The sequence below is a fragment of the Diadema setosum genome, chromosome 5 (assembly GCF_964275005.1).
Source record: "Diadema setosum chromosome 5, eeDiaSeto1, whole genome shotgun sequence".
Lineage (NCBI taxonomy): Eukaryota > Metazoa > Echinodermata > Echinoidea > Diadematoida > Diadematidae > Diadema > Diadema setosum.
Window position 1 is genome coordinate 16,987,563 of NC_092689.1, and position 110,342 is coordinate 17,097,904.

Consider the following 110,342-nt stretch of genomic DNA (forward strand, 5'->3'; position numbering starts at 1 on the left):
TGAACCCTTTGCTTTGTTCGCTATCATTATGTAAAAAGCGCAATTTTCACATGATTTATGAGGTATCGGGAATTGAGTCAGGATATGAAATGATGTATAACTTTAGTTTCATGTTCTATCATGCTTTCATTTTGTTTCGTTTGTTTGTCAAGGAAAGTAAGTTCTTTCAGAAAGATGACAAGCAGTTGCATTTGGTATTGATAGGCCTATGAATATAAATTGATACCCCGGATTGATACAGAGTGCCATGAGTGGGGTAAAGGATGCGTGGTATCTGCAGTGGTGGATGCGGTGGGGCCTGATGGGGATAAACCGGGCGCGCGCTCCCTCCCCCCCCCCTTTTTTTTTAATTGTCAAAACAAATAATGAAATACAAAGAACAAATGAGGGGGGTGGCGCCCCCTTTAATTTTGTAAAGCCCCCGCCCCTTTAAGGAATTCCTGATACACCCCTGTATCTGTGCTCTCTACAGTTGAGAAGGCAAGATTCACCTGCATGAATAAACCAGTTTGTTTTCTTTTTGCCCATGAGCGAAAAAAGGTCCTTGTTGGTTTTTAAATTCACTGGGATAATTTGTGATGTTGATTATTCATGTAATCCGTATAGCTGCCTGCCAGCACACTGCCACCTGACAGCAAAAGTGGTATTTGGCAATATCATTCAGTAGAAAGACATCAATGAAATGGATGCTTCCCCAAGTGTTGATTGACGGATCGTTTTGGTTATAGTATGGTCTACGCAAGTTCATTCTTTCATTGAACAGGATTGATGACTCACATAAACTATTAAAACTTATGCATCATGTGCCCCTAACCGACTGAGAAAAAGAAAGGTTAAATACCAATGTTCCCATGAGCTAACTCCGAACTGGCTAATTATTTCCTATCCAATACGTTTTGTGCTGCAGTCATCGACATAATTATAAAATATGAGTGATTTTATATTCTGGCACAACTTCCAACTACACACAGATATGGAATAAGGTAATTTGGAGCCCTGACCACCGGACAGATGATAATTGTGGAGTCGCTTTTCCTGAAAAAAAAAAACAAACAAAAAACAAACAAACAAACAAAAAACGGTTTACAGTCACGTTTAACATCACATTTTGAGATCACCGTTAAACGGCGAATAAAAAGCACCAAATTTGGAGAAATTATTCCTCAGGACCTACTCACGTGATATTAGAAAGGAAAACTGAATGTAAATGGGTAATTGTTCTCTAAATGTTTTCTTTTTCGTTCTCATTATAAGCTGCAATGGGCAATTTATTTATTTTCTTTTTGCGCGAAAGAAGACTTTTGGCGATAAAATCAAAGGAAAGGAAAAGTTGGGGGGGGGGGGGGCCCGAAACATGCTCTTGACAAACGTATATGTTCGTGTGTTTTGTTTTGTTTTGTTTTTTTTTGGGGGGGTGGGTGGGAAGGGACAACTTTACTTAATATGGGGAGGGCAATCGGCTATCCCAATCTCCGCAAAATCTAGACCGTAACGAGGGTTTTTTTTTTTTTATGGAAGTGGGCATGGTGGGGGTTCAGAATTAAAAACAAACAAACAACAAACAAAAAACGGTGCAATAAGCTGATTCTTAATGTGGATGGGATTTTCGCGCTTCTCTTGTAACATCTGTATGACTGCATGCGTTTGTTTCGATTGCAAAAGACAGCCTCTGTGTTAATGCCATTTGACAGATAACATCACAGAAGTTTTTCTATGGTAACTTAGGAGTACTTATACAAGTACATGTATTTTGTCAAAAGAGTATGATACTTTATTTGGGGTTTTTGCTCTCGTTCCATACCTAGAGGAGGATGTATAGTTCTTCCAATTACTCTTAATTCTTGGAGTTCAAAATCCCTCTGTTTATTGAATTAAATGATGTGGGACCAAAATTCGTCCTCTAGTGATTATTACTATTATTATCATTTTTTTTTTTTGAAGAGCTTCTAGTGATATGTATGTTTTCAACTTTTTCAGAACGTTTGACTTTTAGACACACCATGGTACAATACTTTTTAAATTAGGAGGCCTACATAATTACACTATCATTTTTGTGAAATGCTGTCGCAAAGCAATTGTGACATCACTAACTCCGAACTGGCTAATTATTTCCTATCCAATACGTTTTGTGCTGCAGTCATCGACATAATTATAAAATATGAGTGATTTTATATTCTGGCACAACTTCCAACTACACACAGATATGGAATAAGGTAATTTGGAGCCCTGACCACCGGACAGATGATAATTGTGGAGTCGCTTTTCCTGAAAAAAAAAAACAAACAAAAAACAAACAAACAAACAAAAAACGGTTTACAGTCACGTTTAACATCACATTTTGAGATCACCGTTAAACGGCGAATAAAAAGCACCAAATTTGGAGAAATTATTCCTCAGGACCTACTCACGTGATATTAGAAAGGAAAACTGAATGTAAATGGGTAATTGTTCTCTAAATGTTTTCTTTTTCGTTCTCATTATAAGCTGCAATGGGCAATTTATTTATTTTCTTTTTGCGCGAAAGAAGACTTTTGGCGATAAAATCAACATGATCAAAGGAAAGGAAAAGTTGGGGGGGGGGGGCCCGAAACATATGTTTTGTTTTGTTTTGTTTTTTTTTTGGGGGGGGGTGGGTGGGAAGGGACAACTTTACTTAATATGGGGAGGGCAATCGGCTATCCCAATCTCCGCAAAATCTAGACCGTAACGAGGGTTTTTTTTTTTTTATGGAAGTGGGCATGGTGGGGGTTCAGAATTAAAAACAAACAAACAACAAACAAAAAACGGTGCAATAAGCTGATTCTTAATGTGGATGGGATTTTCGCGCTTCTCTTGTAACATCTGTATGACTGCATGCGTTTGTTTCGATTGCAAAAGACAGCCTCTGTGTTAATGCCATTTGACAGATAACATCACAGAAGTTTTTCTATGGTAACTTAGGAGTACTTATACAAGTACATGTATTTTGTCAAAAGAGTATGATACTTTATTTGGGGTTTTTGCTCTCGTTCCATACCTAGAGGAGGATGTATAGTTCTTCCAATTACTCTTAATTCTTGGAGTTCAAAATCCCTCTGTTTATTGAATTAAATGATGTGGGACCAAAATTCGTCCTCTAGTGATTATTACTATTATTATCATTTTTTTTTTGAAGAGCTTCTAGTGATATGTATGTTTTCAACTTTTTCAGAACGTTTGACTTTTAGACACACCATGGTACAATACTTTTTAAATTAGGAGGCCTACATAATTACACTATCATTTTTGTGAAATGCTGTCGCAAAGCAATTGTGACATCACTAACTCCGAACTGGCTAATTATTTCCTATCCAATACGTTTTGTGCTGCAGTCATCGACATAATTATAAAATATGAGTGATTTTATATTCTGGCACAACTTCCAACTACACACAGATATGGAATAAGGTAATTTGGAGCCCTGACCACCGGACAGATGATAATTGTGGAGTCGCTTTTCCTGAAAAAAAAAAACAAACAAAAAACAAACAAACAAACAAAAAACGGTTTACAGTCACGTTTAACATCACATTTTGAGATCACCGTTAAACGGCGAATAAAAAGCACCAAATTTGGAGAAATTATTCCTCAGGACCTACTCACGTGATATTAGAAAGGAAAACTGAATGTAAATGGGTAATTGTTCTCTAAATGTTTTCTTTTTCGTTCTCATTATAAGCTGCAATGGGCAATTTATTTATTTTCTTTTTGCGCGAAAGAAGACTTTTGGCGATAAAATCAACATGATCAAAGGAAAGGAAAAGTTGGGGGGGGGGGGGGCCCGAAACATATGTTTTGTTTTGTTTTGTTTTTTTTTTTGGGGGGGGGGTGGGTGGGAAGGGACAACTTTACTTAATATGGGGAGGGCAATCGGCTATCCCAATCTCCGCAAAATCTAGACCGTAACGAGGGTTTTTTTTTTTTATGGAAGTGGGCATGGTGGGGGTTCAGAATTAAAAACAAACAAACAACAAACAAAAAACGGTGCAATAAGCTGATTCTTAATGTGGATGGGATTTTCGCGCTTCTCTTGTAACATCTGTATGACTGCATGCGTTTGTTTCGATTGCAAAAGACAGCCTCTGTGTTAATGCCATTTGACAGATAACATCACAGAAGTTTTTCTATGGTAACTTAGGAGTACTTATACAAGTACATGTATTTTGTCAAAAGAGTATGATACTTTATTTGGGGTTTTTGCTCTCGTTCCATACCTAGAGGAGGATGTATAGTTCTTCCAATTACTCTTAATTCTTGGAGTTCAAAATCCCTCTGTTTATTGAATTAAATGATGTGGGACCAAAATTCGTCCTCTAGTGATTATTACTATTATTATCATTTTTTTTTTGAAGAGCTTCTAGTGATATGTATGTTTTCAACTTTTTCAGAACGTTTGACTTTTAGACACACCATGGTACAATACTTTTTAAATTAGGAGGCCTACATAATTACACTATCATTTTTGTGAAATGCTGTCGCAAAGCAATTGTGACATCACTAACTCCGAACTGGCTAATTATTTCCTATCCAATACGTTTTGTGCTGCAGTCATCGACATAATTATAAAATATGAGTGATTTTATATTCTGGCACAACTTCCAACTACACACAGATATGGAATAAGGTAATTTGGAGCCCTGACCACCGGACAGATGATAATTGTGGAGTCGCTTTTCCTGAAAAAAAAAACAAAAAAAAAACAAACAAACAAACAAAAAACGGTTTACAGTCACGTTTAACATCACATTTTGAGATCACCGTTAAACGGCGAATAAAAAGCACCAAATTTGGAGAAATTATTCCTCAGGACCTACTCACGTGATATTAGAAAGGAAAACTGAATGTAAATGGGTAATTGTTCTCTAAATGTTTTCTTTTTCGTTCTCATTATAAGCTGCAATGGGCAATTTATTTATTTTCTTTTTGCGCGAAAGAAGACTTTTGGCGATAAAATCAACATGATCAAAGGAAAGGAAAAGTTGGGGGGGGGGGGCCCGAAACATGCTCTTGACAAACGTATATGTTCGTGTGTTTTGTTTTGTTTTGTTTTTTTTGGGGGGGGGGGTGGGTGGGAAGGGACAACTTTACTTAATATGGGGAGGGCAATCGGCTATCCCAATCTCCGCAAAATCTAGACCGTAACGAGGGTTTGTTTTTTTTTATGGAAGTGGGCATGGTGGGGGTTCAGAATTAAAAACAAACAAACAACAAACAAAAAACGGTGCAATAAGCTGATTCTTAATGTGGATGGGATTTTCGCGCTTCTCTTGTAACATCTGTATGACTGCATGCGTTTGTTTCGATTGCAAAAGACAGCCTCTGTGTTAATGCCATTTGACAGATAACATCACAGAAGTTTTTCTATGGTAACTTAGGAGTACTTATACAAGTACATGTATTTTGTCAAAAGAGTATGATACTTTATTTGGGGTTTTTGCTCTCGTTCCATACCTAGAGGAGGATGTATAGTTCTTCCAATTACTCTTAATTCTTGGAGTTCAAAATCCCTCTGTTTATTGAATTAAATGATGTGGGACCAAAATTCGTCCTCTAGTGATTATTACTATTATTATCATTTTTTTTTTTGAAGAGCTTCTAGTGATATGTATGTTTTCAACTTTTTCAGAACGTTTGACTTTTAGACACACCATGGTACAATACTTTTTAAATTAGGAGGCCTACATAATTACACTATCATTTTTGTGAAATGCTGTCGCAAAGCAATTGTGACATCACGGAAGAAAAAAAGAACTGACATCGCGCGCTACTCCGTAACGTAATGCGCGTGTACAAAGAAATTTGCGATATTATAATTGTGACATCACAAAGCAATTTCATATCGCGTGCAGCCGTATGCCTCTCATGGTTACTTTGTAAAATGTAACAATGCAATTGTGACATCACAAAGCAATTCTGATATCGCGCACTGCTTCCAAGCAATATACCCCGTAATTTCAAATAGAAATTCTCAAGGCAAAGTTTATTTGTATTTTAATACCCCCAGAGTATTGACATATTGCCTGCCTGGTTGCACTAATACAGCAATACTAGTATTAGTGAAATGATGTCACAAAGTAGGCCTAACTGTGACATCGCGGACCCGTCGACGGTTATAGTTCGCAATTCTGTAAACGATATAAAGTTCATTCCGAGGATTCGTTAATCCGAAAATGAATTTATGTTTGTTATTCCGAAAATCAAAGGGTATTTATCGGACATCAAAGGAATTTTACGATTTCTTCACTTAAAATTGATTCTTATCAAAGAGGACAGGTTACAAGACAGAGACACTGTACCGGGAATTACAATAGAGGGCGCATTGTGCCGATCGATGACGCCTGATGATGCAAGCTTGGACTTCACTTGAACTGGGGGGGGGGGGGGGGGCATTTGATCTTTTAAATACTATGGCACGGTACTTCAGCATAATGATATATTTTCTCTCAAGACATTTCGCGAATTGTACAAATCCATGCATGATTTCATACTGGGTAAACGGTACATTTTGTTTTGATTAACAGGTCTAGGCAATTAAAATATCAGTCATATTGCTCTCCGTACACGTAATGTGCGCAGTAGGGCCTACGCTTCTTCAGTCATTACGTGAAAGATTGAGCAATGCTATTCAAGCAATATTGATACCATGTAATAACAATCCCAGAAAATTTCATTTTTCATGAAAAGTACACATTCCATCGAGTTGTTTTTGATGTACACTAGGGTTATCTAATTACCTCCGCCAAGGAATGAGATTATGTTTTCATTACCGTTGGTTTGTTTGTTTGTTTGCCTGTGCGCAAAATAACTCAAAAAATTGTGCACGGATTTAGATGAAACTTACAGGAAAGGTTGAGAATGACACAAGGAACAGATATCTAAATTTTGGTAGTCATCCGGAAATGTTTATGAATTTTATGAAGAATTTTTTATATTCTGGCAGGTAGGATCAATGAACTTGTGGGAGCATCAAGCTGCGTATTTTTGAGTTTTTATATGCGCACTAAGTGCTTAATTGCTCTTGTTTCTGTTAGGGCAAGGCGCGCCGCGCAGCGGAAGGTTTATGTCGTAACAAAGGCTTCTTTATTGGGAAATTAGGCATTTTTCAGCATGCATACATATGGGCGGAAATCACTGATCTCCGTGGAAAAGCAAGATCATCGGTGGAAATGATAGCTGCTTGGCGGAGGTCTGCGCTCTCAGAGTGCTTTTCAAATTCCCACTGCTTTCTGAAAGAGATAAATCTTAGTGCTCTTTCTTTATGCTAGAAAAGTTGAAATATTTTCATGTCTATAGGCATATTGTTGTCCATGATAAAGTCACATTCAAGAGTGTAAGGTACCTCGTTTCCTTATTCAGCGATGACAGCATGGAAATCAAAAAGAAAAAAAAAAGTCATAACTTTTTATTTGATTGTCCAATTTTCCTCAAACTTTCACTATGTATTTCTTCTTTTATCAATCCATATTCATCTTGGTGTTTTGGTTTCATTAAAAAAAAAAGTAGGCTCTATCGAATTACTATATTTATGAGAATTTCAAAATAGGCCTATGCATGCTTGATGCCACATGCAGACGTGGTATGATATCTTTCCTGAAAATCACAATCAGTTCTAATTCAGTTGTTTGTCTCAATGGTGCCCAGTTGATGTCCATACACAGTGCGCAAACCAAGAGATATCACTCTCCTATATCTTATAGCGGACCATGTCCTCTTCGACAAATATTTTCAGCGGGAAAAAAAAAAAACCCAAAAGAAAACAAAAACGTAACCTTACCGCGCTCACACTTCAAGGTTTCTATCTACTAGTTATCGTATTTCTTTCTAGCGCCACTTACGCACTTCCGGGGTAAAAAAAAAAAAAAAGAAGTGGGGGCCCAAAGTGGTGACACCTCAATGTATCCCTTTGTATGGTGCAAAAAAAAAAAAAAAAAAAAAAAAAAAGTGGGGGGATGGCGAGCCCCCCCCCCCCCCCCCCCCCCGTCCCCCGTTCCGCCGGCCATGACCATGTACTGACTACTGTATTCACAACTAAGAACATCACCGACTATGAACTTTACTATTATAGACCCATACAACAGCCCTGCCCAACCCCCAACCTGCCCTTCCCCCCCCCCAAAAAAAAAAAAAAAAAAAAAAAATCACAAAAATCACAAAAAAAAAAATCACACAAAAAACACCCCTGTCAGTCAAAAAACCCGCCACAAGCACAAACACAAAACAACTTCGCGACAGAAGCTCCGCCCATCACTCAGCTGGTACATGTAACATGTCAACATGTCAATCACATGCTACACAATAAGACGGAACGTGCTGCTGTACGTAGTAGTGTACGAGTATTGTATTGTGAGCTAAGAAGTGTAGCCCTAGCCGCGAGATGGGCGCTCATCATCGCCAATCTATCGCTGCCGATCACGTATTACGACACTGTCCTCGTCTATTATCTTCCGTAATGAGATGTTCTTGTCTATCGATCGGAGCTGAAGGTAAGTTACTAGTATTGTAGTGTGTTGGAGAGACGTCAAACTGCAACTGGTGCAGCAGTAGATTTACTGTGGAGCTGTGCCCACTTCTCTGCTTTGAGTCTCAAGATCACGTTCAAGATCCTGCGTCCAGTCTGACCCGACTCCTGTGTACTGAGCGAGCTGCTCTGCGCTTCCTCTACGACTGGGGCTACGTTTACGACAGTTCACCGCAGTAGGGGTGGTAAATATACCGGTAGGCCTAACTAAATATCAGCTGTGCCATGCCTGTGATGTTTTTGTCTCCTATCGTGTGACGTTTTGTAACAATTAGGTCTAACAAGATGTTATGTGTAGGTCGAGTAAATTAGGGTCTAGCGTAAGTTTACGTTGCGTTGTTAATAGCATGCATCCCGACCTTTTGTAATCGTCTCATTCAATGTCAATGATCACGATTTTCTTGTCTATTAACGTTTAGAACTCTAGTAGATCTAGGGTAGACTCTAGGTCTAACATTTTTTTTTTTTTCAATATGTAAGATCATGTGCATGTGTTTGCCTCTGTTTGTCTGTCTACACGCACAGACGGACTGAGTTTCAGAGGCACAATGCACTGCACACACAGTGTAGAATTCTAGTCTGGCCGAATAATAGACGTCTTTTCTGTCAAGCAACTTCTTTCAACTCAAGTTTCCAGAGGTCTAGAATCTAATCTTTAGATACGGTATCTAATGAACTATTTCTAATCGTTAAATCATCTTGATTTTTATTGGATGTATGTGGTTATCATTGCACTTAGAGTTAGACCGAAAAATCCATATGTCCGGAGGAGTCTTTTTATCCTTTTTTTTTTTTTTAAACTTTTACATTCTCCTTGAGATTCTGTGAAGCCAGATGCAGTCTCTGCAGAACATATATCCCAGAAGACAAGATACAGACTGCAGGCGCGGTGGAGCACCCCAATTATCTCGCGGAAATCCATCGGCAGCCGAGCCTCATTTGCATAAAGTAAACAACATGTACTCGCGTAGTTGAGAAAAAGTAAACAACTTCTCAAGCTAATAACAATTTAAGGAAACCTATTTTCGGATTAAAATTGAGTTAGTTTGAATTTGAAAACATGTCCGAATATGCACATATAACATATTAAAGGATTTGACAATGATAAAATGTGAAATTTTAGCGAAAACCTGGTGAGCAAAATTACCAAAAATATGCCTCAAAAATCATCCTAAAATTCATGAAGTGTGATTGCGGAACCAAAGCGCCATTCGAACAAAATACACCAAAATTTATTTATCTGCTTGCATTTTAAATTTCATACCGTAATATTACCGGCCATGGTTGTGTCGGAAAAAAACAGAAGGTGATGTCAAAACTGACACGAACGCAAAGCGTACAGGTCGGTCCCATGTATATATAATCGCGTCACTGTAGCGTTGCATGTCACAGCACACACAACGCATTGCTGCATGCAGCGTGCGCGGCAGCAGCTCAGCAGTCACCGCCGTGCGACACTCGGCAAAATTGACTGCGTCACATGCAAACCAACAATGAGCACGAAATCCTGAATCTCAAGTACCACGCATGCCCAATATTACGGGAAAAGAAATGACTTCATTGTCAAATGTTTCGCTGACTGCAATTTTCTATTCCAAACCCTGTAGAAACAAGTTGATTTCTCAAAAAGTACAGGTGGAACCAAGCGAAAACTTTCACCATATATGGATGGAGGCCTGATGAACTTATGTTGCCAATTTTGGACACATTGGATCCCGGCCATAGTCCAGTCGGAAAAAAACAGAGAGCATGTTTTGCGAGAGGTGATTTTCAAAACGCTTTAATATCTCAAGTTCTAGTGCAGCAAATTTCATAATTTTTTCATCAAAAGAAAGGTTTTTAAAAACTTAGATAGTGTGGGAAGTTTGAGTTTACTAGCGGCACGCATAGCGGCACAAGGAGAAGGTAAAGGTTTGACTTTTTCATGCACACAGTTTCAGGCAGCCGTGGATGCCCGTTGGAAATTCAAATAGAACGGGGCGATAATGAGATGCAAATTGGGGTGCTCCACCGCGCCTGGACTGATCTTTCGGTCAAACTCTCACTTAAAGGGTTTGTGCAGTTCTGGTAGAGGTAAGGAATTAGCTTTTAACGTTTTGCGAGATATTCAGAAACCATTCTATGAGATATCAAAGAGCATGCAATTCTAAGGGGTATCTAAAGTTTACTTGATGAAAATTGGTTTTGAGATGGCTGAGATATTCAAAAACAAGGTGAAACAAAGAGATCTTAATAAAAGGCGTGACCTGTCACCTTTTATTATTATCACTTTTTTGAATATCTCAGCCATTTGAAAACTGATTTCCATCAAACAAACATTGAATCCTTCTTAAAATTACGTGTATGCTCTTTCATATTTCATAAGAGGCTAATTCTCATTATCTCACTTAGGAATGTTCAAAACATGAATCCCCACCTCAACCAGTACTGTACACTCCCTTTAACTTCAACTTGAAAGATTGGTTAAAGAATATAGAATCTAATCTATCTACTTCAGTTTGAAGTTTAATATGCGGACAGCGTACTCCTTGATCACAAGCGAAGAGTGATTTGGTTCAAATTAGGTCCAGTTTATATTAGAAATAGATTTAAGCTGTCAAATATTCCCTGTGATTTTGGTTTTGTATAATTCAAGATATTTACAATAGGTCAACATGGATGTGGAAAGACATTTGACTTATAGGGCCACAGGTGTTTGCACCTCGTAAGTTTCAAGTTTCAGGTTTCAGATTGATGATAACAAGGTGAATTAGAGATATATTTTTGCTGAACATAAAGTCGTAAAAATCAGAACATAAAAGAGCAGGAAAGGGTAGGATGCTACATAAAATTTTTTAACCACTTGCATGGTTGGGGAAGCAGATTATTGTTTCTAAACACTTGCCCAAGCATTAAGTTTACTTGCCTAAAAAAGTTGAAATCCAAAACTGTAAAGAAAATGATCGCTTGTAATCTTAAGTCAAGGCCTATTAATAAAACACAGTCATTTGAATTTACAGTACACATTGATTCACAGGCTTATAAAATGCATCAGAATAATATTACACCAGACTGGGTTTCTTGATCAGGTGCTGGTGTTGCATTAGGGTTTCTTCACATGACAGCACTATCACAATGGGAAAATGTGATCATAATTGACCTCTGCGTGTTGCGTGATGTGAAACTTAGAAAATCAGGAAAGGATTTTTTTTTTAAGTATAAATGAAAACGGCCAAAACATCTTGTACCATCTCAGCTGTTTTTGTTACTCCAGTAGTATTCTAGTAATGCGTTTCCTCTGACTTTGTAGAGTTTGTGTCATTTTTAGCTGACCTGAGCCAAAGGCTCAAGTGAGCTATTGCGATCGCCCTTCGTCCCGGCGTGCGTCATGCGTCGTCTGTCGTGCGTCGTGCGTAAACTTTTTACATTTTCATCTTCTTCTTGAAAACCCCAAGACCGATTTTCATCAAACTTGGCAGGTAGCATCCCTAGGGGGTTAGGTACTCAATTTGTTAAAATGGGCACCATGCCCCACCCAGGGGGCCTCCAGGGGGCCCAAACCCCACAAAATTAAGGAATCTGTAAAAATCTTCTTCTCTAGAACCAGAAGTGATAGAGCTACAAGTGTATTGTAAATTAATACTATGAGTTAGTACATTGATGACTGTAGTTTCAAGTTTGTTCATAGCAGAATCAGGGGTGCCCCCCTTGGGACCCAGGGGAGGGGGTGGGAAGGGGTCCTAATGGGGCCTAAATTGTACATTTTCATCTTCTTCTTGAGAACCCCATGACCCATTTTCACCAAACTTGGCAGGTAGCATCCCTAGGGGGTTAGGATCTCAATTTGTTAAAATAGGCCAAATAGGCCAAAAGGTCCAAATGGGGGCCTGAATTGTACATTTTCATCTTCTTCCTGAAAACCTCATGATGGATTTTCGTCAAACTTGGCAGGTACAAAGGTGTAGCATCCCTAGGGGGTCAGGATCTCAATTTATCAAAATGGGCACCATGCCCCACCCAGAGGGTCCCAGGGGGCCCCAATCCCCCCAAATTAAGGAATCTTAAAAAAATTTGGGCCCTTACTATACATTTTCATCTTCTACTTGAGAATGCCTGGTCAAATTTTAGTGGAGCTTTGAATAATTTAGATTAGTGACTGCGTGAAAGGTGAACTTGCGATAATCAGGTGAGCGCTAGACCCGCGGGTCTCTTGTTTCCCTTTGATGTCCAAAATTTTGAAGTTAGCATGTTCAGCCTGTCCTCATTGATTTTGCTCATGGATTTAAAATAAAAATTGTAATATGTAATCATAACTTTTTAAACAGCATTTCTCTAGAGATTTCAAACTTCACTGATTGTGTATAGGTGCCTATTTTTCTGTGGCCACTAAAAAGGCACTTGTATGGTTATAGCATACAGCAAGTTACCACATGACCAACAGCTGTCCTGAAAAAACTAGGCAATGAGATGATTGCCTTTGGGCACAGTCGCTGCTGCTAGTGGACTTGAACCAGGGACCTCTCAGTTGAAAGTCATTGGCCCTGTCCACTCAGCCACAACGTCTCCTTATATACTGTGCTGTTGTACAAGATTTGTCTGCAGAGAACAATTAATTCATAAATAACAGTTTAGGCGCTAATATCAAATCACCCTTTAAATTTTGTAGGGCACACATACATTGTACATACCACATTATGTCCTTGTCAGCAAGAGACTTTGGTTTATTGAAAAAAAAAACAGCAACAGCAAAAGACTGAGTTTAATATGCAGATTGAGATGTTTGCCTGATAAGTACATGTATACCACATTGCAAACTGCACCAGTCGGAATAATCCCTTGACGGCTTGAGTGCAAAGGTCTTTGTGCACAAACACAGGAAACGGCAAACCCCAAGATGTGAAACCTAGTGCAAAGGAACTTGGTTATAGGCTATCCATCCATTAATCTATGGCCACAGAGACAATATCATTTGGCATTGTGTTCCTTTCTTCAACAAATCATTGAGAAGATGACAATGTAGTGATGATGTTGATATAGCAAAAATCTTGACGAAGTCTTAAAAGTAGAAAATGCAAACAAACTGGAAGCTAAAGAGTACAATAAATGAAAAGATGAGAGCGCATGCTCAAAGATCAAGATTTTACATATGCAGTACTCTCAGCGTAATCAGGTATCGCTTAAACGGGTACTCCGTCTAATCGGGTAGTAATGTAAAAATCAGCTCCAATGTACATTAAAATTACCTGATAATCAGGTTTCCTCTCCGCATAAATGGGTAAATAATTTTCTTCTGATCTAATTTCTACCCACATTTCATTGCAGATTTAACACTTCAAGAAATCACGAATGTCAAATTTTCCACGGCTCATCATATTCTCTGCTTAATTTGCAAAGAAGACTGATCATTTGGGGAGTGATTACACATGAAAACACATGTACCAGTTCTGACTTGCCACATGTAAACGAACATTACACATGTACCTGGCACTCACAATTGCATAGACAGACGGGAGTTGAACACACCTGCGCTCCTCCCTTGCTCCGCAACAACATTCACAATACGAGAAGTTTGTAACGAAAATCAGGCCATGCACCATCTCCATAATTTTGCTTTTCCCCAGTCACTTCTCGAAAAGTAACCCGACATTCTACGTGACTAGTGCACGCAAAGAGTTTATTTAGGAAAACGCCTACGTGTTAGCGAGGAGTCTATAGTCAAACAACAAAGTAAGGGAAGAAACGCTCTGCTCGAGCTTACCCGATTATGCGGAGAGTACTGTTATGCAAAATAGTGGTATTCACATTGTTAGGTATGTGTGGGGTTAAAGGTGAGACTTGAATTGATCAAAGGAGAGGGGCATTGTTTTTAGGGAATTATTTCAAATATTGGGAGAGAGGTTAACAGACCAATATGATTAGCAACTTGTAGAAGAAATGCCAGCAGGGATGAATGAATATTCAGAAGTTAGTGGAGCAGTCTTCTTGGATGTTATTGTAAATAAGAAGCTGCTTCAAATACAGTCAAACCTGTCTTAGTGGTCACCTGCTTATAATTATGGCCACTGCACGAAATTGCTGTATTATAGACCCTTTACTACTAATAGCGGTCACTGCCCGATGCTGCCAGCGGCCACTCATTTTGTATCCCGTGGTGAATATCTACCTGTGTATGACGACCACAAAAATTTAGCTGAACCATTAAATCAGCCATGAATATGTTGGCTCTTATGTTCATTGCATGAATTCTGCCGAGTCCTAGCTCAGTCACAATCATACAGACATGATTTACAAAATTAATGCAGCTCTTCGCTGTGAAAAGCTGTCTTACCACTGACTTGACTACATGCTCCAGGCTTTAGTAATGCCACCCTGAATAGATGCTACAAAGGGAAAGACAGCTCCTAATAACATCTTCGAATTTTACCAAAATGCTGACTAATTCGTGAACAAAATCCCTTTGAGTAGGGACAATAGGGTACTTGTCTGGGTATTGTTTGGTGTTACCGTTAGCTTGGCACATTATCAATCCCCTCGCACCCACTTGTGAACCCCACTCATGCAAACCGGTACAAACCAGTGCAATTCTTCAGGCCCGAAATGTTGTATTAAAAATCAACAGAACAGAAGTAGACTACCCCCCCCCCCCAAAAAAAAAAAAATAATAATAATAAAAAAATAAATAAAAAATAAAAATAATAATAATAATAATAAAATAAATAAATAAATGAATAAAAAAAAAATTAAAAAAGCAAATTGTACACAGAAATCCCCATATTATCTCTCCACATGCAAAATTATTTGCTGGTTGTTGTTGTTACTATCGTTAAAAGAATAACATATGATATTTTATGCTATTCTACAAAGCAATAAAATGGCCACTGACCTGTCTATAGTGGCCACTTCTGTTGTTTCGCTTGGATGGCCGCTATATACAGGTTTGACTGTACTTGGGAACCTAATTGGTGTTGACATTTTGTGTGTGATAGCCCAAAGTTATGCAAGCCTGTATCTTGACAGGTAAGCGATGTACAAAATGTACATTGCAACTGATTGACAAATTGCCCTACATCGACATAAATCAGTTGCAATGAAAATATCTCGACGGAAGAATTTCATGAATTTGAATAAAGTATACATTGTAGATAACATGATGTTTGAGAAATGCAAGGATAATCATGTTCCAACTAGGGTCAAACAGCATAGCATGCATTAGAAATTATGAAATACTTCATGATGATATGACTATTTGATATACTCCATCCATGTTGGTAAGTAGTTAGCATAGCAATGTGTGATATGCGGTATACATCCTGTTGCCCATTCCATAGTTGCATGACCAGAATAGAAGAAAAAAAAAATCCATGCCAGGGACACACATTGTAGTACAAGGTTGCTTTTTTCACTAATTGCTTCTAGTTTCACTTTGGATGTTTACTGAAAGTATTTTTTTTTTTCAGTTAGAAAGGTCTGCATTGGTACAATTCGTAAGTGGTGGGCTGTAGTTAGTTAATATCCCTGAGTTGGAGATGACAGAGTATATATATCGTGGGCTGTCACAGATGGCTCAAGTGTGATATTTACTTTGTGTTCTCTCAGGGCTAAAAATACCTGTGTGCTATGCTATTTTCCTTCACCTTGTAGATACACGTACATTGTACCAGCAGCTCTACCCATTTGGGCATGCACTATACTAGTCTTCCATCTAGACTTTTTATGCTGTTTACATCATCCAGACCCAGACCCACTCTGTTGAGATCTGTAACCATGGAGACCTGCAACAAGAAAAGGACAATTGAGATGCGGAAGGAGTATATTGGGTAAGCATGCAAGAGTACTGTGTTTCCTTATGACCTGATCAATCATATCAAAACTGAAATTCTAATAGCAATTGTGAATACAGACATTCCTTTCATACTCTACTTGTGAATTACAAAGAGCAAGCACAGAGGAATTGTATCGAAAATATGGTTGAAATGGAGAATCAGTTCAGAGGAGTGTTGGGTCAAACATTTACAAGGTACATCAGAGTGTTTTCATGTTTATTCATGTGAAAAACCCCATCACTGCTCCTGTGTGGTGAGAGTAAAATGTATTGAAAGTCTTTCTGAAAACTGTATATGGAATATGAATAGGCCTAATGGATCATCATTTGCCTGTAGTAACTAGTATGTATTATTTATTGCAACAGATCAGGAGGTATGGACCCACAGATTGTATTTGCCTGCAATCATCATGCAATTTATGATGTGGAATATCATTTCTGCTGTGACTACCAGATTTTGACTACCGGTAGTAGCAAAAGTTCTGTCCCAGAGTCAAACTTACCATTCTTCGTCATTTTGTGTTTTTTCCATTGCTGCAGATCACCGTGCAAGCTGTGGTTCAAGGAGAACCCACTGAAAATTGTGAGGGCAAAGGGGCAATACATGTATGACGAAACGGGGCAGAGGTATCTTGATTGCATCAACAATGTTGCACATGGTAAGATTCATTGACGTTTGTAATCTTTACTTTTGTATTGACCACATTCTGAGATGCCAGACACTTCTATCTATGGGGTATACGGGATAAAAAATACTTGTGGCTCAGAAGATCACACGTTCGAAGGTGTAATCACAAATGGCATGGCCATTGTGATTTTTTTTTTTTTTTTTAAACAAACAAGATCCATTAAGTAAAAAGTAAATTAAACCCTCAAACATAACAAAAACAAAAACTCACCAGCAAAGAGTTGTTCAAGATTAGATGTGTATTAAAGGGGATGGCTAGTAACTGATCAGTGGGAATCAGTGGGAATGCTTGGGGATGATTGTTCCGATCCTTATGGGATTCATTTTAAGAGTACATTATATATCTGACGGGGCCATCGTTAACTGGCCGTTAACGATCGCCCCGTCACTGTACAGGCATGCTAACCTGGAAACATTAAACTGCACATTACTTGAATATGAGACCATTCTGAAGCAAATAATTTTCACACAATAGATATATTATGTACTCTTAAATGAATCCCACAAGGATTGGAACAATCGTCCCCCAGCATCCCCACTGCTTCCCACTGATCAGTTACTAGCCATCCCCTTAAAAAAATAGTCCTTTAAGATGATGTTTTATCTCATCAGAATTGGATGTTCCCAACCAAGTGAGAGAAGAAGAATGGAGAGATCAAGCGCTGGTGTACTAATGTTGCTTTGGTGAACTAGTGTGGCTATGCAGGTATTAGTCTGTTGAAGTACCTTCATATCGTAGCAAGTGCTATGAAGGGGTCTTATTATCCTACATACATTCTTTTCACGAGCCTTTCAAAATATTGGTGCTACTGTAAAAGTGGAAATTTTCGCTCATTTTGCATAACCAGAAACTGGTGAATAAAAAACCATACAAACAAAAAACATGCAAATAGTTTTGCTCGTCATATGTTCCATTAATAAATTTCTTGATTCCACAGAATTAAAAACTTGTGATACTCATCTCACTTGTGTAAGAATAACTGCTTTTATAGTATTACAGACTGCTTAGTGATTTCTCTAAAATGCTTGTTGAGTTGAAATAGGAACAAAAACAATGTCAGATGGATAAAAAAACATAGCCCTTCAAAAAAAAAAAAACAGAAAGGAGAGGGAACATCTGTTAAGGTTTTAACTATAGTGTGATTTAGATTAGTCTTGTTACTCAAATTAATGAAATTAAATGTATAATTTTAATGTCCTCCTGAACAAAAAAAGTGTTTGTACTATGACGGCCCTATAAACTAATATTCAGGTCTTCTTGTATATAGTGTTGTTGTTGTTGTTTTTTTTAATATAGTTCTTATTTCACAAGTTGTTTACAAGTTTGTTTATTTCTTTGTTGTTGTTGTTGTTGTTTTTTTGTAAATTCTTTTGGTTTTGTGCCCTGTTCCATCAGCCTGGACTGTGTAGGAGTCTGCCATATTGTTCCAAACAAATTTTTTCCTTTGCTGTCAATTCCAAATATTATAGCATCACAACCAGCAGAGCTCAAATATTAGTGTTGTGTGCACAAGTAAAAAAAGGCATTTCAGTGTAAAGCTGGTATCTCACTGAGCGGTGAATGTTTGCGAACGTAGCGAATTTGAGATTCACCAACTTTTGTGACAAATGTTTGCGAAAAATCAAGGTTCGCTTCTGCCATTAGCAACAGTTAGCGACTTTTAGCTATGTTTAACGACAATTAGCAACACTTGAGCGAATGTTTGCGAAAGTGTTTGCGAAACACAGGTGGCGACTATTAGCGACTGTTAGCAAATGTTAGCAACAGTGTTGCAAATATTAGCAACTGTTTGCAAATCCCTTGCGACAATTTGCAAATGTTTGAGACCTGGAAAAGTACCAGGCGATTATGTATAGTCAGACTCATAAAACGAACGTACAACCTTCCACTGCATTCAGATCTCTTGTGACCACCGTTCAAGATGGATTTCTAGAATGTGGAAATGAATTTCTGCCAAAAAGAGGCTCAACGTGCTGCTATCCTTAAAAAGCTGCTTTACCTGGCTGCTGCTACAGCTATCGTGCAACTTAAGAGAAAGAAGATGAAGAAAAACAAGAAAGAAAGAAGAAAAGAAAGACTGTTTGGGTCAGAGAGTGGTTGTTGCAGAGGAAGACTTTGGCAAATATGAAAGCTTTTGCACCAATTACATGATGGAGATGTCAAGAGCTTCAAGAACTTTGAGTGGAACATTGCTTTTTTCAGGAGCTTTTATATAGAAACCATATGGTTACTTGTTCGCTAGCAGTTGCGAATCAAATAAAAATGTTAGCGACATCATATTACGACCGTTTGCGAATTCTTACAAGTGTTTTGCGAATGTTTGCAACTGTTAGCGAAAATACAAATTCGCAAAGAAATTTTGAACATGTTCAAAATTTCTTAGCGACAAGAAAAACTGCTTGCGACAATAAAAACCGTTTGCGAACTTTCTTGCAACTGTTAATTAACCTTTTGCGACCCTTTACGAACCCTGGCGAAATCCCAAATTCGCTACTTTCGCAAACGTTCGCCGCTCAGTGAGATTACCCCCTTAAAGGTTGGTCAGTCTGTTGTCACTTTTTAGCCATTGCTTTATACAGTTTGGTGATGAGCTATGTGGGTTTCTTTTCCTGCAATTAGTCTATTTTTAATATTGTTTTTTGCATTGTGTTTTGGATGTTTTGGGGTTCTGCATATTCTTTTACTGGCAGAAGTGGCCTTGGTACACTGCCCGGTGTTCCTGTGGTGATGTTAGCCATTATTTGGTCAGCAGTGAAGCCTGATAGCCTAAACTGTAAAAAAACAAGGGCACACAACTGTATTACTGGTGGTGTCAGGTAGCACCAGTCTCTCATATAATCCATACCAATCAACTACCAGAAGTTATCTGTGATGCCCAAAATGGCTGATAATAGAGTAAATATGATCATCTGCTATTGGAGGTTTGGGAAAGTTCACACAAATTTGGGTTGGTTTTCAACGGTCACTGTGTCTCTGTTTATGTAACCGATTAGCGGGTGATCTACCCTTTCCTGATGTTAAGCACCATTCTTACAACCAATTGAAAACAAGAATCAATTACATCTGAAGAATTTCTCTTCCTTAATCACAATCACCTCATGAATTATTATCGAGTTATCACTAGTACAGGCTGCGTACATTGGGAATGTTTAATTTTTGTATTACACGCACCAAACGCCTTAGAATGTCTTAAGATCTAGGTCAGATATTAAAGTTGGATTCTCAACTGTTTGTTTCCATTAGGCCATGTTATGAACTCTGCAGTGCAATGTACAAATGATTGTATGTCAGCAGCCTAGCTAGCATATGAGCAATGGATGTTTTCACTGGTTGCAATGCTGGTGTGGGCCTTGCAATCACATATAAAGCAAATCTAGTGAGGAGCATCCACAATCTTTGTACTACATTACTGTACCTCTTATCTTATAACAGCTTGTTATCAGGCTGGCTAATGTGTGAAAAGCAACCCAGTATGGGGAAAAGCTGGATGTAGTTCTTTGTTTTTACCAGAGACAAGTTAATGACATTTTTTTTTTTCACATCAAACTTTATTGTTGATTCTTTTAATAGCAGAGTATATAAATGCAAGATTTTAGTTGTACTGTAATTTGAATACAAAACAAAACAAAACAAAAAGCAAAAGTACACACCAATAACACCGAATAGATTTAAGAAGTACCCTGTCAGTTTGCTCAGTGAGTTTGATTTTCATTGGTATGACTCATGTCCTCAGTCTCGGCGTGATGTGATGGTTACGGCATACAATATGAATTTCAGATTACTCTTCTTCTTTTTTTAAGAAGATTTTTTTTTTTTAAAGCATTTATGTATATATGAACCAATTTCCTTGCCCAACCTTCTGTGGATAAGTTTCTTCCAACTACCATCTAGACTTTACTGTGTTCTGTATGATTCTCATTGAATTTGTTGGATTGTTTTTTTAATATGTTAATAGCAGAGAATAAGTTACATCAAGTATAATCTTGATGACATCCTAAATGCATTGACAATAAAGAAGTAAAGAATGCATGACAAAATCAAATTTTCTGTACTCGCAAACCTCTAGAGCCCCTTATCTGAATGGGCCTGTAATATTGACAGTATGATCACACAAGGAGAGATAAGCATGGTGATAGACTTACAATGTAGCTAATTTGCATTGAATAGCTAGTTGTTGGAAAGGAAGACGGTACTTTATAGCAGGATTCAGATTAGTGTAGAGATGAATTACATAATGGCAGAAACCCCAAGAACATCTTTTGATTGGTATGGAGACCAAATCAGTATGAAGACCAAAGGTGGTCTGCCACAACAAGATGCAGACCATTGTAAAACTCCAAACAGGAATTAAAAAGATGATACAAGTGCCTTGGTGCTTATGGATGCTGTGCGTGCACTCAGGATGCATAGGATGAGACGAGACGATACGAGACAAGATGAGACAACAGTCTTGATATGATCAAAGGAAAAAAGTAATCTCTGGTTGAACACAAAAACCTACATTTCTTTACATTGTACTTCATGTCACATGAGAATATTTGCCGAGCAAAACTTGTGTGACACTCGAGCAGAGAAACAAAGCGGCAGAATCATGAAAGTTTGCACATGATTTTATACTCCAATAAAGAAAGTCGCAGCCATATGAATGTAGTGTGAATTATAGTCATTGGCTTTTTACCTGGATATAGCCTTTTTAGTCACTTTTGAAAAGAAGTTTTCTTCACCTTTAAACTTAAAGGTGCACCAGTGGGTCGTGGATTTGACACTATTGCCCGTCTGAAAAAATACCATTGTATCCAAGCAATATCGGTGCAGTAATTATGATTTTTTTTTTAAAGAAAAAACAGAGAAATTGTACTGTGCCGTTGCCATAAATAAAAAAAAAAAAAAAAAAAGGATGAGGATGTTTTTGCAAACAGTGCCACAGTTCTACAAATTCTATTTTTAGATCCATAGGGAGTGTCCAGTCTAACTACGTGCTGACATTCATGGCTTACTAGACATGTTCAATGTCTCTTGTCATTACTGAGCCCTTCATAAAACTTGATAGATTTTCCTTAATTAGCAGAGACTCCAACTCTCCCGTTTTCGACGGGAGATCTCCCGCCGAAAACCCATTTTTGCAAAATCTCCCGTTCTCCCGCTTGAGATTTAATTTCTCCTGCCCTGGCTCTATGTCTCCTGTTGGAAAGGATTTCTTACTTATTGCTATTGTGTGTTGAAAAAATAAGCCTTAGATAGCACCAGACAGCATCTAGAACCCTAGGAACTTCGCACGCATCAACTTAGAGTCTCCCGTTTGCTAGGGGTTTCGGGCGGGAGAATCTCCAGATCAGAAGGTGCTTGGGGTTGGAGTCTCTGAATTAGGCTCTTCTTGTAGAGCTCTCCTTGATTTAAAAAATTCTCGCTTTTTAGCTCTGTCTATTACTCTTTGGTGTTTGTAAGATTCAAAATTAATATCAGAAGTATTACTCTCTATTAAAGCTGAGAAATTTCATAACCATTCATCTAGGCAGCTGCACACACAGTGAGATACTGAGAGTACAAAAGACTGTACTATACCATGTAAATCAGTGATTCGGAGGACGACTTGTATTTTTGTGCATTGATATAAGGAGTACAAGTAGCTCATTAGATCTGTGAATGGGGCCATTTTTAGCATGAGGGGAGGGGGGGGGGGGCTATAGATGATAATTGAATTGCTCAAATGCACAAACAGTTACTCTAAGAAACAATGTAGTCAGCCTGATGAAATCTTTCTCGAGGTTTGGGGTTGTGCCATCGAGCTTTCAACCATGTCATTTCTTTTTCTTTTTTTAAAAAACCAATATTGTGAAACTGCTGTCTCCTACCATCAAGATTCCCATACTGTGTACAACAGACCTATGGGATAATAATGCAATACGGCAAGCCCATACCAGTTACCATAGCGACATTTCTAGCTTTCTTCTCAGTGCTTTCTAGAGACCATAAGTAAAATGTGATTTAATAAGAAATACTGATGCTATGGCATTATTCCCTTTGTTCGTGTAAATCATACACATTGTAACATATACTGGTAAACTCTGTCTAATGTCCTGAAGCTGTTGGGAATGAAGAAACATGAGATTAGTTTTGATCTGTTTGTACCGATGAAACACATCAGGAATGCTCCACGAGACCAGTACTGTAAAAGTGGAAATCTTTGTGGTGGTGAAATTTTCAGGCATTTCATGCAACCAGAAACTAGCATGACAATAAAAGCACACTAATATTTTGCTTTGTCATATAGTTCCAGTTGTCATTTTCTTGATTCCACGGAATTGAAAACACGTAACTCATCCTACAAGTCGAGTGCGAAAAATTAGTCGTGTGAAAATATTTACTTTTACAGTAAGTTCCTTGATAATCCATTCACGGGCGCTCCTTGACTCTTGTCTCCTTTTCCCGTATCCAGTCGGTCATAGCCATCCTCGTGTTGTCCAAGCCGCAGCTGAACAGATGGCTGTCCTCAACACCAACTCAAGGTTCCTCCACGACAACATGGTGATGTATGCCAAGCGGATCACCGAAACACTTCCAGAGAAGCTCAGCGCCTGCTTTTTTGTCAATTCAGGGTAGGGTTCGCTTCCGTTGGTGCTGCACGAAATGCCACATTTCATTTTTTGTGAGTCAATATTGCATGCACCTTTTCACCCTTTAGTTGAATCTGTTTCTCAGCTTTAAACACTTTCCGGTTCTCTTAAATGCATGTTGCTCTCTATCTTGTCAATCAGCTCATGCCATTCATTTCAACCGAACAAATCTGCGGATGTGACCCATCAGCTAGTCTTTTCCACCATAGGCTCTCTCACTAAACAAATTTATAAGAGAAGTGAGAGCAAAGAGTTGTCATGTGAGATAGAGTCAAGCCACCACCAAGAGGCAAGCCCTAGCAAGAAGGCCCGTAGGAGTCCTGCCAAATCCCTGAACGTATTGTACACATTTCTGTGAATAAGCAAGGAGCTCCTTGGAATAACCAGTTTTTGCTTCAAGCTCTGTGAGCAGAAATCATAACTAGTCACCAGAACAGATTTCATATAAGCTTGTGCATATACAGACTGAGTGTAATCATTCGCACTTGATCTCACATGGCCACATGACATGATTTCACTGAAATGTGAAAAAGTGTCAAAAGTAACAGCATATATTTACCTTTTACCCAACTTCGAAAACACAGGGTGCAAGTATTTCAGGTTTTGAAATGTTTATGGGTAGTTTTGATTTGAATTTATCATATTTGATGGTATGAAACGATGCAAGCACTCTGCAGTGACTTGCAGTTGCACATGTATGAAGTGGTTTCAGATCAGAAAAATAATATTTTTAGTATATCTACAGGACATCCTGTGTCACCTCTCTCCAAAAATCCGGACGAGAAATAACACTTTCTTCTCTCACTTAGCCTTACATGGACAGGCCAGGCTAAATTGAACTCAGAAAAGAATAATGTCAACTTTGTAGAAGAAACTTATGAGGTCCTTTCAAGACTTTAAAGGTCCTGTTTACCTTTTGGAACAGTGATTTAATAAATTTTCAAGATATGACATTTATTGCATATGTGTACGTCTGTTGTACCACAAAACATCCTATCGTGAAATTTTTGTGATAAAGCCTAAAATATAACAAGATATATGTATTTTTCTCAATAAACCCTAACTGTAGATGGTTTACAAGGTTTAGATGATTTAAAAGTTATTTGATGATGTGGACTGTGTGTGTGTGTATGTGTGCTTTTGGATCCCTGTGGAAACTTCAAGGAATTCCTTCCACACCAATACAATAGTTGTCTAGATGGAGAGTGCACATACAGTGTACAATAAGAGGATTGCCAGAAACATACCATTGTTGAGACCTATTTCTTTTGATATCCCTATATGTTCACTGGACTTGTACCGTCACTGCCTGGTAATTTGTATATCTCCTATGGTGACAAGGGATGACATATCATAGCGCTTTGCACCCAGTGGAAAAGGCGCTCTAAAAATGTCTACTATTATTATATTATTGATTATTGAGTAGGTACTCTCAAAAAAAAAGTTGGACAGTCTTCTCAAGATGGATGATGAAAAGCATGATCATTTTGGTCCTCTGAAATGCATCTTTTCGTTCTATATTATTTCGGCATCAGATGATACAGCTACAAATAATGTGAAAGGGATATGATTGAAACCCTTCATAGGTTGCTGTATTTTCACTTTGCATAGAAAGCTATATTACTCTGTCATTGATACACAATTGTCTTCCCCACCTCTGTGAATGTTAGATATATATATGCACACACACCAGAAACCAAAGTTCACTCAAGTATGACACTGTGACTATCCTTGCACAGTCCATTGTTCTACTGAAGGGTGTAGGAGGGTTACGTATTTATCCCTCTTCATGGATTGTTAGGTTGAAGACAATGGAAGGAGGCACAGGAATGATACATTCACAGGGTATTTCACCTCTAGTCGTACCATTTAAACTGCATGAGTTGGAGCTGGCCCAAATTTATTTTGTTGTCATGTTCTGGTTTCAATAATTGCAAATTATGTACTGGCTTCTGTCTTGCACAGACATTGTACAAGCTCCGTATGTGTATCTTTAATACTACATGTATGTACGTACACATTTTAGTACCTCTGTCAAGGGAGGAGGTTATGTTTTCATTACTGTTTGTTTGTTAGTTTGTCCGTGTGCAAAATGACTCAAAAAGTGGTTAACGGATTTAGATGAAACTTGCAGGCAGCTTGCAGGAAAGGTTTAGAAAGATACAAGTAACAGATGAACAAATTTTGGTAGTGATCCGAGAATTTTGGGGGAATTTATGAAGGATTTTTTATATTTTGACAGGTAGGGTCAATGAACTTGGGAGTTCAGGCTGTGCGTATTTGAGGTTTGCATGCGCGCACTAATGTAAACAAAACAGAAGGAAAGAAAAGCGCTCTCTGTTGTCTGTGTGGATGTCTAATCCACCAATCAATTCTTGTTTTTTTTTTGTCGAGCCCACTGGAGGTGAGGGGAGACTAAGGGATCGCCTGCGGTGTCTGTCCGTCCGTCATCCGTCCATCCGTCATCCATCTGTAACACTACAAAAACTTGAATAACTCTCTACTGAGGGCTTCAATTTCAATCAAACTTGGAGGGAAGAGTGGTTATACAAAGTTACACTTTTTACCAAGCATGAAGGTCATCTCAAGGTCAAAGGTCACAGACAGGGGTCAACAAACTTAGGGCCCAATGTTAAGTTTTTATGGTGCGTTTCGATTATGGCCCATAACTTTTGATCCATATGTCTGTTTGTGACCAGACTTGGCTGGTAAATGTCCCTTGGGGAGTTGAAGTTCACCACAAGGTCAAAGGTCATAGACAGGGTCAGTGAAATTCCAGGAGTTAGAAAAACATTAATTTCTTCTACGCGAATGGGCGAGACGCATTTTGGCACTTCCCTTGTGTTTTGTTTGCAGCAATGTTTTCTATGTTTGTCTTGTGTGTGTCATCAATCTCCAACTGCATTCTATAAAATGTTAATCTCAATGTCATTCTATTTTGTTTTCCATTTTTTCAGTAGACTAGTGTGTGTGTGTGTGCTGGTCAGATACAATGCAGTTAACCTAATCACCTCATGTAACTGTCCTTTCTGTACTTTTTAGCATTCCAATTTACTCTATCTTTTGCTGACACTACCTTTCTGCAAGACCTTTTCTTATATCCAAATCGCCTTTGGAAACAATCCAACTTGTCACACTTTAAGAGTTCTTGAGTGTGCTTGAAAGATAGCAGCATATTTCGGCATTGAGTGCTGAGTAGGCATATTTATAGAGAGAAGTAATGAGTTCTATCTACATATATCAACCCAAAGGTTTACAAAGAAAGAGCTCAAAGAGTGGAATGTTATGCAGTAGCATCATTGGATATAATGAGATATGGAGAAAAGGGTGTGTCATTGTGTCAGCAAACACTTGAGACAAAAAGTTCACTCAGGTCTTCTGAAAATGAGATATATGATACTGCTGTTATTGTCCAAACAGTGGAGCATTCAAAGTGCAGTGCAACACACTTTTTATCTTCAAGAAGTTGTGTTTAAAATGATAGAGGTCTGTATGACAAAGGTTAGGCCCTATGAAGTGAACTCCCATCTATTGTTTTGACCTAAAAAGTCCTAATGCAAGTAATTAACCCCAAGCTGATTCTCCCCCCCCCCCCCAAATATTGTCACGATTATGGGCTCCTTGACTCAGCATCATACTTGAAAATGTGTGCATACCTGTGGCTTGTTTGATTTTGTTTTTTTTTTTATGCCTGCATCACAAAGTATTGCCAGATGCATTGTTTTCAACTGCATCACAGATACTTCTTCTGTAATATGCTGCTGATCAAACATTTGCAATGCAGGCATTTGTGCCCGTGTTCTCCGTAAAGCGCTTTGATAGCTTTACAAAACTGACACAATAAGCCAGTTTGGAGTTAGCGCATGGGCACATTGGTACAAATGATCTCTTTTTTTCTCTCTCAGTCAGTTAGGGGCACTTAACTCATTTTCTGCGTGATATAATGTAGTTATAAATAAGCTTTATGTAACAATCTATGAGATTCATCAATCCTGTTCAAACAAAGAATGAACTTGTGTAGACCAGATGACCAGAATGATTTATTGATTAACACTTTGGAAAGAATCCATGCCATTACTTTGCATTGAATGTATTAGCAATCTCTTTGTATTGACATTGCCAAATACCATTTTTACTGTCAGGTGTATGTGCTTGCAAGCAGCATTTTTAAGAATTACATGAATAATCATTACATCACAGATGCTTATCCTAGTGAATTTAAAAACCAACATGCCTGTTGGTACGAATGACATTTTTTCTGCTCATGCTCAAGGTGGAACTCCGAACTGGCTTATTGGCAAGGTTGGACCGATTATATGAGCCTCTCCGAGATTATGTTTCAGACTTGAAGATACTGATTAAACTGTTTGTAACCATTCCGGCATTTCAATCTCTTGAGAACATTTTAGATTGAACTAATATTACAAGATTTGTATGCATGTATATCTTTGTGTATTAGGTCAGAGGCGAATGATCTAGCATTGCGGTTGGTGAGACGTCACACAGGGAGACACGACATTGCTATTCTCGATCAGTAAGTCCACTGCCGGCAAAGATTCTAATCTCTGACGATGTCATTTCAGCTGGAGACTTTGTGCAGTCTAAGAGAGTTTGGGGAGCAGAGGCTTTGCTCTAGAAGGGAATCACTGTTCCAGCTTCTATGCCATGGGTTGTGTAGATCGATCTGAAATTGCCCCAGGAAGCTGCAGATTGTCAATCTTATGAATCATGGGTGGTAGGGATGTGTTTGTGGCACGGGATTTACTCATCCACACTCTATAGAAGCCCTCCTCAATGCATTTGTGGGGCTTCTTATATCATGAGACTCTCAGCAAGCACAAGTGCCATGCTAGTGAAGCAACAAGTTGTCATGGTAACTGAACTAAATCTGTAGCATTTGGAAGCATCTTTTTGTTTTTTCATTTTGAACTTCTTCTTCATAACAAGACACACTTATCGGGGTATGATATGTTTTGCAACACAGCTGGTGAGGTTATATGAAAAAAAATATTATGTTTGATCTTTGTGTGGGACAAAAACCAGTAGACAGTCAACAGGCAAGAGTTAAACCAGTTCAACCTAATGCTGAAAGGAAAGATTCTCAGCTTTGGAATAATATTTGATATGAAAAGTTGGGTAAAATGAACTCACTGAAATAAAAGGTATAAATCCAACCATTATGGTAATTAATATGAAACAACCAGAATTGGATGGGTCTACAATTGCACACTGAGACACTTTTTGTCCCATGCAAGCAGAAAATAGATTTCAAACTTCAGCAGTTACTCTATTAAATAGGAGTTTAGCAAATCATCCACAGACTTGGTGTATGCATTTAGCATATCTCATCACTGTTTTGCTGACTTTTTGTAGGATTTCCATACACATGAATGTCTGGCATATAGGTAGAAAATAGCAAAATACAAGTTTAAACATCCTAATCAAACAAACAACAACTAACGTGTATTTTTACAATACTGCAACCAAAAGTGTGGCATTGTACTACAAATTAAATTCCACTAGGATGACCTCAAAATAAGCTTCATTTTAATGAATAAAGACTTCTTGATATTCAGGATTGTACAGAGAGATAGTGCACAAAAAAGCTCTGTAAAAATTTAAATCAGAAAAATTTGAATTTTTTGTACATTCCTATAGGGAAATCCACTGAAAATGCTTGGTGTCCTATGTAACAACCGTTGATCACAAAATATGTATAAACTTGATTTGTTAACAATGTAACTAATGTATTGTGATAACAGTACAGAATTTTACTGTTTGTACTTATTTTAGGCATTTTCCAAATATGCATAACATGCGTCGCAATGCGCGTCACAGTTGGACACCAAAGAGAAAGAGGCAAATAGATTCTTCCCAAATATTTCATATAATTTATATTCTTTTCTTTTGGATACTTATCCTGGAAAGGAACTCAGAAAAATCAGAAAGGCCAGTAAATTGTATTGGAAATGTACAAAATAAAAGTTCAAATCTTCATGTGTAATGGTGGTTACATTGGACACCAACAAAATTGCGGATTTGCCATTGTTAATTTTGACATAAAGATGTAAATATTTTGGAACAAAACTTACATATTTTTCATCCCCCATTGAACTCATTAAAACAGCAAAAATGCATTGATTTTCAGAATTCCCATCAACCTTTTCTAGGATCTCGCGTAATGGTTGTCGCGCGGACACCAAGCGTAACAGGCGTTACGTACTGTTTATGATGGTATTTTAGGAATGAAAAAGGTTTATTAACAGGATTTTTTTTTTACATGTCATTCCAAATAGGCATGTTCTGAAATAAGAAAAAAACACTCATAGAAATATATAATTTAGTTCAGTATGATGCATTTGATCTTAGGAGTACTAATCATGTCACAAATTTGGTGTCCTAAAATGGTCAATTTTTAAGGCATATTGTTTAAAATATACATGAAAAATGTAAGGTTTCATATGATTTTATCTCCACTGTCTCTCATATATGTGGGCTACATATCCTGAAAGTTTTAAGTCTTAATTATGTTTAATTTTTGAAATAGGGCTAATCAAACTTAATCACCTTGAATCTCTCCAGTATTGTAAAAATATACATATTGAAGATGGACTATGATGACCCCAAACACATTATCATCAGGCCCATGGAAAAATAAATCAGTGTGTCCTTTTGTGCGTTTTTATGATGAATTTGATGTGCTCATATGCGTATGCTCTAGTTGTGAGGCATACTTTACAATGTAAGGAACAGATGCCATCAAACCATTTTCAATGACCCTTCAACTTTCATGTGAATGACATTGATGTTGTAAACCATTAGCATGTACAATGTATGCACATCTGGTCTAGGTATAATGAATCTCCTTATCTCATGTCAAATGGTTGACTCTTTCTTGACCACCCTGCAGTGCTTACCATGGTCATCTGACCAGCCTGATAGACATCAGTCCATACAAGTACAACAAGCCGACCATGGAGGGGAAGAAAGACTGGGTCCATGTGGTAAATACCTGGAACTTTTTAGTTGAGGAGATTATGGAAGTATAGATTTTAACAATCCACTAGAACTTCTGTCATTAATGTTAATCTGTCAGCCTCTCTGCCAAAGCTAGACTTGCATCAGTTCAGTATCCAAGTAACAGGATATATACACCCCGGTGCCCTGTGTTTATGAGCACGGCATATCTAAACGGGATAGAGTGAGATGAAATTTCAGGCTACGAGAACAATTAGAACTGGTCAGTGACTTACTTACTGAGGACTTCATGTAATTGATCACCTTCTACACTGGCAAATACAGGGGTAAAATGTACCAAAGGCTTTTGAGCTGATTGGTAGTTACTGTGGTGATTTCCATGGAAGGCAGATAATTCCTTTTACTTGCAAGTTTTCATTTTTGCATGGGATCACTAACTATGAAATTTAGATGACTTTAATAATCTTTATATAAGATGTGTGTGCCTGGTTTCTATGATCTATGGCAGAAATTTGTCCTTCATTCTCGAAGAGGGGTTATGCATTAGATTTATTACAGATTAATTCAATCAAGTATTTGTGAAATGTTATGAAACGGGCAGGCACCAGTGATGTAACAGTATTTTCGTGGTTTACACGGAATAAATTTACTCTGTGGATATGAAGCTGGAAATCAATCTACTCCTGTGTAGTGACCCAAGAAATTGAAAACAAATTACTGGTACCTTGCAAGGAACTGATCTCTCCATTGAAGAGGCCCATGACACACTACTATGGTATCCCCCTTGCCATTACACAGACCTTTGTTTTTGCAGTTGTATGGTAATCTCTTTGGGGGCGTTTGATACTAGTAGACCACATTGTCAGTATTGGAAATGAATTGTAGCAGTTGTACATACAATGTAAGTGTTGTTCCTTTGTCGTGTGCATTTATAATAGGCACCTGTACCCGATACATACAGAGGGAAGTATCGTGATGTGAGGAACGCAGGAAAGCAGTATGCAAATGAGGTCAAGAAGGTCATCCAGAGGGCAGAGGCCAAAGGTCGGCAGGTCAGTGGAACTATAAGTTTTGCCTTGTGTTGTCCAACATAGGGTATTTGTACGAAAGAGAAATGTTTCAAAGTAAATGGTAATAAGTTCATTATAGGTGTGTGTGCTATTAGTTATGACGTGTATTGATGCAGAATTCATTCTTCATTGGAGTCGATGTTCAAGTTTTAAAATGCCTGTCTGTCCCCTGTGCCTTCGTGACTGATGTCTAGGCAGCAAAATCCAATGACAAATCCAGACAAATATTGAGCCAAACAGGTCATGAAGAAGAATTACCTCCTCTAAACTCAGTCTGCACCTTGCTTTCTGTTAAACAATTTTGTGAGAAAAACAAAACAACAATATTACATTCCAGTTATGTTATCGATGGTGCTGCGCATTTGTGATGACTGGCAGTGCGTGAAAGGAGGTGTAATAAGCAAAGCAAACCAACAGCAGTCTGAGCAAGGGGGAAAAAGAAAGGAAAAAAAGAAACGGAAGAAAAGTGGTGAAATCAATAAAGTAGCCACATGTTGCAGCAGAGATGGGGCCTTGTATAGGCTGAAGGTTCACGCTTGGCTGTGCACAAAACCATGAGCAGAGCCAGATATGTGTGGGATCTGTTGGATTACCTCGGTGAGGCCATGACATACATTACATCCGTCAGCCCATGCCGCCAGTTTAGCAGCATTGGGCTATACAGCTGTCGCATTTCTGTAATCAATCTTGTGTTTGTTTGTTTGTTTTTTTTAAATTAAAAGTCCCTTGATGAATGTGCACTGGCCTTCTCTGTAAAGGCACTGCAGTTGAAATACAGGATTACATAATGATGCATGTACAATGTACATGTCAGAATGTACTGTATGGGGAGAAAAAAACAAACAAACATGCCAACAGGTGTTTGCTTGTGATGGAAATCCAGTTTTCTTTATGAAAGAGATCACTGATAATCAGTAAATAAATGAATGAATGAATGAATGATCATGAACACAATGTCCTATATGTGGTCGCGCATCACTTCTTCAAACTTTCAAGTCCAAGAAGGGACTGAAAGCTTCTACAGCAGCACTGCATGTAACTGGAATATCCTACAGAAATTTCCTGCGTTCACACTTTTGACTTGGAGGAATTTTTATGCAACGAACAGTGGCCTTCTCATTATCATTAGCACTCTTTCATGTGACTGCACTGATTAACCCAAAGGCTTCATATTCATTCACATCTCCGTACTTTACTAGTGCACTCTCTCCCTCTCTCCCACACGCCCAGTTTCCTAATCTGTTACAATGAATTGGCAAAATTATTTCCCCTTTTTTACATCCAGGGTTTTATTTTTATTCCATTCTTTTGTTTTCATTTTAGTTTTTTTTTCTTTAATCATACTAACTAAGTCAGCCCCTTTTGTATTTCAAAGCAGATTTCCTGCCGTATAAAACCCTCCCAGCCTCCACCTCAAACTGGTTGTAGACCGGTTCCAGGAGCATGCAACCTTGCATCTCCCACTCAAGGAGACAACTACTTAACAACTTCCTTTGACTTTTGTTTGAGAGTGTAACAATGACTTTATGCTATTATTAGATGGCCATTGTCAACTGATCAGTGGTGGATCCGGGGGAGGGGGGGAGGTTGGGCACACCTGGCGCAGGCCCCTCTTTATTTTTTATTTTTTGTGCGTGTGGTTAAAACAAAATAAATAAAGAAAAAAATGGGGGGCGCATGCACCCCCTTTAATTTTGCAAAGGTGCCTCCTCTTTACGGATCCGCCCCTGCCTGATGGTTAATAGCACAGTCAAGGCTGGAGTGGCAAGAACCAGTTGATTGTTTTTTTCCCCCCAAAGATTTTGTCCTAAATTTTGAGGAGCGCTAAAAAAAAGACAAATAAACAAAAGCAACAAAACTAGATGTTCTTACCAAGAAACATTGTCAAGTGTTGTGTGTAGGGAATGTCTAAAACTTGTGCAGACATGCCATGTTACTGTTTATGCTTTTTTTTTGGGGGGGGGGGTAGATAGAGTCATGTGCACACAGTCAGTTGGACAGGATTTCCTCGGTAGAGAGTTTGAGTGTTAAAAATGCCAACAGGAAAACTTAGTAGGAGAGCATCCCGTCAAGTGTAACTCCACACCATGCCTGAGTTGGCTGTAGCAAAGAAAGTGAAATCACTTAAACAGAAAACGGTAAAAGTTACAATGTATGTCAGATTCGGCTGTAAAGTCAGAAACTGTAACTTTACCAGATTTTAAGTTTCATATGTTTTGACATTTAAGCAGTGATATTAGCAGGAGACACATATATTAAATGAGAGATGAGGTGTTTTCTTTTTTCAAGACCTCACAAGACTCTCACATGAATGTTTTCCAAATTTGCCCATGTCTAAGTGATGATATGGGAAGGCAGAGGCATGCCAATCAGCTGTATGCCTCTGTCAAGTTGCTCTACAGAGTATTGTACACATCATTTATGCAGTCAGTCTAATTTTTCGTGTATCGGGACTTCCGACAATTTCGCAATTGGTTAAAATTGCGATTGTGGAGTACAGTACCGAATGGAGAAATGTATGCGTGCACGTCACATTCATGTAGGGATCGAGTTAATATTTTCACATGTTTTTAAATTTGCGAGTAGCACCCAGCTCGCAAAATTCACAAACATATAACTTTGCAAAATATTTGGCATATACAGTATTGCAGAGTTGTTTTCTTTGAAATCTGCCCTGTCAAAGTCATTTGTTTTAGTGTTACCAAATAATTTGCCTGTCTCTATCCCTCCAACAGTGACTTGATGTGACCATCATTGTGATCTGCCACGTCATGCCCCGACAAACTTTTGATATCTATTAGACCTTACAAAAGGGTTCTATCTCTGTCCAAACTTGTGATATCTAGGCAGGGAAGACCTCACGGAATGGCCTTATCTCACAAACAATCATGCATATCATTTTGGTTTTCATTGTTGTTTTGTCCAGATTGGCAAATGAAAGGGAAGGTTATCAAGGCCTGAGTCATTCCCTTAACTCGTCAAGTGCTGGCATGATTTTATCGCAGAAACCATTTTCTTGTCAAATTGGCACCTCAGGGGGGCATTTCATGGAGCATTTTGTCCCACAACTTGTTGGACAAATTTGCTATCAGCCAATCAGATGCAAGGATTTCAGTAGCTTTTAACGTTTTGTCAGACGAAATATCTGACAAAACGCTTCATGAAATGCCCCCCTGAATATCACTCCGTAGCATATTGGAGAAAGATTACCTGACCTAGCTATATATCATTCAATCTGCACAGACTTGTGTAAATCAGAAACAAATTTACACAAAATTGAGAATTTAAGAGAGAAACTCAAGCTTAGTCTTCTAAAATGTGTTGTCAATTTGAGACTGAGTTGTGCAATTGGCAATTATTTAAAGAGGCTCTTGACAATTTTGCAATTGAAACATTCATAACATATGAACAAGAAAGATATCATACTAAAGCATTTTTTTTTTTTTGATCTGTAGTGTGAAACAGTATCAGTAAAGTGAAATTAATTTCTACAGACGTAGCGCCAAACCACAAAAAACTGAAGGTCTTTGGGACCTGATGGATTAAAGAGCCAGATCAGCAGTGCGGCAGGTTAAATGCTGATGCGTATATTATAGTTCTCTATATGTTTTCTTTATTTCGTTCGTTAGGTGGCAGCCTTTATTTTGGAGTCCATGCAGAGCTGTGGGGGTCAGATCATCTACCCTCCTGGCTACATGAGGGAGGCCTTCAGGTAAACCTCCTACATTCATTCTTTCTTTGTGTTTGTTTGTTATGTTTGCTGGGTGTGTGTGTGTTTGTGTGTGTAACTCATCTTAGGTTGACGGGTGTATGCGTGTGTGGAGGATAAATTTTGACTTGTCAGGCAGTGGTTTGATATCGTGTAATACTGTATATGCTGTTATTTTTGCGTGCAGATATTTTCACGAATGAGGAGGTCATAGACATTTTTGTGAGATGTTGTTTTCACAAATTGACGCCGACGCTAACATAAAAAAAAATCACCCAAGTGCATCAAGATAATTATTTTCGAGTGTTGTTAAATTCGCGATCCAACTGTGATTTGCCAAATTTGCGAAAATTAAACCCTTGTGAAAATAACAGCATTATACATGTACAGTATGTCATAAATGCTCTTCAGACTCTTGGGTCTGAGAATTTACTTCCACTTTGAAAGGGGTTGAACTTACGTGATTAAAACTTAAGCAAAATTTGTTGGTTGAAAATGATAAGGGAGTTAAGATGCATTGAACACTATGGTTTTAGCAGCAACTTCATGCCCTTATCATTCACAAGCGATGAATTTGTGTTGTTCATATGATTGAAGTATTCTTAAATCTCAAAAAATAACTTTACCCCCCCCCCCTCCCCCCCCCAAAAAAAAAAAAAATTATCGTATTTTAGCATGTTTGCTATGGTGTTTGTTTGTTTGTTTGTTTTTGACTGTCAGGCTGTTCAATTTTGTTCAAAATGTATAAATAGATGTTATATAACTCAGTGGATTTAGAGCCCAGACTGAGAATTCTTAGAAAAGTCAAAATGCTATACCTGATTTTTTTTTAATTCTAGTATACGTTTGTTGCAGACAAGCATCTTGTATGTACATGTATTATAGAAACCTTCCATACAATATCTCCAGAACAACCAAAAGTTGTTTTATCCAAGGTGTTGTTTTGTGATTATGAAAGGAATTCATTTCTGTTTGTCAGAGTTTTAAGGCATTCCACATCACTCAGAGATGTTGTCATGGCAACTTGGTGACGTGTGATGCTCAGAATGTCTAATTAGTCTTTGAATGATGTTGCCGGCATAGTGAAGAGGGAATGTAGCCAGAAGCCATTTACTAGAGGCTTAGATACTCTCCTATCAAAAACACAAACATACAAAAACCAACAACCAAAAACATGGCTTTCCAATTATGGGTCGCTTACCCAGAAATTTTGTAACCGATGTTATATCATTACCGCATGATATGTAACTGACTTCATGTCCTTGATTTCAGTAGCTGGTTGCAGAACTTCTCTGTAATTGTTTTATTCTGAGCAACAATTACAAATGAAGAGTCATCCTATGTTCGCATCGTCTTTGATAAATACAGCAAATTCAAATACACAAAGAAAGAAGATTTTTCTATGAACTGGACATGAAGCCAAAGAAGTCGCTGATTACTGTAAACCAAGATATGATGCATCACGCGTTACCCCGGGGTACCGAAGTACCCCGGGTAACTGCGTTGTGTTGCGCCACCTCGCGTCCACTCGAGGACAGCCAGAGAAAAATGCATGCACTGTGTGTGCGTGCACATAGCATTCCCATGCCACTGCATGTATACCCATGCGTGCATGAAAGCTGCAATACCACTAGCGTGTGCTTTAGTGCAGTGCAGTGCAGTGGCTACCGGGCGCTATCTCCAGCACCAAAATAATTTCCTCTTTTTGGCACCCAGGGTACAACCTTTTTAAAGAAATAATAATAATTCAACAAAATGACTGATTTTTATTTGGTACCCCGGGATACCATTTATGTCATCATATTTCCGCTGCAGGACATTTTTTGCAAATTTGCAGCTGGCATTCAATGCATATACATGTAGTGTAGAAGAACTTTTGTGTACATTTTGATTTTGCAAATCTTCACAAAATCAAAATGCACAAGAACATTTCTGGTTTTACAGTAGTAAATTTTTGTCAGAATATGTGTTTTTGACATCGGTAGTGTCAGTCACATACACACACACACATGTATGCCGATCACATTGGAGTGAAGATTTCAATGTCTCCCAAGGCTTTTTGGCTAGTACTCAAATTTCTGTGTCTATATGAGGAAATACATTGTACTCTGTTCTGTTATATGCATAATTTGACTAATTTTGTGAGTATGCCAGTACATTTAAAGGGGTGGTATAATTTGGTTAAGATGGGACATCAGGTTTCCATAGTTTTTGTGAAATTATCAGAAACTTTTAGTGAAATATCAAAGAGCATACAATTCTAAGAGGAATTGAAAGTTTATTTGATAAAAATTGTGTTTGAAATGGCCGAGATATCAAAAAACAAAGAGGTCATAATGAAAGGTGGGTCCCATCTTTTGTTAGTGCACTTTGTTTTACTTTGTTTTTAGATATCTCAGCTGATTCAAAACCATTTTTTTGTCAAAGAGACTCAGAATTCTTCTTTGAATTGTGTGCTCTTTAACATTCATATAAGTGGTGTCTAATTATCTTGCAAAAAGTTTAAACCTGAATCCCCACGTCAACCGGAACTTGACCATCCCTAAAACTGTTTGGAGCTCATTCTGAGCAGACACATCAAACGTTGTTGAATTGAATGAACTCCATATAAAGTATGTCATTATTTAATGTATTTAGATTCTACACAACAGCCAGGTCACAAACACCATTGCCTGTTAATCAAATAATTACACAACTGTTGGTTTACTCACTTGAGCAAGTGTGTTCACATGTAGCATGCCGGGCTTCACATTCGAAATTACTGACAGGTATTTGCAGGTGAAATTGATCTCACAGCCCATTTCTCAAGAGGCAGCCATTATGAACCTGCTTTAATTGGGTCTGCACACACAAGCCTTCGTCATTATTGCACAAGCAAGAAAACAAAACAAAAAAACATAACACCTGTGAAACCTGGGTGTGTGGAGTGAACATTGTGACCCACTTTTTGTGCAACCCATTGAACTATTAAACCCTGGAGCCATTGTCTGTGCCAGCGATTAGAGTGAATCTAAAGGTCACAGCATTAATGCTTCCTTACTTTGACTTTATGGGTGCCATGCAGTGTAAACCCCCTTTTGTGCCACATTATTCTGAGACCGCAACGCACGAGCGCTTTTGGAAAACATCCTGTTTTTCAAAGCCATGTAACTTTATAAATTTTGATAGCGAACGTGCATTGAGCAAAATTGAAGATAACGTTCCAATCTTTGCAGTGTTGTAGATCTTATGACGAAGCTATGATTGATTTTCGTGCAAATGGCAATAAGTTAGCTATGTCATTATCCAGGTGTGGGAGTTCCAAGACTATTGCCACACAACCCGACCGAAAATAAGAATATACAGTGCTGTACACAAAAACAAAACAAAACCTATGGAATACTGCTGTTTAATCCCAAGGCAATGCTAGCTACATGTGTGAGGAATGGATTTGCGAGTGGAAAGTTTGTCATTGTGCTGTGGCATTTGCCGATATATCGATCAGTTTGGGTGAGTTTGTGCAGTTGAGCAAAATATGCAAACTTGGCACGCCGCCGACTGAGTCGCGTGTGCAAACGTGGCACGTAAAGAGTTAAATGGGCAGGTTAGGGGGTTTATGAGAGAAAACATTTGCAGTAAAAATAAAGCTGGAGCCCCCATTCTATAAAACAAATGATGCACATATCTTTTTGTGCGTCAGTAGGAAAAGTGTGCACGCAGTAACTGCGGAATTCAGCCTTAACCCACTAGACTTCACCGTGTGGTGTAAGCATTCCATAGTTACTTTGACACAATTCCTACTGAAGCACTCAGACCTGTGTGTCATGTGTATACTGTATTGACAGACTCAAAATCAGTAAAGCTGAAATGCAAGGAAAATACTTCTACTGTCTTACACTTGAACTATGATACAGAATTTTATTCACTTTTGAGGATCAGTCTTCCATTGTCAAGCATTCCATACAGAGGAGAGATGGATCAGATATCTGGGCCCTGTTTTATGAAGAGTTATAATTGATTATATAGTTGATTTCTATCATAAGTCCATGGCAGCCTGTGTGGTAAGGAAACTTATAATCGATTTTATATTTTTTTGATAGAATGAGGCCCTGATGTTTGGATTCAGTGTATAATACAGTCGGGACTAATGACCCATGTCTATTCACGTCTCTTTGGAATTAACTTGCAGGCACGTGAGAGAAGCAGGTGGCTTGGTGATCTGTGATGAGGTACAGGTTGGCTTTGGGCGAGTCGGGTCACACTTCTGGGCATTCCAGACCCAAGGAGAAGGTGAGACTCTAAATTTAACAAACGCAAAACAGATGGAAACTGACCAGAAATGAATGTAATTTATTAGTGGAAATATGAGCAAAGAAAATAAGGATTCCATCGGGATTCGAACCTGACACCTCCGGACTGATTATCCTTCGGGTTTATGCCAGGTTTAAGTGTGTGCGTGTGTGTCACACACTAACACACTGCTATAGCTTCTGACCAGTTGAGCACTGAGAATTAAGGGTTTCTAGGACGAACACTGAACTAGGGCTTTCTATAGCTCAGTCGGTAGAGCACTGGGCTAGCAATCTGGAGGGCTCGGATTTGAATCGTGATAAAATCCCATTATAAATGCTCATTTTTCCACTTAGATTTAGTCACAGATTTGGGGTGCTTCCTTGCCCCACCCCCTATCTACACCCTCATGTCTTTGCAGTTGGATCCGTTTGTGTGTGTTTTTTTTCTCAAAAGAAATTGATTGGGGACTTAGACTGAATGGTTGAATGATTGCACAGGATGTTGTTGCATCACCAAAATCTATTAAAGAGACCTTGTAACAGTGACTAAAACAAGTAGGCAGAGATATTTATGAGTCATGTACAGCTGTAGATAGCTTTTATTTGGAATCCACCGTAGAGACATGAGGCATTCATGTCTCTGCTCATCCGTATCACGTACCGTCTCATAAAATTCTGCGAACTTTTCATTCTGCATTTCCAGAGATACCAACCAGTACGATTTTGAGGTATTTGATATGATGAACAGAATGAATTACAATGATAAGATATTGCCTCTTGAAAGTATGACTTTTTGTCTTTCAAATTAAAAAAAAAAAAGCCATTATCAAATACAGAAAACTGCAGAAAAATGTGTCATCATATAGAAAGATGTAGTACTAAATTCCTACAACCCCTACAAAAATGTTGAACAACAAGCCTGAATGGGCAGGAAATATGTGGATGCTTTGCAATGTTCTCATCTACGTGTTGTATGCTGATGAAGTGGTAACATTTTACTTGCCCGTTCTTACCAGGGAAACATTGTTGTTGTTTTTTCTGACATTTCACTGGCCCAGGGACAAAGGGCTTGTGGTGGTGTCAAGATTTCAAGATTTGTTTTTATGTCAAGAAGTTGGCATTTCTGCATGTCTTTCTTACCGTATGGGTTGCAATGCATGTGGTAGGGGTTAGGCACACACAGTCTGTCCGGACGTTAGGTATGAAGAAAGTGGTAGCAGGAAAGTGACCCCGAAGATTAACTCTCACTACCAGGAAGCTGGTCTGTGAGTAAGAGTTATAAACATTGAGATAAAGTAACAGGTGTCTACTGGAGTGGATTGTCATTGAGATGAATAGATATTGTCATGTCACAATGAGGTGCAACATTCCCAAGTGATGACTGTAAAACAAGGAATGTTCGCATGCATCTTAATTTCGCAGATTTCGTGAGAGCCAAGATTTACGTACTGTATACACCATATATTTCGCAAGTCTAAATTTTTGGGAATCAAGACTTCCTGACGATTTCGCGAGTGGTTATATTCACGATCATGGAGTCCTGTACTGAACGTAGAAATGTGTATACACATACATCACATTCATATCAGGATCAGAGTCAATATTTTCGTGTGTTTTTAATTTCAGCGTAAACAGTAATTAAATTTCATGTAAAAGTTCTTGTTTACATTATATCTATGCATGGAATGCCAGTTGCAATTTGCGAAAATTTAATGCGGCAAAGGGTCGTCAGCTGTGATTCATGTGTGACAAACAGGAGAACCTATCTCTGTGATCTATATATGCTTTACTAGCACAGATCCTCTTGTTGATTTCAGATATTGTCCCAGACATTGTCACCATGGGAAAGCCGATGGGTAACGGTCATCCCATCGCAGCAGTGGTCACTACCCGGGAGATAGCAGACAGCCTTGGGAGAGGAAATCACCAATATTTCAACACAGTGAGTTTTGCCTGTTCGTGAAGGAACATGCAAAATGTCTTCAGTAGCTTCCCAAACTGTGTGTATTCGATTATGTTTGCCTCCAGCACAAAGTGTCATCAGAGGCATTTTTTTTTTTTTGGGGGGGGGGGGTATGTATTAAAAGAGAAAATGCATTATGACCACATCTGCTGGCAGATGCTTTACCCATACTGTGCTTTCTTCACCAATTTGGGCACATATCTCAAGTATCTCAAATATCACAAAACCAATAAATAGTCGCCAGTCAAGAATTTTTGGTTAAGACCAGTTTTTAAAAGAGCAGACTTTAAGCCCTAAGCATATATAACTCAGTTGAAATGGACTTTTCTAACCTATCTAAATAAAGCATTCACTCTGGAAAAGTGTGTACCGAGAACAGAGGCTCTAAAGTACCAGGTCTATTCAAGCGCTTAATCTTACCAAGCTGTGCTCTGTGCAATGAAAGGGACAAAACACAGGATGCCAAACTCCATAGCAACAATAGTGAAGGGATTATCAGATTAAGCTGAAACTGAGTGCACTCTATTAAACACATTCTGTCCATGACAAATACCAACTTTCAAAGTAGTAGTCACATCCTTACTTTCAAAAGTTTTTAGAGTTGAAAGTGAAGAGTGTGTTGAAAATGGGCCTCTGAGACAAACCCATTTCACCATTGTACCAAAAGGTGTTTCTGTTTTACAGAGGTCTTCAGAATTGAATAAAACAAATTTCATACCACTGGCAAAGTTCAGGGTCTATCAATCTCAAGACACTTACACACAAACAAAAATGTATGTCTGCCAACTATCTCGAGTTGTAATGGTAGAAAGTCATATATATCGTTTAAACTTTTTCTGTTGTAGTTTGTTAATATACTGTAAAAGCTGTTATTTACGCGAGGGTTTAGTTTTTAACAACATGCGAAAATATCACCTCCTGATGTTGATCACATTAGATTTACAAAGTGAACGGACATGCCTTAGTGCACTTACTATAGCCTCAGTGTCAAATCGCGAGAAACAGCATCTCACAAAAATGCCTGTGACCTCCTCACTGGAGTCAAAAGGGGCCTGAGCTTTCGATCCTAGCAGATTCTTCATCAGAGGCAAAATGAAAAACAAGCCGGGGAAAGCAATCACATATAAGGACTTCACACAACAAGAACAGTCAGGGACGGGCTAGGGACACAGAACAAAGAAAACAAAAGGGGAGGGTAGGAGGTCATGGGCAAGAAGCCCAACAGGTACAGGGAGGAGGATTAGAGCAGGAGGGTGGATAGACAAAAGGCAGAGGAGGGTCAGTGATGATCATGAGGACCATGGGGGGGGGGGGGGGGGGCAACCTTTCAAGGATAAGGTGAATAGGGAGGCAACATCAAACAAGATAAGGAACAACAGAGGGATAAAGAAAGGAAAAGAGTGAAATAGCAATGGCATGGGGGGGGGGGGGGCCCATTAAAGGTGTACCATTAGGAGGCAACAAAATGAAAGTGAGAGTCAACCACAAAGTATATATACAAAAATGATAATAATAACAATAATGATATAAAAAAATGATCATGATAATAATAATAATTAAAAAAAAAACCTGACCTGACCTCCTCATTCATAAAAATGTCCTGTTCGCAAAAATAACGTCTTTTACTGTATTGTGAAGTGTCATAGTCAGTCCAGCATACTTGAGTACTGGAGTCAAAGTTTTCTGTTGTGATAATGTCTTCACAGTATGGAGGCAACCCGGTGTCATGTGCCATTGGTCTGGCCATCCTGGATGTGATCCGTGACGAGAAACTCCAGGAACACGCCACAAGGATCGGCGACCTCCTCGTCAAGAGGTTGCGTGAGCTTGGGGAGAAGTTTGACCTCATCGGCGATGTCAGGTTAGTGTGCATTTCGTGTGTTTGTTTCCATTGTTAGCTGCCTTTCTGTATGCAGCCCGGCTGTTGACTGCTGGGGCTTGGTTCAAGATTGCTTATGAATTCAACCTTCAGCAGAGTTGAGTGTACTACTCATGCCTAATCCCCCCCTCCCCCCCCCCCCCCCCCCCCCCAACAGAACCACTCTTTTTTGATACTGGCTTAATTCAATCATGTAATGGTGTTTTCTTTGCGGTATCTATCTGTCATTCACCTAGTATATAGTAGTTCCTTTAACTAGTAAAGCATATGACATTTCATAGTGAAAATGTTGGTAAGACTACACCATGATGAAGGTCAGTCAATAGTCAAAATTTCAGGAGGCAAGCAGCGTTCAAGAGTGATTTTGTGAGTGATCTTGAAATCAGTCAAACTTGTTCCAGCGACAAAAAGAGGTCAGTCAAGTATTATTTTGGTGTGAATTTTTAACCAGTTGTGGCAAAGATTGTGATTACATCATTAAATTTTGCAAAGTTCCTTTGATATCAGCAGCAAGTGATATGTAGGAGAACTTTCTTTATCAGCAAATCAAATTAAGACTTCACTCTTTTGTCGTGCAATAATCTTATTCGTGGAGAGAAACGGGGAAAAAAAGAAGGAAAAGCTTTATCACTTCACTTTCTTTGCAAAACAATTCTCATCATACTTATCAAGCAAATTTAATCTGTCGAATCTACAATTATCTATGGCTATTTGTACCTTGGTGTACACATTCTGTGATGAAGTCTTGTCTTTCTCTCTCTCTCCCTCTCTCTCCCTCCCTCTCTCTCTCTCTCTCTCTCTCTCTCTCTTTTCCTCATATCAAAAGGGGATGGGGTCTGTTCATTGGAATTGAGCTGGTCCAGAACCGTAACACCAAGATGCCAGCCACAGCAGAGGCAACGTACACAATCACGAGGTATGGTTCTTCAGACTGGGAACTCTTTCCAGAGTTTTATGTTTTCATGTCAGCCAATCAGAATCTAGTGTGATGTGGAAGGTGTCTGCGTATAGACCAGGGCTGTATAAACACTAGAGGCTAAAAAGTAAAATAGAAGAAGGAAAAAAAAAGAGATGATTTGTTATAATGATCTTCAAGCATTTGTTTGTTTGTTTGTTTGTTTGTTTGTTTGTTTGTTCATTTCCATCTTAGAAGATAGCTGGATAGCCCACGTTCAGCTATGCTAAGCTGGTCTTCCATGGGGTCCAGTTGGATGTGAGGCGGGACCACTTTACCGGGTTAAACACCCTGCTCTTTGTGATGAATGAATGAAGCGGGATCTTTTACGTGCATGAGTTGTGACTCTCTCACACACGGGACCTCCATTTTATGTCCTATCCGAGGGACAGCTGGTGTTTTGCCTCTTGCTAGAGGGGACGGTATGCTTACACACAACATTGCTCAGTCGAGAGCCCCATTTCACACATTTGCATGACTGAAGAATGCCATTGGCATGTTTAGACCTTGCAGGCCTCCAGTTCAAGATCTGTTGTGATCTTTGAGGACTCTGGATGTTTGTAACAGTATTCCCCTCTCTCTTGCATACGTGTATGTGTTTGCTTTTGTGTGTTCAATCGTGTGAAGCTGAACCAGTCTCATGAAGTTTGGATAAATCGTTATAGCACAGTCTCCAATATCAGGTCAGATGGTCAAATCTTTACACACTGTAAAAGTGCAGAGTTTTGATTTAGCAATGCAGGGGAAACTTATTGTAAACTTTGCGCAGAGTTAATGCTGTTTGGTTCTTAGTTCACAGCACATGAATTTGACCTGTAAGTCTTGCGAGCTCTTTCTGTTTTTTTTTTTTTTAATAGTTTTTCAGGCAAAATGAAATGCTGTTTATCGGAGTAAAGAGACTTCTTTCTTGATAAATATTTGAGTGAAAATACAGTTACATAAAAGATATAAGTGGCCTTTTCATTGACCAGAGAGCCATCACCTTCTTTTCTATCACAGATTACGGGACATGAATATCCTCTTCAGCTCAGAAGGTCCATTCGAGAACATCCTCAAGTTCAAACCCCCGATGGTCTTCAACGAGGATGACGTCGCGGAGCTCATCAACAGCCTGGCCATCATCTTCGCCGAGCTCAAGAAGCGCGGACCGTTGGCCCTCCCGAACGACCACCACCTCAACACCCCCTTGTGGCAGGCCAGGATGTTGGGGCTGGATGATGCTGCTGGGGAGGATGCCGAGGCTGTCACCAAAGAGGTCTCCCCCACAAGCTCGAGCTCCAAGAGAAAGGCCACGAGCCTGCCGTCCTCGCCGCACGCGTCGTCGGGTTGGGGGTCCAGCGGGGACGTCAGTGAAGGGAGTGCTGGGTCGCCGGAGACTGGCAGGACGCCCGTCATTCTGAGCGAAGAGGAGCCGGAAGATGACGCGTTAGTTCACAAGGCCAAGAAGATGAAAATGACGATACAGGAAGAACAAGAAGAAGAGATGATTGACCCAGCGGATATGATGGATTAACAGCATCAGCCTCTGCCTTTCGCAGGTCGATGTCATTAGGGGAAGAAAAATAAAACATCAGCCGGAAAGACACACAGTTCCTGAACAATGTTTATCTGCTAAGACTCTTGCTAAAGCTTAGCAGAGTGAGTGCCCAGTAGTCACGGGCTTTTGATGAATGATGTTTGTCACGAGGAATAGGAGAATCCCTGTTTTCTGGCGTGAGCCCTGGCGTGAGCCGGGTCTCATCCCAGGAATGACCTTGGCAAGTGCAACACTCTTGCATTGACATACGCCACTTCCAATATCACTACCCTCCGTTATATGCGCTTGGTCTAAATGGATGAGTGCAGAAGAGTTTGGTGTTGAAGGAAGCTTACCAAGATAAACGTGTTAGGGATCTCTCAAGCGGGAGGAAATAAGATGTGGAGCATGATGTGTGTAGAAGGTACATGAAGAGAGGAATTGAGTCCCCTTTCAGTGAAGGTACATTAGTTTGGTCCGTGATGAGGCAGCATTCTGTGATTTAGATAAACTTCATGACTATGTCATCATGTTATACTTCATGTGTGAGAGTTTTATGAACATATAATCCATCCACTTACAGTTTGCTGTCAAAATATGTTTTACTGTAAATCTCCATTCATAACATATCATTAGCACCATAGGAAGAGCAGTAGGCTGTAGTGAAGGTCTTAATCTTTATACTCCATGATGACCATTAAATGCTTCCTAATTGGTACCTTTTCCATGTCTGGTAGTCTCGTACTTTGTTGCTCAAGGGCAAAATTAGCCAGTGTCGATTGCAAGAAAGTATGGACATACGCTTAAATATAAACCTATTTGTACCTCATAAAAGAAGATGGACATTGTTGAGTTTGTACAGTTGTCAGGCAGAGCATATCCAGAATATCAGCATGTGGGTGATACCATCATTTGATTGTGAGAAACATACAGATGCAGTGTTTAATTACACATGCGTTTAGGCATAGACGCTATGTCGTACAGCTTTATATGAATCATACATGTATTTTTATAATCATTTTAAAATGTGTATTGACGTGCATGGAGGTTGGATAGACATTGTATTTTTGAGAAACAATGGGATATTTTGATTTGTTGTTGGAGCTAGTTGTCAGGACAACCAGTGTGGTGTGTGATGATCATACTCATTATTTTTTGTACATTTATGTATGACGATCATACTTTTTTGTGCATACGTGTATGACTTTTAATGCACTCAATATCAGCAATTGATATTATCTGTTCTGTGAACACTTTGTTGGTATGTTGGTCTTTGCACCTGTTTAAATACATAATCAATCTTGTCATTATGCTCTTTTTTTTTCTTTTTTTTTATATGTTAGATGTGTGAATACAATTGAATGCCTGAATGTAAGAAAAACTCAAGTCCATTTGAGAAAATTTTCAGAAAATAAAGTAACAAACAAATTTGCATCCTAATGATTTTACTTTTTCAGTTATGAGAATGTTATGTATACAAAGTGAAATGTAAACCAGTTATTTGAGTAGTTATCTATTAATGATAGTATTACTTTGCAAGGAGTTGCCAAAGATGATGATTAAATTTGGACCTGGGTCGTTCTCATATTTAAGTATTTCATTACTGACAATTGTTTACTGCATTAGAAGTTTTGCAGTTACAGATGAAACATATCTGCAATGATTGTTTTTTTTTTAATTCTCTATGTAAGAGCACCTGCACCTTACTAGACATGTCTCACTCCATCATATGCAATATGTTAAAACAGGATATTTATTTGCATTACGTTCAATTTTCTCTCACATACTACCAAAGGCAGACATGTGTACTCTTAAATGCTCTATATATGAGAGTCGATACACCCAACACAATCCACAGGCCTTACTTACATGTATGATATCAACTGCCATCTCTTCCTATCGAGTGTGAATATTTTCATAGTTTATACAGCAAGAGTGAAGAAAATTAGTTATGTTACATTTCATCACTCCGTTTGTCAGCATGTAGTGTACTACGTATAAAACCAAAGCAAAGTGTAATACGGTGTGTGTGAATTGGAAATAAGGCAGCTGCTACTCAGAACTGAGGAGTACTGTGTTGCCAAGAAAAATCTGAGGTCAGTGTGCCAGTAGGATATGGACAGGTGTCATTGTCGTATGCAGTATATCAAAAGAAACAGTGTAGCATATTAGCACTGGTATACCAAACCGTGTACATTTGTTTGTAGTATTTGTAGTTTCATATTTCTTGTGAGATGAAAGGATGACCTGAAAATATTTTCAAAGTTGATGCAGAGTATGCTGATGCTAGATACTCATTGACATTTCACCCATCAGATCTTTGGGTGGAGCTTACTGTAGAAATGATCCTCGTGTAATCATTAAATTGGCAACTCTTGCATTTTACTGCATATCTTGCATTGGAGACGGATTAGATAGAACTGGCTAAATTCATTGATTCTGCACACACACACACACACACACACACACACACATAAATCAGATTGAGAAAAAAAAAAATATGCCAATTTGAAATAACATCTTTTTTTAAATGTTCAAAAACGTGTTGCCAGTTTAAGGATTTATTATGACTCTAGCAATGAAGAGTTCTGTGATAATTCATCAACCCGAAGTAAACATGTATGCAAAAATCAGGCTCAATAATAGGGAAGTAAATATTATGCCTCATGCAATATTAGCTGTGGAAAAAACAACAACAAACAAACAAACATTGGCAAAGTGGGATGAAACATCAAACACAGAAATGTCTTTCTGGGACTTGATCATAGCCTATTAAAATCAACACTCGATGTGTTCAGTTTTCTTTAATCTAATTGTCAGTTTTGTTTACATTACCTGGTACACAATTCCTAGTACATTGTATGCTTTCATTATCCACACACATGTAGATATATTATGACAGATATATTTACTGTGTATGTTTTGTTGAATATGGCAAAGTTTTGTGTGTTATTTTTGTAGTTTTCTGTAGTTTTTATTGTAACCCCTTTACAAATAAAATTGTTAAGAGAAGGCAATAGGGTTAGTCATGCAAAAAAAAAAAAATAGTACATGTATACTGTTATCCTTATAAAGGCAGATGGAGAGATAGTTAATGGTAAATACAATCTATGTTTTCAGCAAAGTCAGCTTTTCAGTGCGTCAATGGAAGAACATGCTGTGAGAGGATAAGTGTCAATGTAAGAGAGAAAAACAGCTAGCAAAAAGGTTAACCCTTTCTGTGTCGGGGACTTTGGACAGCGTGTACATTGCTATGGGGTTTTCTGTGCCAATCTGCACTCAAAAGCACACAAAAGGTTAATGAGGTCATGATCACGCAGTACCAGCCGCAATGCAATTTAACACTCTGATTCCAGTAGACAAAAGAACAAATGAGCTGTTTATCAGGGCAAACTGAGCAGATACATTTCATTGTGTCTGTTCCGTCAGTGCAGGCAAGGACATACAAAAGTCTGTGAGAATGGTAATTTTGAAAAAATGTGAGAATCATTGAGGCGATAAAATCGATGTTATATCACGAAATGTCGGTAGGTGGAGTCTTATTTGGCATAGCTGTCCATGTCCTGTCAGTGCCAGCAAGAACGTACAAAAGTCTGATAAAATGGTAATTTGGAAAAATGTGAAAATTGTTGGGGCGATGAAATCGATGTTATATCACGAAATGTCAGTGAGTGGAGAGTCTTATCTGGCATACAGCTGTAGGCGTCACTTTGATTGTGTGACGGATGGGTGACTTTCTGTGACGCACTGTGGTCATGCTCCATTTGCCACAAAGATGCCCCTTTTCAGAATCACAAGTGGACTGTGACTTGGAATCACGCGTGCGTGCGTGCAGTGGATATAGCAAAGTGTGGCCTCCAATTCCATGCTGATGAAAATGTATCTAATTGTCCTTCGGTACCCCTGTGCTTTGCATGATGGGCATTATCAGTCTTGGTACAAATTTACCTTCAGTGTATTGTATACTTGTATGATAATGTTTCATTCCAATGGTGTTGAAGACTAGACAGGGACAGATTCCATAATGACTCCTGTGGAGTTACAGTGTTATTGCCATGGGAATGGTATTGTTGCTTGTTTCACGGACTAGCATACCAACTTTAATGGATTATGTAAAGATATGTGATATAAAGGTTTGTTAAAAAAAGAACAAGCAAACAAACATGGCAGTGTTGTCAAGTTTGCTGTGCGTCTCTATTGTTTTGATGGAGACATCAGGGCTGCCAACATTGGAAACTAGTTGAGAGTGAGACTCCCATAGGCCGATGCTGTAATTTAGGAGTCAAAATGAGTGAGATCAATAGAAGTGTATGCAAATGAAATAAAGTTTTAGAGTGAGAAAGGAACAAAATGAGTAAGCCTCGCTCTCATTGAGCGAGAGTTAGCAGCCCTGAGACATGCTAGATACACTCTGTGGTGAAAGAGAGTCAAACCGGTCTAATTTACTCCATCATTATCGTCTTCTACGAAGAAGGAGATTTGAATTTGAATCCTTTCATTATTCTTTTCTTTTTGTCATTCTGATGTTATGCTGAAGGAAATGAATGAACAAAAGAACAAAAAGAAGAAATAGCAAATTTGTTTTGCTAGTCAGAATGACTCTGAATTTATCATTTGAGAGATGAGGAGAATACTAGCAATGCTGATGTCTACCAAGTAGACAGCTCCGTAATCAAAGAGAGTTCTGGTTTCAAAGAATTGCAATGTGAAGTGTGTATGTAAGGTTTTATTGCTCTTGGTTCAACAGGAAAATTGTATGATGTCTTTTTGCAGTCAAGAAGAATATTGTTTTCTGTGGCTAGTGTGTCCTAATCGACCACGAGATTGCTTTAAAACAAAACTGTATTTATGAAAAGTTTTTTTTTTTTTTTTTTTTTTTTTAAAGATGGTGTACAATGTTTTTTTATGAATTTTGACAGGCAATCACTATGCAACATTTGGGGGAAAAAACTTGAGGAATTGATTTCCGTGAATACAGGGTTGTATCAACTCTAAAAAAAAAAAAAGCGAGAGAGCTGTATCAGAAGTAAAATTGTTTGTGTGCTTAGCTAGCCAGTTATTTTAATCATGGTTTATATGCAGCTGTTATTTTAGGGTAGACACACATACACACACACAAAATGCTATCATGCCCCATACTTCTCCGCAAACTCTTAAATACAAGCTAAGCTAGCTAGCATGGCCTCGTAGGTATAAGACTCACATTCTTACTTTAAAAAAAAAAAAAAAAAAAAAAAAAAAAAAAAAAAAAACTATTTGATAATTATTTTCTGCTTTTATCATTCATTACTAGATGTATGGTAAACTGTAGTCCATTTGGTTTCATTGAGTGAGAAGAAGCTATAAATATTTTTCATGTGTTAAAATTTTATGAACTTGATAATGGGTCTTCAAAGCATTTTTATTTGAAATTGAAGAAAAAAGACAAAATATTGATATTTTAAAATGCTGTCCCTATACCCCCCTCAAAAAACCCAAACCTAACAATATACACACATGCAAACACACGCACACACACACACACACACACACACACACACACACACACACATATAAATAAGATTTGTCTCCCATACTATAAGAACAAGATACACTTACAGGATACACTTACAGACTGCAGTAGTGGCGTCTGTTGCACCCATACAGAATACAGAGAAGTGTATTAAATGGCCGGAAAAGGTGTTGCCGATGTTTTCATCGTTGTGCAATGATCAGTTAACTGCAGTTGTTGTAGGGACGATTTGCATCTCGGGTTCATTTAAGATAATGGATTGAAAGTGTGCTTGGCCCGAGCTCTGATTTCAAGCTAAAGAAAGTGCAATGTCTGGTGACACGGATTCTAAGATAATTGTAACTTATCTAATTGATTTGTTAAACTATGTGTAGAGTAAGAAATTACAAGTTTTATGCTTTTTTTTTTTTGGTTGTGTTGCACGTCCTGTAAAGCTGTGTTTGTTAATATATATTAATGCCCACATGCACCTTTTATGGTTGTGGCTTTGCCGTTGTAGTATCACGTAAGCAGACGAGTGTCCTTGCAGCTTGTGAAGATTCACTTAAACTGATGTCAGTCCAGTTTTCACCACACCATGCGATATAGACCTTCCAATAAAGCACAGTACAAAGTGGGTAGAAACATTACCACCAGCAGCAGTTTTGTGTGTCTTTTTCAGCTTCTTTGAAACTCGGAAAGTTGTGTGAGAGAGTGATGTCGTTTTTGATGCTGTTTGTGATGCTGTTTACAAATGTAATGTATTATTATTATTATTATTATTAATGATTTCTATCCCACATCCTCCCTGACTTGCACAAATGAAATGTATGTTGGTTATTGTGTGACAAAATAAAGGGTTTGCTGCGCTCTTTTTCAATGAAACGCCATCCTGGAGTTTCAGAGGATGCATAGTTGTGATACGTGATTTTAGAGATGCAAGCTTAGAAAAAAAAAGCAAGTACAGATATTGATTGATTATGAAATGATATACTATCTGACAAAACATAAACATTTTCCAAAGAAACATCTACCCAAGTGGATAAACTCAGACCACAACACTTAATGAAAACATTGTCACTCCATATAGTTTAGTGCACTGTTTGATTTATTTTTTTGTGGGTGTCTGTGATGTATTGTCATCACATCTTCACAAACATTTTGATTATAATACTCAAAGTGCTAAATTCTAAGGAAGATGTGAGCTTAAATGTCTCGCATCTCCTGCTAAAAATCGAACAAAGTCGAAGGTAGTAAAAGACGAATAATGGACTGACAAAGGTCTGTTCTCACCCAAAGTCACAGAAAGAGTGCACGTGTGTATGCTCCATTGAAATTCTTACACCTTTCCAAGCAGGAGAGGCATCTTGCTTTGGACATTTTTGATATCTATCTAAAAGTTGGATACGCAGGCACACTCTGTCAGTTATTAGCTATGTGTCCTTGCCAGCCAGTATTCTGGTGCAACACTATATAACCAGCAAAGGTTTAGTTTTTAATACTGGGCAATAAGTCTGTGTTATTACAATGTATGTGCTTTCTAAAATGAGGTATGTTATGAAAATCTAATAGAGTCAAAAGGGGCCTGAACTTTCGATCCTAGCAGAATCTTCGCCAGAGGCAAAAACTAAAAATTTTAATAGGGTGTGCCCTGCACTGCGCAAACTCGTGAGTTGTGCCGCCCTGTGCCATGCTCTTAGTTCATGGCATGTAATATCAAACGAACAGTTCACCTGCTGCTCACAGCTTCACACAAGCATTTTCATACATTTGTTTCACAGAAACAGTTCGGCAGCATTTTTATTTCTCCACAATGGATCGCAACAGCAAGAAAGGCACTATTGCCAGGGAGCTCACTTATATTCTACTGCTACGGCATGAAATCTGACTTATATCTCTACTAAACTGAAGAATACATATGATACACAAAGAGCACTAGATATTTTTCTACTATAGCCTACACGTCTTGCCGATTATATTTCTATCAAAGCATATGATAAATAAATAGAATAGTACCAACAAATTGATGGTTTTGCCTTTCAAAAAGAAGTGTATTGATGGTTTTGCCTTTCAAAAAGGGGTTACATAAAGGCCTGGTAGTGTGGGGATACCATGAAGGCCGACTCAGGTTTATTTGAGAATCCCAGTATTAAAGGAATTGTGTACAGCTTGCACTGATCTCCGTGTAAGTACACACACAGCTGAAGAATCTCGACTAGAATCGAATGTTACTTTATGAACGTATGCACATATTTGCCGACAGGGAATTCTATTCAAGCGGTAGCAGGACTGCACAGCACTAGTCAAGGTTTTTGACTGTAACCCGGTGGGTAGCGAATAAAGTGCAATTCAGTCAGACCACCCTTCTCTCTCCACACTACCGGATCTTTCATATAAAGGAGGCCTGGATGAAGAGACTACTACAGTTAATGATGTCATGCGTAAACAACAATATCAAGAAAATATGAAGGGAATTCCATCAAAAAAAAAAAAAAAAAAAAAAAAAAAAATTGTAATGAAAATTACACATCCCATCAACTTGATACTGACATATGTTAAGGGTAGTAATTAGTCCTCTTGCTTTTTGAAAGCGGTTAGTCAAGTGCTCTTTTATATTATGCTAGAAAAGTGAAATCTTTATAACGTTGTCCACACATGATGCCATAAACTCAAGTAGTCTCCCCATCCAGCAGTTCCAACACCAAAACTTCACAAATTCATAGCTTTTGCATCGATGGTCTGATTTTTCTCAAACTTTCACTGCTGTGTCTACTAATGTTACTGCTTTCACTCAATCCACATTTCACTTTGGGTTTAGGTTTCCTTTAACTATAGATCAACTCTTAGAGCAAATCAAACTGCAAAACTGCCCATTCGGACTCGGGGTCAACATCTTCAACGGCAATCTTCATGAAAGTCACACACTCACATCAGTACCGGATACATAGTTGTCCTCTCAAAAACACTGAATTTTCTTACACTTTGCATGCCTACGAACACAATTACAGTGCACACTGAATCTATACAAGTCAGGCTTTACATTGTTCACAGGTAAGTACAGTCTGTATGTGTCTTCAAAGTATGTCCTCAACATCTTGTACAGAGTATATATTATTACTGCTGGAGGTGTGGAATTTGGTTGGCTCTGTTCCTGTAGCATGGCAAACACAATATGCTATCTTAACGCCCACAATCACACATCGTACAAAAATTGTATCGATAATTCTTTGGTACTCTTCTTTTATCCACACTCAAGAAGTGTAAATTTGGTCTGCCATAATCATCATTCCAACTCATGGAATCTGTGCATGTGTTGTCATGAACTACAACAACAAATCGCATCTCCCAAGACTCCCATTTCGAGAAGGGGTTTGCAGTCAGTACAGGTTATAACCGTAACGATAGCAGTTACCAGAGTTAACAAGTGAAATATTCATGCCTAATCGTTCAAAATTCTTTTATAAGGTCATATCTATTGCCACTGATTGGTCATTACCCAGCTGCCACTGAAATAGCCATTTCTCCCACTGAATGGTACAATCCTCATAAATGAGAAGAGTCGTCGATATGAATTGTCTAAATATGAATCTGTATCATTTACAGACGTGTCCCCCTTGGGAGTCTGTCTTACACCAGATTGAAAGTTCTGCCGGATTCTGACAAAACTCACAGTAGTGACAAATGACTCTTTCCACTTTATGCACCATCCGTATTCCTCATTCACTGAAATCCTGCTACACATGCACTGATCATACAACTGGTTGTTTGTCTGAAAAAGAAATATGGCTGATTATCAAAAAAATAAAACAAAACAAAACAAAACAAAACACACATTTGGACAATTGCATTCTGAATTGAGAGATAATGTCATTTAAATGATAGCTAATACATCATTCTGCTTTGTCTATCTTGATCAATGAATCAAATGACTAAAAAAGCTCAAAGAGCCATACATAGTTTTTCTAGTTGAAATCACTGTAAATATTGTATTTTACAAATCACTAAAATCACTCTTCTTTTTTTTTACATGAAATCAAAATAAGAGTTACGTAAGACATTCTCACATAATGTTTGTTTCTCTGCATTTCCTCTAATAAAGCTTGTCAAAACAGTCAAGTATGATATGGGTACTTGCACAATAAGCCATGCATAGCAACGTTTTCATGAAACAGATGATCCTTACAAAACGGTGCATTAGCAAACAAGCAAAGTCAAAGATTTTTAAAGCATTCTATTGAACAGCTGCTAATATCGAGGTAACTGCCAAGAAGCAAATAATAAATACTGCGTAGAAGGTTTTGGCACAATTGATACAACACACACACAGATATGTTATCATGGAAACTAGCTAAAGACACAACGGTCAAACCAACACCTTTTATCTCATGGGCAAAAATAGCGTGCATGATTCCAAAATATTTTACATGCCGACATGATTACTCTAGGTACAGACACCGCCAGCACTGCCAAGAAATGGCAAAGGGGGAACGTTAATAATCAATCTAGTCTCTGATCATTTCGGTGAAAGCTATGCCTCAATCAAATCTTTCATCACTTGTTTTTTTTTTTTTTTTTTTTTTTTTTGGGGGGGGGGGGGGGGTTTCTTTTTGTTGGGTGTGGTGGCGATGCAAATGTCTGACACATGTGAAGTAAATGCCTACATACCAAAGGCCTTGACAGAATGATTTACTGCTTCTTCCCAATCTTTTTGTCCATCTCCTAACCCACAGTTAGCTCAACAAATTCTTCAAACATTATAATCAGTTGCTGGATTGTTGTTTCTCCCTCTCTTTTTCTTTTCTTTCTGCGGGTAATTTACTAATGCTTTCAAGTCCAACAAAAATGCAGGCACATGAATACATGATTTTTCTTTTTTCTGTTAACACCTCCACATTGATATACTATGTCACAATGGCCCCTGAAGGGATAAGGAAAATGCCTTGAAGCCAGGCAATGGACAGCAACTCTATTATGACTTCATAAAGAGTATCAACCATGCATTAACGATGCACAGAAATGAGTAAAAATATGCATCACTTGATAACATGTATCAAAACTTTACAAATTAATGGTATATCCCTTTGGCATTCATCATACTCGACATTGTTTTTGGTTTGATTTGTGTGTGTTTGTGTGTGTTTTTACAGGGTTGCTTTGGTAACAAAGACAGGAAAAGCAATTATTACAAGGCCAGTTAGAATATTGATGTATTCTCGCACACACATCACTTCCCTTTCACAAGTTACCCATGTCCAGGGCTACAAATGCTACCTTCTGCAATACAAATGGTCTTCAACATTGCTTGCTTCTCGCAACATGAAAGATACTCTTCCCCGACTTTTCCCCCACTCCCCCCGATAAATGACTCCTGGCAAATGACGGAATATCATTTTATGTCCTGCGACTTGTGTTAAACAAAAACAAAAGTATCTTCCACTTTTAATTTCTCTCTTCTGTGATGCAGAAGCCTTTGTGATTCATTTGCTGTTGAACTAACTGCTAGTAGCAGCTTGAATGGTAACCCCCAGAGAAACATGCATATCACAGCATCTTCATTACGTGGGCAATTATGTGTTAATGTCTACATGAGGGATTATGTGTGAGATTTGGCTGAAGGTGTCAGGATGCTACCCTCAGAGATCAAGGAAAATACATTAGTCCCATTCACACACACCCAAATTTCACATTTTCTGAAAAACTGTTGCATCGCGATGCACACACCAAGAACTCCTGTGTGTGGATGCGCTATCTATCAAAGATTTCATCTCACAGGGCTATTCTCTCCTGGCAATTTGAAATACAATTTGACTCATGCTTCTCTGGTATTACCATCCATTGGGGTAATTGGTACAGGATATGAGAGGGAGCAAAAAAATTATTTAAAAAAAGACCAAGACAACCTTATGCTCACATAATATGTCAAACTGACCAAACACATGGTGTTCAAATGCTAAAATCCTTCTCTATTTCTAATCATGAATTATGATACACAGCTACTTGGCATGAAAACTACGCTTTGGTCGTAATCCTCGAGTACCGTTTTAAAGATAGAGATGCTCAGTTTCTCGAATGTACAGGTTAAAAAGTTCATCTGAAGAGATATTGTCAAGTATTCTTTGGTAAATATCAGTGTTTTGAATCCTGTAGGGTATCAAGAAGTGGAATGTTTCCCTTTCTTCTTGCCAACTTAATCATCCAGACTCTGTGTTTGCTACAAGTCTTGACCAACAATCAGTCAACGAGATTATATTGACATCCACAGCACGGGCATTGTAGCTGATCTTTTAGTGCGCTTTACCGAGAAGAAAGTCTTAACTTTATGCAAGTCTCAGCAGCATCATGAAGTGTAGCCATACAGCATACTTCCCACAGGATTCCCTCATAGTATTCTAAAAGGGCAATCCACTTGTTTATCTACAATCTCTGAGCACACGGCATGGCATGCCAATCTCCTGTCGCTCTAATCCCAGTCCCATAACTACTTCCTTATGTTCCTACACAAGAAGCGGTGCAGAAATAGTGCCACCGGCTTGCATCACCAGACAAGTGTTTATGCCTCATATTGCCCTGATGACATGCAGCCAGATTAAAAGATGTCTTGCATTTTGCAGAAGAAACAGGATATTCCAGGTAAAATATTAGTATTTCCATGCTCTCCATCAATTAAGAAATTTTAGTCAAATATAATACTTCAGTTGCAATCACAGTCTTCCCTAGCAAGCTAGCTGAATATCTATTGGTGGTGGAGCTCACTTGAAGCAAGTGTGAGCTCATAGTTTAAAAACAAAACAAAAAAAGCAAAAAAATGACATACTGTAATAGAAAAGTAGATTTTTCCTTTCATTCTTAATCATTACACAAAAAACAAAAATCTTATTCATTAAAATACTAATATAACAATGAAACAAAAATTACAAAGATTACGTAGCAGACTAGGTCATACTTGTCAAAGATAAGGGCTCTGGGTCTGCAGGCTTTTTTTTTTTTTTCTTTTTCAAAAGCAAATGCACCAGATGCAAGATGATGTATCAGCCACATTGTGCCAAGTTTCGTTGACATCCAACTCTCTTAACAGACAAAAAGGTGATTGGTGACGGGACAATGACACAGCGGCTAGCATCAACTACCCGAAGATTTCTTCTGCTGGTTGCGCTTGGCTGCGTCCATGGTGTTCCTCATCAGCATCGCTACGGTCATCGGGCCGACGCCGCCTGGCACGGGCGTGATGTAGCTAGCCTTCTTTGACACTTCTGAAGAGGCAGAAGAGCAGAAATTTTGAGAAGGAAAGGATTAGTATATAACTTATAGAAAAGTAATATGCAAAGCAGGCATCTTGTAGTGTTCTTGGACTTACATATGATGCATGACTTCTAACTGATTAAACTATAAAAAGTTGTGTTTTTTTTAAAGGTAGGGAATCCCATTTGCATGCCTTAAATGAAGAGTGGTATAAACACAGTGATATGTTGAAGAGAGTATCATTTTAGAAACTCCCATAAAGTATTGAAAGTGGAAGATAACATTTCGTACATTTTTTATTGACCGTTAGATTTTGAATTGAATTTTTTTCGGGGCTCACTGTAAATTCCAGTATATTACTAGGCTACCTTTGCAGACCCATGCATGCACTGCATGTGTGTCCATCATGTATATTTTGTGAAGAAAGTTCATCAAAACTTACAAACATTTCTACAAACATTCTTGCCACACACTCTATATGTTATTACATCAGCTCTTATACTTTTAGATTTGTGTTTATAGATAAAAAATACAGAAGACTGCAACAAACAGGCTTAAGTGTGGCTGACACACAGAACTAATGAGTAGTTGAGTTTTGTGCATTATTCAAATTTTAGATAACTGTTGACTTCCAAATTTCTAAGCAGTGGCCTAAACAAGTCCCCTGAGGTTCATATTTAATGTTTTGCTGCATTTTGGGAGTTCTGTAAAAGGTATCCCCTACCTTTAAAGAAATTTGCAGCACATTTCCCCTGCCCTCATTTTATTGACTCATTCTTGAACAGCAAAAGACAAGATGCAACTAGAATTATCACTGAAGGTGATTAATACCCCCGCCCCTAGTGTCGCTTTATACGTAGTATGTGATGTCATGAGGGCAATGACGTTGATACCAAGTTTGTGCACTTGTCGAATTGGAAACAGAATAATTTTAGTTTACTGTACAATTACAGAGTTGACACTGAGTTCCACAAGGTTTGGGTAAAAAGTGTGGTTACCATGGCAATGCATTGTCTGATACAAACACAAGGGACATTTTGCATAACTACACTTAAAGACCATCATACACACCAAATTTTGACCTTCATAGCTTGAATGGTTTATTTTGATGCAAAAATGAGTGGTTACCATGGCAACACATTTTCCTTAAACTAACACATTGGTGTCTTGCAAAACTACACTTCTAGATCATGATACATATACATACTAAATTTGACTTAAATTGCTTGAATGATGGAAAAGTTATTCGATCTGCAAGGTTTTGGTAAAATTGTGGTTACCATGGCAACGGCTTGTGAGACAAACACAAAAATTATGTGTCCCACATCTATACCTCAGGGCCATAATGCCTACCAAATCTGGTTTCAACTGCTTGAAAACTGTGGAAGAAGTTCACTCCACAGGATTTTTAAAAAGAATGCAGTTACCATGGCAACGCATTGTCCGATACAAATACAAAGGACATTTTGCAAAACTACACTTAAACAGCATCATATACACCAAATTTCACCTTCATAGATTAAATAGTTCAATTTGATACAAAAAATGAGTGGTTACCATGGCAACACATTTTTCTGATATTAACACATTGGTGTCTTGCATAACTACACCTCCCGATCATCATACATACTAAATTTGACCTTAATTGCTTGAACAATGTGGAAGTTATTCAATCCACAAGGTTTTGGTTAAACTATGGTTACCATGTCAACGCTTTGTCCGACAAACACAAAAATTATGTATTCCACATCTATACCTCAAGGCCATAATGCCTACCAAATTTGATTTCAATTGCTTCAAAACTGTGGAAGTTGTTCACTCCACAAGATTTCGAAGAAAACATGCGGTTACCATGGCAACGCTTTGTCAAGTACAAACACAAAGAGTGTCTTGCATAACTACACCTATAGATCATCATAGATACCAATTTCGAAATTGATTGCTTAAATACTATGGAAGTTATTCAATCCACAAGCTTTTGGTAAAATTATGGTTACCATGGCAACGCATTGTCCGACAAACACAAAAAACATGTCTTGCACATCTATACCTCAATATCATCATTTACCCTAAGTTTCATTTAAATTGCTTCAAAACTGTAGGAGGAGTTCGCGACACAAGATTTTGCAACAGATTGACCGACCGACCGCCCGACCGCCCGCCCGACCAACATCACGGTGATTCCTATATACCCCCTTCACACTACGTGTGGCGGGGGTATAAAAATGTCGGGCAAATATCATCAATTTATATATAGTGACCAATAACTGAGTATCCTTTACAATTCTATGAATTCTCACTATGTTCCAAAATCAGACAACCTTCAGTTGGATAGAGTATCAAAACCATGCAAAGTAACAGACGGAAAGTACTGCTATAAATACAAATGATCAATAATGCCTCCGGCGTCACTTCATGGCGGAGGCATAAAAACTGTCACACCAGTGTGTATCCTGATTCATCACTACTGGAGCTTTTGTAACAATGATATCACTATAGATACATATTCCTTACAACACAGAGATCCACTAGCCCCTGATTTGCTGCTTATTATGAATAAAAGTTCATGAGTAGCAACATGAAACAAAAGCCTGAAGAATAGAAAATTCATTAAAATTGGAATCATAGAGCAACAATTCCACCTGTGTTGGAATTCATAACTAACATACATTTTCCATCAGAGTCCTTGCATACAACACAGCTACAAAGATACAAATTTTGTATCAACAGAATGAGCAAAACATCAAAGTTCCAATAAGGTCATATGGAGAAAGAAGGGAAAAAAATATATCATGTAAATACCATCAAAGTCAACATCTCCGACTAGCTTGGGCTTTCCAGTCTTTTCATCAGTCACCCTGTTGATTCCGACGTCAATGACTGCCACTCCGTCTTTCACCATGTCGCCCTTGATCAGGCCCGGTATGCCCACGGCCACAACAATGATGTCAGCAGCCTTGGTGAAGCGTAGTAGTTCGTCCGGAGGGGTGTAGCGATGGCATAGCGTTACCGTGGCGTCCATACCCATCCTGGAAGCTTGGGGGTGGGGGTTGGAAGATGTGCAGCATTCAAGGTAAATCATAGTTTTCATACACCTAAAGAAACTTGATTTTAGGTCGTTAATAGACACATATCGTCGCTGGGGTGACAAGACCTTGTATCTGCAATTTTGGTGAAAATTACTTTTTGGTATTAATAATCAAATAATGGGTTAAGTGATGTCCTGTCCAAATCCCAACTGTCTTACTCCAAAAATGAAGCCACCACGGCATGTCAAAGGAAGGGCTGTCCCATTTGATATAGTGCTTTGGCCTCCATATTTTTTGCCTCTCCTGAACATTTGACATTTTGTAGATACGAGGTCTTGTCGCCCCAGCGACGATATGTATATGAGAAGTGAAACAATGCTATGATAAGACAATTTCAGTTACGCAATGACAACAAGGAAAAGTAGAAATTACGCGGTGCGTAATATATGTCCCCGCCGGAAGTAGCATTCAGTAGCAAAATGTACAATATAGGTAAAAAGATGAAGGTCAAAGGTCAAAGAGGTCAAAGGTCAAAATTCTATGTAGAAGTTTTGAAGCCCTCACCTAGTGCCATCACATAAAGCAAACGGAATCGAAATCGGGTTAGAAATGGCGAAGGAGTAGCATTTTGTAGCCAATGTACAATATAGGTAAAAAAATCAAGGTCAAAGGTCAAAGAAGTCAAAGGTCAAAATTCTGTGTAGAAGTTTTGAAGCCCTCACCTAGTGCCATCACATAAAGCAAACGGAATCGAAATCGGGTTAGAAATGGCGAGGGAGTAGCATTTGGTAGGAAAATGTACAATACAGGTCAAAAATCAAGGTCAAAGGTCAAAGAAGTCAAAGGTCAAAATTCTGTGTAGAAGTTTTGAAGCCCTCACCTAGTGCCATCACATAAAGCAAACGGAATCAAAATCGGGTTACAAATGGCGAAGGAGTAGCATTTTGTAGGCAATGTACAATATAGGTCAAAAATCAAGGTCAAAGGTCAAAGAAGTCAAAGTTCAAAATTCTGTGTAGAAGTTTTGAAGCCCTCACCTAGTGCCATCATATAAGGCAAACGGAATCAAAATCGGGTTAGAAATGGCGAAGGAGTAGCATTTTGAAGCAAAATGTACAATATAGGTCAAAGGTCAAGGTCAAAGGTCACAACTGAAATTCTGTATAGAAGTTTCAAAGCTCCCATGTAGTGCTATCATATAAAGCAAACAGAATCAAAATCGGGTTAGAAATGGCGAAGGAGTAGCATTTTGAACATTTTGATCACACACGGACGCACACACGGACACACGGACGGACACACGGACGGACGGACGGACACACGGACACACACACGTACGGAGCCCGTTTCATAGTCCCCTGCTCGAACTCGTTCGGCGGGGACAAAAATGCAAAACATCAGGCAAAAAGCTACGCCAACAGCGATATGAGAACATCTTCGATCATGGTTGCTTTGCAGTTTTTTTTATAATCAATTATGGCTCATCAGTAAAAAAGGACCTTAGCAGTATCCATCAATCTTCCATGCAAGAGTGAATTGTCTCATGCAGCTCGTTGAGAAATACAATTGCTTGGGCATGATCAATCATCAGCAAACATTCTACCTACCCCCTACTGAATGGGGAGGGTTCTTTGGGAATAAAAAATGAGTACTATACAATCAAAATCATTTTAGACATTTGTGACCCGCTACAACAAAATGATCCTAAAGTCGCGCGAGGTCGATTATTTGAAAATTGCATTATGTAATCAGCTAATCTTTCTGCTTTAAATTGATATATAACACATTTTATAAAAAATAGTCAGCTGCGGAGATATCTATGTTTAAAAGAGAGCATGTCAAGACGTCTGGAAAATCACTGTTTCGAGAAAAGCCCCCTTAAAGTCTTCCTTTCGACGCAATCGCGATCAAGGGACACGCAAGTCAGTTTTCACCTCTGGACAATAGAAGGTAAACCCTAGCAACCCCCGAAGAGTTCATTCAAGCACATCAGCATCGGCGGTCTCCTCACCAACCAATCAGTGACCAGGATGTGAGAAGCGGCTGAGCATAGCGCACCCCGCCCGCACGCACCAGTCGACTGGGCAGTGTGCAAGCTTCACGCTTCAGTTAGCAGCAAGCAGCAAACTGACCAATGAGATCACTCTGGTCGTTGTTAGGGGCGGAACCTATCTGTGGCGCTCAATCCAAATTTTGCAACCAGTTTCTGCTTCATTGAAACGCCAAAAAACATGGCTCAGAAAAACGTCATTTTTTTAATCTTTCCTTTGATCATTTTGCTTCAAAATTTCGACAGATGATAGAAGACATGTTAGACTCCAATAATATATCAAAATCAGAAAATCGTAAGTTTTGACCAATTTTAATGCTCTGACTTCAAACTCGATTTTCACGGCTTCGACCGAGGCGCGACTTTAGGACCTTTTTGTTGTAGCGGGTCACACTTGCTCTCAAAATTTTTCAAAACAACTCATTATCCCAGCAAACTGCTTCAGTCAGACAAGTCTCTTGGTAGATCCCATCAATATATTGTACGCAAATTCCAACTGGTTGAAGATGAACTTTGAGTCCTGAGAACTATACACATGCTTTACATGTACGTCACAGATTCACAGCGAATGCATTGAATGTTTGTTTGGCTGACAGACCATTACACAGGTACTATTTACGCAGTCACAGATGATGGCCCAACTAAACACTCTGTGAACATGTTGAGCAAAAATAACACAGGCAGAGAACAAAAATCAGATCCTAACAGACAAGATTAATGGCTTCTCATGTGGCATGCACTGTTGCCTGCACATGAAGTTATAACTGGTCCTGGACTTGACAAAGCTCTGAATACTCAGAAATTGAGTTTGGTTCTCTAGAAAAGGAGATAGAGTCTGCAATAAATATTTTCCTTTTGTAATCTGAGTATAACATCTGAATATTCAACAAAACTACTGCTGTACATAAGCAATGAAAGCTATTCATGTGTATCGTACCAGTTTTCACTGACATGCCATTTATAAAGATATGTTTACACAAGGATGAAGATGCCAAATGCATTTACACCATACAAACAGTTAACCATGCTGGAAAGACTTACAGTGATCTCCGTCTGAATTGAGTAAAGTTGCAATCGGCATGCCAACATTTTTCGACCTTCCACAGACGACTGCATTTTTACCAAATGTCTCAATCCCTGGAAGATACAAACAAGCAAAAACATTAAAAACAAATGTTGCTACTGATTTTGGAACATTGCACAATAGTGATTCTGTTATGAATAGATATCAGAGAAATAAGGCACCTCTAATTTGGAGTACTATCAATTACTCTCTTTCTTTGGACACATTTTGGATCAATGGATCATATCTATGGTCACTGACAACATTAAGAATGGGGAAGCTGTGTCAGCAAGTTGCTGTTTCATAGCAAATGCTGTTCAACTATTGCCTAAGAGAAGCCGGTATGCTTTGTGCTGCTTTGTGTTAAACTTATTTGTACTATAAGGAATGCATATAATTGTACTTCAGACAATGGTTTCATGTTCTGCAGGACTAGACATTCAAATTAACGATTTTCATACATCTTTACCCTGCATATTCACTCTTTATTCCACTTTTCAGTACCATCGGATGACACTTAAGACATAATAAACAAAGCATCTCATTCAAACTTTATGCTTTTTTTTTCCTTTCAAAGAAACCCCCCCCCCCAAAAAAAAAAAAAAATTAAAAAATTAAAAAATTAAAATAACACTAATTTCTGTTTTACAACACTTTTTGCCATTGTTTGGAAGCCTGCTCTCAAGACTAAGATGTAACAAGCTTTGCACATTAAATCCTGAACTTGGCCACTGAGGAGCATTCATTTCTAGTGAAAGTTGAAGACTAGACTCTGAATCCACAGCATTTCACCTGTGACACACCCCTCTCTGCGACAGAGAACGGAGCCAGCGAGTCATACCTGATCTCTTCAGCAGCTCCCAGATACCGTAGGGCGTGGCTGGGATGATGGAGGGCAGGTCCAGGCACAGTCTCCCGACGTTGACCATGTTGAAGCCGTCCACGTCCTTCTCGGGGGCCACCGAGTCGCACACGGTCCTCTCGTCCATGTGGGCGGGGACCGGCAGCTGCACCAGGATGCCGTCCACGCCGGGGTCTTTGTTGAGATCGTTGACGATGCTGAGAAGCTCATCCTGGGAAATGGTGTCGGGTTTACGAATGGTGTTTGATGTGATGCCTGACACACAAAGCAAAAAGCAGCAAGGAATATCTATACATTAGGATATGTAGACAAGAGAAAAAGATCTCAATCGACTTTTTGTAGTATGTAAAATTTGACTAAACTCATTTCAAACACCATGATTGCCATTACATTTGAAAGAAATATGAATAATGACTAACAATATGATCAAATCTGATTAGCAATGGAAAGAAAAAAATGAGAAAGGATTTGCAATATATCTTATAAGAGAGCAAAGTTCTGTCAAAATACATTCATAGATTTATACTTAAAAACAACAGAAATACCCAAGAAATAATCATGTTCTCATATCATAGACTATAAATGAAGACTTTGAAAACTGTCCTTCAAACAAGCACATATTCCATACGTGTATTTTGTAATTTAATTTTTCACTAAATTTCAACGATGACAAATTTCAGTCAGGCAATATAACAGATTAGACTTTCAAACTGAGCTGTTATACATTTTTTTTTTAATTTGAATTATGCACTATTACTAAATATTTAGGTAAATAAAAGGACATTTCCTTCAAGAGGTTCATCAGAAATTCTATTGCTGAATATTATAATCAATTACATTGCCATCACTGAACACAAGCCTTTAACTTCACATGTTATCTAATCATTTCTTGAAACATGACATCAACATTGCAACATATACATGTCATCAACTAGTTCTACATGCAGAGAAGTAGTTACTTGTCCTCTCCTTCAAATAAAACCGACAGAAAAAAAAAACACCTCTCCCTGTATACACTGTGCTATCTTCCGATGGTAGCTCTTTAAAATTGCAATGGTAAACAAAACAGCAGTTAGCAGCCTATAGACCATACATCCTGCAGACTGATAGTGAAAAATTTCCGCAGCTCTTTGGACTCTAAACGTAATTGATATACCGGCCCTTTCCCCCCCATCCACTCCAAGGTTTGTTGAATTGCCTGTCAGTGTCAATATTTATAGACGACTGTTCCCAATCGGGAAGGGCACAGAAATCTGCTGAATCAGCTAAAACATTTTCAGCAATCTGTTTACAGAACACAAACATTTTGATACACGACTATAAATTGACTTCTAATACTAGTACATTAAAGAAAGTAGCCTGCTTCATATTGTTCTACATACTTGGGGTGCATTCATTTTTACCAAAAGGTATGGTTTGATTACTGGGGAATACCCGGCATTCTATTTTCAGTTTCACATGGATGACATGAGGTCCCAGACTGTCAGACCAGAAATTGATCTATTTGATTGTATATGAAAAATAAAGAGCACGATACTGATCTCCAAACTACCAGAGTTTCATAGAAATTCTCAGCAATTTGCTGGAAAAAGAAAATCCAGTTTTAAACACTGACATTGTTCAATTGTACAGTTCTAGTAATGATAAAAGGAGGAAACTAGAAATGTCGCTCTGGCGACTGGTATGCCTCCGCCACAATGCATGATTTTCCCAATAGGTCTAGATAGTACATGTGGACAATGTGTGATTACATTTTCACAAAATTGGCAAAATATTGAAATGACAAGTTTGTCACAAATGTGTTGAATGTTCACCTTCCTTGACCTAGGTTTAATTGGATGAATAGGAGAGCATGTATCTAGGGTTTTAAGGACTTTAACTCGACTTTGACCCATTCATACATTTAGGCATTGAGTAATTTTCAAGGTACAGGTGTGGAGAAAAAGTGCAATTTCTGAATAGAATAGTAAATTGTTACCATTTTCATCTGGCCCTTGACCCTAAAATTCATAAGATAATCACTTTCAGGTAGAACATGCATAATATGTACTAAGTTTCAAGATAACTTGAGCCACTTCCGAGATATGGAGGAAAAAGTTAGTTCAGCACTTTCACTTGATCTTTGACCTTTTGACCTTTGAGGCAAAAAAAGAAGAAAAAAAAAACTTTCCAGAGAATTTCTATTAGGTTACACATGTATGCATACACCAAGTGTAAAAAAAAAAAAAATAACCCTGCTGGCATTGCATGATAGGAGGGAAATAGTAAAATTTTGAAGTGTTGCACTTGACCTTTGACCCCTGACCTTTGACCCCATGAACCCTACATTCTCTAGATAATCACTTCCAGTCAGTATATGTATATACTATGTTCCATGAAGATACCTTGAACAATTTTCCAAGGTATGGAGAAAAAAAAAAATTTAATATTTTTACTTGACCTTTTGACCTTTGACCTCATGACCCAAACTTTCACCAGAGAATCTTAATTGGGTAATACATGTATACACTAAGTTTCAAGAAAATATCTTCAGGCATTCAATAGATATAGTGGAAATAGTGAAATTTTATGTATTTGACCTTGACCTTTTGACCTTTGACCTCGAGCATGTGCACCCAAAAGTTGATAGGCACAACTTCACCCCCTAATACACATACATGCCAAGTTTCATTAGGATACCTCAACAGGTTTTGATAGTTACCTTGTCCACAAAATTCATTACGGACGGACAGACGGACGGACGGACGGACGGACAACCCGAAAACATAATGCCTCCAGCACCATTTCGTGGCGGAGGCATAAAAATAGATGTGATTTACTGCATAGACGCACTACTTGTGCCCACTAAGCAATAACTCTACATTACCGGAAGTGCAGAAGTCAACACTGAAGGCATGACCCCACTTGACCTCCGCATGTTGCATGTGTGCGTAAAAGATCACCTCATTCATTTGCACATAGCCAGCCGCCAGCCTACAGACCTGATTGTTAGTGACAAAATATTTTGCATTCATATGCTGTAGGGAGAATTTTATTCAAACAGGCCTGTGCTCGTCATGGTTTTCTTTAAACCCATTGAGGACATGCTGATTTTGCTACAGCACACATTTCCCATAGATCCCAGCCCGAGTATACTTGGGACTCGTCCTCAACAGGTTAATATGTAACCTGTTGGGTAGCGACTGAAGACCAATTCAGTCAGGTGAAACCTTCCAACCACAAAATCTCCCCAAAGAACCGGTCTTTATAAAGATGACGTAAACCAACTTACGTATATTACACAGCGCACATTATACTACATATCTGTATGTTAGCGTCTGCCTGCATTAAGTAGACAACAAATGTACTGTACAAAGCATGAGGAAGTATAAGAAATTAATCTGGGAGATCATACATAACCTTAGACTCTCACACATTTCTTGTACACAAAACCAGTCAACCTTCATGTACATAAAGATTGGGAGACTGCATCAGCAGTAGAACACATCAGTGGAAGTTTGAGGAAAATTGGATCATCTGTTCAAAAGTTATGAATTCTTGAAGTTTCACTGCTGCTATTGCTGGATGAGAAAATGACTACAATTTGTGATGTCACATGCATAGAACGATATAAGGAAAATATAAAGAAAATTCAACATATTTTCACTTTTCTCGCATAAGAATAAAGCACTTGACTTGCTTCTTTCAGAAGGCAGGGGGAATAATATTACCCTTAACTATATGTCAGTAGAGAGTGGAGCGAATGTGTACTTTTTTTTTTTTTTTATGAAATTTTGTGGAATTCTCTTTATATTTTCCTTCTATCCTTCTAAGCACGTGACATCATATACTGACTACTTAGTCTTCTCATCCTGCAGTGACTGTGATGAAACTCAAAAAATTCATAACTTTTAAATGGATTGTCTGATTTTCCTCAGACTTTCACTGATGTGTTCTACTAATATTGATGCATTCTTCAATCCTTATAATAAGTATATTAAGGGGGACTTGTCCTTTAAAGTAATACAAATTCAGGTCACACAGCAATAAACTGGGTGCTTACTTGTTGTCACCAGGAGATGTCATCAATTTCACCAGACAACTGCCAGCATATCTGAAGATATCTGGAAAATTTTATCGCGGCTATGAAGATGCACATGTGCATGCTCGTGAGACTACCAACCAAATTGAAGTCCCCATAGCCCAAGCCCAAACTGGCTGCATTTAACAACTTTGCCATGTTTGAAACGTGTTTCAAACCTACTATCACCGCACGTTTGCAAACGCCTTTCCCACCACATTTGTTGCATAGTGTATGACCGCTGTCATGAGTCAATTGGGAGGCCTTGTCATTGTGCAGCTACACTGCACAGTTTGATCAGAAGAGCGGAGACGGTGTTGTTGGCAGTGGGTTGGCATGAGCAAGTCTGAGCTACAGACACATTTCGAAATGAGTTTGCATTTATCAACTCTACCTGGCTCAAACCTGTTTGTGATCGCACTTTTTTTTGAGTTTTAGAAATGTGTTTCTATCAGTAACCCCATAGTCAAAACAACTTTGTGTTTATCAACTGCCCAAAACTGTCTTGAAAGTTGATTGGAAACCTTACTTCAGGACCAGAAGTGAGTTGATAAATGCACCCCAAATTAACTAGATCAGTCCATTAAAAAAAAAACCCAGCTGATTCCATCTTGGCTATGTAAATTAGGGTCAGAGTTCCAAACATTTATTTCTGGATGGGAGGGATCACTTAACATGTCTCCTTTTTTTATCTTGCTGTGAAGATTAATATGTCAGTCTTGACAGATTTTCAAGTCTAGTTTTCTTTGTTGTTGAAAGTGTACAATGGTTTGTTCTGTGTAAAATACATGTAGGGTAAAGTATTACTTCTCAAGATTTCTCTCAACCATGGAGATTCTCTTATCTGTGATGCCCTACTATACACAGCTTTCATTGAAAAGTATATTTAAAAGTACTGCCAAAGAAATAATCAAGTCAATTGAATAAAGCCCTCGCTATCCATTGAAGAAATGCTAAAAGAACATCAGGTTAGCATTTAATAAATCTTTCAAATAAGTTTGGATACATCTTTTGACATGTAAAACCTCCACAATTGAGTACTTTTAAAAGTGGACATTTCTATAGTGTGAAAATTTTCATGCATTTTGTGCTACCAGAAACTAGCGCAAAAGTTAAAGCATGCTGATATTTTGCTTGTGATATGTAACACTAACTAATGTTTGATAGCCTACAGTAGAATCAAAATCATGCGAAAATCATTATACCCGGCTGAGTGCGAAAAATTACTTGCATGAAAATAACTACTTTAAAAGGATAGTGACTGAATATTGGTATATTACTACAAACATATGTACTTACACCTCTTACACCTACTTACACCTGGCAATGTAAATGATTTACAAAGTGATCCCCACCTCATTTAAACTTACACGTATACTTACTGATTATCTGTGAACACCCTGTAACTCAATGGACAAACTTGACCATTTCTGCTCCAGTAATATACTATGATTTGTAGATGTTTGTGTTCCTACAGCCTATAGTAATGAAACATTTCATTCACCTGCTCCCCCCCCACCATGGATAGTAAGTCATCTGGTTGTTGCTAGGTAGAGCAAGCCTCCGACAAATTTTGTTCATATTCACATTTTACCGTACCAGAAACAAATTCCACAGCATACTTAATTGTGCATCTCTACATTAAAATACTAGAGAAGCACTCTGAGAGCGCAGACCTCCGCCAAGCATGCAGCCCATTTCCACCCGCACTGATCTTGTTCTTCCACAGGGATCAGTAATTTCCATCCATACGTACTGCATTGTGTGCTGAAAGCCGCCCGATTTCCCAATATAGAAGCCTTTGTTACGTCATAAACCCTCAGCTGCATCGCACGCCTCGCCCTAGCAGAAACTAGAGCACGCACTTTAGTGCCCGCATGCAAACCTCAAATACGCGCAGCCTGAACTCCAAAGTTCATTGACCCTCCGTGTAAAATTATAAAAAATCCTTCATAAATTCCCCAAAAATTCCCGGATCACTACCAAAAGTTGATCGTTTGTATTTGTGTCATTCTCAACCTTTCCTGCAAGTTTCATCCCAATCCGTTAACTATTTTTTGAGTTATTTTGCACACAGACAAACAAAACGAACGAACGAACGAACTAACTAACAAACAAACCAACGGTAACGAAAACATAACCTCCCCCCTTGGCGGAGGTAAAAAGAAAATGAACATCCTACCCCCCCCCCCCCCACCATGTTCACATGCCTTCACATATATTGGAGTACTCCTTCACACTATGTCACAAACACAGCAAGAAACTGTTTGAGGGGCATCTCTCCTAACCTTTGGCCAGCCTACTCAGAACTGTTTTTTCAAAGTTTTCAAAGCCAGGGGAGGTGTGGCAAGGCAGGGGGAAAAAAAAAATACAAAAGGTGAATGGAAAATTCCACTGCAGCTGATGTGATAGTGATAAGAACATGACCAAAGTACAAACCTTCGTCCACTACTTCCTGATCTGCAAATGAAAGATCTACGGATTTCCTCAACTGTCGGCACTGACAATTTCAGCTGATGACTGTCTGTTGTTAGGTTTTTCCCCCCACAAGCTCTTGGTGTTTTAAAGGGAAAGATCACACTTACCACGGTACATTCAGAAGGCAGATATTATCAGAATTCACATAAGAAAAGAGGTGTTCCACTCGCAAAATAGAACACCCTCTTTGCCACATACTGATAGAAGCAAAGTTCCCTACTACCACAATATGACATTAATCTAAATACCCATAACAGCGTGGTCCACAACTTGAAATTTGAGCATATTGCTATCCCAGAATCTGGAATATTGCAGAAATTGTATGTGCGCAGAGCGCACATCACAAGCACATAGTATGCAATATTTTGCAGCTTACCTTGTCTGTGCTGCTTACATTCAATGTTCTCTCTCATGTTTTGCACACAAATATCTTAAGACAAGGTAGTTTGACGTCTTATGTTTTGCACATGTTTTTTACATGTTTGAATACATTTTATTTTGAGCTTGTTGCAAATTCTTCAGGATGTTGCACAACATGTTGCTGGCTTTTGAGGATGTTGCACAAGAGTTGAGGATGTTGTCACGAAATGCCGGCCCCTTGTGGACCACGCATAATGTGTGTATGTAAATGCAATGCATACATGTATGAATACCATATACACAAACATATAATTTCATGGTATCAAATTGATGACATCCCATGTCAATAAACAGAATTAGTACCTTGGTATCTTCATCCCTCTCTGACTATTAAAAGCAGATATGATGTCTAGAGTGACTGCACTTTTGGTCCAAAAGAGAAGGAGAAACAAGTATGGTATTAAACAACAGCTATACTACGATAAAATACAGTAGAGGGCTGTTGGGGCTTGAAAGGGTATTTCCTCTTCAGAAAATTAAATCTGTAACAACGGATGGTGAGGAACTGGGTTACTACAGCTATATTTCGTCTGAAACTACAAAAATTTTAAACTTTTCAACCTCTGTTATTCCTCAAACCTTCACCAATGTGTTCTATTGCTGCATTCTCTCAATCCACGTGTATATGAAGGTGAACAAACTTGTCCTTCAAGAGACATTCAGTAATGATCATGTCTTCTGAGATGGAAAGGACATGAGGAAATCCCATTGATAAATCTGACATTGGAGATATGAACAGCAGGGATTCAGACAACCAGATTTGTGTGTACCATATAAAGCCTTATAGGGATGGTATAGTATGGGGGAGATGAGGATTGAGCTTTTAACTTTTTGCAAGATACCAAGAAACCACTTACAAAATAGTACAAAGCATACCATTCTAAGAGGAATTCAAAGTTTATTTGACGAAAATTGGTTTTGGAATGGGTGGGACATCAAAAAACAGAGTAAAACAAAGAGATCGTAATAAAAGGTGGATCCCATTTTTTTTATTAGGATCACCTTGTTTTGGATATCTCAGCAATTTCAAAACCAATTTTCATCAACTAAACATTGAATTCTTCTTGAAATCATCAGCCCTTTAAAGGGGAAGGCTAGTAACCGATCAGTGGGAATCAGTGGAAATGCTGTGAGATGATTGTTCCAATCCTTATGGGATTCATTCAAGAGTTCATTGTATATCTATTGTTGTGTGAAAATTATTTGCTTCAGAATGGTCTCATATTCAAGTAATGTGCAGTTTAATGCTTCCAGGTTAGCGTCCCTGGTCAGTGACGGAGCATTAATCTGCACATTACTTGAATATGACACCGTTCTGAAGCAAATCATTTTCACACAACAATAGATATACAATGAACTCTTGAATGAATCCCATAAGGATTAGAACAATCATCTCCCAGCATTTCCACTGATTCCCACTGATCAGTTACTAGCCTTCCCCTTTAATATTTTTTAAGAGGTTTCTTATTATCTCACCAGGGCTGCACACTAACCCATTTTTTCTGCCGGTCCGACATGTCTCTGTCGGACCGGTAGATGCCCCATTTTACCATTTTTTACCGGTCCGAACAGAAAACTTACCGGTCAACAACGGCAACCTAAAAAAAACATGAAATTACTTGCAAACTTATTTTCTTGTTTTTATGGACGTACCCCCCCCCCCCCATGTACATTTTACTGATTAATGTCTTTTTAAACTTGAATTATTTATTGCACAAGAAATAAAAAAAAATGAGAAAAAAAATAGAATGTTTGTTCGTGAATTACAGTGTAAAATGATAATGAAAAAAAAAAAATCAGATTGTATCATGCGTTTGTGACTTTTTCTAAACATCGGCGCACGAACTTGCTGCATAACCGTGATTTAATGAATTATTTTAGCTGTGATATTTTCTGATGCACGAGCTACAAGGGGTTCTTTATTTTTCTTTCGACACTCTCTTCGCATTTGTGCATGCGTTCTGAAAGGTACACGACATGCAGGGCCGAATTCGCAATCCTCTTTGCGCCCATTTCTACCTCAAATATCAGCGGGATTGTGACGATTTCATGAATTACTTCGGCTGTAACATTTTATGATGCACGCGCCAAAAGGGGTGAAAATGTGTCCTTTATTTTTTTGCCGATATAGACTCTTCGAATTTCGTAAGTGCGTTCTTAAAAGATGTACCACACGGCCGAATTCATGATACTTTTTGCGCCTATTTTTACCTCAAATATCAGCGGGATTGTGACGATTTCATGAATTACTTCGGCTGTAATCTTTTATGATTCACGTGCCAAAAGGGGTTGAAAATGTGTCCTTTATTTTTTCCCGATAAACTCTTCGAATTTCGTAAGTGCGTTCTTAAAAGATATTCCACACCGCCGAATTCATGATACTTTTTGCGCCTATATTTCTACCTCAAGTATCAGCGGGATTGTGACGATTTCATGAATTACTTCGGCTGTAATCTTTTATGATTCACGCGCCAAAAGGGGTTGAAAATGTGTCCTTTTATTTTTTCCCGATAAACTCTTCGAATTTCGTAAGTGCGTTCTTAAAAGATGTTCCACACCGCCGAATTCATGATACTTTTTGCGCCTATATTTCTACCTCAAATATCAGCGGGATTGTGACGATTTCATGAATTACTTCGGCTGTAATCTTTTATGATTCACGCGCCAAAAGGGGTTGAAAATGTGTCCTTTTATTTTTTTCCGATAAACTCTTCGAATTTCGTAAGTGCGTTCTTAAAAGATGTTCCACACCGCCGAATTCATGATACTTTTTGCGCCTATTTCTACCTCAAACAAATTATCAGCGGAATTGTGGCAATTTCATGAATTACTTCGGGTGTAACTTTTTGTGATCTCATGCACGCACCAGCTAAAATGGTTGAAAATGCGTTCTTTATTTTTCTCCCCACAATCTCTTCGCATTCCGTACATAAAGATATACGACACGGCCGAATTCACGATCCTTTTTGCGCCTATTTCTACCTCAAATATCAGCGGGATTGCGATGATTTCATGAATAACTTCGGCTGTATTCTTTCATGATGAACGCGCCAAAAGGGGTTGAAAATGTGTCCTTTATTTTTTCCCGATAAACTCTTCGAATTTCGTAAGTGCGTTCTTAAAAGATGTATGTGTACCACACAGCCGAATTCATGATACTTTTTGCGCCTATTTCTACCTCAAATATCAGCGGGATTGTGACGATTTCATGAATTATTTCGGCTGTACTCTTTTATGATTCACGTGCCAAAAGGGGTTGAAAATGTGTCCTTTTATCTTCTCCCGATAAACTCTTCGAATTCGTAAGTGCGTTCTTAAAAGATGTTCCACACCGCCGAATTCATGATACTTTTTGCGCCTATTTCTACCTCAAATATCAGCGGAATTGTGACGATTTCATGAATTACTTCGGGTGTAATCTTTTGTGATCCACGCACCAGCTAGAATGGTTGAAAATGCGTTATTTTTCTCCCCATAATCTCTTCGCGTTTCGTATACATAAAGGTATACGACACGGCCGAATTCACGATCCTTTTTGCGTCTATTTCTACCTCAGATATCAGCGGGATTGCGATGATTTCATGAATTACTTCGGCTGTAATATTTTATGATGAACGCGCCAATATGGGTTGAAAATGTGTCCTTTATTTTTTTCTCTTCGCATTTCGTAAATGCGTTCTTAAAAGATATACGCCACGACCAAAAATCATAATTCTTTTTGCGCCTATTGTCTCCTCAAACTTCAACGGGATTGCGATGATTTTATGAATTATTATTCGGCTATAATCTTTATGATGCACGCTCTAAAACGGGTTGAAAATGTGTCCTGTATTTTTCTCCCAATAATCTCTTCACATATCGTATACATGCGTTCTTAAAAGGTAGGCCTATACGACACGGCCGAATTCACGGTCCTTTTAGCGCCTATTTCTACATCAAATATCAGCGGGATTGCGATATTTCATTAATTATTTCGGCTGTAATCTTTTGTGATACACGCGACAGAAGGGTTGAAAATAAGTTCTTTATTTTTCTCCCGATAATCTCTTCACATTTGTGAATGCGTTTTCAAAATTATACACTGCACGCAGGGCCGAATTCGAGATTCTTTTGCGCCTATTATTGTTTACTAAAATTTCAACGGGATTGCGATAATTTCATGAATTACTCTTTGGCTGTAATCTATATGATGCAAGCGCCAAAAGGGGTTGAAAATGTGTACATTATCTTTATCCCGCTAATCTCCTACCATTTAGTACATGCGTTGTTAAAAGGTATACGACACGGCCGAATTCACGATCCTTTTTGCGTCTATTTCTACCTCAAATATCAGCGGGATTGTGGCGAATTCATGAATTACTTCGGATGTAATCTTTTGTAATGCACGCACCAGAAGGGTAATGTGTCCTTTATTTTTCTCCCGATAATCTCGTTGCATTTGTGCATGCGTTTTTGATAACCGACACGGCATGCAGGACTGGATTCACGATCTTTTTTTGCGCCTATTTATTTCCTCAAATTTCAACGGGTTTGCGTTGATTTCATGAATTGTTTGTTATTCGGCTGTAATCTTTTATGATGCACGCACCAAATTAATATGTCCTTATTTTTTTTTTCTCCTCTATAATCTCTTCGCATTTCGTACTTGTATGAGCTTTTGAAAGGTGTACGACGCGGCCGAATTCATGATCCTTTTTGGGACGATTTCTACCTGAAATATGTAAGCGGGACTGCGATGATTTCATGATTTTTTTTTTCTCCCTTGTATTATCTCTTTACATTTTTTTAAGGGCCGATTTCGTGATCCTTTTCGCGCCTATCTTCATTATGAGACCATTCTGAACGAATGAAAATATTCATTTACTGTATCGCTGAATATAGAATATGTTTTTACTTTTTCTAAAAATCGGCACAAGTAAAATAGTTCTAACATGTCAACTGCCACGCAGCTGCGAAGCCGGGATCGGATTGATCTTGCGTAAAAAAAAAAAAAAAAAAAATCATGAGTAAAATGACCCAGAAAGGGTGGGATTTCACGGAGCACGCGAACGATTTGCGAAAGACGCGAATGACAAAATCCAGCATTCGGAAAAGTTTTTCTCCGAATGATTTCCGACAATGAAGCCGAAAACTATTCTTGCGCAATTTCCGCAATTTTCCGAATGTATGATTTAGTCATTCGCGTCCTTCGCAAATCGTTCGCGTGCTCCGTGAAATCCCACCCAAATGCGTGCGCTTCTATCAATGCTTCTTGTCTGGCATGACCGCCGATCGCAAGCAAACGAACAAACAAAACGGGATCGGGGAAACAATCCATGCATTTCAACAGTTACATTGTACCGTACATCCTTTGCATGTATTGCATAGCATGGCAGTGCGTGAGCAGCGCCAATGCGCAAGCGAGCGCGAATAACTGGTCGACTGCTAGTGCTCAAAACTAATATACAATTGTATGTTTACTTTACAAATTGCACCGGTAGACATATTCGAAAACTTGCGTAAAACGTGTTGAACAATGCGATATCTTGCATTCTGTTTCTCCCTGATCGGGGCTGATCTTTTTCTTTCTACTGACCCCGCCGATGCTTTTTTTTTTTACTGGTCATGTCGGACCGGTAACTTGTGGATTTCCTGAAAAGTTACCGGTCCGACAGTGACTTTTGCCGGTCTTGACCGTCGGACCGGCGCCAGTGTGCAGCCCTGATCTCACACACACAAAAAAAAAAAATTAGAAACCTGAAGTCGGGACACAATCACAACTACACAATCCCTTTAATACTACCAGTATGCGCATACCAAGATTTGGTCTATAGCACTACTCACTACCTGCAGGTAACTACAGATAGATCTCTCTGATCAACGGCTCTTGAATGCTTCTTTATGACAATGATGCATTCAATTTCAGCGCACTGTGTGATTTTTCTACCTTTTCAGACAAGATTTGAATAGTTTGTATAGAAGAGGACCTGAATGGCAAGGCCTGATTCTATGCATACGTATAAGGGAAGTTCCATGCAGAGACTGGCACCTCATTAAAAATATCCACTCTTCTGATTGGTTGAAAGTGGATGATGCATACAATAAGTGATACTGCCTGCTCCAGCAGGCATGAAATATCAAGTGCTGTTGACAATACATGTGTGATCCTCTCACATAATATGCTGCACAAATATAACAACAGCTCTTGTTTATACAAGTCATTTTATGGCTTGCTCTTTCAACACTGGTTGGGATATGGTACAAGTATTGACTGTGTGAGGGTGTTCAGGGTGTGATCACAAATGTAGGACCATTGGTGATCTGAAAACCAGAAGTATCTAATCTCCAGTAAAGTATCTCTGCTCGTGGCAAAAATGCCATGCCCCCCTGGAAAGATAAAGCCGACTTCCCATCAATTCAGATGTTGCTGACAGCCGGATCAAATATGTACCAATATGCAAGCATTACAAATGTACATCTTGAATATCTGGTGCTAGATAAGGTGTCCCTGCACAATTAATTGCATATTATTTATCATATTACTTACACATTGCCATGTCTTCACATCCTAGCTTTAAACATACAATTTGTTTATGGAAGGTTACTTACTACAGATGTTCCATTTGATCAAGATACATAACACTATGAAAATGAAACTTCGCCGATTTCTAAGGAAATTAGCCAAGTTAACTATATATGTCAACTGTTTATCACAAGTAGTTTTAGGTGGCCTTTTAAAGGGATGGTATACATATACACTGTAGTTTTGGTTGAGACCTGGCTTTGGGTTTCCAACTATTTGGTGAGATAGTGAGAAACCTCTTATGAAATATGAAAGAGCACATAATTCCAAGGGGAGTTCAACATTTATTTGATGAAAACTGGTTTTGAAATGGCTGTATCCAAAACAAGCACTGCTTCTAATAAAAGGCACCGGTAGGACTCACCTTTTATTACAAGGTGTAGGATCCCTTTGTTTTACTTTGTTTTTGCATATCTCAGCCATTTCAAAACCGATTTTCATCAAATAAACTTTGAATTCCTATAAGAAATGGTATGCTCAGTAACACTTCATAAGTGGTTTCTCAGTATTTTGCAAAAAGTTAAAAGCTCAATCCTCATCTCCACCAATACTATACCATCCCTTTAAATCGCTGACACTTAAAAGTAAAATCCTGTAGACAGACAGAAAGTACTCTGCATTTATTCAGATGACAAAAAGTTTGCTGGGTTCAGAGAGAGGCTCATATTTATGACTGTGTAGGACTACATGTACACGATAAGCAACCTTACACAAAATCAAGCAAGACAGAGGAAGACTGTTTGACATCAAAGTAGGTAAATATTTACCTCTGAAAGAGTGTCAGTATCTTCTAAATGATATATCTGGAAATAGTGGAGTGCAGCACAAAGGAATGGGGGAAACTGGTACTAATCAATAAAGCCTAGCAGGTGTATAAAGACAGTTCCTGGTTCCACTTTGCGCAAGAGCAGTAAAAGGTCATTTGTACAAACTGGCACATTGGTTTTTTAATTAACTGAGATAAGCATTTATGATGTAATGATTATTCACATAGTTTGCATCAATAGTACTTGCCAGCACATCCCCTAGACAGCAATAGAGTGTAAGTAAGTATTTTAAAAAAATAAATAAATAAAAAAACAAAAAACAGAAGAAGACATTGATGCACCCTGGAATTACAAATTCATGTTGATGATGTGAAGTGATTCTCTTTTGAAATGGAATGAACTGTGCAAACAAATTCTTGATCACACTTTCGGAAACTTCATACCATTTTGGTAGCCTACTTTTGGAAACTTCATGCAACTCTTTTGGTAGCCTTTGTTATTCTCATGGTTTAACTCCAATGTAAACTAAAATTGAGGATGATTGCCATTGGTATGACAAAGTCGGGGGGGGGGGGGTAATTTGATATTTAATGCCACGAATATCAGTCAAGAGGAAACTTGTTAACCACATGCTTTTAATAGTAACATGGCCAGGAAATCATCTCCGTGTTGCTGAAACTCACTGTCACTGTTATGATTCATGACTGTTTTCATTGTGACGTTTTACTCCCGTTCTGAACTTGTCCCATCAATGACATAGTGGAAAACTGACTGCAAAAGGCACTTAACCATTGACAGATATTCCTGTATTCTATATCAACTGAACTGGACGGCCAGTAAATACAAAAAAAAAAAAAAAATATAGAAAACAATATTTGCCACTAAACAGTAATAGCAATTTCCTCCATCTGGAAGAGCGATCCAATTGACTAATATTGTACAAAAAAATGTCAACATATTCTCAATCAACACCAAGGAATTCTCAGTAATTTTAAAGAGGAAGGAAAGAACAGTTTTGTTTCATACCTGCTCTGGCTGCTGCTTTTGTCTTATTCTTGACATAGACAGAACTGGCTGGGTCTTCTCCAACCAGCACCACACTGAGGCTTGGCGGGCGGTTCCCCTTCGCTACCCACTGGTCATTCTCTACCTTTATCTCACCAAGGACATCGTCTGCTATCCTCTTGCCATCAATGAGCTGGGCAAGCTGCCTGTATTGTCGACAAAAGTATCACAACAAGCAACTCCTTATGAAGTTGGCACACATTCCATGACATCATGCTACTTGCCTGACATTTTTCGTGCGTTGTTAAATTCTGTGATTACCAGGGTCTAAAAATTAAGATAATAAAATGTGAAATAAGCTTAATGACTTTACCTAATGACCCCCAAATTGAATTTTTTCTTTCTTTCTTGTTAACACCCTGCAAGTTTGGTGAAAATCTGATAATCTGTAGAATTATTTGGAGATTTAGTGATATTTCATGTCCTGTATGACAACTACGACCTTGGACTTCATGACCCCAAATTTTAATAGTTTCTTTCTTACTTCATGAAACACCCTGCAATTTTGGTAAAAATTTGTTCATTCATTTGCATGTTATCTTGTACACAAACAGACAGATAGACAGAAAAACAGACACACAGCCAGGTAGAAAGAGAGACAGACAAACATACAGAACTGAAAACATAACCTCCGCCGACCATATAGTAGGTTTCACCTACTGGTGGATGTAAATAATACCACGACCTGGCAGTCGAGCAAAACAGCTGCAACTGTGCAATGGTTCTTGGTCATTTAAAGCTACTGTACCCTCGAGATGACGCGATTCTACACAGTGGCTTGCTAACTTCAGCAGGGCGTGTATGTACATGTACACCAGGCGAATGTGTGAATGCCAATGATATAAAGCGATTGACAAGCCAGTCTCTGTAATACAGTATCTTTGAGTGCATCCAGCAATATTTATGGCTCTAAGTTCATTTTAGAATGCTCAAATTGAACTATAATGACTGCACTGAGATGCTGAAATATGAATAGTATTATGTAATTTGAATGATTAAAAAGTTACATTTTGGCCATGGTTCATGACTCATAACTGCCTTCAGTCCCTAAACCCCCACATTACCTTTGATTTTACATGCTAAGTAACAAAATGTGTTATGTGTAAATTGGACTGTAATGACAGCATTGAGATGCTGAAATATGTAAGAATAGTATCAATACATGTAATTATTAGGATGAGCTATTAACTCAATTGTGTGATCAAAAAGTAATATTTTTAGGGGACATAACTAAACTACCTTAAGTCAGCCCCTGTGCCCCTAGATTGCCTTTGATTTTAAAGGGACTGTACAGTACTGGTTGAGGTGGGGATTCATGTTTTGAACATTCCTAAGTGAGATAATGAAAAGCCTCTTATGAAATATGAAAGAGCATGTAATTTTAAGAAGGATTCAACGTTTATTTGATGAAAATTGGTTTTCAAATGGCTGAGATATCCAAAAAAGTGCTAATAATAAAAGGCGACATGCCACAACTTTATTAGGATCTCTTTGTTTCACCTTGTTTTTTGATATCTCAGCCATTTCAAAACCGATTTTCATCAAATAAACTTTTGATACCCCTTAGAACTGCATGCTCTTTGACATCTCATAGAGTGGTTTCTGAATATCTTGCAAAAACGCTAAAAGCTAAATCCTCACCTCGACCAGAACTGTACACACCCTTTAACACATTACATATGTAGAGCAGCTAGCCTACACAAATTTAAATTACATTTTGTGGGCATTTAATATTGCTTGTTAGGTAGAAAATCACTAGATGATGTGATGGCGAGGCCCCGCTCTTCTGGCGCAGTGCTTCGCACGGCGTCTTCTTCTTCTTCTTGTTTATTCTGCCTCCTTCAATCCTGAAGATTCTTGCAGATTTACATGTGTGTGTGCATCTGGTCGCACTAATCACATTGCAGAGATTCTAAGGCCCATTTTATGCTTTTGGCGAGTTATAATTGCACCGTATTGCCACGCCTGACATTAGAGCTATGTTCCTAAAATCAATGCGATCAATGTGATCAAGTTACTTAAATACTGGTATGTGAGAATGAGGAGACAAAACCTCGTATTGCATCCTATTGATTCTTGCTAAATTGTCAGACCATGACTGCCCCTAACCCCAGCGCTTGGCGCTGTAACCAATAACAGCGCCCCGACGACTTGTATGCAATCCGATTCAAGGTCGCTGGTTCGGTTAGGCTGTCCCATATGTTGACCGAAAGATCGGTCTGTATCTGGTCGTCGGGATATGTTCCGCAGAGACTGTGTCTGGCTTCACGGAAGCCTCCCCTCCTATCCTATCAGACTCAGAGATCTACGGAGGAGAAGAATAACGTCAAACTAAAAAAAAAAAATCAAAAGACTCCTCCAGACAGACGGATCTTAACGTTAGTGTAACTGAAGTGTGTTACTAAAAATAAATCTAAATTGTTCATATGTTGCACTTGCAGTAACGTTAAGCCTAAAAATATCTTCTCGGTCAGCATGGTCAGAGTAACAGAGAAGTAAGGTTAGACAGAATGTTCGTCTGTCCGGAGTTTTGTTTTGTTTTGGTTTGTTTTGTTGTTGTTGTTTGTTGTTTTGTTTGTTTGTTTGGTTTTTTTTTTTTTTGGGGGGGGGGTTAACTAATTTTTTTGACATTGTACGGTTCCAGTGTAAGTTACTCTAACATGTTAACAATTACATTAGTAACAAGTTTGCTCTCCTCGGATTCCAGACGCTGTCTCCGCGGCAATGCGGCCGCGCGGAACGTACCCCGCGAGCTCCGTCCGACGACCACCAGAAACAGACCGATTTTTTGGTCAAGGTCAGAAGATGGATGTGGTCCACGCGAACTGCAACCATGCTGCTGACGAGTCGACTTTCCAATCGCCAGGGAAGCAGCCGCCGTCATGCAACTGTAAGCAAGCGCAAGTAGGCCTACATCATCAATACTGACAATAGATCTTTACTGGTACAGCTATCGGTCCATCGCCACGGTCTTTTGACCGACAGGATCTAAGAACGGAGTGCAATCAGAGGTCAAAAGGAAAATTACCGGCCAGCCAGCCGGCTACGTACGCCAGTGCGGCAGTGGCAGTGTCGCCAGGTCCGATGCCGGTCTAATGAACCTGTGATTTACACAATACAATTACAACTACTGAGAAAAATATAAGGAAAATGTAAATACCTGTTACAAGTTACGGAGAAGTGTCTAATGCACTGAGAGCTGTGCAGGCAGAACCTGGTTAGGGATGAAGGAAACATAATTGTCAAGGGTCCGAGGATTTCTCAGCTGACCACCACTTACCACGGTACCGGTACACGCTTGGTAAGCCGCGCGCATATGATTGGTGTAAGAGGCTGTTGTTGTACCGCCGTAAGTATTGCACCCAGACTACGCATCCCGCGCACAAATTGAACTGTACCGCGTGCGGGCCCGCACGTGCGCCAGCAGCAGAGCTGAATGCCGGCGCGGCCGCGGCCTTGTCAGTCTGCTCCAAACATTTTTCTCCAAGTTGTTTTGTTGTCAGATACTGACAACTTGTCAGGGCTGACATATTTCATGAAAGCATGTGCACATGGTAGGATTAGTCCAGGCGCAGCGACCCAGAAAAAATGACTTCGTTCAACCCACCCCGCAGAAAAGGTTTGACTGCATGGGGTGGTCGGTTGGACCCTCTGGACCACCCCTAGGTAGTATGTGATATCAAATTGTGGTATCAATGAAATTTTACAGGCCATTTTAGTTGCGACATGACCATATTCTTCGAGGAAGCGTCTGCGCACACTAAGACTACTACACGTACCACTAGCACTGCTACAGGCGCCAATGCCAGTGGTGCGTGTTATAGTCTTAGCGTACAAAGACTTTTTCAGCGACAAACATCGGTTTTTGCCTGCAAACTAACTTTTCACGCTAAGCTGGGGTCGGTGTAGTGTAGTTTCCAGACGTTTTTATTTCGTCTTTATTTCTCCGAGTTGAAGCAAGCCAAGTGAGAGTGCATACCCAGCGATTGTGACGCCCGAACCGTTTTTTGTGGCATTCATTGAGCATGCACCCTCACTCGGCTTAGCGCAATACAGCGGGCTTCTGCACAATACACAAGCTGTAACTCAGAGAAATAAAGGCGAAATAAAAACAGCTAGAAATTAAGACTAGGGTCTGTAACGCTTGTCGCCATTGGGGCACTGAAAATGACAAAATTATCACAGCTTTTGCATTTATTTCACGAAGGATTCATCGAAACGCCTTAAAACTATATATGTGCATGTTGCTAGAGATGTCAGCAATACAATGGGATACAGTGTAAGGTATAATATTGTGCATGCCTACAGGTGATTGGTAACTCCCCAAAATATCTGGAATTTAGACAGGTTTGTTTCTTTTGCCTTTCGTGCACATCACTCATTGTAGATCAGCTCTACACTGTAAAATTAGTCTGGATAAAAAGGGAAAAGACGCCCAAGATTTTTCCCTCATTCTCTCCTCAGCATTAATTCATTACTGCACGTTTTGAATAAAATTTACATATCATGATATTTCATTTTATTCTATATATATATATATATATATATATATATATATATATATATATATATATATATGTATATATATATACATATATATCTTTTACAATAGTTAACGAACACAAAAGTACGCTTAATTCTTTGATGGATAATCCAGCGCACGTGTATATTCCTTCTTTAGAACGGAATTTATCGGTATTCTTGAATAGACTTCCTTTAAGAACATAAACAATCAATTGCTTTCCTCTGCTCTTTTCCAGGATTGTTTTGAATAACCATCGCTCTGTAAATACTCGAAAGAGCTACTATAGAATATTGGCTTTGCTTTCTGTATTCATCTTATTTTTAAGGGAAATTTGTGTCCATACATTATTAAAAACTATATACATTTGCCTATGCTTTGAAGTCAAATTTGTGTTGAAAGTACGACGGATGCAACTTTTTCATGCATTTTACTATTCGAAAATGATATCTTTCTTTCAATGGCCGTTTATTATGCCTTTGCTTACAAATTTTGCTGTAACTTGAGAATGCTTCAAAATATTCTTCACATATACCTGATGTACACTTTATGCAGAAGGAAGGACATGCTTATGAGCTTTTTGAAATTATGGGCTTTAGTTTTCGAGTTATTGACAACTAAATTCTGATTGGATAATACTGGTTGCCATGGCAACAGGGAAAACTTTTTTAACGAAAATCAATGAAAAATTGTGATTTTTTTTTATTGCATCTATAAGATTTAAAAAAAAAAACAATGTTTGCAGCAGCAGGAGGCATTTGGGGGGTTACCAGTCACCTTTAGGCATCCGGTTACCATGGTAACCATGCACAATATTATAACTTACAATGAATCCCACTGTATTGATGACATCTCTAGCAACATATACATATATAGTTTTATGCAGTTTTGATGAATTCTTCATGAAATAAATGCAAAAACTGTGTGAGTTTGTCGTTTTCAGTGCCCCAAATAGCGACAAGCGTTTACCGACCCTAGTCTTAATTTCTAGCCGTTTTTTCGTCTTTATTTCTCTGAGTTGCAGCTTGTGTATTATGCAGAGGCCCGCTGGAAATATTGCGCTAAGTGGAGTGATAGCACACACCCAGTGATTGCGATTCGGTCGTCACAATCACCGGGTATGCGCTCTCACTCGGCTTGCTTGAACTCTTGAAATAAAGACGAAATAAAAACGGCTAGAAACTACACTACACCGAACCCAGCTTGGCTTGAAAAGTTAGTTTGCAGGCAAAACCCTTGTTTATCGAAGAAAAAGTATATGCACGCTAAGACTACTACACGCAGCACTGGCACTGGCGCCTGTAGCAGTGCTAGTGGTGCTTGTAATAGTCTTGGCGTGCGCAGACTCTTTTACGTTTGTTCCAACAAATCATGATGAAAAGTGGCCAGTAAAATTCTACTGACACCACAATTTGGAACCACATACTACCTGGGGATGTTCATAGAGGTCCCATCTACCACCTTGTCTGGTCAAACCTTTTCTGCGGGGTGGGTTGAACGAACTCCTTAATTAAGCCTCTTACAGGAATTAGCGCCTTGACTAGATTCACCACACTCGTTATTTCTCTTTGGTCTACAGTAAAAGGTTGTCGAGGCTCATTAAAGGCGCATCGTGGGCGAGAAAAAGAGAGAAAAGAAAGAAGACTGTACTGTACTTAGTAATATGTCACGCTGTATGCGGTAGTTTTAATTTTGACTCCTTCTTCTAAGATGCCTCTTCTTCTTCTTCTCTTTGGACCTTCTTCTTTTCTTCTTTTTCTTAATTCTTCTTTTCTCCTTCCTCTTCTTCTTCTTTTCTTCTTTTTCTTTCTCTTCTTTTCTTCTCTTAATTCCTCTTCTTATTTCTTGTTTTTCTTCCTTCATGTTGTAAACACTCGACAATATTAATGGGAATGATAGTGAGGATTAGGCCTACTATATAGAAACAACTTCTACTCAACTTCTGCACGATGATTATGCATCTAGCTTTTATTTGGAAATACCAAATTATGTGTAAAAGCAAAATAAACGGCATTACATCAACTTGGGAGGGCAATTAAGGATGCATGAATAGGACAATATAAAGATCAAGAATCAGAAGTAGAACTAATTAAAAAAAAAAAGGTGCAAAGCTGAAATACCACGTGCACTGAGTATTATAGTAAAGAAAAATAATTCAACTCCGTGTTCAAGATGACGTTGATTAAAAAAAAAAGGCAAAGAGCTAGGACTAACGGAAAACTCTCACATGACACATTTAAAATTGTTGCAAATGCATATTAGAAGAGAGAATGATATCGACTAAAATTCTTTTATTAATCCGATTGAAGCCATAATAGCATCTTGTCATTTTTTTTTTTACTTCAAAGTGACTAAAAATCCACTATCAGCAGCAAGTTCAATGGAAGATGGATGTCGTGAATCATGAATTAAGTAAAAACTAACAAACATCACAATGACGCAAATAACGAAAAGTTTCATGAAAACAAGGGAAAACGGCAATTGAGTGGGTTGAGAAAGGAGAAGAGGCGATCTAAGCTGCTAAACCTGACGAGCCTATCAAAAAAAGCACTACCTAGATGACCATGATTGTCATTTTCACTGTTTTATTCATCATGATGTTTTGATCATTGGGCCTATTATATTCAGTGTTATTACTACAACAGTTACTGTATTTCCATTGTTATCATCATTACTGTTAACATCTTTATTAGGCACATCATCACTACAACTGTAGGCTTATTTTACTATAGGGCCTACAGATGTTTGTTGTTGTGGTGTGTCTTTTTCTTCTTCTTCTTTTTTTTTGGGGGGGGAGGGGGGCTGTTGTTTCTTTTTTTTTTTCAGTCCGTGTTCATGATCATAATATTATTGTGTTCACATGTTGCGTTCTTGGCCGACAGAGGGCGTGATTCGAACCAGAGAGATAATGGGGAAAATCTCTTTGAGTCAAAACAAAGAGATTTTTCTCCTCATCACCACTTACTCGTTATAAGCTCTTTAGAGTCTCATACACATAATAATGGTCTAAACAATGATAATTCGATGAGTACAGCGAGTATCTCAACCTTTCTGGTCTCGCAGTGCAAGGATCTGTTAATATATTAACCAGCGATAGAAATAACAGCGGTTTGACAAGTCCTCGATCACTTTGTCGTATATGGTGGTAGCCTATATACCTTCCCACTCTCGAGCTCTTCTCTGCTGTCGTACTCAGCAAGAGTTCTACCGAAATCATTATGGGGGGGGGGTATTTCTAAGAATGCAAGTCAAAAACAGGGAGTTAAAGCTGTTATCATAGTTACCAGTTGACACAAATGGTTGTTTGTTTATGTGTTTGAATGTTGTTGTTTTTTTTTCATAACTGAAAAAAGGAGAATCTGCCCCTGCCTATTCAAATATCGTTGTATAGGCCTTTATTGACTGAAATCGAAACTCGGATAGTGAACAATAAAACAATAAGGAGCCTGGGTTCGTGGAGGCTCTCATGGTAGGAATTTGGTTTAAATAGGACTGTAATAAATCACTGGAGATGGAGATGAAGTCACAAACATCATCACATTTCTTAAAATGGATATGAGTCTATTAGTCAAACTGAGTCTATTCATCAGAATTTTAGACACAAGTATATATGTTTATCTTTAATCTGCATATTACAGCTCTGCACAAGATGTAGGTATGAGGGGAACAAAATAATGACATCTATAATATATGAACAGTCTTTCAAACTTTTTACTCCTAATATTATTATTGTCTTGCTTGTAATCTTATCAGTAAATTTAGTTGGGAATTATGGGTCATGACATATAATGGTCGGTGGAACCTTTCTGCCAAAACCAAACAATAGGACCTATAACCAGGAAGGTTTACTGTATAACTACATAGCTGCATAATGCAGTATTATACTGCTTTTATGATCATTCAAATCATGTTCCTTTAACTTTGTGAATGCTCATTTTGCAAGACCTGCACCACTGTTGTTTGTGTGATGAACGACGCGTTTACGGTGTATTATCTGCGTATTTTGGTTTCACCTTTATAACAAGAAAGGTATTTTGGAACACAATTTTCATAACACGTGCTTGCGGACGAAGAACGTTCCAAGTGACACCCTTGTTATGGTTATCATGACACGTGTCTTTCATCCCCTCCGCTGCGTCGAAAGGGTGTTTCTATAGATAAAGAACAACAACATAAATATTAAGAGATGAGTTAATCAAAGGCAGGGGCGGATCCAGGAATTCTGTAAAGGGGGGGGGCGCAATTAATATTTCTGGTGCCACTTCCGGGTTTCATTTCATTTTTTTCTTTTTATTTCTTTTGTTTTTAACGATAAATAAGGGAGGAGCGTGCTCCTCTTACGCCCCCTCTGGATTCGCCATTGTAACGGTTTTTCTTTATTGACTGCAGCTGTCATCTATTATTGTTGTGCCCTTATTTTCTGTCGCAGTCGCCTGGTTCAGCTGATAGACTTTACGATATACTGCCATCATCGGCAAAGTGACGACAATGACGAGCATTTTGCCGAGCGGGTAAAAATTATTCAAAGTACTCATGCAAAATTTTTGCTTATTAAATTTTGTTTGATGGATGGATAGATGGGTGAATTTATTAATGAGTTGATTGATTGATTGATTGATTGATTGACTGATTGATTGATTGTGTGATTGTGTGATTTATTGTGATAATATTGTTTGTCTTATTAATTTCTTTTTTTATCTCATTCCATTACAACTATACACAATCCTAAGAATGTCTGCTCATGATACTTGCTATTTCCTGGAACTCTTTTAATCAGAGCTGAAGCCGGCAAATCATTGGTAGGCTTAATGGTACAATATGACTCCCTATCTTTGTTAAGTTGTTATTTCAGTATTTCGTTTTATTTACATTTGTCTGATAAACGTCAACAGAGCAATATTAGATGAAAGTGCAAAGCTTTATAGCACTTCAAGTTTGCATAATTTTTCTTTTTTAGAGGGACAAATCAGTAATATATCTCCTTTTGTTTCTGCTGAAAATAAAAGAAGACAAACTGAAAATAGAAGTTGCCTTGTCTATAATTTATACGATGAACAAATTCATGACGATTAACGAAATGTTTATAAACTGAGCCTTAGATTTAATTTTTCTTTTTCTTTTTCTTTTCTGTCGGGGGGGGGGGGGGTTAAGAATCAAACCAGCACTGCAAATAGGCAAACACCGTGACACACGAAAAAAAATCTTCATATCACTCTTCTTCGTTGCTCAGAGCATTGAATGAAAAATGAAAAATTATCGTCAATGCAGTGACAAATCAAGACGTTATCCTTTTTATATAGATTATTTGATGTTGTTGTTGTAATTGTTGTTGTTGAAATTGTTGTTGTTGTTGTTATAACTGTTGTTGTTGTTGTTGTTGTTGTTGTTGTTGTTGTTGTTGTTGTTGTTGTTGTTGAAAATTGGGATGATGGGAATAGTGTTATTATGGTCTAACTTTGGGCCGTCTCTTCATTGCACTGTAATTGACACTTAATCATACCAGTGATTTATACTCATGTTATTTAATAAAATGATTTTATCATATTATTCATAGCATGCAACGTGGGTCGAGACTAAAGATGTTTGAATAAAATACAAAAAATTTCGCTATTTTTGTCACCTCGGAATAGATTATCTAAAAAAAAAAAAAAAAAAAACTGTCAGTGCATGATTGTGTATACTTGTTTCCTTTGACCTATTAACCAGCGGAAAAATCACTCTCACACTCACACAGAGTAACAAGATGAGGCAATATTGCAAAGTATGTGTATTCAGAGGCGATTTGATGTCTACATTGATTGATCGATTTTTATTTTTTATTTTCTTTCCTTCAATTCATGTGAAAGAACAATAATGTGTGAGAGGAAAGACATTTTTTTTTTTTTTGAATGCAACACTTTCTTCTATATAGGGGAAGATGGACTATTGTACAAAGTTGGAAGCCAGAAAATAATTTTGCCAAAGGACATCACAATAATGATATTATCAAAGGACAATTAACGAATAAAAGATTATATAATAATAATCATCATCATCGTCGTTGTCATCATCATCATCATCATCATCATCACCATCACCATCATAATGATGATAATAATAATGATAATGATATCAGCAATGGTAATACATGTAATAATACTAAGTTTTATCATACAACGTTTCAGATATAATGTGAGGAATGTTATAAATGGAAACCATAACAACAGGTGTGGTGTTTTGTATAGCTTTACCTTATTTGCTGGCACTGTTCTGTAAGGCAGCATGGTTTACAACACCACATTGAAGTTATTCTGATGCCGAAGAAAGGGTATTGAATTGTGACAGATCTGTGTTATTAAAACATGTCCTTAATCAGTGTGGCCGTGATCGAGAAAAAAAAAATAACTCTGCCTGCATGTCTATCTTCTGAAAAGAGGGGATATTATACTTTTGTAGCTAATCGTTCTACGTTGCGAAGCGTTTTGTTGAACTGGTAAAGCCGAATGCAGATTTGATTATCAGGCACACAGATAAATGGGTTATCGAACTGATTAGAAGCTCTTTAATCAGACTACCAGGCAAGTCTTTCAAAACTGTACAGCAGAGACGCAACATTGAAACGTGGAATGTATACCAAAATTTTTCATTAAATTCCATCGACAGGCACGTACAAAGATAGTTTTGCTCGTCCTTAAGTTTCTCTTTCACACAGTATGTCTATAGAATGTCATGTTGATGAATTCTGTTCAATGCGAACGTCATAGTTGGGAGATGGATAGCGATCCCAAGTTCATTAAAATTATATTGATACGGCAAATATCCCTCACGGATGAGAGTCAATCTCCACAGAAAGCGACAGACGTCGCCTTGACAACGATTGCGTCCATCGTTAATATCAAATAATTTTTTTTCCCCTCTCCATGGAGTATTGTGAGAGCGCCATCAATATTGTGAACCTTGCCTCATGACATGTCAAAATAACATGCGGGCTTTTGTGATACGATAATTATATCCGTCGGTCGGTCTGTTAGATCAGATGCTGGCATTCCAAACGGACATAAATATTTTCCCCCTCATAATTTTCTTTGATTTCTCCAGATTTTCACTGATGCACATTTTTGTTTGCATGCAGCTTTTATTTGACAGAGACGGCTTTCTCTTTACCCACTCCTTTAGGATCAGTCACATTTTAATGACATGTTGTTTTTTTTTTTCTGAACTGAATTATAATCATACAACATACTTCAGGTTCGCTTACTGTTGTATTTTTCTCAAGTTTTCATTATTACAATGGTACCAAGAAATTAAATTATACATTATACGATCAGTATGTATACCTGGTAATTTGTGGTGATTTTTTTTTCCAAGTGAATTTGAGATAACATACAGTTCCATATTGCCGACACCAAATTACTGTTTGAGCCTTTGAGAGATGGTGTGCAATGGAGTGCTGTTGGCAAACGGATATTGCGTAATTTTACAACAACAAACGTATTCGGATATTGTTTAATAAAGACGTGAGCAAATGGTAAAAATGAATGCATAAATAGTTTTGTATGTATATTATTCATGATGTATTCTAAAATTATGAATGTAATGACGTTGATCTCCTCTCAAAAGCAGAGCATTCCGTTCCCAGGGTATTTTTGTCATGAATTCTTGAACTGCACATCAATGAATTTGACTATCATGCTAACTTGTAAATGCTAAAGTCAATAATACGTATACAACAGAGAGCCTTGAGGATTATGGCGCCATTATCAAAGCTCACTCCTGATTCAGTTATGTCTATTTTGTCTTTATGTACTTATGCAGCCTCGCTCAGGAACGTGCATTTTGCTTTCACGTTGAATTTAGACATTCTGAAATAGCCATGCAAGTAATGATTTTGTGTTAAATTCTTACTTTATTTCACGTAACAGAGAGCAACTGCACGGAGATACTGAAAACAAGTTCACTCGCCCACTGGTCGTGACCTCCTTTTCTTCCGCTCTCTTCATTATTTATTAGCTAGCAGTTTCATTTGGCTGATGGTAAAAACAATAGGAGCCTTGATTTTTTTTTTTTCTATTCATTATGCTTCGGGCATCGCTCCTAAAGTTTTTACCGCCTTGCACACGTCTCGTTTACTCCATGCACCTGTTATGACCATTGTGTTTGCATTGCATTGTCTGAATGTATTGATTTGTGTACATTTACATGCGCGTCATTAATGTACATTTCGCTCCTTATTGTTACTAGCAACAAGTATCCGTCATTCTGTTTGGTATTTTCTGTGGTATTCTTCTTGCGTCCATCGGGGATGGGCGAATCTCGATATGGTCTCCAATTATCAGCAGTATTTATTCATCTATAATATACATTTAATATTTGTACATGTATAACTCTTTTGAGTCACTAACTTGTGACGAACTATTAACGCAACGTATGAATCCGGTAGTATGTATCGTACTGGATGACATTGGCTTTCTACGCCACGATTACATTTGCAACTCACACCATGAGTGAAGCTGAAATGAATCACTTGTAAACGAGGTGAATGATAATATTCTTATTATGTGATATTCAAGAAATGAACTTAATTACGACGTCAAATATCCTGCCAACCTGCAAAGTCCTTTGCATTTGCAAGGAATTACGAGATAATGTTCTCTTCACTTAAGAAATAAAAAGCATTTCCAGCACTATTGATATGATACTTTCAGCATTTCATAAAGGACGTTAATTCCCCCAAGGCTTTTCTAATTATTTCGACTGATATATGGATCTCTGACGTACACACAGCGAATAAATAGGGCTATTCATTGCAAGATCTATCACGATTGTCACAAATAGGCCGGTTGATAATCAGCTTTAAAGGGACTGTACATTACTGGTTGAGGTGGGGATTCAGGTTTATAACATTCCTAAGTGAGATAAGGAGAAACCTCTTATGAAATATGAAAGAACATGTAGTTTTAAGAAGGATTCAATGTTTATTTGATGGAACTTTTTCAAAATGAATGGCTGAGATATCCAAAAAATATCCAAAAAAGTGATAATGATAAAAGGCGACAGGCCGCACCTTTTATTAGGATCTCTTTGTTTCACCTTGTTTTTGGATATCTCAGCCATTTCAAAATCGATTTTCATCAAATAAACTTTTGATACCCCTTAGAATTGCATGACTTTTGAGATCTCATAGAGAGGTTTCTGAATATCTCACAAAACGTTAAAAGCTAAATCCTCACCTCAACCAGAACTATACACACCCTTTAAAATAATAAAAGAACAAAAAAGAGAGGCGGCGTTGCACCGTACAAAATATATGGACTTTTCTATAGCATTATGCATGATGACATCAAGCTAAATGGCACTATAGAATCTCTGTTCTTGGAAATGTATGATTATTTATTCCAAAACGTAAAACTATATGATTGTGCATGGGTGTGTATACAATATGTTGTCCGCCCAATTCGGAACATTGTCTATAGGCATTAGCCAACAAATGGGCCATAATTTACCGTGTGATATTTTAATGGCGCTGTATTATAAAGAATCTTTCTTCGTATATTAAATAGATATGCATATTCCAAAAAGTAAATAAATGTGATTTTGGGTGATCTTATCGCCTGCCCACTGAAATTCACTGACAAATACTGTTTATTATAAGTCTTGTATTCAGCAAGCAAATTCTGTGTGATCACCTGAGTTTTTAACATAACCTATATTATATAAGCGAGGAAAATAAGCTCAAGAGTTTAAGATGCATTTAGTCCTCATCTGCATGTAGTGGTCTTCATTGTCCTTTGTTACAAAAAAAAAAAAAACCCAAGAGAATGAATCCTGAATCATCATTTTCACCGATTTACACATAATCCATTATGTATTGCATCGGTATTGTTGATGTCAGATAACACTATGTATAATGCAGGGCTCCACACTAACTTTTATTTTTGGTGGCCCAAAGGCAAACATCCGACCTTTTTTGGTGGCCCGATCAGGCCACCAAATTCTTCATTTCTGAAATTTTTGTGGCCCGACGTGCGTTCGAGCCCTGTTAATAATGGCTATCAAGTTTTCGCTCATTTTGTTTCAGGACGATTTCCCGGAGCCGGAATTACAATTCTCCCAGGTATAAACTCATAATTTAATGAAAACATTAACGCATTGTAAATAAACGAAAGTATAAGTGGACTGGTCTTCCGTATTATACGTATTGATATTATTCAACGAAGGCCCTACAGACATACCTCATCCATAAAAGGGTTCCCAAATCCCCTTGTTTTATATATACTCATGCATGGAAGACATTATTATAAAGATCCACAGCGTTTGTATTTATGATACTGAATACATCTGTTTGTATGTATCGTGATTCTCTTCGCAATCACTTTATGGTTCTTTATCTCGTAAATATATAAAAAGTAATTATTGAGATGATATTTGCTGTATGCAATTACCCATTTTGGTACCCCTGGCAGACTGCCAAATACTGTTGTAGTTTTTTTTTTCCCCATTAATTCTTCCCGCATATTCCAGACATTGTATATTTTTTCTATACGGTGACTCTAGTTTCAAGTAATTAAGTTAGACGCTGCACTCTTTATCACATACACTCAAGATGAATGCACACGCACGCACGCTCAGCGCACATGCACACACAGACACCTGCACTTGCACTCAAACCTCTTCCCACGACCCTTCAGTCTCTACACATACCCCCACACCGACAATGATCCCTCATGGTATGATCTTTGATGATCAAAGTTTGAATGACTCCGAAAGTGGTTATTACACAACTGCCGATTTTAATGCACTGATAAAACAAAATAAATTTCAATCATTTTTTGATTTGTTTAGTCTTCTTCACATCAATGCCAGAAGTTTAAATAAGAATTTTGATTCTATAGAATCTTTTCTTTCCTCTGTACAAAATTTTCAGTTTAGTGTAATTGGTATATCAGAAACTTGGCTTAATACAAATTCACCACCAATATTTAATTTAGAGCATTATCGAATGTATCGTTCTGATCGTTACCTAGGTAAGGGAGGTGGGGTTGCTTTCTACATTAAAAATAACATTGATATAAAAGTCAGGCATGACTTACATATCGAGGGTACGGAAGATATTTTTGTCGAAATTTTGAACAGTAAAGCAAAAAATATAATAATAGGTAATATATGTAGGTCCCCAAGAAATAACATTGATTGTTTTTTAGAAAGTTTTGATCAAATTTTGAGTATTATTTCTCAGGAAAAGAAAGACAGTTTTATAATGGGAGATTTTAATATTGATCTTTTAAATAATTCTGATAATCATACAATGCAGTTGTTAAGTTTATTGGCAACTTATTTATTTCAACCACATATCAGTAACCCAACAAGAATTTCTACTACATCAAAAACTCTTATTGATAATATATTTTCAAATGTAATAAACACAGAATTTACAAATGGTATATTTTATTATGATACATCTGATCATTTACCTGTTTTTACCATCAATAATAGTTTTTTTTTTGCAAACAAAACAATATTTTGATAATAAAAAATCTCAAATGTATTATAAGGAAACAGAAAGTAACATTAATTCTTTGATATTTGATTTAGCGCAGGAAGAATGGGGCGATGTACTTGATGAAAGCAATGCTGATACTGCTTATGAAAAATTTATCAGCAGGTTATTGTATTATTATCAGAAAAATATTCCTTTGGTTAAACGGAAACCTTTAAAGAAAAATAGACAACCCTGAATTACCAAAGGTATTATGCGGTCTATATCAACCCGTAATAAGTTATATAAGCAAGCAATAAAGAATCAAAGTAATAATTTATTTATGAAATACCGGAAATATAGAAATCAATTAACATCAGTAATAAGATTGTCCCGAAAATTGCATTATTCAAATAATATAGAAAAAAATAAGGATAATCTTTTTTCATTGTGGAAAACTGTCAATGCTCTTATGGGAAAGACGGTAAAAGAAACTACCAACTCTATCATCATTGACAATGAGGAAATTACTGATTTTACCACAATTGCTGACTCATTTAATGATTACTTTATAAATATTGGTCCTAGTTTAGCATCTAATATGAATTCATCACATGTAATACACATTTTACTGATTATTTACCCAATCCTTGTGAAAATTCATTATTTCTCACGCCTATGTACCAATGATCATGAAATAATCAATGTTGTCCAGAATCTGAAAACAACTAAATCGAGTGGGCATGACGGTCTTAGTGTTCATTTATTGAAACAAATAATTCTTTACATTGCAAACTCCCTAACTCACGTATTTAATATGTCTCTTTCAACAGGCATTTTTCCGAACTCATTCAAACTTGCAAAAGTTATTCCTATTCATAAAAAAGATGACTCTAAATTAATGAGCAATTATAGACCAATTTCATTATTACCAAGTATATCCAAAGTTCTTGAAAAAATTGTGTATAAAAGGTTACATCAGTTTTTACAAACCAATAATTTATTGATACCCAATCAATTTGGATTTAGAAGTGGATATTCTATTGATTATGCAATCGCTCACATGTGTGATAAAATAACTGAAGCTTTTGCTGATAAGAAGCATGTATAGGTATATACATGGATTTGTCGAAAGCATTCGACACCATCGACCATGAAGTATTGATATATAAACTTAATACGTATGGAGTCCGAGGTCACGCTCTGCTCTGGTTTATAAATTATTTGCAAAACCGTCAACAGTATGTTAGTTTTCAGTCTTATGAATCACAGAAACTTGATATTAAATGTGGGGTACCTCAAGGCTCCATTTTAGGGCCTCTGTTGTTTAACATTTATATAACTGATATTATAAGTTCTTCTCCATCTCTGAATTTTATACTTTTTGCTGATGATACATCTATTATTACATCAGATTATGATATAGGGACCCTTGTTAATCGTTTGAACACTGACTTATTGAATATATTGAATTAGTTTAAATCAAACAAGTTATCTTTGAATGTTAACAAGACAAATTTTGTTCATTTTAGAAAACCCTACTCACAGGATTTTAATGTCAATATATCAATTGATGGGTTTTCTCTTTGCGAGAAACAGGTTATTAGATTTTTAGGCATTAGAATCGATTCTCATTTGACATGGAACGAACATATATCCTGTCTACAAAGGACCCTGTCAAGAAATATTGGCGTACTCTGGAAGTTGAAAGATCTCCTATCAGAACGATCCCTGATTATTTTATATAAGTCTTTAATTTTGCCTCATATATTGTATTCAAATATTGTATGGGGAAATTGTAGTATTACTAAACTGAATTCATTGTATTTACTCCAAAAGCGTGCTATTCGCATCATTACTAATTCCACATATTTATCTCATACAGATCCTTTATTTCATCGTTTGCATACTTTGAAGCTTCAGGACATCCACATTTTACAAACAGGTATATTCATGTACAAGTACGCAACAAATCAACTTCCCTCTTTATTTCATAATTATTTTCACTTAAATTCGACAGACTTTCACCTTGTAAACCCCAAAACTGTCTTAGCTCAGAAATCAATTAGACATTACGGTCCCGATGTTTGGAATAACCTACCTAATCAATTAAAGCATGCAGTGTACTTCACTTTTTTCCTTTAAAGCTCATTTAAAAAAGTATTTATTATTGAAATATGTTTCCAGTAAGTAGTCTTTGATCAATGTATTTTTTTTTTCTTAAGTCTCAGTCAGCCCTGATCCATGCAAAATGTTTTTTTTTTTCAATTTTTTCCATTCCCTCCCGTTCCCTTCTTTGATAATGATATTGCATACATTCAGTAAAGCCCATATACCTTACCCCCAGAATAGGCATGCTACAGCCTTTATTCTCTCTTGCACTGTCACCTGCACACACGACGCACTGTCACTCGCACACACCTGCACTTTTATAGTCTACTATACCATGCAGTAGTCAATGGTGCAGCGTGCTGGTTTTTTTTTTTTTTCTTGTTTTAAAGCGCCAAGTCACTATTTTTCTTTTCTTCTTTTTTCTTTTTTCTCTAGCAAAATGTGTTTCGTGTATTAAGATTAAGAGTTTTATGAGTACATATATGATTGGTGTTGTATTATATTGGTATCACATATTCAGATAGGGCCTCATCCACGTCAAGCTCTGCTTATGATGATGGTCCCCGGTATTGATTTCTCCTTTGTTAATAGATACAGTATGCCTTATGTTATTTTGATTCATATGTCACTTCAGACTAATGTTGTTACGCAAATGATATATATATATATTTTTGTATTGATTTGTATGTTATCTGTATCATTCTGTTTTCATTTGCAATTGTATTCGGAGAAAAAAAAATGCAAAAATAAACCAAACAAACAAACAAACAATAAGTCGTCGGCGTTTTCACGAACTGACGCTATTTCGATTTTGGTCAAAATTTTCAAAATCGAGATATTGGTACCAAATGAAAGTGCTTTCAAAACTCTACCAAATCCCAAAATTTTAGATCACAAAATTAATTATTCTTAATTTTATCAAAGAAAGAAAAAAACGACGGTACTCGAAATATCGAGAAATTGAGAAAAAGGAGTTTCACGAACCGACGCACGAAAGATACGCCGGTTCGTGAAACCCGAATTGCTACGGTGAAGAGCAATGCGGGTTTTACGAACCGTCGCAGTTGCATTACTTTGAGCTTTGTTCAACTTACTGGCCTAGAATTAGGTTTTGGCCCTAATCCAGATCTCAGAGTGAGAACCAAACCTTCTGAAAGATGAATGACGGCCTAAGCCAGCCCACTGTCCACGAGTGAAGTGAATGGTAAGCTATAATCCTATTAAAATCATGCTCAAAATAACAGTTTCAGTTGGACTACCATAACCATTAATTGCGGTAGTGTGTAGTCCCATGTATTCAATCGCGTGATGCTTATGAAGCCTAGTCTGTAAACGCCATCCAATTTCAAATTAGATCCCAAATCATATTATTTATTGTTTCTTTTCAACTTATGTCGTTACTTCTGAGACTACTGAGTACTGTAGTCGTAACGTCTGTGTGCAAGACATGCAGATTGCAAGATTTCAAAGTCTCGAAGACACTAAAAGCCTTGACTTTTGAGTTGAAAATGAAATCATGAGATTGACAAAGTAGGCGTACTAAAACAAAAAAATAAATAAAAAGTCTAACAGTAAAACTCAAAGGAAGAGTAAAGAATAAAGTTAGACATGTTAGACTTTTACTTTCAAGTCTAACTATTAAGTCTAAGTTAAGACTTGTAATACCAGTTACTAAAACTAAGATCAGCTGAAGTCTAAGACCAAGTCAAATTAACACAGTTCAGAGCCATACCGGTAGTCTAGCTCTAGATCTACATCTAGACTAGTGGTAATAGTAGGTAGAGTCCACCCATTTTTTCCCCCAATCTTTACTGGTCCATTCCTGAAAAAGTTACTGGTCAGTGTCCAACAGTGATTTTTCCTGGTCAGGGACCGTCGGACCAGTGCCAGTGTGCAGCGTTGGTGTAGATGTCATCTATGACAGTATGTGGTCTAGTGATACTACCTAAACACTACGAGTACTCTACAGGTTAGGTGGCTTTCCTGTACAGTGCAGTGTTAAAGTATACTTGTGAATTCAGCCCTAGTACCGTACTGTGTGTAGTGTATGTCTAACGTTAGTTCGAGTGGAGTACCTAAGCACAGCGGTGGGGCTTTTTTCCCCTAAAACTTGTGAATGTGGCCCAACCAAATGGCGTTTATATATTTACGCTTGATTGATAGTGATACAGTGGCGCTGTCGATTTCCACAGCAGCCAAACATAATCTTTTGTCCTTTCTTCTTTCCTTTTTTCCCTTTGTTCTTTCACTCTTTTTATTCTTGGAATCGAAGGACTTCCTAAGAAATGTCCCTCGACTGATTTAACCAGGACTCTTGAGTCCTGGTAAACCTAACCTTACCGAGTAACCGTTAACGTTTGTTAGGCCTAACATAACAGTAACACTGACTTAGCCCTGTATTGACTTTGTCTTTGGCCGACTTACTGAGATGGCGAGTCTCACTCTTTAACGTTAGTCTAAACGTAGTCGCTAGATCTGTCAGTGTCAGTGTCACCGGTTATTGTATATGGTGCCATCTCTAACGTACTTTAACAAGTTGATGTTAGTTATCTATGTCAACTTACTGATTTAGTAATAGTGGTACTGTCATCCTGTTGGACATCGCCGAAATATCATCCGTGACGTGTTAATTTCGTGTCACAAAGACAAAAGTTGCCAAGATCTAATAGTATTAGATGTCTAGATTTAGATGTAGTCTAGATCTATTAAAGTAATATGAAATCTGTGTAACTTAAAAGTGAAAGGTCTAGACTTCACTTAGTCTATAATTAGACCAGACATTCATGAGGCAAAGGCCTATTTAGTAGATCTATTCTTATTCTATTTTAATGTCAATTCCTGCTAACTCGCCACGTGTTATTCCTAAGGCCAAGGACTTCCGGGTTAGTGATTTTTTTTTTTGATAAATACCAAACAGCAGACGTGTTTCATTTGCATTCTTGCACAGACTTCATGAAAATATGTGCAGCATCAAAGAAATATGATGCACATGACAATGCCACTGTTTTATAGGTGAATGATTAATACCTTTAAAAGCTGAATGATAATGTAGAGTCTAGGTCTAATTAAGATGATACAGTCTCTGATAAGAAACAGGTTTGATTGTCGTAGACTGTTTCCCAAATGCAGGTAGTAATATTCAGCTACTTCAATGCAATGCCTTGTTTACAAGTACATGTAGATTTATATTCATGTGAATGATAATTCAATTTCTACATGAGACTTACTAAGTGCTAGACATAAAATCTTGCATCATTAAAATGTGTAAATGACGAGACAATTTGAATATGGATCAAAGACGAACAGCAGTATATTTTGACATTCTTTGATCCTGCATAGGCCTACCATTTTGTTTTATGTTTAATATAAATAGAGCAAAATAATTTCAACTTCAGTTTTGTTGGCTGATTTTTTTTCTTCTCAAAATTAAAGTTGTATCTTGTACCATGATGTTTGATTTTAATCAAAAGTTCTTAATTTCTTTCTTTTCTTTCAGATGACTGGTGCCATGTAGTAGCGAAGAACTGGACTGTCTCAGAAAAGAAAAGAAAAAGTACAGGGTCGTGTACATCATCAACGGATGTGAATACAATGGTAATTAGAGTCTAGGTCTAATCAAGATGTTAAAGTCTCTGATAATAAAGAAGTTTGATTGTCGTAGACTGTTTCCCAAATGCAGTTAGTAATATTCAGCTTTTTCAAAGCAATGCCTTATTTACAAGGACATGTAGATTTATTCATGTGAATGATAATTTAATTTCTACATGAGACTTACTAAGTGCTAGACATAAGATCTTGCATCATTAAAATATGTAAAAGGCGAGACAATTTGAATATGCATCAAAGAAGAAACAGCAGTATTTTTTGACATTCTTTGATCCTGTATACCATTTTGTTTTATGTTTAATATAAATAGAGCAAAATGATTTCAACTACAGCTTAGTTGGCTGATTTCTTTTTCTCAAAATGAAAGTTGTATCTTGTATCATGATGTTTGATTTTAATCGAAAGTTCTTAATTTCTGTCTTTTCTTTCACATGACTGATGCCATGCAGTAGCGAAGAGCTGGACTGTTTCAGAGAAGAAAAAAAGTACAGCATCGTGCTTATCATCAAGGAATGTGAATACAATGGCTTAGGAAAGAAGACAATCTATAGATAGATAGATAGAAGGGAGAACTTGGGATGAAGGGCGACAACATAAGGACGGTATATCTACATTAAAATGTGATTGTAAAGTGGAAACATGAAAGAAGATTCTAAGATTGAAGGTGAAAACATGCATTCCATTCTGTGATGTCGTAATTACAATTTTGCTACACTTTAATAACACTACTGAGAGACATTTATATCAAGGCAAGCTTCATGTGGATATGGCATGTTAGATTTTCTTTAAGTGTTCATTGGTATGTATTTCATGATAATAAATCTTGAAGGTTTTGTGTGGTAATCATAACCTTGTGATACATCTTGATAAATTTCTAAGTGCACATTGGCAATATTCAGATGATGCTGTAATCAGATGAAGTTAGATGGTTGAATAATCATTGCATAGTTGTAATAGTTATCGACTGAGGATTAACATGCCCTTCACTGATTTATTTTTCGTAAACGGTGATAATTGCGAGAGTCAATCTAAATTGTCGGGGGCATAACCAAATGTGTCACACTGTCAAAATGTGTATATCAGAAACTTTTCGCTCGCTGTACGAATTTTCACAGAAAACAGATTTATGAGAGTCACAAATGGTAGCTTAGACCCATTAACAAAAAGTTCCAGCTTCATCTTCAACCATGTTCATGATACATGTTCATCTACATTTTGCAAACATTCTGAATGTTGATTGAGACATGTTATACATGTATGTATTTTTATGAAATTAATGCAACAAATAATCAAATATGCATCTCTGCTAGATGATAATATTAATCCAGTTAATGACATGCCAAACTCACCCCAAACTGTAATTCATTCTATTCTCCTTTATTCTTTTATTTATTATTTTGTTGTCTTCAACCCACTTTGAATGTGTTACGTATGATTCTTATAAACATGGGAAATGCACTCCATATAACTGATAGGACTTATAACAAATTGACATAATCATTCAACCATCACTAGACAGTTCTGTTATGAGATGTTCTTTAACTAAAATTGTAAATTATGATACGTGTATGCTCCCAAGCAAACTCACAACAAAATACAGAAATATGATTTCTTTTAATAATAATTCATTATGTCTCTAAATGTACAATTAAAGAAAGTGATTACAAAAAGGATGTCAAACATTGTATATTAAAATAATAGATTATTCATTTGTCTCCATCCGTAGTAACACATGCAACTGCAGTGTGCAGTTTGTGGGCTGCTGTGAAAAAAAAAAAATCACAGGCAGCCCAAGCGGGATTCGAACCCACGACCTCCGGATTACTAGACCAGCGCCATAACCACTAGACCACCGGGATGCCCTAGCACTACCTTTAGACATGAATGATTAAATATAGAAGGGCTTGGGGGCGCTTCGAAGTTAACTGCTCTTATTAAATATGCACATGTCATTTGCAACTCGACTAAAGATGATTAAACGCACTGAAATTCTTACTTTAAATAATATTCATAATCTGTTTTTTTTTTCTTTAATAGCTTGGGATGTACACTTCATACACTGTATCGGTCTACATTTCGCCTACAATATGGAATTCTTTACTTCGAGACGTTTGTTTTTTACAAAAGAAAATTAAGAGTCCTTTAAAGGTGCTGTAAAACAGTGGCGTGTTTTTTTTTTTTTTTTTTTTTGGGGGGGGGGGAGGGGAGTCAAATTAGCCTTGGTCCCTCTCCACCGTCCTTCCCCCCCCCCCCCCCCCTTTGGCTGCATTTTTTTTTTTTTTAGTCATCACATGAAAATTCGTCTGCATCCACCCCGTAGTTTTGCCGATGACCTTTCTTTTTAATTATCTTAACCACACACAATTTTGGCCGAATTTCCCCACCCCTCTTGTGAATTTGCTAGCACATGTGTTTATAGTACTGGTGGATTAAGGATTCGGAGGGGGGGGGGTCGGCCAAAATTTCTCTTTTCTCATATGTAACAAGCCTACGGGGCGAAAGGCTGATATTATGGGCTTTCTACACACATTTTTAGATGCTAATTATTGGTTAATATGAGCACGATCATTTATGTTGTGATTAATTTGTTTCCTTTTCATATATGTATAACTATTAGAGACTTAATTGGCTTGGCACTCTTTACATCGACCTATTTTAGACACCCATTTCCTTCTCTCTCTCTTGCTTTTTCTCTACTGTCCTGTGAATAGTGTAACTACATGTACATGCAGTACCTCTTCTCTTTTGTATGATATACATCAAGTTTCCATCTGAGCATAATGTGTGTTGCAGCACTCACAAGCTTCATGCATATGCAGCAACATCTTTTTATGTTCATATACATAATTATGCTTGATATATTAATTTGAGAATGTTATTCTTTCTTTTGTATATGTTCCGTCCGCACTCTATAGATGTAAATGTAAATTGTAAGATTTGGTGCGCGTGTTCGAACTGTGTTTCTCTTTTTGTGAACACACAAGAACTGATGTAATAATGAACTTGAATTACGCATATTCTTTAATATTGATTCCATCTCCATTTGCCATTAGATATTTATTGATTTATGGAGCTCTTCCACAATTGTTATCCTTCCCATTGTCATTACTCATCTCTGAATAATTCAAATTTGATACTTTATTGAGAACCTATGTTTCTTCGATTACATAATGTACCTCTTCAATATATTGCTGCAAAAGGCATAATAAAACATGACCATTGTTATATATTTAAAATGAAGCTTGAAATTCTGATAATTTTGATATTTATGTATTTTTAGGAGTTTATCAGTTTCGAAGAGTGCATGCAGGATGAGTTTTATGTTTTTATATGATCAAGTGCAGCTATCAAAGAATCTGTTGAGCAGGAAAGAGAAAGATGGAAAATGAGGAATTATGAGTGAATTCGCATGCAAGCCAAATGACAATAATGACACCGATAAAAATTGTGACAAAGTAAAAGTCACAAATAATGTGGAATAATAAGAAATAAAGAAATTAATAGATTATTTCAGAGAAAGAAATAACAGAGTGCATGAGTATGAAAGATGAGTAAATGCAAGTAATCATTACTGACTGGCACATCTTCCCTATATTTAGCGGTATCCTTCATCTTAGAACAAACATTCATAATTATTATGAAAGAAGTGAACTGAATTTGAATTAAAAATTATGTGAAAAATAAAGAAAGTAAGTTAAAAAAGTAAAAAAATAAAACTGTAAAAAGTAAAAAAAATATGAAACACAGTATACCGAGTACATATTAATTACCAAATGATAAATGTCCACATGCAAAAGTGTTGAATAATATATCCACACAAAAAAGGAGGGGGGAGGGCAAAGAAATCTTTGGAGCGATCAACGACAGCTCTAATAACAATGCTAAATGAAGATGAAAACAAGGACAACACGCTTTTTAGAACAATTAAGAGAAACTGGCTTATATTATCATCTTAATTATCACCTAATGTATTATAATCATCACAATAATCATTACATGACAATTAATTTCAATTAATAAGGTTATTGTTGATAAGCAGGTATAGCCCTAATAGTATTTGTATGTAAACACATACGAAAATGAAATAGCGACGGTTCGTAAATACACGCGTATTGCACGTTACCTATTGTGCAGGCCCTACAGCGCGGGTCTCACGAACCGGCGTAATACAACTTACGTCGTTTCGTGAGACCCGCGCTTAAGTACATAACCTATGGTGCGCGCAAGAAACGATGGATTTACGAACCGACGCAGTGAGTTTGAAGACAGAAATATCGTAATTCTTTTGAATTCACACTAAAATTACACTATGGATAGGAAGAACAACTTCCACTCTCATCACCCTGTCAAAATTTTCACACACAAGACAGGAAAAGTCATTGAAAACGTTGTCTAAAACTTGTGAGATCTTTAAACGCGATTTTCTCAGAATTGCATTTTCGCTCAAAAACGAAATAGCGTCGGTTCGTGGTAACACCGACGAAGTATGCTGAACAGACCTATAAACCGATTTAAACAAAATAATTGTCAGAATGTCTGAACATCATTATTGTTGCCTATTTGAAAGAAATATGTCGACCAGTTAATTTTGTCCAAATAGAAATAAAATGAAAGACACTTGGAAAGTATAATCATTTCCCTTATCTTCGGCCTTATGCCAAAAGGGCCTTAAAGAACTTCCCCTGTTATGCCAAAAGGGCACTAATAGAGTACAAAGTGTATAGCATTAAGGGCCTTTTGGCAGAACAGTGGAAGTGGTTTAAGGCCCTTTTGGCATAAGACCGACGTTATATAGGAATGAAAAGCTACAGTTATATATCTCATTTGAAAGTTAGGGAAGATAATTATAAGAGCAAGTGTGCCTGGTAAAATTAATTGTTGAAACATTCAAAACGAATGCGTTTTCGAATTTTGTGCAAAATCTTGTCCGCACCATTCCCCCTCTATAACTTACAATAATTACTAGTATTATGTAGAAACATTATCAAACTGTTTCATGTATTTCTTCTGGCTCCAAAGCCCATCGTATGCAGTTCTATATCTTTTGAACTAACCGATCCCTACGAAATAATCAACATTGTCAATTTTAAAATGCCTTAAAAAAACATGGCTTTGATGAAATACATAATCACCTTTCAAAGAAATTAATTGATCTAAATTTTGAGCTTCTCATGGTCCATAATTTGTCTTTATAACAACAGGCTAAGAACCAAATGACTTCATTTCATTTCATTTCATTTATTTTCATTCTCATTTTTCCTCCAACAAAACATAACACAAAGCAAATCAAGAATTCTGTCATATCATATATATTACAAAGTATGACAAATAAACGATAATCAACAAACTAATAAAGATATGCATACATACTGGAAATACTTGACTGGACTTGAAGCATGATAGCTACAAAGTCACTTCTATCGTGATTAAACACATCATAGTTTGTGAAGACCAATGTCATTACTTAGTAATTGTCAATCACATAAAATACCCGGAAAATGTAGACAAGGAAAAGTTGTTTCTTTTTTTTTAAATAAACATAACATTCTCCAGAAACAATAAAAAAAAAAACAGTTTTCTTCACAGAACATAGCACATCATGATATGCCCTTCTGACATTTATCGACAAAATTGCTCATTCGATATTGATTCATCTCTCGATATATGCTGTTAACATTTTCGTGGACCTGTCAAAGGCCTTCGATACCAAAAAATATGAAATACTCTCCTCTGCAAATCATCTCTCTTAGGTCTAAATAGTTTGTCCAAAATCTACACGTCAAACGGTGAATAATAATACCTATAATAATAATAATAATAATAATAACAATAATCGATATCATTGCTGCATGAAGATGTGAGAACATTTCCTTTTTTTACGATAATAAAATGTTAATTGTTTTATTTTTTAACTGTCATAGACGAATTTAATAGTTAACTCTAACATCTCTGGATTTCATGTCTATAGGGGTGACAACATTGTTCGTTCGTTTGTTTGTTTTTTGTTTAATCACGGAGCAAAAAGTCTGTATTCACAGCTTAAATAGCTGGTGTTCAGCAAGACCGTGAACACATTATGAAGCGGGTGTTTACAAACAAAATTACAATAAACAGAAATATGTGGTGCAATCAAAACGTATACATAAATGAATATTATAACATGGAAAATATGAAAAGAAATCAAGATAGAACTGAAGAAATTATTTACTTACATAAATACAAAGATTAGAAATAACAGATGATAAAAAAAAAGATGCTGATGTCGTTTTTGTTTGATGGCGTCGTCTGTTCCTTGTCTTTTCTTTCCTCTTCTACCATATCTTATTTTCTTTATATCCTCCATCACTCGCAACTCTCGATTTAAATTTGTGATGTATAGTATCTTTTCTTATTTAGAGCTTTGTTTAGGAACCGAAGTATAAGATGGCCTAACAATTAATGTATTCCGTCACTTGGGGAAGGTGTGAGGGGATTGAGACAAAATAGAAAGAATCAAATAGCTCATTCAATAACAGCATAATTAGCGATTAAACAGCAAAATCTCCTTTTGTGCCATCTTGACATCGATTATTAAGAATGCCACTCTGCATGATGCAAGTTAAGAATGATTCTGCCGATTTTTTACGATTTTTTAATTCTCTTGATAACAAAATAGCTTTCAAACTGAAAATAATTGTCATTAATTCTTATAGGCCTATAGCAGAATGACATATATCTTCGTACGCTCTAATTTCTAGTTTCTATATCTCCTTGTCAAAATTGTTATCGTTTCAATATACACAATCTCTCTTATCACAATCTCTTATGAATTTCGCAACTTGTGCCTCGCGTGTGTTGCATAGTACAGTGACCTATCAACTCCTCTTCCTTTACCCCTCCCCCCTTTGTTTGTTACTCCTTCGACGCTAATTCCTCTTCTTTCTTTCTTTTTTTTTCTCTCTCTTTACATGAGAGCTTTCTCGTGTTTGTTTGTTTGTTTGTTTGTTTCCCCGATTGTTTGTTTGTTTGTTTGTTTGTGGGCGAGCGTGTGTGAATGTTTAAATTTTTTCCCTTTCATAGGCAATTGTTACTTGCCTTATACATTATAGTCTATTATTAGTTTAGTTCAATAAGTATAGTTTTATTGCCCACGAGGAGAGGTCTGCAAAATAGAAGCTTTGCTTTTCAACATGTCTTCTGAATTTCCAACAATTTTAGAATGAATTCATCACAGGACAGTCAGAAAGACCACAGAACTGTCAATTCACAACAGGTACTGCTACTGTATACTTATCTTGTGTTACTATAGGCCCTATGTACGTGTATGAATGTGTTGTTGGAATTAAATGAACTAAAATGAAATGAAATGCGGTAGCGCGAATCTTTCTACTATTTCTATTTCTTTGAAAGACATTATTTATGCTTTAAATAGAGATACTTGTAGGCCTAATTCCCGTGAATATGTTGAAACTATGTCTGATTGTATTTTTGCATTTCATACCCGATATGCTTTGAGATAAATATTTCAGTCTAATTAGTAGAGCCTAAGTAACTGAAATTGTTCCGTTTTTCGCTTTCTTTTAATTCGTGAATTTACTACA

At 37.7% G+C, this 110,342-nt stretch overlaps 2 protein-coding genes across 4 annotated transcripts; one reads left to right on the forward strand and one right to left on the reverse strand.

The window, feature by feature from the left end:
- The first annotated feature begins 8,672 nt into the window (after positions 1-8,672).
- LOC140228613 (5-phosphohydroxy-L-lysine phospho-lyase-like) lies at positions 8,673-51,509 on the forward strand. Of its 3 annotated transcripts, XM_072308855.1 has the most exons (13): positions 8,673-8,721; positions 16,249-16,332; positions 16,878-16,996; positions 23,463-23,622; positions 28,100-28,174; positions 30,551-30,644; positions 31,557-31,670; positions 35,318-35,400; positions 39,566-39,666; positions 41,486-41,610; positions 43,338-43,492; positions 44,337-44,426; positions 45,465-51,509. In XM_072308855.1, exons 2-13 carry the CDS (start codon positions 16,280-16,282, stop codon positions 45,976-45,978), a joined length of 1,683 nt encoding a protein of 560 aa, XP_072164956.1. In that variant the 5' UTR covers positions 8,673-8,721; positions 16,249-16,279; the 3' UTR covers positions 45,979-51,509. The 3 variants fall into 3 exon arrangements, with proteins under 3 accessions (XP_072164956.1, XP_072164955.1, XP_072164957.1); XM_072308854.1 differs by lacking the exon at positions 8,673-8,721 and having other exon boundaries at positions 16,024-16,332; XM_072308856.1 differs by lacking the exons at positions 8,673-8,721; positions 16,249-16,332; positions 16,878-16,996; positions 23,463-23,622 and adding an exon at positions 27,878-27,942.
- Positions 51,510-58,591: 7,082 nt separating this feature from the next.
- Positions 58,592-84,304, reverse strand: LOC140229154 (bifunctional methylenetetrahydrofolate dehydrogenase/cyclohydrolase, mitochondrial-like). Its single transcript, XM_072309421.1, has 6 exons — positions 84,228-84,304; positions 81,029-81,213; positions 65,695-65,970; positions 64,832-64,927; positions 61,514-61,747; positions 58,592-58,722 (listed from the first exon to the last, which is right to left on the reverse strand). Exons 1-6 carry the CDS (start codon positions 84,302-84,304, stop codon positions 58,592-58,594), a joined length of 999 nt encoding a protein of 332 aa, XP_072165522.1.
- Positions 84,305-110,342: the final 26,038 nt, after the last annotated feature.

Excerpts from the sequence above, each read along its gene's own strand:
- LOC140228613 (XM_072308854.1), top strand. The coding sequence starts at position 16,196 with ATGCACTATACTAGTCTTCCATCTAGACTTTTTATGCTGTTTACATCA. Across the intron at positions 39,667-41,485 it reads ATTCCAGACCCAAGGAGAAG|ATATTGTCCCAGACATTGTC; the intron begins GTGAGACTCTAA and ends TGTTGATTTCAG. Across the intron at positions 44,427-45,464 it reads GCAACGTACACAATCACGAG|ATTACGGGACATGAATATCC; the intron begins GTATGGTTCTTC and ends TTTCTATCACAG.
- LOC140229154 (XM_072309421.1), bottom strand. The coding sequence starts at position 84,304 with ATGTTTCCTTCATCCCTAACCAGGTTCTGCCTGCACAGCTCTCAGTGC. Across the intron at positions 64,928-65,694 it reads GGAGCTGCTGAAGAGATCAG|GGATTGAGACATTTGGTAAA; the intron begins GTATGACTCGCT and ends TGTATCTTCCAG. Across the intron at positions 58,723-61,513 it reads CGGAGATGTTGACTTTGATG|AAGTGTCAAAGAAGGCTAGC; the intron begins GTATTTACATGA and ends CTGCCTCTTCAG.